Source organism: Saimiri boliviensis, chromosome 10 (genome assembly GCF_048565385.1).
Source record: "Saimiri boliviensis isolate mSaiBol1 chromosome 10, mSaiBol1.pri, whole genome shotgun sequence".
In the NCBI taxonomy this organism is placed as follows: Eukaryota; Metazoa; Chordata; class Mammalia; order Primates; family Cebidae; genus Saimiri; species Saimiri boliviensis.
The window spans coordinates 56,723,731-56,867,909 of NC_133458.1; the positions used below are offsets into that span (position 1 = coordinate 56,723,731).

At 36.9% G+C, this 144,179-nt stretch overlaps 1 protein-coding gene across 1 annotated transcript; it reads left to right on the forward strand.

The window, feature by feature from the left end:
• Positions 1-10,162: 10,162 nt before the first annotated feature.
• Positions 10,163-95,003, forward strand: GNAI1 (G protein subunit alpha i1). The gene is made up of 8 exons (XM_039472878.2): positions 10,163-10,627; positions 63,780-63,822; positions 63,914-64,055; positions 74,424-74,581; positions 78,144-78,272; positions 86,523-86,652; positions 87,976-88,129; positions 92,926-95,003. Exons 1-8 carry the CDS (start codon positions 10,510-10,512, stop codon positions 93,114-93,116), a joined length of 1,065 nt encoding a protein of 354 aa, XP_039328812.1. The 5' UTR covers positions 10,163-10,509; the 3' UTR covers positions 93,117-95,003.
• The last annotated feature ends 49,176 nt before the right edge of the window (positions 95,004-144,179 follow it).

The window sequence follows — 144,179 nt, forward strand, 5'->3', positions numbered from 1 at the left end:
TTTTTTGGTTCTTTCTGAAATTGCAGTGACACAAAGTCTGATCTAGTTTCAGCACTAGAAGTAACTAATTACGAATCCGCAACTAACCATATTAATCCTCATCCACTGATGGTGGGAACTGAATGGTATAGCACTGTAGAAAACAGCCTGGTAGGCCTGGCGCCACGGCTCACACCTGTAATCCCAGCACTTTGGGAGGCTGCCGCGGACAGATCACCTGAGGTCAGAAGTTCGAGGCCAAACAGGCCAACATGGCAAAACCCCGTCATTACTAAAAGTACAAAACTTAGCTGGGCATGGTGGTGGGTGCCTGTAATCCCAGCTACTCAGGAGGCTGAGGCAGGAGAATCACTTGAACCTGGGAGGCAGAGGTTGCGGTGAGCCAAGATCATGCCACTGCACTTCACTCCAGCCTGGGTGAGAAAGCAAGACTCCGTCTCAAAAAAAAAAAAAAATAAAGAAAAGAAAACAGCTTGGTAGTTCCTCAAAAAGTTAAATACAGAATTACCATATAACCCAGGAAAATCATTTTAAATTTTCCTTTCTAAGATCAAGAAATGCCTGGAAAGTGCTCTGCCAGCCCAAACACTCTCCCTCATCCAAAAGTCCCCAAGGAGAAGGCTATGTTCTGAACGTCTGTGTCCCTGCAAACTTCGTATGTTCAACCTAATCCCCAATTAGTATTATGAGAGTGGGCCTTTGGGAGGGGATTAAGTGATGAACGCAGAGCCTCATTCATGGAGTAGTTCCTCATAAAAGAGGTCTGGAAGCCTGCTCGTCCCTTCCACCATGAGAGGTCACACAGAAGCCATCATCTATGAGGAACAAGCCCTTGCCACATCTGCTGGCCTCTTGATCTTATACTTTCAAGCCTCCAGAACTGTAAGTAATAAATTTCTGTTGTATGTAAGTTTTTCAGTCTAAGGTATTTGTTATAGCAGCCAGTATGGACTAACACAGAACTGTTTAGAAAAGGGGCGGGAGCACTTTGTGAATTAAAGCACTACTCTATCAATAGCTGTCCAGCCCCAGATCTCCAAAGAAGCGCCTCGGTAAAAGAACGAGGTTGAATTTACAGCTGAAGTTTGAGAGCTAAGCAGCGCTTTTTAGTTAACACAGATTAAAAACTGGTGGGCCAGTATGCTCAGGCTTGCTTGTGAAAAAACAGTGTTGAGCTCAGGCAGGTCCCGAACCCATTGACCCATCCAGGTGCATTGAAGGGAAAAGACAAGCTCCTGCAGACGTTCTGTCTACACCACAGAGGCTGGAAACAGATATGCGAGCAAAGCATGGAGAGCAGAACATTGCTTTTAAGATAAACTCAATGTTCTGAGGCTCATTCGATGTCTGAAACTTCTGCCTATTGAATTTTTTTTTTTTTTTTTTTTTTTTTTTTTTTTTTTTTTTTTTGAGACGGAGTTTCGCTGTTGTTTCCCAGGCTGGAGTGCAATGGCGCGATCTCGGCTCACCGCAACCTCCGCCTCCTGGGTTCAGGCAATTCTCCTGCCTCAGCCTCCTGAGTAGCTGGGATTACAAGCACACGCCACCATGCCCAGCTAATTTTTTGTATTTTGAGTAGAGACGGGGTTTCACCATGTTGACCAGGATGGTCTCGATCTCTTGACCTCGTGATCCACCCGCCTCGGCCTCGCAAAGTGCTGGGATTACAGGCGTGAGCCACCTCGCCCAGCCTCTATTGAATTTTTAATGTATCTTCTTTGGTGTTAGAGTAACAGTGAGCTGGGAATAAAGCGGGTGAGAATAAGCCAGGCACAGGAGACGTGACCAAAGATTTTCTTTCAATACGTACACTTTCCCCAGTCACTTTTCTCAAAGATTTAGGATCTGATCTTGAGCACTTGGCTGACTGATCCTCCATTTTGCATGACCTTGTAGTTGAGTATATGGAAGATCTGGATAATTTCATGTCTTAAAGCTCCTCCTGTGTATTTTTTTCCCCATTTAATGGCCCTGAATTCTTTTTTTTTTTTTTTTTTTTTTTTTTTCTGAGATAGGGTCTCACTCTGTAGACGAAAGTGAAGTGCTGTGGTGCAATTACAGCTCACTGCAGCCTCGACCTCCCAGGCTCATGCAATCCTTCCACCTCAGCCTCCCAAGTAGCTGGGACCATAGGTGCATGCCACCATGCCAGATTGATTTTTAAACTTTTTTGTAGAGACAGGGTCTCACTATGTTGCCCAGGCTGGCCTTGAACTCCTGGCCTAAAGGGATCCTCCTGCCTTGGCCTCACAAAGTGCTGACACTACAGGTATGAGCCAATGCACCTGGCCCCTGAACTCTTATACAGAGATAATTTCTTAAAAACTGAAAACACACTTTATTCCTTTTGGCCCCTAATCCATATGTGGCCTAATAAACTACTGATACTCAACAAATGTTTGCTAAACGCTTTAATACCATTATTTGGAATGATATTGCCACTGATAGTAATTAGAACAAAAACACTGAGTGCTTCCCTGAATCCCTTTGGCCTGCCTCCTACTCCCAGTCCTCTGTCAACCCTTCTGCGCAGTTCCTGCTGAGCCGAACAAGAGACACACATGTCAGCCTCACAGCTTAAACAAAGAGCTACAGTGAAAGAAAAACAGCTGAGCCAGCAGGAAGCATAAACAGAGGGGGAGGTGTCAAGATAGCTATTTTTAAAGCCGATGTAGTAAATAAACCCATAGGCCTTAATAAAGCCAGGTAGCTCTTTTCTTGAGAAGCTGGCCTATGCTCTAAACTTGTCCCACAGTTTGCTTGATCCTCTGTTAGAACAGCATATTTGAAATTTTGGTAAGGACAAACAAACACTGGGGCAGGGGAAGACACGTCCTCATTCGTCCTCATTCTTAGGTTTTTTTTCTCACAAAGAAAAATAGGAAGCTTGAGAACCATGAAAACACAAGGCAGATAAGGAATCACAAAATATGTACAAAGTGTTATTGTTGTCTATTAAGATACAAATGGATATATCATGAATTTGATAATGATTCCTCCCCTTTGGATCTTATACGCATCCCTCCTGCTGGCCCTCAAAGTCCTCAATTGTCCCTGTCACCTTAATCTCTCTTTCCTATTTTGCTCTTACTCTTGGATCTGACAAAACAGAAAGAAAAATGCTCTGTAATTATGAGCACATGATGTGCCTGGAACTGTGTTATGAGTTATCTTAATCAACACAACACTTTAATCTCCATCGTTGAAGAGGAAACTGAGGCTTACAAATTGCAATGTAGGATAAATTCCCACCACCTGAATGGCCTGCATAGCTCTATAGGATCTGGCTCCTGCTTACCTTTTGCCCCGAACATCGTGGTCTTCTACTGTAACCCGGTTTTCTTGGGGTGCTGGTGAGGCACAGCTCCCCTGAGAGAATGCTGTGGGTTCTTGTTCTCCAACCTATTAAAGAATAAGCGGAGGGACCACTGCAGTTACGCTGTAGGCTCATAAAAGTAAATATTGGACCCAAGGAATGTTGCAGAAAGATGATTTTTATTTAGGTAGAGAAAAGAGAAGGAAAGGAGAAGAAGAAAAAGACTTCCACGAAGAGTGTACAAGGGGATTCCAGAGAAAATCCGGCCAGGTGTGTGGATACGGACTTTTATCCTGGGAGGAACCCCCACCTTCTCCAAGACCCTGGGCCAATGAAAGGAGTTCCTTAGAACTTCCGCTGGAGAGACTGACTGAGTTTCTTCACGCACCAGTGAAATTCAAATATAAACCATTAAATGTCCCGGATGGAGAGAGATGGGAGGGGGGCATGGTGCTGGGAAATTCTTGCCCTTAAAACTACGCCCCCTTGCGGACCTGGAAAGAGAACACATTCCCTCACTACCTCTCTTGTCCCCACTTCAGGCAAACTAACCTTTGAGTTTCTTGATCAAGTCAACTTCCATTCTACCCTAGGAGCCTTGGCCTTGTCCTCACCAATGAAAGACACTGGAATCCTCTTCCTCCACCCATGGTTCCTTCTAGTCATCTGGTTCTCCATAAACATTCAGTTCAAAGTACCTAATTTTTCCTTCAGAGTGACTCCTTGTTGTGGCCATGGAGGTGCACCATTCAGATGACGCTTCAAGGGAGCACAGCTGGCTGACAATCTCCAACTGCCCCATCTTTACATCCATTGCAGTGTTCACACGTAGGCCTGAGGCTGTCTCTTTCGAGGCTGTCCTGAGCCTATAGCAGAGTAGGGTAAGGGCATTAGAGCCAGCCAACTTCACAACTTCTGCCCAGCGCAGGACTCCTCTAATGAACAATATTTACTCAGGACTGGGTTGTGGGGCAGAGATCTCATCAGGTTGGCCAAGACTCTTCAAGCTGCATCATAACCTGTCCCAAATTCCCTCTTTCCTTATCTCCTTGTCCAGATGTCAGAGCTGCATCACGTTCAAAGTGCTCTCCAGCTACCCTGCTCCCACTCTCTCTTACCCTTCACAGGCACTTCTTCCAGTCTGTTGTTTGTCCAATTCTGTCTTGATGTCTGCTTCTCAAGAGACCTGAACTGGTGTACTCTCATAAAACACTGTTTCATTACTTGCATAGCATTTATAGCTGTTTTTATTTTATCCAATTAAATTGATCCACTTACATATGCATTTAATGTCTCCCTCCTACTACAGCCACCATCTCCCCCTCAATGTAATCTGTCTTATTCATCACCTTACTCCCAGTGCTAAGAACAGTACCTGGCTTGTAATTGTTCTTCAGTTAATATTGTTGAATGAATGAATGAATGAATACATTTAGAAGGCTAGATTTATATTCCAGATCCATCACTTCCTCTTTATTCAGTTACTATGGGTTTTACTATTCTAGGTTTTGGACATAAAACAGTAAGCAAGAAAGACAAAGTCTCTGCCATTTTGAATTTATATTCAAGGAAGGGGAGACAGGTAATAAACACATAATCACGAACATATATATGCTATGTGATAAGAGACATAAAGAATTATAGTGTGTAATAAGGGAATAAAAAGTGGTTACTGAGTAGTTAGGAAAGCTAGCTCCCTGATAAGATGACATTTGAACAGAGATTTGAATGAAATAAGGGAGTGAGTCAAGAGATACCTGGCTCAAGAGTGTTCCAGGCGAGGGGAAAATAAATGGAGGCATTTATGTTGGAGTGTGTTTGGAAAGTTCAAAGAACAGTTTGGAGGTCAGTGAGGCTGAACCACAGACAACAAGGTGAATGGCAGAAAATACTATGGGAAGGAACATGGTAAATCCTTGTATGCCATCATAAGGAATTTAGATGGGATTTTCCTCTATGTGAGATAAAAAGTGAGTGGATAGTTCTCCCTGACATTTTAAAGGATGTATCAGGCTACTAGGTGGGAAACAGTAAGAGATAAAGGTAGAAGTAGAGGGAGCAGAAAGCAGGTTATTTAATATTTCATAAATATCTCTAGTGCCTATCAGTAAATATGGTGATATTTGGTCAAATGCTGATTATACTTGAAGGCAAAGTTAGTAAGACTTCCTAACAGATTGAATAAATAAGGTTTGCGGGCAAGAAAAGAATCTAGAATGACTCTGAGTATTTGGCCTGAGCAAAGATAAAGGTGGAGTTGTTAATTACTGTGTTTTCCTTTGGTTGAGCTCAGCTGAACTGGTATAGTCATGGATAGGCAGAGTAGATGTAACCAGATTTTAGGTTTTTCCTGTTGAATACAATGGTGGGGGTGCTTTGAGGATATCACAAAAGAGTTATTATCCTTTTAGAAGATGGGATATAAGTTGCATAAGGAGAGATATTAGCACATGAAGGGCACATTAGCACAGTAGATGGAAGGTCTCTGTGGGGCTGAAGAATGAATGATAATGATGTAACAGAGGGTGAGATGAAAAGGTCTGAAGTGGTGGTCCGAAAGCGGGGTGGCCTGATTTTTTCCTTTGTACCACAACTGTATTAGTCTGTTCTTATGCTGCTAATAAAGACTGGGTAATTTTTTTTTCTTTTGAGATGGAGTTTCGCTCTTGTTACCCAGGCTGGAGTGCAATGGCACGATCTTGGCTCACCGTAACCTCCACCTCCTGGGTTCAGGCTATTCTTCTACCTCAGCCTCCTGAGTAGATGGGATTTCAGGCATGCGCTACCATGCCCAGCTAATTTTTTGTATTTTTAGTAGAGATGGGGTTTCACCATGTTGACCAGGATGGTCTCGATCTCTTGACCTCGTGATCCACCTGCCTCGGCCTCCCAAAGTGTTGGGATTACAGGCATGAGCCACCGTGCCTGGCCCCAAGACTGGGTAATTTTTAAAGGAAAAAGGCTTAATTGACTCACTGTTCAGGATGGCTCTGGAGGCTTGAGAATCAGAAGGAGCAAAGTCACATCTTACATGTAGCAGGCAAGAAAGCTTGTGCAGGAAAACTCCTACTTATAAAACCATTAGATCTCATCAGATGTATTCACAACCACGAGAACAGTATGAGGAAATTTGACCCTATGATTCAATTATCTCCACCTGGTCCCACCCTTGACATGTAGGCATTATTACAATTCAACATGAGATTTGGGTGAGTACACAGTGAAACCGTATTAATAGCAATCTCTTTTTCTCCCTTGAAAAATGAGTGGCGAGTGAAATGAAACAAATCCTATACCTACCTCTCCAACTACCATCCCATGTATCTACCCCTCTCCATGGTTAAGATTCTTGAAAAAGTCTTATTCAACTTTTGCATTCTCTGTGGTTCCTTCTTAATTTCCTACGGTAAGGCTCCCATTCACAACATAGCAAGGTAAATTTTTGTTTGCTGCAGATTTCTTTCAACACCACCTTGAAGCTAGCTAAAAAAGTCTATTCCTTTTGATAAATGACATCTCTTCAGTCATTTGTATCTTCTCATTCCTACATTAAATATCCCCAATTTCTTCAATTATTCCTTATGACATAGTTTGGAGTTACTTTGAAACCTCAGGCTCTCAGCTGAATGTGTTCCAATTTATCTCTTAACATTTGTCTCTTAACTCTTTTGATATATAATGTTCAGTATTATTCAGAAATAAGAAGAAATGAAGTACTAGTGGATGCTACATGGATGAACCCTGAAAACTTTATGCTAAGTAAAGAAGTCAGTCACAAAATACTATATACTATATGATTCCTTTTATATAAAATGTCAGAATAGGCAAATCTAAAGAGACAGAAATTAGATTAATGGTTGTTGTCTAGGACTGGGGAAAGATAAAGGATTGGGGATGATGGCTAAGGAAAACAGAGCTTCTTTTTGTGATGAAAACATTCTACAATTGATTGTAGTAATGGCTGCACAAATCTGTGAATATAGTAAAAGCCACAGAAGTATACACTTTAAATAGGCAAATTCTATGGCATGCAACTTACATCCCAAAAAAGCTGTTAAAAACAAACATGATACTGAAAAGAAAACGCAGTACTTTCGAGTGCTTTAACCTCTATCATTTCTATTTCACTCTGTATAAAAGAGAAGTAAATAATATCTGCTCCACCTCCTTGACAAGGTTGTTGAATCACATTTTTCGACATCATAATTATGTAAGTCATAGCTTGAGTGACTCTCGCCAGCTCGTATTTGGATTACTAACACAATTCACCGGCTGGTAACTCATTTGTTTTACATGTAGAGGTACGAAGGTTTTTAAATTTTTTTGTTTTTTAACATCTGTTACCCAACTTAGGAAAGAATGTAAGGAATACTTAGTACCCACTGTATCAAGTCCAACTCCTCACCTTAGCATTTAAAGCTGTCTTCCAACTTTGTCCCATACATCTTATCATTCTTTACCCCAACTTTGACCCACCCACATGATGTCCCATCATTCTTCACAGCCAAACTACTTTCAATTCTAAAACCATTGCTTTCTCTTTCATGTATCTTGCACATTAACTGTTCAGCTGGTTATTCCCCTCAAACAAAATATACGCTATTACGGCCTGAATGTTTCTGTCTCTCCAAAGCCCTAAGCTACAATACAGTGGTATTTGGCGTTGGAACCTTTGGGAGGTAATTAGATTTGGATGAGGTCTTGAAAGTGGGGCCTTTAAGATGGGGCCTTTATAAGAAGAGGAGGAGAGACCAGAATGCTTTCGAGCTCTCTCTCACTCTCGCTCTGCCATGTGAGGACACAGCAAGAAGGAGGCCATCTGCAAGGCAGCAGGAGAACCCTCACTGGGGAACTGAATCAGCTGGCACCTTCATCTTAGGTTTACCAGCCTCCAGAACTGTGAAAAATATATTCCTATTGTTTCCGCCACTCAGTCTATGATATTTTTAGGGCAGCCTGAACTGACTAATATATATACTTCTTGAAACTCCCCACCAATATCCTGTTATCACTTGCTTCAAATATTTCTTGAAAGTGTTCTTATCTTAGAAGCTCCCCCCATACTGATCAGTTTTATTACTCTTCATCCTCTTAGGAATTTGGCTACATATAAATCTAATTTGTTGGCCTTATTTGTTTATGTATCAGATTTAACTCACCTATTCGACTAACTTCAAAGGACAAAAGTAATGTCACCTATTTGACAAACTTCTGTTAGACCTTCATTTCCCCTAAACACAAGTTTTATAGACATTTCTACCAAAATTCAGCCTCCACTTCTTCTTTTGCTGAAACTGTTTTTTTTTTTTTTTTCATGCTCTGTCTGGTCCAAACTTAATAGGAAAGACTCATCATAAAAAATAATCCAGGACGGCTCGTGTTGAAATTTGATTTCCTTAAGTTTAATTCCAGAGTTCTGATACATATTCGCATTTAGAGTGCCAAGAATTAAAAGTGTAGAAGGTGACTAAGTACATTTAAAGATTGTTCCTTTTTGTTGTTATATTACAAAAGGTTATAGTTGAGGCAGATCTTGAAATTGCATCTCATCAGCCCAGCAGGTGTGACTCTCATAGGAGAACAGGAAAAGACTTGTCCCGTAAGGAGGCAACTCACAGTCTCTGCTAGCTCACCAGCCTGGTCTAAGTGTCCTACTTGAAAGCTATTCTGCCTGTATCATCAGTTCAGCCTCACCTTGGAAAACTCAAGCTCAGTTTTCCCAAATGATTTTTAGAGACTAAGATTTCCAGATGAAAACCAGGGAGGCTTTCCCAATTTTTAATTCATCAAGAAAGATGTTTTTCCTTACTACCAGCCCTATTTTCTAATCAGTTAACGCTTCCTGTGATGTCTGCAGAGGAAAGGTGTAGTGCAATTGACAGGAAGAGATGAGATCTTAAGCCTCTGCTCATTCATTCCGTGCTGAGTAGAATGCCTCCCGCCGGCCCCAGGAACTTATTTCCACAGACCAGTTAGAGCCAGAAGGATGGGGAGATAGCAGCATAGATCCAATCCTCGTTTCATGGGCAAAGAAGCTAAGGCCTGTAAAAATGACATGCCCAATGGTACAGGAGTTACAAACAGTCATAAATATTGGCTCAAAATTTGACATGGAAGCTTATGTGCTGCTCTAGAGATCTGTTACGATGTGGAGATTGGCTTGTGTTGGTGTGTTTTATTGCTCTTGTCATTTAAAAATACTTCTTGATTCTTTGTCTCCCATTTTTTCAGGTTCCGAGGAAATCCTTCAAAACGGGTTCTTTCGACAAACTGAGAATGGGAGGAAGGAGGGAGGGCTAGAAGGCAGGAAAAAGAAGCAAGAGCTACAAAGAAAGTTGACCTTGGTGCCCTTTCCCAGTCGCCTCCCCCGACTTTTCTGTTCTCCACTGTGCCCATCTCTGGTTTCACCAGGCTCCATTCCCTCCCCAGCTCTCTGTTTCCCACGGCCCTGAACCTCAGCTTAACAGGGTTTTGCATTTTGAAAACCCTCGCGTGGCTGCCGGCGCTGGGCGTGCTGAAACGCCCAGGACTGGCTTTTTTCGGCAACTTTGGCAGCTCTCCCACCCCCACCCAAAGGGGCAGGTACGCACAGCTCCCTTGGTGTGAGTAAACGGAAAGAAATTACCCCACTCCCGCCCAGGGCAGGAGGCCACAGCCCCGCCGGGCAGTGCCGTGTTCCGGGGAGGCTGCCAGGGGGCGCCGGGCCCTCGGGGGTGGCGCGGCGCCGGGGTCGGGGGCCAGGCGGGCGCGCGCACCCCTCCGAGGGGGCGCTGTCCTAGGGCACGTGCGCGGGCGCGCGCCCTGGGAGTGGTCGCGGGGTGGCGGGAGGGGCGGGAAGGGGCGGGGCCGCGGCGGCGCGCCGAGGCCGAGCTCCGCTGGGCTTGGCGAGGCTGCGGCGCGGCCACCGGCTGGAGGGCGGCAGCCGCTGTGCCCGGAGCTTCGAAACCCCAAATCCGGGACTTGGGGGCGCGGAACCGGGCCTGGAGCGGAGCCGGCAGTGAGGAACAGCCGCCCGTTGCTGCTGCCCCTCTGCGGACGGCGTCGCCCTCGACTCCGCTGAGGCAGTGGTGGGGGTGGCGTGGCCCCCGTCGGGAGGCGTTCGGACGCCCGCTCGGAGGAAGAAAGGGTTCCCCTGTGCTCGGAGCCCGCACCGGGCGCGGAGGGAGCGGCGGCAGGCTCTCGCTCTCGGCACCATGGGCTGCACGCTGAGCGCCGAGGACAAGGCGGCGGTGGAGCGGAGTAAGATGATCGACCGCAACCTCCGCGAGGACGGAGAGAAGGCTGCGCGCGAGGTCAAGCTGCTGCTGCTCGGTAAGGGCGGCTGGGCCGGGGGCCCGGGGGTCGGGGCGGACCGGGCGCGGCGCTCCGCGGTGACCGCCCCGCGGCCCTCGGCGTTGGGAAGCCCGGAGGGAAAGGGAGGAAGCGCCCGAGGAGGCTTCGGAGCGGGAGCTGTGTCGGGCGGTGCGGAGCCCAGGCGGTCCTCCTCTCCGGTGTCCGGCCTCCCTCCGCCCCAGCGGGCTCGGACTCCCCGCGGCAGGGCGGGCGCGTCGCTTCACTCGGCTGCCTTCGGGTGACCCCGCGAGGAGCCCAGGCGCGAGCCCGAGGCGGCGGGTCGCGTGGAAACCCTTTGCTTTGAAGTTTAGCTCAGCCTTCTAAAGATGAAGGGGCATTCGCGGCTGGAAAATAAAAGCACCCCCCGCCGCCAACCCCCTCCCGGAAAACCCTCCTTCTGTCGGCTGTGTTTCGACTCTGGTTTTCTCTTGCCCAGAGTGCCACGTTTGGTGAAATCGTTGCACCTTTTGTGGGGCCTCTGAGATGGGGCTGAAATGCCTTTCCTGTTAACTTCCTATGGCGACTCCCTAAGTGGTCACGGAGCACTGATTCCATGCACCCTGCGCTGAGCAAAGGGGCTGCGCTGGATGCTTGATTTTTCTTGCTGTGGGGACATGGAAGCCACCCAAGTGGGGTTGGGAAGCTTCGCTTTAGTAGTAGGCAAGGCAGGTACTCGAGTGATGAAAACCGCTGTGAAAAGAGCGAGAGGGTCACGCCAGACAACAGGGCTCTGTCTCCACGGTTTCAGATGAATGAGATTTGCGAGGTACACGCCAGGCTTTTTATTTGTTCTTAGCACTCTTCGGTTCGTGAAACGCTACGTGGAGGTCTTTTCCAAATGTTTGACGGGAAAGAAACTAAAAAAGAGTAAACCAGGATTTTCACTGAGGGAAGCATTAGGAAAATATTCGCAGGTTAAGATTTGTGAGTTAGGGTTTTCTTTTGTTTTCGTGTTTTTTTCTCACACTAGGTATTTAGGAAGATGAAAGGTTTCTCAGAATCTTCATTTGCATTTCCAAGGACTGCTTTTATTTTTATACCAGTTATAAAAAAAAAAATAGGAATGTTCCACAAACCTGTTTTTCAGTAAGCTTCTGTTTCATTGGTTTAATGACTGCAGAAAAAATGGTGGTTTTTTTTTTCTCCAATACTAGTAGGCTTGGGAGCAGCAAAGTTGGCATGACTAAAAGTAATAATGATCTGAGTCATTTTGCAAGTAAACTGTGAAATAACTTTGCATTTTAAAGACCTGGGTGGCTTTCACCCTCTCGCCCCCAACATAAATCTTCCTCAGTTAATACTGTCTGCCTAAGTTTTTGCATTAATAAGAAATACTGTGTTTTGAGGAGGTTAGGGTATCTGCTTCTCTTGTGAATTGAATGTGAGATAGATATTAAATAAAAGAAGAATTAAAAAGTTCTTGCAGTTTTTGCACTCCTGGTGTGGTACATTATTTCAGTGTATTTCTGTGTGACTCAGTTTGAGCCACCCATCCACCATGTTTAAAGCAATTGAAAAATGAAGCCTCTGGTGGTGGTGTTTTGTCCTTTAATTAGATGACTGTTAGGGGTGAACTAGTATAAAGGTCCCAGGAGTAGGCTTTTTCGTATGTTCAGGAGTGATCAGTGTGTCTTAACCTTAGCCCAGCTGGCATTTAGGATTGGGTAGTTCTTTGTTGTGCTGGCTGTTTTTGTTCATTGTAGGATGTTCAGCAGCATCTTTGGCCTCCACTCATTAGATGCTAGTAGCAGCCTTCCAATCTGTGAGCCCCAAAAGTGTTTCCACATAATGCCCGAAGTCCTCTGGGGGCAAAACAGAGCCTTAGTTAAGGACCACTGTTTTAGATTAACAGTTAAATATAATTGAAGGTATAATACAGAACCAAAAGTTGAATCTACAGTCATCATAGTGAGTTCAAGGAAAGATGTAGCAGAGGCCACATTTTCTGAAGAAATTATGGAGCTCTTATATCTCTATGCCAGAAGTAATGCCGTTAGAAATATTTAAGAATGATTTTTAGAAATCCTGAGGTGATGGAATTCTTTCAGCTCTTTTCTAGCTTTGGTCTTTTGTTTTTCCCAGCCTCTCTCTTCTCTGTGGAAATCCTGGCTGTCCTGCTGGCCCAGCACTCTCCGTCTTACCCCGTTCTGCTCTACCCTTTTGCCCGGAGTTCCAGCACCCTAGTCATGTAAACAGAATGCTTGGTTACTTATTCCAGAAATTCAATTCTTGGAATCTTTGAAAACATTGTTTTCCTAATTTGACTTTAGTAGTGAATTGTGACCTCTGGATTTTTTTCTTTTTTTTTCTTTTTTGAATGCTTAAAGCATATGTATAAGCAGCTCAATGAAATAATTCCATGTAAAACACGGCAACAGAATCAACTAGAAATGTAAAATCGTTTCTAGGTAACGTATAACCAGTGTCACAGCCATTTATATCAGATCTTCCTCTTCAGTTATTCTGTTTTTCTCATCAAATGATGTTTTTAAAATTTAAGGCATAAAATCTGTAAGGCACTTTTAAGACAATCTGTTAAATAGATTATATTACATTTTTTTCGTAAGGAATGTACTGTCATTTTAGACAGCTGGGCTGAGAAATTTGGATATGAGACTTGCACACTATTAGTGAAGAGTTTGGCACTGAATGTCTATATGATTTAAATCAGAGGTATTTTATTATAGTGAGCAGTGAATTAGACCTTAAAAAAAGAGGACCTAGTCTAATCATTGACCTTAAGGAAATTAGGCCAGAGTTTGGGTTGTCTTTTAGATTTAGTTTTTATGCTTATTAGGGATGATAATACTTAGTGGAGAAACTTAAAGAAATAAGTAATAATGAAAGTTTAAAAAAATATATGTCTAATTGTTGGGGAAATTATTTTTTATTGTTATATCTTTGAGAATGTTTTAATTTATCACCCTTTTAAGGGCAGTGAGATTAAGCTTATGCTATATTTCAGTAAGTAACTATAGTGTACTACTGGTACTTACTAAATATTTTATGTGTTTTGAGGATATATGAGATGATATACTAATAAGATGATCATGAATTAATTTTCTGTTCCAAAACTTTCAGCAGTATTCTCCTTTATTCCACCTCACTATCCTTCCTTCTGCTCCACTCACCCACATATACAAAAATCCACGCCTTATTGCTCCTCCTTTAGCTTGGTTTAAATATTACAGGTTTGGGGGAAAATGAGCTGAGGGATTGGATTTCTTCTGTTTGGTGGAGATTTTTCTATTGCTACCGCCAGCCAGCTCTTTGGGATGCTACATCATTAATCCTCACTCCTTTTGAACTTGCCCTGTGACTTCCCTAGTTGAGACTTTTGGCGTGCAGGACTTTTGATATTTCATTGGTTGGCTTTCTTAGAATGGGTTTAGGATGTTAGATGTCAAAAAGCCCATTTCCTTGACTAAATGGTCTCGATATTTCAGTATGGGTTTCTCCCTTGTATTAGCAGTTACTTTAATAAGCCACAGGTGGTATAAAAGTATGTTTTGGAAGTGCTGATTTTTTCTTTATCTTCTGTTTTTCATTTTCATGTTCATAGTTCAATTCCTTCTCTGCCTCTGGCAGCCTATTTCCAGTAGGCTTTCCTGCTTCTTGTCTTCTAGCCTGTTCTTTCTACTGTAGGTACCATGCTGCTTCCTTGCTCAAAAACGTTTGTTGATTTTGCCATTTGTGCAGGATAAAATCTTTCAGACTTGGCTTCCCTCTGCCCTTATATTTTTTCCTCAGGACACTCTTCTCTCCAAACAGAAACTGTTGGCATGTGTTAAAGCATATTTGCACAGAGCTTCTTGTGTTGTTTAGCCTTCTGCCCAACCTATTCTACAGCTGTGAGCACTTTAAAGGCAGAATCTTTGTAGGTTTTCTTTGAGTTCCTAACAACCCTTTCAATTGACCATGTGTAAAATGACTTCTTAATTATGTAAAATTGTTATCTTGCTGGAATGTAAACATTATACGCTTCCGTTTTTCACTATCAGTGAGAGCAAATAACTGTCCAGCCAAATTATGTAAATAAAAAATGAATAGCAAATTATGTGATGACCACAGTGAACACATGGCATCTAAAATCAAATTGTTTGGTTTAAGATTTTTTTCCTCATATTTATAAGAGCTTTTCAGTCATTGTATTTGATACATTAAAGTTGAGAAAATGATACTGGATATTCATTGGAGGAGGGTCTGCTGTGTTGCAATTATGGCACTTTGCCCTACAGATTCTTTTTTTGTAAAGGTAGATCTCATTTCCTGATTTTTATTTTTGGCCCCAATTTCTGTTGCGCAAAAAAGTATAACTCTTGTTAAATGTATCAGTGGTAGGAAATATGCCCATCTTGAAGAATTTAGTAGATATTACTGAAACCTGAAAAAGACTGCTGTAATTTTTTAAACAAAAATTGTATATCCAACCACAATCTTAATTTTTATTTTGTTATATGTTTCTAACTGCCTTGGAAAAATTCTGTGTACAACAGATTCACATGGAAGAACTGAATATATTTGGCTGTGTTTGTTGCAGATTTTTTGGTCACATGTTGTGGCATGCGGTTAACCAATGTATGACTCCTCAGAGTAAGACATTGGTGAGGTTCAGATCCCAGACCCCATTTGAGTCTTTCGAACTAAGGTCAGCTCTACCTAATCTTTTAGTGCCCAGACTGCCTTCTGTCATAACTCGTTAAGTGCCAATTAAAAACCTTAATGGAAATAGGGCAAAAATAACTTGTAAATGAATGTTCATTACCACAAACTTAGTGACCTAATGCAAAGTTTATTGTCATACAGAGCTGGAAGTCAGAAGTCAGAGAAGGGTTTCCACTGGGCTAAAGTCAGAATGTCGATACGGCTTCTTTCCTTCAGGAGATTCTAGAGGAGAATCCATTCCCTTGCCTTTTTCAACCTCTACAGAGACTGCCTGCTTTCATTGGCTTTTGGTGCCTTCTCCATCTCAAAGCCAGCAATAGCTTGGTGGACTCTTTCTCATGTGGCATCACTCTCCTGCCTCCTCTTTTCACTCATAAGGACCCTTGTAATTACGTTGGGCCTATCCACATAATCCAAGTTAGTAGCCCCATCTCAAGAACACGTCTGCAAAATTCCTTTTGCCCTGTGAGGTAACATATTCACAGGTTTCAGGGATTGGAACATACTTATCTTTGGAAACTATCATTTTGCCTACCACAGTCTGCCCTCTGGCTCCCAGAGGTTCATGTCCATGCTGCATGCAAAGATGCATTCACCCTCTCCCAACATCTCCAAAAGTCTCAACCCAATATTGCCACAATGGATTCCAAAAGTCTCAACCCAGGGTTCTTGATCTAAGTCAGAATGCGTGAGATTCTGGGTATAATCCATAGTGGAACAAAATTTCTCTCTGTGGACCTGAGAAACTAGCAAACAAGTTATCTGCTCCCAGAATATGGTGGGTCAGGTGTAGATTATCATTAAATGGAGAGAAAAAAGGAGTCATTGTTTTTGAGCACTTTCAAAACTTTAAATTTCAAGGACTGGGGATAGTTCTCTGTGACTCTTTGCTCCACCCTCTGGGTACTGAACTTCCCTGCTCTTGGAGTCATCCTTTTCTGATGATAGGTGGTAGCACCTGTATGCTTCTGATTACTTTTATCAGCTTGTTTCTTGCCTGCGGAATTAGGGTTGTCTGACAGTATTATTTCATTTAATATTCTTTCTCTTTAATTTTTTCCTCTCCCATTTTACTGTAACCAGCAAGAAAAAGCAAACCAAAACAAACAAAAAATGGCCACATCTTCAACACTTGGCTTGGAAATTTCTTAATCTTAATGTCCAGGTTCACAGCTTAAAAGGTCTGCTTTCCGCATCCTGGACTTAATTCAGCTAAGCTTTCTGCCTGTGTATAACAAGGATCCTCCTTCCTCTAGTTTCTAATAACATGTTTCACCTTTCTTCCCGTCGGGGTCCTCATCAGCAAATTTCAAGTCCATGCATCTAGTGGTAGTATGTTTATGATAATTTACATATTTTCTAAGATGATACATGTTTTTGTCTGCCATGCTCCTCACTTCCTTCTGAGCCCACACTGGGAAAGACATTAGCATCATATTTCTACTAACAGTATGTCAAGGCCACCTAGGCTTTTTCTATCATGCTTCTCAAAATTCTTTTAGCCTCTGCTCATTGCCCATTTCTGCATTTTTGGGTTCGTTATAGCAGCACCTCACTTCCTATTATCTTCATGGGTATCTCATGTATAACTTCAGAGAGTCCAAAATGATTGTAATTTTACATTCTCCAGTCCTTGATAATTTATGGGACTATCATGGTAACACTAAAAACACCAGTTTCTTACATGTCATACTGAACCCGTGGTGTTTCTCAAGTCATAATGTGAAAGAATAAAGCTTTTCTTTGCCTCCTCTTTATTGAAGTTTTTTCTGATCGTTTGGTCTAAATTAGTCTTCCTTCCTCTCCCTTCCTAGTAACACCATAATAAAATCATCCTGTACTTTTATTTTTTATTGTCTGTTGCCTTTCTCTGTGGCATTGGCCCCATCAGAGCATGAATCTCATCAGATTTATCACCTGATGGGATGACGCATAGTAGCTGTTTCATAATTGTTGGTTAAATGAATGGATAAATTATTGAACATTAATTTAGGCTAGTTTTCCCTTAATGGGAAAAATTGATACATATTCTTTGTGTCTTGGTTATTCTGAGTGAATTTTGGCTCAATATGTATCTTGTTGGTTTAGACTAAAACCTACTGCATTATTCCTAACACAGTTCCAAAATAAATTAATTTGGGGGACCATATTCTTGTTGAGTGATCAGAAAAATATGACTCTTGGTAAATTAAGTAGTAGAGTGAAATATGATTTTCCTATTTGCATATTCTTGGTGCTTTGTTTTTAACGGTATTGTTGCATTGCTATATGTTATTTTACTGCTTTGTTTAAAATACTGCTATGAGGCATTTAATATATACTCACAACTGTATATTTAACACAGGATGATGTGAATCTGGTAACCTCAGCTTTCAGGAGCCAGCAGGCTGCTCAGAAACTCACCACCAGTCTGTTCTTTATGTCTTGCTTGTTCTTATCATTGGTGAGAATGATCACTGGTAACATTTGTAAAGTGTGTTCTATGCTTTTGGTGTCAAGTTATGCTTTAGCCTTACCAGATCCTTAAGAGAATTTAAGGAAATAAAATACATACGTAAAAATAATTCCTCATAACATCAAGTAGAGAAGAAAAATAATAAAATAGACACTAGATAGGGGAGGTGAGTATCAATATTGGGACTTCATTGTTGATCTTGAGGGGTGGAGGTAGCCTGCCTCTCAGAAATTACTTTTGTTATAAATCTGTCAATTCCCTTCATGTATTTCTGAGCATACCATTTAACCCTGATTGACTGTAAACTCTGTGTTGTATGGAAACTTATAATTTAGAAAAGATTTTGCTACCTATGAATTCAGTTTTCTAACATTCTCCATGTCTAAGGAATTTTTTTCCCCCTGCAGGGTTTATTTAGTTCTGTAGAAAGACTCTACAGATAGGAAATGTAGTTGACTTAGAACGCTGGTGGTAAAAGGTTTCCCATGAGACCTTGGGCAAGTCATCCAAATTTTTTAAGCTTCAGTTTTTTCTTCTGTAAATGCTGGATAATAAATGGATCTACTTCATAGGGCTACGGACAAAGTAAGCTAATGCATCTGAAGTACTTAGAATACTGCATGGTACATACATTCTTAATAATTATAGGCTGTTATTATAAATACTTTAGAGACTCTCTGAAATCAGCCCTCCTTGCAGTTTCATCTATTTATGGTCACTGACATTAAATTCTTTTTATTGGCTTTTCTTAGCAACGGGGTGTGTGTGTGTGTGTGTGTGTGTGTATTCATATATATATATATATATATATATATATATATAAGACCTCAAGAAATAGAAATTCAGTTTTAAACATTGGTTTCTAATTCCACCGTAAGTTCCTTGAGGGACTTGGATTTCTGTTAACAGCCTCCTCACTGGGACTAGACCAGGTAAATATTTGTGCTGTGTTAAGAATTTTATAGAGAATGTATTTTAAGTAATCAGAAGACTTTACACGTTATAAAAGTAATGTTCTCTTCATTTTATTATCTATTTTTAGAATTAGTGCAGTGGTTTCTTGTAAACGTTTTAAAAAAACTAAAGCTGTTAGTGTAAATTATGAAACATTGAGTTTATTATTTAGTTTTATCTTTTAAAAGATGGTGCCACGGCCGGGCGCGGTGGCTCAAGCCTGTAATCCCAGCACTTTGGGAGGCCGAGGCGGGTGGATCACGAGGTCAAGAGATCGAGACCATCCTGGTCAACATGGTGAAACCCCGTCTCTACTAAAAATACAAAAAATTAGCTGGGCATGGTGGTGCGTGCCTGTAATCCCAGCTACTCAGGAGGCTGAGGCAGGAGAATTGCCTGAACCCAGGAGGCGGAGGTTGCGGTGAGCCGAGATCGCGCCATTGCACTCCAGCCTGGGTAACAAGAGCGAAACTCCGTCTCAAAAAGAAAAAAAAAAAAAGATGGTGCCATATCTCAGAAGAGTTTATGACAACTTCCCACAAAATATAAAATCTTTCTAAAACTTTCTGTACTGTTGGCTCAAAGAGATTCCTAATAGAACTCCAGGATTATAATGGATTTACTTTTAGGAGAAGCATCTCTTGAAAAGTGGTGGTAACCTTGATAGAGAAACAGTGAATCATTGAATCTGTGATAGTATTTGTGCCTTGTAATAAATTGTAAAAAGAGTTCCTTAAAACTTTTGTCTTGAATTGTATGGAACTCCTCCTGCTACCCTTGCCTTACTAGACTACAGTCCAGAATTTTTTAGTAATTAATCTATATTATATATCTTTCTTGTTTGGACATACCTTGACAGCCTTTTCTGAAGGCTTACTAATTTTGTTCTTCTTAGTATTTAATAGGGATGGAACTTGTAAATAGACTGATGGTTAAAATCAATATAATATAGTATGAGTTAAAAGAAAACTGCCTTCTTATATGGTTCTGAAGTTAATCTAATTTCAAGAATTACATTTATCAGTATAGCTTAAAATTGGTCCATGTATAGTAGCTCACTTAAGTTTTCACAAACTGAGCACATTTATGCAATCAGCAATCAGATCAAGAAATGTATGCAAGGTATATTTTGTTACTATAAAAAGTAATGCTGAGCAGTAAAGTTGCTGGAACTGTAAGATGGTGCTTCTCTAATTCAAGGCCAGCAGTGTGCACTTGCCTCCATCCATTCATCCTTTCTTGCCTTCAGCACCTTTTTCCATCCACTTGATTTTAGCATCTTCACACTGCTTTAAAAACTCCTGTGTCCTGGTCTGCAGTCATACCTAGCATTAAAAGTGATAAAATCCAAGTAATACACCCTTTAAGTAATTTTTAATGTATTTTTTTTTATTTTAAACTTTTCAGAACATTCAGAAAAATAAGCAACATTCTTATTTTTCCTTTTTCACTTTCTAGTGACTCTCTAAATTACTTTCCACTTTAAATTATTGGCTTTTTGAATGATACAGAAGTATTGAGTAATAGTCATGTAAAAATATCTATATATTTTTTTAAAGAGGTAATGTGTCTATTCCCTTCTCCTCTTCTGGAGTTCCTTTTATATGAAGGTTGAGCTGCTCATTTGAACTTCTTTGTAACTTCTTTCTGGTTTTTTATCTTTTTTGCTACTTATACTTTTTCTAGGTTCATTTTATCTATTCTACTTTATTTTCTGGCTTTCTCAAAGACATTTTCATTGTACTGTACTTATTTCACAGTCTGAAAAACTATGTTTTTCAGTTCTTTAGCTTCAGCTATTTGTGGTGTCTCATGGTAAATTGTGTCCTCTTGTAATTTTTTATTTGTGAGCATATATTAAGCAGTACATTAACTGTGTGAATCCTGTATACGCTGGGTTGGCTGCAGTTTTCCTTTCAACTTATAGATAGTGTGGCCCTCTTACTCTGTTTTTCCCAGGCAGCCCTTTCCTGTAGAGCCAGTACAAGGTAGCCAGCTTCTTAGCTATTTTGAGTGCTTTGCCTTCTCTGGTTATCTCAAGCATCAGGAAAATTATATCTTGCATCCGTTCCGCAGACATACCATGGTGGGGGAAAGGTCAACTCAGGCATTCCCTCTGCTTAGCCACACTTCATCATGCTGCTTGGATGTGTTGCTGCCTGGGAGACTTTCTTAACCCAAACAGGCCCGCCTGCCTGTAGCAATTTCTTCATCTTTTCCGACATACAATTCACCTCTGGTACTTTGGCCCAGAGAGGAGATTAAGATATGGGTCTGATTCTGCCTCACTTTTCCTGATCTGCCTTCTGCCATTGCTCCTCACTGAATTCCCTGTAGCTCTCAAGCTTGTACTCTTCCATTTTTGTCTGGGTGACACCAGTACCTGCCTCTTCTCCCATTATTCATAATGCAAAAGAGAAAAAAAGCAGTTTAATAATTTTCAAAAATGTTTCTTATTACATTATCTATTGTGTCTGGCTCAGAAGTTAGGTTTTTTGTTTTTTCTGTTCCCCCTCCCCCCGCCTCAGTTATTCCTGCTGTATGTCCTTGCTGCACTCCATGTGCTGACCTTATTTTTTCAGAGCTCCTTCTTTTTAAAGTTAAATTTTGCTATGCATAGAAACAATTTTGAATCTTTCAAAATGCAGATTCTCATTGAGTAGGTCTGGAATGGAGCCTGAGATTCTGCATTTCTCACAGGCTCCCAGGGTTGCTTGTATTGCTGAGCCACACTCCAGTCCATCTCAGAGTTCTAGAGAAGGTGATCTTCTCTGGTTCTTTTCCATTTATTCATTTCATAAGCATTTTTCAAGTCTTACCTGGCCTTGCCACATTCATGAAACCTATCACTTTATTAGTAAACTATTTAAAACAATACCTTGTACAGAGTAAACATTCATCATGTTTCGGATATTGACATGTACATGCACACACATATATCTATCACACTTAATATTACTGCTGTTCTGTAAACTTCTTTTTTTTTTTTTTTTTTGAGACGGAGTTTTGCTCTTGTTACCCAGGCTGGAGTGCAATGGCGCGATCTCGGCTCACCGCAACCTCCGCCTCCTGGGTTCAGGCAATTCTCCTGCCTCAGCCTCCTGAGTAGCTGGGATTACAGGCACGCACCACCATGCCCAGCTAGTTTTTTGTATTTTTAGTAGAGACGGGGTTTCACCATGTTGACCAGGATGGTCTCGATCTCTCGACCTCGTGATCCACCCGCCTCGGCCTCCCAAAGTGCTGGGATTACAAGCTTGAGCCACGGCGCCCGGCCTGTAAACTTCTAATGTTAATTTAGAACCTTGTTTTAGTAGTGCATTTTGAGAGAAACCGTTTGCTATCATCTTACATGGAAACATCCACTTCCTTAGGAATGACCAAAAACTGTAATTAGTGATAATGAATCTTTTATTTGGCAAGAATTTTTTAAGTGGAGTTCTTTTGATGATATTATTCAGATCTGGCTGAAAGAGCCCCAATAATAATGTTTTCCTCTGGTAATATTTGTGATGAAATTCCTTTGTCAAGTAAAGGATGGTTGCTGCTGCTGGCTGAATGTTTGTATTCCCCCAAAATTCACATATTGAAACCCTAACCCCCAATGTGATAGTATTTGGAGATGGGGCTTTTGGGAGGTAATTAAGGTTAGATTAGGTCATGAGGGCTGGTCCTTCATGATAAGATTAGTATCCTTATTTTAAAAAAAAGACCCAAGAGCTCTCTTGCATGTACCAAGAAATGGCCATATGTGACATAACTCAGTGAGCACTCTCACCAAGAACCAGACCATGCTGGTCCCCTGATGCAATTTCCAGCTTCTTGACCTGTGAGAAATAATGTTTGCTGTTTAAGCCACCCAGTATATAGTTTTCTATTATAGCAGGCTTCACTGACTGAGACAGTTACAAATTCTGATTAAGTTGATAGTCATTGGACTTGAAATAATCATGCTGCTTTCGTATCACTTCAGCTGTTATGATTTGTAGGTGGTGCATACAGTATGATTTCCATTCTTTTAAAAGGGAATTCTGATCTTAGAAAACTGCACTTCATGTTTAGTGATATGATAAATAATTGCAAAATAAGAACTATTTTGTGATTAAACAGCATGTGTTCTATAGTTTGTGCTTTCATCATAGTATCATTTACTGGTTGGGCTTAGTTGAAGTTATGACATCTGGTTCTTATGAAACATGTGTAAATTCATTCAACAAACATTTATAGAATGCCAGTTCTGTGGTCTACATTTTCTAAATATATGAGAATGGAAGTCTTTGGGAAGCTGATATATTAAAGTACATAACACATTCTTGGAACATTTCACCATTAGGTAAAACAATATGTTTTTCATCGTTGTTGTTTGGTTACAAGTTTAAATATAAAAACTGGGCTGTGGATTCTTTCTCTCTCTTGTTTGTCTTAGTACGCCTTTGTAGTAAATCCTCTTAACTGTCTTTTAGATGAATGCAGTTTATAGGTCAGGTTGAATTTTGTTGCTTTTTGCCAAAAACTATTTCAGGCTTTCAGAGCTAAGCAGTAAGTAAATGGACTCCACAGTAATTTATACTGTGCACATGGTGATGCTTAGAATTTTAGAACTAGTTTTCTGGAAGGTCATCAACGGACAAATGTCCATTGTAGACTTAGCAGTCCCATCTGAAACTATAATTTAAAAAGTAACTAGTATAGAAAACGTGATTCTGAAAAATATAAAACTCTTAAAGAGATCTTAATAGTGGCCCCATTTGGAGAATCGGTAGGACTTAGGCTTTATAATTCATAGACTTGTGTAGATTTTGAATTGTATTTGGGTATATGTGGATGTTTATGTCCTTATGTTATTTTAAAATTAAAAAAGCAAAACAAAAAAACTTAGAAAATTAGAGCATCTGAATGATTTTGTCAGAAAAGCAGCTTTTAAAAGATAAAAGCCAAAAACCATTTGGAGTAATTTCTAGAATGGGTTCATATTCATGGAGAAATAAGTTGAGAATCAACCCTTAATGTTTTAGAATTGAATAGTCTAGAAATGATACACTATAAAGGTTTGTATGTATTTCTGAAAGTTAGGATTAGCCATTTAGATTTATGATAGTTATAATAACTATGTGAATGTTTACCACTAATACCTCCAGTTTATTTGATAGAACTTTTGAAGTAAAATATAGTTATAACTTCCTTGTAATGAGTCTCCTACATATTTTGAGGTGTTCAGTCTTGAGACTGATATGTGATATTATTAATACTAACGTAGTCTGAATATTCTTTTTTTTTTTTTGAGACAGAGTCTTAGCTCTGTCGCCAGGCTGGGGTGCAGTGGTACAATCTTGGCTCACTGTGACCTCTGCCTCCTGGGTTCAAGTGATTTTCTGCCTCAGCCTCCTGAGTTGCTGGGACCACAAGCGTGTGCTACCATGCCAGGCTAATTTTTTGATATTTTTAGTAGAGATGGGGTTTCAACGTGTTGGCCAGGATGGTCTTGATCTCTTGACCTCATGATCCACCCGCCTCAGCCTCCTAAAGTGCTGGGATTACAGGTGTGAGCGACCGCGCCCAGCCTCATTTTTGTATTTTTAGTAGAGATGGGGTTCCACCATGGCCAGGATGGTCTTGATCTCCTGACATCATGATCCACCCACCTCAGCCTCCCAAAGTGCTGGGATTACAGGCATGAGCCCGGCCTGAATATTCTGAATATTATATGCAGTACCAGTGTAGGAAGAAAATATAGGCATTGCTCTCTTGTTCTAGTATTTAATTATTTTCTAATGCTGCAAAGTATTACAGCTGTACTGTGGACATTTAGGGAAGCAAACATTTGAGTAAATTTCTTTTCTCTATACATTTTATTTTTATTTATTTTTTATTTATTTTTATTTTTTTTGAGACAGAGTCTCGCTCTTGTTACCCAGGCTGGAGTGCAATGGCGCGATCTTGGCTCACCGCAGCCTCCTCCTCCTGGGTTCAGGCAATTCTCCTGCCTCAGCCTCCTGAGTAGCTGGGATTACAGGCATGTGCCACCATGCCCAGCTAATTTTTTTGTATTTTTAGTAGAGACGGGGTTTCACCATGTTGACCAGGATGGTCTCGATCTCCTGACCTCGTGATCCACCTGCCTCGGCCTCCCAAAGTGCTGGGATTACAGGTATGAGCCACCGCGCCCGGCTCTCTATACATTTTAAATGGTTGATGTTGTATTGCAAATGTAACTTTTACACTTCTTCTGGTTTAAATATTTATCATTAAACATTTTCTGTAAATCCCAACTTTAGTGGCTACATATGTTTTATAGATATTGTGTAATTTATTTAATCACACTAATGTTGATAATTGAAGTCTCAGTTTCACAGTCATGTACTGTGCTGGAACTATCATATTTTATGTATATGTCATTGCTTATATTCCTGATTATTTCCTTAAATTACTGGGTTAAAAGTTTTGAACCATTTTAAGGCTTATGGTATGCATATTTAGATTATTTTCCTTGTAAATGTTCCAGTTTCTATCCCTACAGGAGACTCGTTAGGCTGCTGTGCTGCTTTGTTTCACCTTACCCTCATCAGCGTTGAGTGTTCCTGTAATTATCTGTACTAACTTCATGGGTAAAAATGGCTTCCCATTGTTACTTTAATCTGAAATTTTGGATTTGCTGAGGGGCCCTGTTTTGTAATACTTTGCCTGTTTATATGTTCTCCACTCCCTGTGTACTTTTTGATTTTGTTACTTTTTGACCTAGATAGCTTGTTTTGCTTCTTGTTAATGAGAGGATTTAGAATACCTTAAATTGTTGGCCCCATATATCTATTCCTTGAGTAGTTTTAACCAGGCATTTTAAAATTCACTTAATTTTATGTGCCTTCAGGATATACACCCTAAAGTAGAGAAGAATTTGTTAAACAAGAAGAAAAAATGGAAAGTACAATAGACAAGATTGATTAATTCATGTTAGCATTGAAGACCTACATACCGTAAACAAAGGGGGACCAAACAGCATACCATCTATAATCCCCCATGTTTACATGGAACTGCAGATTACAATGAGATGCCATTGCACACCCATCAGAACCAGACAATACCAACTGCTGACTTGACAGCTTTAATGTACTATGGGTTGGTAGCATCAGTTGATAAAACAGTTTGGGTAAAGCTTTGTCAGTACTTAGTAAAGATATACATACCTTTAAATCAATAATCCCACTCCTAGGTATGGATTCCAGAGAGAGTGTTGTACATGTACCAGGAAAAACATTTGCTACAACATTGTTAGTAATAGCAAAATTTTGAAATAACTAAATTGTTAATCATAAGGAGTGAATAAATATGTGAGCAGTAATGAATAAATAAATGATGGTATGTATTGAAAGTGAAATACTAGGTTAGGACTATACAAATGAAATACTATACAGAGAAAGTGAATGATAAATCTCAGTGACAATGCTAAATATGCACTTGGTAAAGAGATATGCTTTATGACCCATTCGTATAAAGTTAAATCCTCAGAACTATACCATATGTTTATAGGTACAAACATATATGAAAAATGTAAAGAAATGCAGGGAGAGGATAAACATCAAATTCAGAGAGTTGGTTACCTCTGAGGAGGCAGAGAGGGAAGTGGATCAGGAGGATGCATCTAGGGTACTGCAGTGTTTTAATTCTCAAGCCGGATGCTAGACACACAGATGTTTATTTTCTTATTTTCTAGATATTTTTATATGACCAAAATATTTCATGAATAAACAGAACTTTTGTTATTATAGGCGAATCCATCTCAGTTTTGGCCTACTTTCCTGTGATTTCACATCCCGCTCTTTCCCAAGCCTTGTGTACTCCTCATTGCATTGCATTGTCCACCCATCACCCTTCTTCTTTCCAATTTTACACGAGTTCCTCTTTTGTAATGTCCTCCTACCTGGTCTTCCTCTCTACGTGCTTCCCGCCCTTTAGTCTCTATCAACCCTCCAGAATGACAGCTTTGATCGTATCAGTAATTGGCCAGCAGTCATTAGTAGTTCTGGCTATTTACAGAATACCATTCGCTTTATTAGCATGGACTTCAGAAGCTTCTGTGGTGTAGCTTCCACCCTTCATTTCCATATTTCCCATGATTCTCCCTTGCCACAGTCTGAGAACTTCTGCTTTCCCATCTTGATATCATTGCTGGGAGTGCCCTTCCACCCTTAACCATTTCTAGATCTGCCCAGGCATGTTCTTGAGCAGACTTTGGGAGAGCTTTTCTCAAAGTTGAGTAATACCTGGATCCTTAATAAAACAATTCTTACAGATTCCTAATATTTATTTAAATATATTGCAAAATCACTTCAATATATAAAACTATGAAAGCATGTAATTAGATATAAAAATGTTTCTCACTTCCAGATAACCACAAAGCCAGAAAAAATTACACACCAAACCGCAAACAAATAGAGTTCTCATTAACATGACTTATTCTGTACTGCTTGTGTTGTCAATCAGCCATAAACTGCTTTATGCATGTGACATGCCTACTATGAAATGCCGCAAGATGTCTCAATTCTTCCCTCCTCTTTCTCTAATTGCAAAGTCCTCATTCCTGGGTGCTCCTACCTCCAATGGAATAAATGCCTCAATGAAGCATCATCATGAATGAAAAGGCTTAGTAGTGTTCCCCACCAAGTGCCTGTATTTGTACACACACACAAAAAATCTGTTTCTATCTTTCAAACTGCCTCAGTGCAGATTCATTCGATAAATATTAAATTCGCTACTGTCTGCTATGAGCTGTGTCAAAGGTTGTGTGGATCTGAACATGTGTGAAACATGGATCCTGTGCTCAAGGAGTTTAGTGGCAAAAGAAACAAAGGAAACGTTATTTAGGAAGGGATAAATGCTTGGGGGTGTGATTTGAACTTGTCCAAGGAGGCATCTGAATTTCAGGTTCGGAGCTGTGAATGCATAGCCATTGAGCTATTAAAGGACACAAGCAAGAATATGAAGTTGACATGTTTATTTTTAATTTTTTTCACTTTGTTTTCCTTTCATGGCCTCTTTTCATTTTTTAAATGTACCCTATTTCTTTCAGTTTCCTACAACTCAGTTAGATAGTATTATCTCATGTTACAAAGCAGGAATTGTTGACAGATAAGGAATTTGCCCAAGACATACTGCTAGTAAGTGGCCAGGCTGGGTGTTGCCTCCTTGTGTACTGCCTCTCAGTCCTCTCTTACGCCTTCTGTTCTTATTTCGTGTGCACGTTTGCAATTATGCAATTAAATTGTGTTTTTCCTTCCATTAGGGAGACAGGGCCTGGTCAAAAGTAGACACTAAGTAAATGTCTGTTGAATAAATTAATGAACAATTATATCTTACGTTGAAATAATTAATAACTACAACACCATTATTAACTGATATACTCAACAGGTGTTTTAATTAGATAATTTAAAAGGGGAGACTAAGCCTTCCATATCCATTGAAATAGGTCAGTGTTTTGTTTTTACAGAAAGGGGTTAAAGAAATCAACTTAAGGATATAATCTAGGGTTATATTTAGTCTCAGTTCTTCCGTCTACATTATTTATGTCTAAATATTTCAAATGAAAAGTGAGATTTATTTTAAAAAATTCAAGGCAACTAAATATCCTTAATCTTTGATGAGAAAAGTTAATTATATCTAATACACTGTATTTACCAAAGAATGTAGACTTTTATGTTTTAGACAGGTTTTTTTTTTTTTCTTTTTTTTTAACATCAGTTACTTTCCCATTAACCAAAGTCACTAAAATATTACATTTGTGGTAATGTATCACAATGTAAAACTATTCCTCTCATTCATGTTGGAATAGAGATTCCAAAAGGGTAGTTAAGTTAATCAAGCTTGTCTTGTCAGAGATAGTCTTCAAGAACGATCAAAGTGTTCGTTTTAACTTTGTATTCTTTTTTTCCATTAATATTGCTGTAATGTAGTTTTACATCCTTGGTTTTGATTACACAATGTATGTCTTAAAAATCAGTAAGCTCTAGTTAATGCTTGTATTTTTATATTAACTTTTAAAGTGTGTTTAAGCACTGATTTGTCTAATTGTCAAATTGGAAGTAAAACTATTTCCAGCTCTAAAAGTTAACTTGGAATAATGTCCGGGGTATTTTTTCTCTGATAGAGTAGGACAAAAACAGTGAGGTGGTTAATAAACAAGACACAGGTGGCTAAGCTAGGATGTATATTCCATCTGACATGCTAAAATAGCGAAATTAGGCCGGGCACAGTGGCTCACGCCTGTAATCCCAGCACTTTGGGAGGCCGAGGCAGGTGGATCACGAGGTCAAGAGATCGAGACCCGCCGGGCGCGGTGGCTCACACCTGTAATCCCAGCACTTTGGGAGGCCGAGGTGGATGGATCACGAGGTCAACAGATCGAGACCATCCTGATCAAAAAGGTGAAACCCCGTCTCTATTAAAAATACAAAAAATTAGCTGGGCATGGTGGTGCGTGCCTGTAGTCCCAGCTACTCAGGAGGCTGAGGCAGGAGAATTGCCTGAATCCAGGAGGCTGAGGTTGCGGTGAGCCGAGATCGCGCCATTGTACTCCAGCCTGGGTAACAAGAGCGAAACTCCGTCTCAAAAAAAAATAGTGAAGCTATACAAGAGAGTGTTTGTGGTGAGTTTATTTTGAGGACTTGTATTAGTTAATGGCCTTAAGATTCTGAAACATGGCCCTAAAATACTTTTTTTCGTGAAGTCATCAAGAAGGTTTACATCTTTTGTGCCAAGTCAAGAAGGAAAAAATAAATTTAGGTAACACAAAGTGATATATATATATTTTTTTTGCACTTCAGTGATTACCTAGTTTTCTTAATCTTATTATCTTCTGTAACTTCTGTTTCCTTGAATATAACTCCTAGAAATATTTCAGGCAGACAATTTACATACATTTCTATTGAAATCAGCTAAACTGATTTCTTTTTTTTTTTTTTTTTTTTATTTTGAGACAGTGTCTCACTCTGTTGTTAGGCTAGAGTGCAGTGACGTGATACCGGCCCACTGCAACCTCTGCTTCCCAGGTTCGAGCAATTCTCCTGCCTCAGCCTCCCGAGTAGGTAGGACTATAGGCACCTGCCACTATGCCCAGCTAATTTTTGTATTTTTAGGAGAGACTGGGTTTCACTATGTTGGCTGGAATGGTTTTGATTTCTTGACCTCATGATCTGCCTGCCTCAGCGTTCGAAAATCTTGGGATTACAGGAGTGAGCCACTGAGCCCCGCCTGATTATTTTTTAAATTAATTAGTTAATTATTTTTGAGAGGGCCTTGTTCTGTCACCCAGGTTGGAGTGCAGAGACGTGATCTGGGCTCACTGCTTCCTCAACTTCTCAGGCTCAAGTGATCCTCTTGCCTCAGCCTCCTAAGTAGCTGGGACTACAGGCACTTACCACACCCAGCTAAATTTTGTATTTTTTATAAAGACAGGGTTTCACCGTGTTGCTCAGCCTGGCCTCAAACTCCTGTACTCAAGTAGTCTGCTCACCTTGGCCTTCCAAAGTGCTGGGATTACAGGCAAGAGCCACTGTGCATGGCCACTGAGCTGATTTTTTTTAAAGAAAAGAAATAGAAGATGTACTTTTATTTTAATTGTTATTTTATGGTTATAATATCTTGCGTTTAATAGAGTTCTCATTTGTAAACATTTTGTTAACGGTGTATTTTTAAGCTTCTGTGTGAATTTGGTGAATTTTGTAGTTGGTGTAGTTCTGAAAAACTAGGATTAAATTTGGCGCACGTGAATTTTAGAAATAAAGCCCTAATTTCCCCCAAGTTCTTGGTGGATTTGCTCTGGAAACAGTGGCAGGAATGAGGTGACAACATGGTTTTTGAACACTGTGTGTACATTAATTTCTAGGCTGAGGTTATCTAGGGCTTCCAGTTTTTATTTGGGTGTTTGTTACATAAACAAGCCTCTAGCATACTTTTTATTATTTACTACAGTAACTTTATTTAGGTTCATTGTTGGCAAGTAACAGTTTAACTTTTACATCATCTTTTAGAATTTGTTCTTTATATTAAAGGAAATGACGTGCACATTTTATATTTAAGAGAAAATATAATATTTTCCTGAAAATGGTATTTATATTTGCAAGAAGTTGGTTTTGATTATTGTCACTGGAGCTTTGGGCTCAGCAATAGCTTTCTGGGCTGTGTTCCAGAATTATATGAGAGCTATAATTGTGAAAGACTTGGATTTACAATTTACTAGGTTATAGATAAAATATTTTGTAAAATGAATTATTTTTCTATAAAATATGGTTTCAGTGAGATATATTACTACAGGAAAGTTACCTATTACATATTCAGAAAAAAAGATACATTATTTTTTTCCATTATAACCTGCTTTTAAGTTTAAATTTATTGTTTGTTATAAATGTATTTCTAACTGAAGTGATTTTTCAAGATTACTGACTCAATATGTGGGATTATGCAATTTTTGAAGTATTGCGCTCTTCTTGGTAAAAGAAAAAGTTTAATACTTTTTATATTCTCCTTATGTGAAGTTGATACTAATCAAACCCAGGAATTATTTTGTTTTTTGGATATTTTAATCAACACTGAATTTTTTTTTCTTATGTAAAAAGTAAACACAGTCATTGATCCATTATCAACTTCAGTAATATCTAATTCTGTATTTCTATCCAATAGTACATATATAATGCATAAAAATGATTTCTTTGGGCCTCTGTAAGATCTATAATATTAAATAAAATTTTAGTGATTTCAGTTAGGTAGTTAGAGGTTATGTTTTTATTTACTCTGAAATGAAGTGATTTCATCAGGATTAAACAAAACTTCTACGTGCTTACCTTCTTTAAATATATTTTATGTAGTCTAGTTTTCAAGACTTTGTACTCTTTGTCATTAAGGTGTCAAAGTCAATGAGTAGGCTGGTGCCTTTATTATTGAAGATCAGTGATTATAATTGAAGTTTTGAAATTTTAAGTAGCAATGGCATTCCAGGAGGAATGATAGCAGAGTTATGCAGTTAGATGTTTAAGAAAAAAAAAAAAATACAGTGTGTCACCGAGCAGGCTATTAGAAAGCTGCCAGGCACAATAGCTCACATCTGTAATCCCAGTACTTTGGGAGGCTGAGGCGGGGAGATCACAAAGTTAGGAGTTTGAGACCAGCATGGCCAATATGGTGAAACCCCATCTCTACTAAAGATACAAAAAAATTAGCCAGGCATGGTGGAAGCACCTATAGCTACTTGGGAGGCTGAGGGAGAAGGATCAGTTGAACCTGGGAGGAAGAGGTTGCAGTGAGTTGAGATGACGCCACTGCGGTCCAGCCTGGGTGACAGAGTGGGACTCTGTCACACATACACACACACACACACACACACACACACAGAGAGAGAGAGAGAGAGAGAGAGAGAGAGAGAGAGAAAGCTAATATACCTATCAACAAGCAAGTCTGTCTCTTCCCCGTGACATTAAAAACTAAGAGCTGTTAGAGCAAGCATTAGTTTTCTGAGGATACACTATTCATTTGCATAGTCTTCTCACTTTTCCAGTCCTAAAAAATATGTTATACTCACTAGACATTTATTGTGTGCTTATCATGTGCCATGTGTCCTGTTAAAAGAAATGAAAGAAAATATGGAAAGAAAAGGTTCTTATGCTCATGATGTAGCAATGAATAAGAAATTTAAGATTTCCTTTTGCAAGGTGAATCAAACCCCTCCAGTGTGTGATATGTAATGTCATATCCACCCTTATAAAGCTTTTTTTTTTTCTTTTTGAAATGGTGTCTTGCTGTGTTACCTAGGCTAGAGTGCAGTGGGTGCAGCCATGGCTTACTCTAACCTCAAATACCTGACTCAAGTAATCCTCCTGTCTCAGCCTCACAAGTAGCTGGGACTGCAGGTGCTTGCCACCACTCCCAGCCATGTTTTTTTGATTTTTTACTTTGTAGTGATGGTGTCTTGCTCTATTACCCAGGTTGGTCTTCTACTCCTGGCCTCAAGTGATCTTCTCATTGCAACCTTCCAAAGTCATGGAATTACAGGAGTGAGCTACTGTGCCCAGGTGAAGGAGGGCTTTTGAGTACTGAAATGAATCATTGCTTTCTAATTCTATAAAATTTTTAACAGACTTTATTTTTTAGAGCAGTTTTAGGTTCACAGTACTATTGAGCAGAGAGGGTACAGAGATTTGCTGTATATCCCAGTCCTCACATATGCATAGATGCCTCCATTATCAACATTTTCCACCAGAGTTGTTAACAGTGGATGAACCTACAGTGACACATCGTCTTTCAAAGTCCATAGTTTCACATTAGAGTTTACCCCTGGTATTATACATTCTATGGGTTTGGAAAAATGCGTAATTATATATCCAGCATTATAGAATCACACGTAGTAGATTGACTGCCCTGAAAATTCTCTGTGCTTCTCCTATTTATTCTCCCACCCACCTTATGCTAAGCAACCACTGATCTTTTTTTTTTTACTATCTCCATAGTTTTATCTTTTTCAGAATGTCGTACAGTTGAAATCATATAGTATGTCGCCTTTTCAGATTAGCCTTTTACACTTAGTAACATGCACTTAAGTTTACTCCATGTCATAGCTCAATTATTTCTTTTTAGAGCTGAATAATAGTCCATTGTTTGAATGCATCAGTTTATCTGTTCACCTACTGAATAATATCTTAGTTTGTCCAAATTGTGGTAATTATGAATAAAGCTACTGTAAACTTTGATGTGTAGATTTTTGTCTGGACATGTTTTAAATCCTTTTGTGCAAAAACGGACAAAATTTCTGGATAGTATGGTAAGAGTAAGTTTAATTTTTTAAGAAACTACCAAACTGTATTCCAAAGAGACTATACCGTTTTGCATTTGCAAAGTGAAAGTTCCTGTTGCTCCACATTCTCACCAGCATTTGGTGGTGTCAGTGTTCTGGATTTTGGTCGTTCTAATAAATGTGTAGTGGTATCTCATTGGTACTTGAATTTGCATTTTCTTTATGACATATGATGTGAAGCGTGTGTGTGTGTGTGTGTGTGTGTGTGTGTGTGTGTGTGTGTGTTACAGTCTCACTCTGTCACCCAGGCTGGAATACAGTGGCATGATCTCAGGTCTCTGCAACCTCTGTCTTCTGGGTTTAATCAGTTCTCCTGCCTCAGCCTCCAGGGTAGCTGGGATTACAGGTGTGCACCAGCATGTCGAGCTAATTTTTTTGTATTTTTAGTAGAGATGGGGTTTCACTGTACTGGCCATGTTGGTCTCGAACTCCTGACCTTAAGTGATTTGCGTGCCTTGATCTCCCAAAATGCTGGGATTACAGGCGTGAGCCACTGAAACATCTTTTTATATGCTAATTTTCTGTCTGCATATATTCTTTGGTGAGGTGTCAAGGTTTTTAGCCCATTTTAAAATTAAGTTTTTTTTTATCGTTGAGTTTTAAGAGTTCTTTGTGTATTTTGTGTTTTTAAAAATAGACATTAGTTTTTGAACTAAAAAATATAGACTTTGTATATTTTAGACAATAGTCCTTTATCACAGTGTATTTGGCATGTTTTATCCCAGTCTTGTCTGTTCATTCTCTTGACACTGTTTTTCACAGAATGTAGTTTTTTATTTTAATGAAGTCTAGCTTATTAGTTCATTCTTTCATGGATAGTGTGCCTTTGGTATTATATCTAAGTCATCACCAAACCCAAGGTGATGGAGATTTTCTCCTTTTATCTTCTTGGAGTTTTATAATTTTGCATTTTACATTTAGATCTATGATCCATTTGATTTAATTTTTGTAAAGGATGTAAGGTCTGTGGCTAGGTTTTTTTTTTTTTTTTGCATATGAATATCCGGTTCCACCACCATCTGTTGAAAAGACTACCTTGTCTCCATTGTATTACCTTTGCTCCTTTTTCAAAGATCAGTTGACTTCATTTATGTGGATCTGTCCTGGGTTTGTTGTTCTGGTCCATCGATCAGTCTGTCTATTCTTTCACCACTGCTGTACTGTGTTGATTATGATGGGCTTATAATAAGTCTTGAGAACGAGTAGTGTCAGTATTCCAACTTGGTTCTTCTCCTTCAGTATTGTGTTGGTTACTCTGGATCTTTGCTCATATACAGTTTAGAATCATTTTGTTGATACCCACAAAATAATTTGTTGTCTAATTCCATAACTCTTAATGAGGTTTGTGTTTGCTTAATGAGTATTCCAATATTTAGCGGTGTTTCCACATATTTATGAAATTCTTATTTTCTAAAAGGTAACTAGTATGGTTTGGCTGTGTCCCCACCCAAATGTTATCTTGAATTGTAGTTCCCATAGTCTTCACATGTGGGGAACCGGTGAAAGGTAATTTAATCATAGAGGCTGCTACCCTCATGCTGTTCTCATGATCATGATTTCTCATGAGATCTGATGGTTTTTATAAGGGGCCTTTCTCCCTTTAACTCACTTACTTCTCTTCCTGCTGCCATGAAGAAGGGTGTGTTTGCCTCCCCTTCTGCCATGATTGTAAGTTTCCTAAGGCCTCCCTAGCCATGCTGAACTGTGAGTCAATTAAACCTCTTTCCTTTATAAATTACCCAGTCTCAGGTATGTCTTTATTAACAGCATGAGAACAACTAATACAGTGACCTTTAAATAAATAGTCACAGTATAAATGGCAAAATACTGTTTTCTCAGTTTGCACCACGCTATTTATGCCAGACTCAGGAAATCCATACCTTTCAAATTCCTCCCAGTTCATCATGGGATATGTAGGAAGGACCTTTCAGCTATAATCTTTGACCTGTGGCCCTTGGATTCCACATGAACTCTTACCATTTTCTTCTTTTCTCACTGTGGCTCACAGTGGCAATGTCTTCTAAAGCTGTTGACGTTAGAGGTGGCGTAGTTTCTGCCACTGCCCACCGCCCACCACAGACATGCTGATACTGCTGATGCTCAGGTTGAGTTTGCTCTGTCTGTCTTGTGGCCTCGAAGTGTTCCTTATGATGTTCTCCATGTCAAGCTGAGAATACCATACTGGACTACATAATAAATGTATCTTATGCTGCTGGCTCAAGTTCTGGTGGCTTGTGCGCTCACAGTTCCACAGAGACTTTTGTGAAACAGTTCATTTTGGCATTTACTTGCTTGTTTATTTGCAGTGCCCTTATGCCCTATTTCAGTCCAAGTCCAGATGGACTGGCTAAGTGACACCATACTCAGAAACACAGATCTGAGACTTGTACTTTGTTTTTAAGCCAGGCTGTGTGGATTGATACCTTCTACCCCCACCTTGAGAGGTATCTAGAAAAGCCTAATTTCTAGGTAAGCATATCTAAAGTTTAGGCAGTACTCTTATTGGCCCATAGCAGACACTTTAGATATGTAAATTTACTGCCATCTTTTTTTAAAAAAAAAAAGATGTTTTTTTCTTAAAAATGCAGTAGTCAGAAGAGTGTAGATTAAAACAAACAAACAAACAAAAACATTGCATGGGGCCCAGCTTCTCTGTAAATTTTCTGGACCTCATTTTGGTTACTAGAAAAAATGGAAATAATGAGACAAGTGATCTTTTAAGAACTTTTTTGGGTTTAAAAAACCTATTATTCTGTAAGAGAAGATATGTTATGCTCAGTTTTGTATTTTGGGCAGGTGGCTTTCATATATCTAGGATGTATTCTGGTATTTCCAGTGTGGAATTACCAAGTAAGCATCCAGGAGAAATACAGTATAAGTCAAAGGTTGGAAATTGACCAGACAGCTTACAGCCCCTTTTGGTTTTAGTCTGCAAAGATTTTCATCACACTTTAAAAGTGAATATTTGCTATTCATTTGCGAATCAAATTCCTCATTTTAAGCTATTTGCCGATGTATCATCTGTGATGATTTTGTCAGTTGTAACTTTTAAGAAGAAGATTATTTTGAATTGTTATTGTGAATTATGTTCTTCAGACCATTATAAAAATCTGTTTTATTAAGGAGAATATTTTGGTAAAACAATTTGAGTATTTCCTAAGGAAGGCAAAAAGTATATTTTTGTATATTCTTTTCATTTAATTCCATTATTTAGTAATAGTTCTAATTTTTAGAAAAAAAAATTATACGATATCTTTCAATCTTCCCCAGAACACCAAATTTCCACAAATCAAGTGGCTCCCTAATTAATCACATCTAAATAGTGCTGAATGAAAGTAACTTAACAGACTTTTAAAATGTAGTACCCTTTTGAATCTTTAATATACTAATGTGAATTGTGAATCCTCAAAAAGAAAGTAGAATATACACCTATTAAACTATGTAGTTTGGTATCCAAAGAACACATATTGGGATTGTTCACAATATTAGTGTTCCAAGGATACAGTTTGTGAGAAACTCATTATATAGTACTTTGTAGTTTATAAAGTACTGTTGCATTATTACCTTATTTGTTTCTGACAACCCTTTTAGGTGTTTTGTGGGTCCAGGTACATGAGCATCTGAGAAATTGTTGCTACATGTTGAAGGCACATACTTATTTTACTTGGAAATTAATTTGTGTTAAGAAGGAAATTAGAATCTTAAATCAGCAACAGTATTTTGTTTTGATAAGCATTTGAGGAGTTAATTGAGTACACCTCTGGTGATTACCGAGAAATCTGTTAGAGGACGTTGACACAAAGAATGAGAGTTTAAAAATGTCAACTATTTTACCACCGGGCATGCTAGTGAAATTTTCCACCCAATTATGTTTGTGTCAACAACAAAGAATTTCTTTAAATGTCATATATTTTTAGTAGTGCATTATGGCTGTGCAGCATAAGCTCTCTTAGTTTTTATTGAATTTAAATGTGTTAACCTATAATGTTATTGTTAATGCTGTACTTGTTTCTAAAGTGGGTGCTCCGCCATTCAAAATACTCTGAATCATAGACTGATAGGAAGTTGAGTCCAAAGAGATTTTTTTCTTAGCACCTCTTGGTTTATCCTCCTCTTCATAAAGCTGAAATTACCCCTGAAACTACTGGCTCATGGAATTATACAGTATGATTGAAAGTCACTGGAAAGGTGCTCAATTTTTTATTTACTGGTAGATGCTTATACAGTGCTTACCATTTGCCACCCTATGTCCTAAAGGATCTATAAATATCAGGTTATTTAATTAATAGTTATTGACTGTCTATGCTGTGGTCTGAATGATACGGTCCCTCCAAAATTCTGTGTTGAAGCCCTAACCGACAGTGTGATGGCATTTGGAGGTGGGGCATTTGGGAGGTAATTGGGGTGGAGTGAGGTCACGGAAGGGAGTCCTGTTGTTGGGATTGGTGACCTTATAAGGGGATCAAGGGACCAGAGTTCTCTACCATGCAAGGATTCAGCAAGAAAGTGGCTGGCTGTAAACCAAGAAGAGGGCCCTCACCAAGAACCTGACCATGTTGGCAGTTTGATCTCAGACTTCTAGCCTCCAGAACTATGAGAAATAAGTGTTTGTTGTTTAGGCCTCCCAGTCTGTGATACTCTATTATAGCAACCCAGACTAAGATAGTCTGCTCCTGTGCCAGGTAGTTAGCCTGGTATTTAAAGCATTTTATGAAATTCTGTAACACTTCACTGAAGAAGTTTGTATTATTTTACTCAGTTTATAGATGAGGAAACAGATACTATTCTAGAAATTTCCTGCTTCTTAAACTGAAGGTACAAAGCTGTATGGCAAGGTAAATACAAGCAGTAGGAAAAGAACTATCCTACAGCTTTAGGATTTGACTTTGTTGTTGCACAAACAAAATCAGCTGAATTGTTTTCAGCTTTATGTTTTCAAAGATAAAGTTGTTCTTGCAGCCTATCAGTTCAGTGTCAATGGAAAATCTCTCTACCTACAAAGAAACCGTTTGTTCCTGGGTTGAATGAATACTTTGAACAACACCTTGAGGTTGAGCATAGATGATTAAGGTACATACCTGGGATAAGTAATAAAATGGTCCTTATTCAGCCACACACTAGGATTTGGTGTGTCTGAGCACGATGGGTGGGTTTTGAGACATCCTGTGGGAAGAGATTTAAGAAAATTGAGGTGGCCTTCAGTGAAGAGTAACAGTAAAGAAGAATGGAAGTATGTGGGTGAAATTGGTAGGTTTCTGCTCTTCATTGTTTGTTGTTAATCTTGTTCTTGTCTTCCCACAAAATCTGTAAAGTGTTTGCTTTAAAAAATAATTGTAAAACTGGATTTGTTTTAGGGAACGTGGCCAAGTACTGATGATAGCTTCAAGGAAGACTTAGAGGACTTGCTGAGACACCCAAGGGTGGTTGACACGTCTGGGTTTCATCTGTCTATCTGGGACTTGTGTTTATTTCCTATGGCAGTATATGTTTGGGTTCTCTTTTATATAGCATCTGAAGGTTTTACATGTTTGGGATACAGAATGGTCCCTATCCCCCAGAACCCCTCAATATTTTATTTAAGCTACATAATTTTAATTTTGTAATCATCTTTATCATACACCCCAGCATGCATACTACTAGCCCTTCTGTAGGTAGACTCGTACCTGTTTACAAAATGCGATGTATTCTGAACTTGCTTGATCTCTACATGTCCTCTTCATAAGATGTTCTGTTCATAGTAGATTCGCCATCACTCCAGTGTGTCTTTAGGGTACTCTTGACTGTTGGGATGTTAATTGTATTCAACTGAAATTCACTTACGTAACTACTTAGCTCAAACCAGTAACACATATTTGAGAAACTGAACATTTTGAGTCCAAGTTCGGTATTTTACATTAATTTAAGCATGTGAAGATAGTTTTAGCCCATTTTTGTTGAATTTTTAGATATTTGGAGACAATAGTTTTCCTTTTGTCTTTTTGCCTGCTTCATAGTCAATGTATGAATTATGTAGCATATAATCCACATGTTGATACTGATTTATTAATCAATCTTTAAATAGAGTTGTCCCACCAGATACAAACCTACCTAAATGAACTAGAAGCCAGCCTTGTATTCTTGTATTGAACATAAGAATACCATGGAGCATGTTGTAAAAGTATCACTGAAATTAGACTACTCTAGGCCTCATATATACTTCATGCCTTTTTTTCCTGTGTCTAATAGTCTTATCAAAATAGAACTGACCTTTTGTAGTGAACCTATGTTACTTTGTCATACTGTGCTTTCTTTTTCTTTTTGTGGGGTGGGGGTGGGGGGATGGAGTCTCTCTCTGTCACCAGGCTGGAGTGCAGTGGCACGATCTTGGCTCACTGTGACTTCTACCTCCTGGGTTCAAGCGATTCTCCTGCCTCAGCATCCCCAGTAGCTGGGACTACAGGCAGTTGCCACCATGCCCAGCTCATTTTTTTGCCTTTAGTAGAGACAGGGTTTCACCATGTTGGCCAGGATGGTCTCCATCTCTTGAACTTGTGCTCTGCCCGCCTCAGCCTCCCAAAGTGTTGTGATTACATGCCTCAGGCCACTGCACCTGGCTACTTTCTTTTTGAATACTCACATTTTATCTTTTAATGAGTTGCCTTCATAATTGGCAGAAGTTGACTCTAGACTTTACCGAATTTTCTCACTCTTTCAATTTAAGGCATTTATCCATCTCTGCTCTTCTCTAACATCCTCCATGATTTCTCAAATTTCCTTTGATGAGTTTACAAAGATACCAGTAATTGGAGAAGCAAAAACGATGATTTAATAATAGCTGGTTGACATCTCAGAGCATTAGTATACCACTTACTTCTTTACTTGATCTGTTTAATAGCGATGGAGAAGCATCAGGAAGAAGGATATATAAAAAGAAAATAAACCTATGAGAAAAAAGCTAAAATGGCATTATTTGTCTCCAAAAAGACAAAGCTCAGACTTCATGTATGTGGATGTATTGTAAAGGCCAGCTGTTTTGCGTGTTCCACCAAGACCAAACTGAAGGAAATTGATTTAAGTTGTATTATTCAAGGATTTGTATTGAGTATTAATAGGAGTTTTATGATTCTGAATATTGTTCATTTCTGGAGTGACTTTTTGGTAGAAGTTGTGATTTTTCCCCCCTCTTAAATCTCTAACAATAACATCAATTTTCATCTCTCAGTAATGTTGTACAATGTTCCCAAAGGCTAAAAGAGATACTAGGTGACCTTTCAAGTCCTTTCTTGCTCAGTGACTTTGTCTTCTCACAGATCTCACCCCTCATCTAGAGATCTGTTGCATTAGAGTCACTTTTGTTCTTTCTTTGTCTTTTAAAGAGCTGTTAACATTCCGTCACGAATCTGCTAGTGGAGAGGAAAGCCTGCGGTTTAATATACTATTCTCAGTGTAAAAATTAAGATCCACTTTGTATGTTTATGTAAAATATAAATACTTATGTGATATTTCAGTTATTTAAAAAACTCGAGCTATTTGATAAATATCATTTTTAAAGACAGTCTTTATTTTCAGTTTACCTTCAGAGTTTTGGCAGTTACTAGTTGAACATGCTATGCATTTATTTTTATTTTTTCATTCAAATACTTTAATTTTTTAGTTAACATACTCTGTAACTAGAAGTAGTTTTTAGTATAATACTTTTTAAAAATTAGATTACCAAAAGAACAAATGCTATTTGAGAATGCATCTCTCAAAATTTCTGATTTGGAAATAAATCATAGATAAAAAATCAAGGTAAGGCTGGACCTAGTGGCTCATGCCTATAATCACAGCACTTTGGGACGCTGAGGTGGATGGATCACAGGGTCAGGAATTCAAGAACAGCCTGGCCAATGTGGTGAAACCCCTTCTGAACTAAAAATACAAAAATTAGCTGGGCATAGTGGTGCACACCTCTAGTCCCAGCTTCATAGGAAGCAGAGGCAGGAGAATTGCTTGAACCCAGGAAAGGGAGGTTGCGGTGAGCCAAGATCACACCACTACACTCCATCCTGGCGACAGAGTGAGACTTCCTCTAAAAAAAAAAAAAAGGCAAATATGAATATGTACAATATTTTAATAGCAGTTACTGCACCATTTAGACAGTATCATCCCATTTGACCTTTGTTAACTTTCACTTCTTTGAGAATTAAAGATAGGGAGAGTAAATTAATATAAAACCTTGGACTCCTGGATTTCAGCTTACAAATAGAGATTTTGGGCAATTAATCTTTGTTAAACCTCAGTTTTACCATTTATAATCTAGCATGGTAATGGCATAGTACTTGTTTAGATTGCTGGAAAAATAAATGCAGAATCCTTATAGTGCTTGTTACATAGTAAGAGCTATAAAGATTATTATTTTTATGCATTAACAACAACAGATTACAGCTTGCTTACTGCCTTTCACTAGGCATTATGCTGAGCAATGATCATGTAAGGACAAAAATATTCCATTCTTGCATGGGGGAATCTTTCATCCTTGTATTGAAAATATAGATAGAGGTCGGGCGCGGTGGCTCAAGCCTGTAATCCCAGCACTTTGGGAGGCCGAGGCGGGTGGATCACAAGGTCAAGAGATTGAGACCATCCTGGTCAACATGGTGAAACCCCGCCTCTACTAAAAATACAAAAAATTAGCTTGGCGTGATGGTGCATGCCTGTAATCCCAGCTACTCAGGAGGCTGAGGCAGGAGAATTGCTTGAACCCAGGAGGCGGAGGTTGCGGTGAGCCGAGATCACGCCATTGCACTCCAGCCTGGGTAACAAGAGCGAAACTCCGTCTCAAAAAAAAAAAAAAAAAAAAAGAAAGAAAAGAAAAAGAAAATATAGATAGAAACAAGTAATTGCAATATGAGTGATCATAGACATGCAGTCTTCCAGAAAGTGGAGTTGGATTTGATCATGGGAGAAAACAGAATCTCAAAATCACTTAAAAAAAGAGGGGGTTGGCCGGGCGCGGTGGCTCAAGCCTGTAATCCCAGCACTTTGGGAGGCCAAGGTGGTTGGATCATGAGGTCAAGAGATCGAGACCATCCTGGTCAACATGGTGAAACCCCGTCTCTACTAAAAATACTAAAAAAAATTAGCTGGGCATGGTGGCGTGTGCCTGTAATCCCAGCTACTCAGGAGGCTGAGGCAGGAGAATTGCCTGAACCCAGGAGGCAGAGGTTGCGGTGAGCCGAGATCGCGCCATTGCACTCCAGCCTGGGTAACAAGAGCGAAACTCCGTCTCAAAAAAAAAAAAAAAAAAAAAAAAAGGCGGGGTTACTGTTTCTTTAGATTGTTCTCCTGTTAGCAAAATAGATTGATACATTATTCTTACAAGTAATCATAAAATAGAAATAAACAATTTTCCTTTGCTTGAATATAAATGATTGTGTTTAGAAGACAGTTGAAGTGGAGAGCCTCTCTGTTCAATTTACATACAGATATTTATTCTAAGTTGATTTTAGGATTACTTATATTGAATTTATGGTCAAATGTTGTTTATTTAACTCTACTTGTGATAATTAATTTTAGTCCCTTAAAATGACATGGTGCTTTGACAATATCTGTATTTATAAAGTTATTTTCCATTTCATTCCCCCACCCCTCACTAATACTACTGTCATAGATTGGGGATGACATGTTGCAAATGAATCTTCTACATATAATGCTTTATAAAATACATGTGTGTATCTGTGGTTCTTAAAAGTGATTTACTCCAGTTTCCCAAACAGGTTCCAGGTGCTCTTCCCTTTTCAGTCTTTAGGTTTAAAGGTGTCAAGATGTATAAAGCACTTTTGTCATTTAAGGCTTATTTGGCATGATTAGGGTTATTACTTAAGATGTCAGACAGCCTGTGAGAGCTGATGAGGTGACCGTCATCATTATAAATAATAGCCAGTGAGAGTGAGTGGATTAATGGATTGCCATTTCCTGGTAGTGAAAAGCAGGTAGTTAGAAACTGAGGTCATCTGAGAACCATTCGTGGTTTCATAGACTTCTTAGAATTGGTAAGAAACTTGGAGTTGCCCCTTCAGCCTCATAGCTAAGGTAAGAATGACCTTTTTCTGCATTTCTGACTAATGGACATCCAGACTCGGACACAGCGCATGCATGCATGGCAGAAAGACAAGAAAGTTTTTCCCTGGAATGCTCAGCATTCTGTAGAATGTAGATAAATATTTGTAGCGTCTGTAGTTTATAGCAGGAGGCATATGCGGTTAGATTCACTTTTTTTGTGCTTAAGATGGCGTGGTCAGTGTACACAAAAGTGCAGATGGAGTCAGCTGTCTGACAGAAGAAAAGATTTCCATATTTTACTTGCCTGGAGTAGTAGCTCCCATCCTGTCAGACCCGATGTCCACTTTTGTAATATAATTTTGATGTCCCCTGTAATACTCCTAAACATTTGTAGATAATAGTAACCTATTTTAATATATTTACTAAAAAGTAGTATAATATGCCCAACTGCGATATATTAGAGAAATAAAAGTGATTTATACCATGTTTTTCAGTGTGTAAGTGCTGAACCACAGCTGTAAGTCTTTATAAAAGTTGGATACTTGTTTCCATATACAGAATCGTTTATGGTTTACTGTACATGCAAATGGAAATAGATGTGCCCTTGAGAATGTCACTTGTAGAAATGGTGTTCAACTTTACTGAAATTTCCAAATGACAAGGATTATAGTCGTCTCTCTTTTATGCAGTGGTTGCATTGCTGGAAAAAGTCAAAACATGTTAAAATCATGCAAAAAAGTCTTTGTGCTTATGTGGGAAATTAAGTTGTAGAATCAAATATTATAAAGTTTTGTTTTTTTCACCAACAGAATATAGGTTATTGGAAAATTGTGCAGGACATGGAAACTACTCTATTGATGGGATTTTTCTGTATATCGCAGTAGTATACCCAGCCACACCAATGACCAAAAATGCTCCCACAAATTCCCGTTGAACTCTTCCTGTAGTAGCACCATCCTTTTTGAGTGTCATTGCCCTTAGCTGACTCCATGAGAACTTCAGCCTGCAAGTTGAAGCCCTAGGAACTGCCTCAGACTAGAGAACATATGGGAAACTGCATTTGACAGGTGCTCAAGAAATCTCTAGTCATGTACTTACCCCCCCCCCTTTTTTTTTAACCAATTTGCTAGGTTTTTAAAAGATTACTGTGAAATTTATTAGAAACAAGTCCCCCATGCAAAGGGCCATAACTAGAACATCAGATTCACCTAAAAATTCTGACAAAATATACATAATATGCACCATTTTAATTATTTTTAAGTGTACGATTCAGTGGCATTAAGTACTAGTCACATTGATGTTCAGCCATCACCAGTGTTCATCTCTGGAACTTCTACATCATCCCAAATCAAAACTCTGTACCAATTAAATAATCCTCGTCGTTTCATTCCCAGTTCCTGATAACCACTACTCTACCTTTCTAAAAATTTACCCTACTGGTTTGACTAAAAATATTTTATTGCAGGTGTTTTTTTTATTTTTGATGATGTGAGATTGACTTTTTATCTTATAGGACCTATATATCATTTTCTGTTTCTTAAATGTTGCTTGTTCTGTTCCTTAAATGTAAATAATGATATTCTTACTACTCTCTTTCTGTACTTCTGTCCCTGATTCTTTTGATTTTGTCATAATCTATGATTTTCCTTTTTAAAATGTTCTTAGACTTAAAATAAGGAGGAGAATTGTGTCTTGAGAGATGACAGTTGTACTTAGATTCCATATTCTACACATGACTTTTGTGGTAGTTTTCCATCTACTTTCCCCTGTTCTCTTTAATAAACTTCTGTCACGACTGTTAAAAGGCCTAAAACCTTTTAACGTTTGCAAGTTGGAGTCTTACAGGCTTAAATTTCTTCCTGAAGGAATCTTTTTCTATTTTTATATCATTTTAAGTAATAGACATGTATCATTCTCTCATATCAAACACCACCCCATCTGTTAGGTAAAATCTTCAGACATCTGTTTTATATAAAATCACTAGTCTTTCAGCAAATTGTGTATTCAGAAATGCTATACAGTAGAAGAGGAGGTAGAGTGTAGGTTCCATTTAGGAACAGTTTGCTCTTAGCAAGTAACTAGGTGTTAGTCATTATTTCAGAATGACTTCATGGGAGGGAAGTCAGTGACATGTCTATAATCAGGTTTTTAAGTATTATTCCCAAATTATCTTTTGATTGTTGATTACCAAATTTTAATATTAAAGACAGTATTATTGAGATATAATTCACAAAAAATTATTTAAAGTATAATACATATTTTCATAATTTTTAAGTATATGTATAATGTTGTACAGCCATTACCATAATCAATTTTGGAATATTTGTATTACTACCAAAAAGTTTCATGACCTTTAGTAGTCACTTTTCATTTCCCCCAACAACCACACCCTTATTTAACTACTGGTCTACTTTCTCTCTCTCTAGATTTGACATTTATGGACATTTCACATAAATGGAATCATATAATACGATCTTTGGCTTCTTTCACTGAACATAATAATGTTCATAAGGTTCCTCTGTTTTGTCATATATATCAATACTTTGTTCTTTTTATAGCTGAATAATTCCTTTGTACAGATAGGCTACATTTTGTTTACCTCTTCATCAGTTGATGGACAGTTGTCTTGTTTCAACCATTTTGCTATTATGAATAATGCTGCAATAAACATTCATGTACAACTTTTTGCATGTGAGTATATTTCATTTTTCTGGTGTATGTATGTAGGATTGAGTATTTAACTTTTTAAATAAATGTCAGAGTGTTTTCCAAAGTGGCTGTACCATTTACATTCTTATCAGCAGTGTATGAAGAGTCCCTAATTCTTCCACATTTCACCAATACCTGTATTGTTTAACTTTTCTATTATGGCCATCTTAGTGAGTGTGAGGTAGTACCTTTATTGTGGTTTTGATTTGCATTTCCTTACGAATAATGTTTTTGAACATCATTTCATGTTTATTAACCTCTATTCACTCTGAAAACTTAAGTGTATGACATCCCTAATGAAAGCCGTATTAGTCTGTTCTTGCACTGCTATCAAGAAATCTCTGAGACTGGGTAGTTTATAAGAAAAGAGTTTTAACTGGCTCACAAGTCTGCAGGCTATACAAGAAGCATGGCTGGGGAGGCTTCAGGAAACTTTCAATTGTGGTAGAATGTGAAGGGGAAGCAGGCACATCTTACATGACTGGAGCGGGAGGAAGAGAGAGTAGAGGAGGTGCTATACGCTTGTAAGCACCCACATCTCAGATAACTCACTCACTATCACCAGAACAGCACTAAAGGGGAAATCTACCCACATGATACAGTCACCTTCCATCAGCTCCCCTTCTGACATAAGGGATTACAATTTGTCATGAGATTGGGGTGGGGACACAGACCCAAACCATAGCAGAAGCTGTAACCTGGCAGTTAGATCCATTAGTGAGGATGGATCAAAGGGACGTATCGTATTTTATTAATTCTAAGATAAGCATTTTTCACATTTGACGTCACTAAAATCAGTGCATTTTACACTAAACATATTGTGCCTTTAATAAAGACAGTTTGGAAAAAGAAAATTCAGTTGACAGTTAAGAGATTTATTACTTCTCATTCTGTAGTCCTAGAGCAACTGATTCAACTAGAAACTAAAGTATATTATTAAATTAGGACCAAATAGTTTCTTCTCTTACAGTTCATCAGATTAAAGTTATAGTGTGAAATCTTTTTACCTGCGTAAGCCTTTTCTGATTAGTATTTACTTGCCAACTTATAGACATTGATAAATGTGATATATTATTTATCCTCATTAAAAAATAATTTGCTATTCCTTTGTAAAAAATTTATTGATTTATTAATCCCAGCTCTACTTCATGCACATTGACACACAGAGACCTGAAGTTTAGTTCTTCTTTATAAACTTTAGGTTTCTGTGTGTCAATGTGCATGAAGTAGAGCAGGGATTTAGTGAAAGCTACACCATTTATCATTGTTAGACTCTTGCTTGTCTGGCAAAGACAGCTGATGAAGAAAAATACTGAAGGTTTGTCTTGTATTGATCTCCACTGGACTTTGACCCTTCCAGAAACTGGCTATGGCCAGAATGTATGAACTCAATGTCATCTTTTATTATTGATGCTTATTTTAATTTACATCTTGATGCGAAATGGCATCTGGTGAAACTGTATGCTTCCTATAGTATTATTGAAAACTAGGGTGCAGGGGGCAACAATTCTATTGACAGATGATGTAGTTTTATAGATTCTGGCATCAGATTATTAGGTTATATCTTTTCTGGAACCAAATTTACTTCTGTATAACTTCCATTTTTGATCTTAAATTTCAGTCTCTTAATTACATAGTGTAACTTCTCAAATATGAGGGCTCTTCAGTTTTTTATCAGACATCTTATTTCCACTAGTCTTTTTTCCTTCTAAGCATTCCTTCCTGCGCTTTTCTTCAAATTAAATAGATTGTTTTGTACACCACATTTCTGTGTATAATCCTATATGTATGTCCCTCTGGAAAAATGTCTTTAAAAATGGTATTTGAAAAGCTAGTGGTCCGATGAAAAGTATACTTGGGCTGTAGTTCTTGTACTTTTAGGATTATATGAACTGGTACACATTTTATTTGTATCAGCTTTTCTGTAATCTTTTACTGTCATATTTTTGTAATCTGATTGAGCTTTATAGAATCAGGACTCACCTCGTATTTAACTTTGACTAGATTGCCTAAAATTGTCCTGGCTATGTGGATTAAATAGATAATTTTGAAAGATTTCTATAGCTAGAAAATAGTTGGAGGTTTGTAAAAAGAAGTGAAGCTGAAAGGCCTTTGGGTTCAGTCCTAGAAATGCCTGGAATGCCATGCTAAGAATTTTGCATTTAAGAGTTGTTACAGATTTAAATATTTTAGAAAAATAGTTCTGTAAGGAGTATGGAATTTTGGAGATAAAGGTAGTTAAGTTTTGAATATGTAAACATGCAGAGGGAAGTTTCCTCTGTCTGATGGGATCAGATTTTGTCTGTCACACCAACCTGTCTTAAGGGGAACTTCTAAAAAAAAAATTGCAACTGTACCTTGAGTATTTATTTTAGTCAAAAACATACATACACTTTTATTCAGGAATCTTTTGATGTAGAGTCATGACCTTTTTTTCCCTTGAAGTATTGTTCAGTTATCTTTTTCACATAACCAGAATGGACCCCTTATTTCCAGTTTCTATTTTTCAAGTGAGAATTTAAAGATACTTGCAAAGCAACTTCCTAGTGAAGAATCCTTCCAGATTGTAAAATTCCTTTAACAATTGTCTCACCTTTACCTGTTCAGCAGCAGTTTTTAGCAGCTTGCCTTACTTATTTTCTTTCCATGACATCTAGTTTTCAGGAGGAAAACCAAAACAAAATTTTTAAACGTTTTATCTTGTGTGTTTATTTGCATAATGTTAAAAGTTTTTTACAACTTAAAGATGAAACAGAGGTTAGAAGAAAGGAAGGAATAGGTTTATGGAGTGTGACAGAGACTGCCAGTTATTCCCCAGTATCCAGTGTCTTTCAGGATCTGTTTTCTGGGCACATGGCCACAGTTAGTGACTATATTTCCCAGCCTTACTTCAAGGAAAATGAAGCCAGAAGACAAGCTTCTGGCTATGGGGATGTGAGGGGAAGTGACAGCATGATGGGTACCATTTTTGGGTTGTGCCCTTAAGGTGAGAGTGCACATCCTCCGCTTCCCTTAATTTTTTTTCTCCCTCCCACTGACTGCAGGTTTCACGTACAGGTGGGATCATGGACACGTATCTTATATCTGAGATGGAAGCCATGTCATGAAGATGGCAGTGCTAAAGTATAATATGTCTTTTATATATTGTCTAAATATACTTTTAAACTATGCTTAAAAACCTGTTGCTTATGTTTTAGTAAGATTACAGTAATTGTTTTGGACTATAGCTTAGCCGTCAAGTAAAAAAAATATTATTTTACCTTATCCTGTACATAGCCTACCTCCTGCTGAGCCCCTACATTCTCATAAGTACGGAAAAACTACAGAATGTCCCAAAATTGCAAAATGCTTGAGCCTTAGTCCTGTCTGATAATTTGAAGAGTCCATTTATGTAGTGTTCAGATAAAAATGTTTCCTCACTTGCCATGCTCCACTCCTGCTCTGCTCCCTAATTGGTGTGGGGGATAGCAGGTGGGTGGGAAGGGAGGGAAGAGTGGCTTAAACTCACTGTAGCAGGAACTGTCTGATCCCATAGATACGATGTTCTCTGCCTCCCTGGTCTCATAGGTGATGGCTTCCACCTAGGTATTCCTGGCATCACAATTGAAATCTCTGGTGCAGTAACTCATGGCTTCCTTAAAGCCTGCTTGCTTAAAGCTTCCCTGCTTGAGCTCCCTGTAAGGGCAGTCCTCAGTGTCACTGAATCTTAGTTGTCTCTCTTACTGCTGTATTGGTCCATGTAGCATCCCAGTGTCTGTCAACTCAGTTGCCACACTCTCTGAAAATTGGAGATGCCTTGGTTGTGAAAAGTCAGCACCGGAGGCTCTCCTGCCCAAATGTGGTATGGTCATTTTTAGGGCCCATGTTTATAAGGGGCTCAACTTGGGAGAAAGTTTGGGGAAGGAATTGAGGTAGGGGTTATCCGGAAACTTTTGAGTGTTAGAAGTAATTCGCTTTGACTAGGGTGTGAGATTTATGTATTTGAGTGATGAGATGACAAGATGGGTAGATGTAAAGAAAATTAAAGAAGATGATTTTATTCATCTTTAACCATAGAGATACCATTTCTTTCCTAAATAAATTGCATAATTTTGATTTAGTGTAAAAATTTGGAAATTACAGAAATATTCAAGAAGTAAAATCACATTACTTCGATATAAACACTTTTTTTCTCATAGAGATCATTGTTCTGAGTTTTAATTTTTATTTTTAAAAAAATACTTCAGTATATTCTCATGTACTTGTCTTGTATGAATAAACATGTATTTATATATAGCTCTAAAATACATTATATATACTTAATTCGCTCTATGAAATTGTTTTTGTATCTTTTGCTGTTACTGTTTTTCAGATTATTGGTATTCTTCTTGTCAATTAGTGTTCATTATGTATTAAAGAAAACTATAGTTTGATACTCATTAATTATAAATATTTTTTTCCTGTTCTGTAGTTTCCCTTTCCATTTTATTTATGATGTTACTTTTTTTTTTCAAGTAGGCTTTGGGGCTTTTTATTTTATGTATTAGGTTTACATGTTTATATATTTGTTGGTACATTCAAATCTAGCTTGCTTTTAAAAAATTTTGTCAGTGTAAATTTTTCAGGCTCTTGCATCAACTAAACTAAAGCTGACCGTGGCTTTAAAAAGGCAGATGTTTATTTCTCCCGTATCACAAGTCTAAAGTTAAATAGTCCTGAGGCACTGTACCCCATGTGGTCATTCAGAGATCCAAGTACTAGTAGTCAGTCATTGATTCTTCACTACTATACACCTGTAATAAAAGAAAAAGCTAAAGAAGCAAGAAGTATTATTTTCATTAAACCTTGAGCCATAAAAATACACCTCCTTAATATTCCGTGTGACCAAATGTGAAATGCATTTACAGTACTTCTGTATACCAAAGGATGATGGTTGGTTATTGTGAGGGAAAGCGGTTGTATGATTGTTTTGAGTTGTGAACTGAACTAGTTCTTTTCTTGGAAAACCATTTTTAATTGATAGACAAACTGCAGTTAGTCCAACTTGGGATTTGGCAGAGTTAGCCATTCACTTTAAGGAAAATGCTGACAGTGTTTGTTGTCAGCAATAAAATTTGAACTTTCAAGCCAAATAAAATTTTAAAATAAAAATATTAAAAAACTTACTCCTGCTACTGGTATCTTGATGTCTTCGCAAGACTGAAATCCTTTTCTGATGATGAGATTATGGGTAATTCTGAAAAGGAAATTTAAAAATATATACATGTATGTTTGTGTGTGTGTATATATATGTACAAAAATAATGAAATGTGTCCTGCAAAACTTAGTGAACCGATTTCTAAGTCAAATATGGGCAAAAGATTCATCCAAGCACAAGATAGACTGATGGAGCTAATGTACAGGCATACCTTATTTTGTTGCTCTTCACTTCATATTACTTTGCAGATACTGCCTTTTTAAATTAACTAATTTATTTTTTTAACAAATTGAAGATTTGTGGCAACCCTGTATCCAGCAACTCTGTCAATACCATTTTTCTGATACATGTGGTCATTTGTATCTCTGTGTCACATTTTGGTAGTTCTCACAATATTCAAATGTCACGTCTCTCAGTTTAAGTCAAAAGCTAGAAATGATTAAGCTTAGTGAGGAAGACGTGTCCAACAATGAGACAGGCTGAATGCTAGTCCTCTTAAACCAAACATTTAGCCACGTTGTAAAGGAAAGTTCTTGGAGGAAATTAAAAGTGCTACTGCAGTGAACACATGAATGATAAAGTGAAACAGCCTTATTGCTGTTACAGAGAAAGTTTTAGTGGTCTGGGTAGAAGATCAAACTAGGCACAATATTCCCTTAAGCCAAAGCCTAAGCCAGAGCAAGGCCCTGATTCTTCAGTTCTGTGAAAGTTGAGAAAAGTGAAGAAGCTGCAGAAGAAAAGTTGGAAGCTATTAAAGCAGAGGTTTCTTCACGAGGTTGAAGGAAAGAAGCCATCTCCGTAAGATAAAAGTGCAAGGTAAAGCAGCAAGTGCTGACGTAGAAGCTGTAGCAGGTTATATGGAAGATACAGCTAAGATCGTTGATGAAGATGACTACACTGAACAACAGATTTTCAATGTAGGCAAAATAGCCTACTATTTGAAGAAAATCCCGTCTAAGTAAGACATTCACAGCTAGAGAAAAGTCTCTAGCCTTTCAGAAAAGACACTGAAAAGTCAGTGTCTGGCTTCAGAGCTACAAAGGACAGGCTTATTCTCTTCTTAGGGGCTAATGCAGCTGGTGATTGTTGAAGTCAGTGTTCATTTAGCATTCTAAATATCATAAGGCCCTTAAGAATTATAATAAATCTTGGCACAGTGACTCATGCTTGTGTTGCCAGAAATTTGGGAGGCTGAGGCAGACAGATCACCTGAAGTCAGGAGTTTGAGACCAGCCTGGCCAACGTGGTGCAACACCATCCCTACTAAAAATACAAAAATTAGCCTGGCTTGGTGGCACACACCTGTAATCCCAGCTATTCAGGAGGCTGAGGCAGGAGAATCGCTTGAACCCAGGAGGCCGAGGCTGCAGTGAGCTGAGCTTATACCACTGCATTCCAGCCTGAGTGACAAAGGGAGACTGTCTCAAAAAAAAAAAAAGCTAAATGTACTGTGTCTGTGCTGTTAATAGAAGAGCAAAATCATGGATGACAGCACATCTTTTTAGAGCACGGTTTTCCTAGTATCTTAAGCCCAGTGTTGAGACCTTACAGCTCATATATAAAGATTCTTTTCAATATATTACTGCTCATTTACAATGCACCACATTATCTAAGAGCACCGATGGAGATGTACAGGAAATTATCGTTGTTACTGTTTTTAGGGACAAGGTCTTGCTCTGTTACCAGGACAGAGTGCTGTGGCATGGTCATAGTTTACCTCAGCCTTGAACTCCTGAGCTCAGGTGATTCTTCCTCCTCAGCCGCCCAAGTGGCTAGGACTACAAATGCCTGGCCGGTGTTTTTTATTGTTATTTTTTTGTAGAGTTGGGTGTCTTGTTACGTTAACCCAGGCTGGTCTTGAACTCATGGCCTCAAGCTATTCTCCTGCCTTGGCTTCCCAAGGGGATTATAGGTGTGAGCCACTGTGCCCAGCCTAATGTTTTTATCTCTTCTAACACAGAATTTGTTCTGCAGCTTATGATCAAGAAGTAATTTCAACTTTCATGTATTATTATATAATAAACACATTTTGGGAGGCTATAGCTGCCATTAGGTAGTGGTGATTCCTTTAATAGAGTCTGGGTAAAGTAAATTGAAAACCTTATGAACAGGATTAATCATTCAAATGTTTTCATTCCATGAAAAACATTTGTGATTCATGGCAAGAGACCAGAATATTAACATTAACAGGCATTTGAAAGAATGCCTGGGTTCATTCTAACTCTCATGGATGACTGAGGGGGTCATCCTTTGGTAGAGGAAGGAGCTACAGTTGTGGTGGAAATAACAAAAGAACTAGAATTCTAAGTAGAGCCTGAAGATGTGAAGGATTTGCTGCAATCTTAAGATAAAACTTTAAGGGAGGAGAATTGCTTCTCATGGATGAACAAAGAAAATGGTTTATTGAGACGGAGTCTTTTCCTGGTGAAGATGGTATGAACATTGTTGAAATGACATGAAAGGATTTAGAATCTTATGTAAACTTAGTTGATAAAGGAGTGGCAGGGTTTTAGAGGTTTGGATCCAGTTTTGAAAGAAGTTCAGCTGTTGTGGGTAAAATGTTACTCAAAGAGCATCACATGATGCAGAAAAATCTTTCTTGAAATGCAGCAGACTTCATTACATTATTTTAAGAAATTGCCATAGCCACCTCAACTTTCACCAACACTATCCTGATCAGTTGCAGCCATTATCATGGAAACAGGACCCTTCTACAGCAGAGGGTCATGACTCACTGAAGGCTCAGATGATTGTTAACATGTTTTAGTAATAAAGTATTTTTTATTAAGGTATGTACACTTTTTAGACATCATGCTATTGCAGAGTTAATATAGACTATGGTACAGTGTGAACCTAATTTTTATATGCACTGGGAAACCAAAAAATTAATGTGAATTGCTTTATTGTAATATTCTCTTTACTGCAGTGGTTTTGAATAGAACCTGTAATATCTCTGAGGTATGCCTGTACAAAAATAGGAAAACTTCATAGAAATGGTTTCAGATTCTACACTGTAATCAAATTTAAGAAGTTACTCCTTCTCAAATTATGGCATAGAATAAGACTATCCATAATTACATTTAAATGCTGTTGAATGCTCTTCCCTATTCTAACTAAATTATGTGAAAACAGATTTTCTTTATAGATTTCAAGCAAAGTGTAATATATTACAATATATTAAATACACAAGTTGATATGAGAATCCAGCTGCCTTTTATTGTGCTATTTGCAGAAATGCAAAACAGTGCTACTTGTCTATTTATTTTTTTTTTTTTTTGAGACGGAGTTTTGCTCTTGTTACCCCAGGCTGGAGTGCAATGGCGCGATCTCGGCTCACCGCAACCTCTGCCTCCTGGGTTCAGGCAATTCTCCTGCCTCAGCCTCCTGAGTAGCTGGGATTACAGGCACGTGCCACCATGCCCAGCTAATTTTTTGTATTTGTAGTAGAGACGGGGTTTCACCATATTGACCAGGATGGTCTCGATCTGTTGACCTCGTGATCCACCCGCCTCAGCCTCCCAAAGTGCTGGGATTACAGGCTTGAGCCACTGTGCCCGGCCTACTTGTCTTACTATTTTGGGGAGGGATGGGAAAATAGAATTATTTCATTTAAATTGTGTATCTGTTTTTAATATCTAACAACTTAATGACTATGTATGATCATTAATCAAGAAAAAAGGAGGTGACCTTTATCTTCTTTTTCTTCCTTATTGGCTCTCAATCTTTAGCATGCATCAGAATTACCTGGAGGGATTGTTAAAACACAGATTACTGGACCACTGACCTCCAGAGTTTCTGATTCAGTAAATGCTGGATGGGGCCTGAGATGTCTTATTTCTAACAAAATTCCCAGGTGATGCAAATACTGCTATCATAGCTTCAGAACCACTGTTCTACTTACTACTTTGGTTCATTAGGCAAACTTGTTTTACCTGCCATTTGGGAAGGAAAAAAACAATACTAGAATTTTAAGTAGACATGTAGTTCAGGTATAAAGATGCTGGAAGTGTAGTGTCCTTAGTTGCCAGAAATTTGAGAATTAATTAAAAATTAAGCAGAACACTTTGTCAGGAATTATTCCGTGTCTAAGACTTTTCTCTACATACAAGCTAACAATTTACCATACCAGCATTTCATAGATGCTGTGAAAAGACATGAAATTCCTGGTTTAGAGACAAAAAAATAACTTTAATACAGCATTATGCCAGAGAATCAGCTTTGGTGGTGATTTACCAAGCCCCAGTCCATAAGGGCAACATGAACATTGCCAGGTGATAGGAGCACAAGCGGTAGGTTGTAATACAGTAGAGGAACCCTGGCCTTAGGGATTGCAATTTTTAAAAATTAAGTCAGTCTGTCTGACCTTTGTCCCAAAGGATGAAATACCTTTATTTTACTGGACAGTAAACCTATGTTCTGCTGCAGAGGGATACATTATCTGTATCTTGTTGTCTCTACAAATATTTTTGAAAAGATAGGAATAGGTCCTCCATAACTCTGCTCACAAATGTTCACAAATGTGAGAGAGGCCCATGGAGAATTGTAGCTTGGCATAGGAAATGTTGAAAAAGTTTGTGTATGTTAATTATTTACCAGTCCTTAATAGAAAACAGCTTAGCAAAAACATGAGAGCAGTTAGACTTGAGCTTTAGACAAAGTAGTGTATGATTTCCTGATGAAGAAAAATAGCCTCCTCTTGTGTGGTTCTAAATTATTTTCATAAATGTATGTGTATAATTGTCATAGGAATTAAAATTTCTTACCCTTATAGGTCTTACATGAACTATAAAACATTCTTATGAAGTGTGTGCATGTGCGTGTAAAGTTTAAATGTGAAATTAGTATGAGAAATAATGGGATGTTAGCCACAATAAATTGCACTTGTAATATGATCCTTTTGATTTAGCATACCTCTTCTGCAGTGGGCTGTATAATGACAAATTTTTCCATATCTTTTTCTACCTAAAATTCTGTGACTTTCTTTTGTGCAACATGCAGTGTTTGTTTATTTGCACCTGGTGCAAATGCATCATTAATCTCCTTTGTTTATCACTCATTAGCTTAAGATAATTAACGTATTACCACTTGGCACAGGGCTAGTCCAAACTCTTTGGGTTGATGTGACAGGAAGCAACCTCATACCTGGCTCTCATAGCTAGGAAATCAAGGTTTATTTGTCTGCAGTTATGACTAGAGTGATATACTTCCTACTTTGCCCAGGTCAGCCCATTTGAGCTTGTGTCTACTTTAACTCTTAAAAGTTCCTATTTGGAAGATAAATTACATGTTTTCCCTGACTGCAGCTTCATTTAGTGGTAGAAACAGTACTATAAGTCTTCTCATGTCCTGATCTTCATTCAGTGCTGCTCCCCTATGTTTTACCCCATCCTTTAATGGCATCCTCCATTATGTGATCATCAAAAATGGCTTTTGTGGGCCAGATTTCACATCATCTTTTCAGTGCTGTGATCTTTCTTGATAGCTTTACATCAAAGGAAAGGGAAAGAATCTGGCTTACTCCTTTGTGGGAGGGAAAAAAAAAATCACTGTATCTTAAGTGATTCTTTTATAATTTTTTGGTATATTTTACATGTATATATCTTATATTAATTTGTAAAATATTTTGATTGTTGGTTGGTATAAGATCTATAAGCATAAGGAATTTTATTCCTAATGACACCACTCTCATGGTCCAGAAACACATGACCCTACTTCTTTGATCAATTGGGTGATTGGCAGTCAAACCAGATAGAGTGGTGGATGGAAAGGTCCCGCCAGCACAGTATTTGACATTTGCTTAAGTGTCTTAGGGACTTAAAAACGCAAACTCAAATACAGACCTTGAAACTCTGTGACCCCCTTCAAACATCTGGTGTGATCAGAGTGACTTTAGAGTTTATCACTATACAAATAAAAACACTGTATTAACACTTTTTTGCAGAAAACTTATAGACACCTGAAAATACTCCTGTAGCCTCCGGTCCTCCACACTTGCTCATTAAGTGGGTGTGTAGATTCAAATTTTAGAAACATTTTGTCTGTCAGTTCAGTTAGCCGAGTGGTCTGTTTGACGGGTATCTCAGAAGAGAGCCTCAGTGTTGCACACAATTTTTTCTTTTGTCCTGCCTTTCTAGAGTAGCTTTGTGTGTGCATTCATTCATTTTTTTTTAACCACATAAATGTATTCTTTCATGATTCTGCAACTAAATTTCAAAATCAAGGTGTCAGCAGGGTTGGCTCCTTCTTTGATGTATAAAAATCACAGATATTTACAGTATACAAGGTGATGTTTTAGTATATGGGTACATAAATAATTAGGCTAATTACCATATCCATCACCTTACATGCATACCATTTTCTGTGGTAAAAACATTTAAGATCTACTCTGTTAGCAATTTTCAAGAATACAGTATGTTGTTATTAACTGTTGTCACCGTGATGTGCAGAGGATCTCTGCAATTTATTCATCCTAACTAAAACTGTATCCTTTGACCCCAGCTCCCTTCCTCCCCTTCAATTCCCCTAACTAATCCCCTTGGTAATCACAGTTCTATGCTGTTTCTATGAGTTTGACTTTTTTTAGATTCAACATGTACTGTATAAGTGAGATTATGTGGTGTTTGTCCAGGTTTACCCATGCTATCACAAATGACAGGATTTCTTTTTTAAGGTTGAATAGTATTTCATTGTGTATATATACACATTTTCTTTATTCATCCCTTGACAATTTAGATTGATAAGTTGGCTGTTGTGAATAATGCTGCTGTGAACATACCTCGTCAATATACGGATTTCATTTCCTTTATGTTACATACATTCGTACTCATTATAATAGTATGATGCCTGTCTCAGAAGTGTATGGCTCAGCGTATAGTTTTATATGGAGTTATGATTGGGAAAAGTGGGTCATTTTGAAGCTCTAGATGTTGGATTTTAATGTTTACAGTCATAATTAAATTATTCCTTTATCTGAGAATGTCAGATATTTTCCATTATTTATGTAAATATTTATTTAAATGTAAGTTCAGAGCTTCTTAGAATGAAATATGAAAGATTTTTAGATAATTGCTCCTGTTGGGGAATGATAATTAAAAACAAAATCTTTTCCCAACCCAGAAATCCTCTTTACAAAATAGCAGAGAAACAAAATACTTTCATTATTAAATAAGCATTAAAACACAGTGTGATGTACATTTGCTAAGAGATTGTAAAGACAAAACAAGACCCTTACCCCTTTATACACTGAAGCCTATTCAACCCATTACACGATAAACAGTGAGTCCTCAAGTGAGAGGACTTCAAAGCACCTTTGTCACGCACAGCTTACTATACCTTTACTATGGTAATTGGAATGACCATCATGTTAGCTAATTGGCCTTATTCATAGGAGAAAATGAAACTTCTATCTTTAGAACAGTAGGGAGTTTTGCATCTTGGAGCAAGGTACCCATGGAAGTCTAGTTCCTACCCTGCCATGGAAACTGTGAGATAGGCATGCTGTCTCCCTTCATATTTACATTTCAAAGAGATGGCTCCGAGGTCCTTGAGAAAGACATTCCTGAGTCATAAAGCTGGCAAAAGGCCTATTTAGTTTTCAAAAGAATATATTATATACATTTCAAAGAGAGGGAGAAGTATTTCTAGTTACAATTTTCTAAAGTAAATGCTCTAAGAAAAAGGGAAGGAAATGTTTTCCTTTCAACAGGGAGAATTGAACATTTTATTTTTAATTTATATTTGCCCTTGCACTTTATCTGCTTCTGTCTTACATATAAGGACCTTGATCTTGTTAATCTTACAGTAGCGTTATAATAAACAGAACGGATTTTAAATGCATTTGTGATTTAGTTTTATTTCATTTGCAACTAAATTATAGTTTAGTTTTATTCATTGTTAACATTTTAAATTGTTAACTTCAACACAAATATTAGGATTTCATAAAAGGAGAGTAGTGGTATGAGGACTGCAGCATAAGATACCTTGGCTAAATCCCCACGTCGTAGTTGAACAACCTGTGATGTTGGGCACCCTCCATCCTTGAATCCAGGAAATAAATAATATAAATGTGACCCTAAGCAGAAAGTTGATCAAATGAGTTTTTTCTTTGAAAGAAAAAAAAAAAAAGATGCTTGTTTCTGAGATCAGGAGTGTGTTTTGTTTGTTTTGTTTTAAATATTGCCAGCAGATAAAACTAAAATTTCCTGTGCTACCCCCTGCCAAATCAGAGGTGGACATTGTGTTTATCATATTGATAGCGGTAATTACATAACTTTGACTCTTAATGTGCATGCTTGAGCTCACTCTCCCATATCCTGAGATCTTACTGAGAAGCTGCTGATGACCAGTTGCAGGTTTTTTCTGTCTGTAGGGAGACTGCCTCTCCCTTTCACTGGCTGTGACCAATTACTATTTTAGAGAGACAGTTAACCTCTTGACCATCACCTGATGGTCACCTGACATGCCTGGTCAGGAGGAGCCCCCTCCTGCCCTGCTCATGCCTGACTAGCTACCTACTGTAACATCACAACTTTGGCTTTATAGTCACCGGCCAACCATAACCATGGCACATACACATTCTCAGCCTTCTGAATCACATTCTCTCCTCTAAACTGTCATTCACTCCACAGTGATTAGCTTATTGACAGTTCCTTTGTGGAACACTTAGTCACCTTGACCAGTGAGGACTTGTGACTACAAGTGGTCACGCCCTTTGATCTTTCTTGACTGACACGTTACAGATTTCTGTTTCTTCTTGAAGTTGCTCTTGGTAGACGGAGCACTTTTCATCCCACCCTGGATTTAAGTGGAAAGTAACAGCAACTTAACTGAGTACTACTGGAAAAAATTTACCCCCTAACCTCATTTTTTCCTTTACAATATTGCTTCCTGCTGAAGACATCTTCACAAGGTTAACAAGAATTATGGGCAGAAATATAGTTATAATTAAGCATTAATCAGGCTGTACTTTGACCCACTTCCATGTAACTGAACATCACATAACACTGGATATTATTTGCATACCCATTGTTCCTATAGATAGTATTTCTGGCCTTAGATTGGATCTCTGATGTGTTAAAATCGTGAGGCTTTTTTGTAAGAGTTATTTAAGTAGATCCTGAATTTCAGGTTAACAGCTGAGGCCACCCAGTTTAAAGAACCTCACAGAGTTCAGAACCAAGTCAGCCTGAGAATTTCTTGATGTCCTTGTCCTATGACTTTACCCTGAATTTGTTGACCAGTCAACATTCTGTACACTTCAGCCCGCTCCAAAACCCTTAAAAACTGTAGTCCCAAACCCCTCAGGCGGATGGATTTGAGATTTCCTGCATCTCTGTTCGGTGGCCCTGCTATGATTAAACCTCTTTCTCTGCTGCAGCCCAGGGTCTCAGCATATTGACTTGGCATGCACATCAGGCAGTGATGTGCAGCATTACACTACCAGCCTCCCAGAATTAACTGTGCTGCCTGAGATTTGTAGAGAACAGCTATTTACTCTTTCCTGTATACTGTATGGAGAAAATACCACTGTTCATAATGTTGAAACCTTAACCACGTGGCATTTGTAATTTTCCTGTTAGGAGACTCTGTATGAAAGTGAGAGTTGAAAACTAATTATGTAAATTGCTAAGCTTTGAAAGATTTTTGCAATATTTCTGCCTGCAGATACCTATTCCACAAAGAGTATTTTGTGACTAGTAAAGAAAGTACAAACCCAGTTAATAAGACTGCCATCCCCACTCTTTAATGTTAAAGAGATTTCAAGATTTTTTTGAACCACAAACCATTGACTGGATGTGCAATGCAAAGTAAGCTAAGTGTCCCATGTCACCATTTATTTGAAGGGATAAAAAGTGAATTAGAATGTAGAGATAATGTCTAACATCAGGAAAATTTGTTTTTTTCTTGTTAAGGTCTAAACAGTCTCATTTGTACATATTAACTGGAAACAATCTTATTCTTACTATTTCTGATTTTCTTTCTTTTGTGGATCTCAAAACTCAAGAACTTACATCACTTGAACCTTACTCTGGGCTTTTGAGTTGTTTCACTAATGGAATGGACCATAGGTGGCTATTCATCAAAGCTCACTATATCTGTGGAATCACCACCTCCATGTATGAATCCTGAGACCTAGAGTGTCCCATCATCATAGCATGGCAGCTGCTGACTCAACTTCCAGTACTCTAGAAACCCAGAGTGGTTTCTTAAAGACAGACCTGCGGGAAACTGCCTAGGTTGTATTACTTGGGTGGACCGCCCCTGGGTTAGAGAAATGTGTGAGCCAGAATGCCTGCAATTTTGCTTTTCATGGAACCAAGCACGCTGTTGTTGATTAATAAATAATGGGTTGTTTATCTTGGAATTGTTTTTATTGGCAGATACCCTGAAAGATTCAAAGGCTGTCTGTAAATGAAGAATGCCTTTATTGTTTATTCAGTGCCTGCTTTTCTATTCAGTGTGAGGGTATTTTGGGAAAATTTCTTGAATATCAAACCACAATTAAACTTTAGGAAGTTTTACCCTAAGATTTTCAAATAGGCCATTTAATTATGACCTCTTTTCAGATGCCTCTGATGACTTGTGTGTGTGTGTGTTTGTGTGTGTGTGTGTGTGTGTGTGTCTGTCTGTCTGTCTGTCTGAAGAGGGAAAGAGGTAAAGGGAAAGATGTAGCCCAGAATTTGACCATCAGTTGTATCAGTCAGAAATAGCTTAAATAAATTCAAGTACATTTCTGGTTGGTTGATTTTGTTTATAGCACAAACTAGCTTCTTGAGAATTTCAAATACAAACATGTGCAAAGTGAGAGGCAACAGGAGTCCCATGCAGAGTAGCTAAGGAGAGGTTGACAAAGGAGATAAGTTTGATGGTTAATAGAGAATCACCAGGGTGGGAAGACCAGAGCAAATTCCATTTTGACAGGGGAAACAGTGTTTGAAGATGTGTGGCATGAGTAGCAATGGGTGTTTCTGGAACTGTAAGTTGTTCTGTAATTCTGAGCATAAAACTCTGTAGGAATGGCCCAGGGAAAATGGGAATATGGAGCCTAAAATGAAATGAAAATCCTGGCCCCCGTCTCTCAAACAGTCATAAATTCCTCCAGGATATTGTAGTATTGGCCAAAGAGTATGTGAAACCGAATGATAGACTTGTCATATCTTCCATGTCTTGTGTCTTGTGCTCCATGTTCTCAATATCAAGCAATCAAGGGAGGGAAGCCTGACAAATATCTGAACCACTTTGGTATAAAGATAGCAGCTGTTGTTAAGTAGAAAGGGTATTTAAGAAGGCCCTGATTTTATAAGTGGTCATTTCCTTAGTAGTATTTTCATGTTAGAATAGCATAGCAGTAGGAACTCAAATCATGAGGAGACCCTGCATATACAGAGAGTGAAGAAGAGTTTTGAGAATGGCTCCTGGCCTTATGACGTACACCACAATGAAGATGAAAAAACACTTTTTTTATTTTTTTGTCCAGCACAACATTGAATCCTCAGTGCTAGCCAATCATGTTTGTTCTGTATTAGGCTTTTTAATAATAGTGATCAAACACATATTGCATGAGACATAGCTATTTGAACATCTGATATTTTTAAATAGTTTATCATGTGGCTTCCTGGTGTCACTGCCGCCTATTTCACAAGAGCCAAAGGTTAAAATTAAGATAATTGGTCAGGCAGTTAAAACATCTTCCAGTGGGGCGCAGATTCTTAAATAAAGCAAATTGTACAGGTTTAACTCAGAGAAGACTGAATTTTTTTAATGCTTTAGAGAACACATAACAAACAACAGTGGAAGCATGTTTTCTTCCTTTGAGTTTATTGACTTGAATAAGTATGTGAAATAATAGGTAGAGCAGACTTATTTCCCAGAACTTTTCTATGTGTTTGGAAACTAGTGAAGCTCATTTTATTTGTTTTAAAATAAATTTTATTTTGTATATTTAAAGTATACAACGTGATGTTACAAAATACATATCAATGTGGTTACTATAGTGAGACAAATGAACATAAACATCATTTTATAGGGTTACCTGTTTGTTGCCTGTGGCTAGAACAGCTGTCATCTACTCTTTTAGCAAAAATCCTGAGTATATACAGTGTTACTAACTACAACATGAGATAATAATATCTTATGTTGTATGTTAGATCTTGATACTTATCCTACATATTCACTGCCTTATATCTCATTTTTAGTATAAAAATTCAGCTCTAAAAAATAGACACACACAGAGAGACTGGGTGTGTGTATGTTGAAAGTTGAATATACTTAAGCGATTATGATGAAGTTAGAAATCTTTTATGTTTTATTTTTTTAGGTGCTGGTGAATCTGGTAAAAGTACAATTGTGAAGCAGATGAAGTAAGTAGATTTAATCATTAAATTTGCTTTTTAAGTGTACCCTTCTACCAAGGAAGTAAATGTTCTTTTTTTTTTCCTTTTGTCTCATTAGAATTATCCATGAAGCTGGTTATTCAGAAGAGGAGTGTAAACAATACAAAGCAGTGGTCTACAGTAACACCATCCAGTCAATTATTGCTATCATTAGGGCCATGGGGAGGTTGAAGATAGACTTTGGTGACTCAGCCCGGGCGGTAAGTTATTAAATTTGTTGGAGCACACCTGATGAGTAAACAGAATAACTTGTATGCTAATACCATACTACGTAACATAGTCTTGTCAACTGTCAGGACCATTTTATAAAAGGAATCAAAAGGATAGAACTGAGTGAAATCAGGAGCATTAGAAGTGAGTGAAATAAAACTATACAGGATTGTGTAATCTCTCCTTTATGCTTTCCTTATCCATTAGTTAATTTGGACAACCGAATATAATCACCACAGTGTTTTCTATGTAGCATGCTGTGTTGGGTACTCCTGTATTCCCATAACAATTTTTGGTACTGAGTGAACTGCTTACACTGGCCCTCTTCAAAATCTGTTTCTGTAGTTTGGAATATTCAAGTGATCTAGTTATTTGTATTCATGCCTAGACTGAAAAGCAATTTAATCTCGAATAATGAAAACAAAAGTTTGCTTATCTTTGGAATAGGAAAATATTGGCTATTAAAAGCCATGTATCAAAATTTGAGACCTAAAAGAGATTTTTGGAGACAATCTAGTTCTAACTCTATTTTGCCAAGAAAGAAACTAGCACCCAGGAAATTACATGATACAGCTCGTGGTGACCCAGGCACTATGCCTGTGCCTTCTCATTTGGCCTGATAACTTGTTTCAGTTGGATTGGAAGCAGCCCAGATCCAATCCATAAGGTACTTTCTTTGGCTTTTTTTCTCTTCTCTTCTGTTTGGTTGCTTAATCTATTTATTTCTAGTAGATATATTATTTTTACTAGTATCTATTTTTATAGTTTCTTTGTATTTCTGTGTGTTCAGTATACATGCTGTCTCTCTACTAATACTATGAAGATTTTGTGTATAGAGACTATAGATTTTTCTTTTTTTCTTAATATCTGCTAGATTTTATTTTTTAAACGTACAGGTTCAATTCATGTTTAATAGGGAAGAAGAATGAAAGCAACATTAGGGAATGCTCATTGGAAAAATCTGTAAAAATAAGTCTAGTTTTTAAAATGTTACTTTAAAAATTCTCACAGCCATTTTAATTTCTGTTTTTTAAACTTTTTTAAAACGCTTAGTGTTAATTCAATTTCTCAAGTAGATTTCAATATTTTAAATAATTCATACATTGATCATTTATTCATTCAGCAGACTTTGAACTCAAAAAGCATTTGTTGAATGAATAAATGATAAATGCATAAATTGCAGAGTGATTTTTAAGCAACATATATTCTTGAGATGATCAAATCTTATTTCAGAAAAGGTATTTTAAAAGAACATAATAAATTATTATTGAAAATAATGTTGAAATCTACTTAGAAATGCTAATCATACTAAGCCTTTTTAATCTTTGTTTAAAAGACTGTACGGTAGGGAACCTCTTTTAAATTAAGCAAAAGAATTCTTGAAAATTGTACCCTACACCAATTCCGATTATAGCAATTTAAATCTTTTACCAAATTCACATATACCGCATTCCGCATTTGGATCTTTTATGTGCTTATAAAAGGAAAAAGTGTTGTAGCCTCCGTTTTAGGAGATCATGAAGGGTCAATACAAACAACTTCTCATGAGTTCTTTTTATTTTCAAGTTTTTCTTTCAAGGAATGTTTTCATTTTCTCTTTCTTTTTTTAAACATAACTTGGGCATAGTTTCAAGACTGGAAATAACTACTCTCAAGCTCTTTTTTTCTTTTTGTTTTTTTTTAAACCACCGTTTTTGATGCTTTGGAATCTTTGGACCTGCTTTACTCGTGTTTGTTTCACTATTGCTGGTTTGACCCACCCTTTTTAGACATTCTCTTGTGATACTTCAGTAACTGTCTTCTTCCTACCTTCAGATTATTATTTCTGTTTGCTTTAGCCATCATCATTAATTCATTCACACAAATGCCTCATGTCCTCCCATTGCTTCTCATTGATCTACTCCGTGTTTTGTGTTGCCTGTCTTTATATAAGCTTTCAAAACTACTGGGCTTTTGCAGTTGTACTGAAGAATACAAAGATGAATCAAACATAGCCTGGACATGAGGAAGGGACATTGGAACTGAGTGTTGAAACATGAAAAAGGGTTTTCTAGGCAAAAACAGAAAAAGCATTCTAGGAATAAGAAAACAGTATATTATTATTATTTTATTTATTTATTTTTTGAGACAGAGTGTCAGTCTCTAGCCCAGGCTGGAGTACAGTGGTACAGTCTCAGCTCACTGCAACCTCTGCTTTCCAGGTTGAAGCAATTTTCATCCCTCAGCCTCCCAAGTAGCTGGGACCATGGACGTGTGCTGCCACACTTGGCTAATTTTTGTATTTGTAGTAGAGATGAGGTTTTACTGTGTTGGCCGAGACCAGCCTGCCTTGGCCTCCCAAAGTACTGGGATTACAGGTGTGAGCCACTGTACCCAGCCACAAATAGTATATTCAAAAGAAGTCTGAATGTATTTCTGTTTCTGGAAATCTAACCCTGAGTTGAAGGATAACCGGATACTGAATTTTAATAAGTACCACAGGTTTGCTTTCCAAAGAAAAGCAACATGAATTACCTGTCTCCTAACCATTCGGCAGTGTCTGTTGTACCATAGTCTCACCAACTTAGATGTTATCAACATTTCAATTTTTAACATCTGATAAATGAGAAGTATTGTCTTTTTCTAGTTTTTCTTTCTGATTTTTCATGAATTTGAGAATTATTTTAAAACATTTTGTTCATTTGTATTTCTTCTGTGAACTTAGTTTTTACTCATTTCTGTTCAATTACTTTTCACACTGATTCTCTTTAAGTATTAAGAATATTAACCCTTCTTTGCCTCTTGCAAACACTTTGCCTAGCATATTTCTTTTAATTTTTGAAATAGTACTCATTATAGAACTGTTAAGATTTTTTACAGTCTATTCTGACTTCTGTATTTTGTGCCTTATTAGAATGGCATTCTTCACCTTATAATTTTTTTAATTTCTCTTACTTTTTTAGAATGTTTGTAGTTTTATTCTGTATACTTCTCTCTCTTCACACACCTTTAAATGTTATTTGTGTTTGTTGCTAGGTAGGATCTAAGTATATTTTACAGTACGATCGTCTTTTGCCTAACAGTCATTTATTCAATGTTAAATAATCAGTCTATTTCTCAGTGACTTGAAATTGCTACCCTTATTATTAAATTGGGTATGTTTCTGGACTCCAGTTTTTATTTCTATTTATGTATTCTTTTTCCCCACATCTGTCACTTACTAAGCTATTTAACCTCCCTAAGCTTGTTTCCTTATAATACAAGGGAAATAATGGTAACATCTATGTTGTAGGGCTTTGAAGAATAATGACATTATGAGTATTAAGCACTTACCACATGCCTTGGTCATAATACATGCTCAGTAAATGTCTGTTGCTGCTATTGTTGTCTTTTGCTTTTTTTGTTTGTTTTTTGAGGTAGAGTTTTTGTCTTGTTACCCAGGCTGGAGTGCAGTGGCATGATCTTGGCTTACTGCAACCTCTGCCTCCTGGTTCAAGCGATTCTCCTGCCTCAGGCTCCCTAGTAGCTGGGATTACAGGTACGCGCCACCATGCCTGGCTGATTTTTCATATTTTTAATAGAAATGGGGTTTCACCATGTTGGCCAGGCTGGTCTCGAATTCTGGAATCTGAGGTGATCCACCTGCCTTGACCTACCAAAGTGCTGTGATTATAGGCGTGAGCCACTGCAGCCAGCCTTGTTGTTTTTATAATTATTATTACACTACTGTTATTCTTGTGAGAATCACATTATTTTAATTTCTGTGGTTTCATAGATTAATTGGCATCTGATAGAGTAAACGCACCCCATTTCGTTCTGTTGTTCTTTTACCAGATATCAAGGCCGTCATGATTTCTCTCCCAGATGAACTTGAGAGCCAATTTAATTGTCTCATAACCCTGTTGAAACACAACAAACCAAAACAGCTTGTTGATTTGGTTGGGATTACATCTTAGTATTTAGGTTGATTTGGGAAGAACTGAGTAAGAAGATGTAAAATCTTAAGAAGTGGCGACTAATTTCCTGTGGTTTGCTTTATATTTGGCAGTTAGCAGATTTGCAAACCAGATTACACACTAGTTATTTAAAATGAGAAGAAACAAAATTGTTTTCAAGGCTGGCATAAGGCAATCACATTTTATGCCTAATATCATTTCAGAACGTTCACAGAATGAGGATAGTCTATCTGTGAATGATAATATATTGATAATTTAGGTGATTTTGTTTCTAATGAGGTAAAATTTTAGATGTTTTACATAGGGGCCTGTTAGCCTGTTCAGGCACTGGTCACATAGAAGAGGGCAGCTCAAAATGTGATCCATGGACTAGTGCCTGTCCACAAGCGTGTGCACAAAATGGATATACAGTGTAAGCACTGAGTTTATAGCAATTGACAGACTAATTTTTATGTTAACTTGGGTAGTTTTAAAAATACAAATTTATGGCCGGGCGCGGTGGCTCAAGCCTGTAATCCCAGCACTTTGGGAGGCCGAGGCGGGTGGATCACGAGGTCGAGAGATCGAGACCATCCTGGTCAACAAGGTGAAACCCCGTCTCTACTAAAAATACAAAAAGTTAGCTGGGCATGGTGGTGCGTGCCTGTAATCCCAGCTACTCAGGAGGCTGAGGCAGGAGAATTGCCTGAGCCCAGGAGGCGGAGGTTGCGGTGAGCCGAGATCGCGCCATTGCACTCCAGCCTGGGTAACGAGAGCGAAACTCCGTCTCAAAAAAAAAAAAAAAAAAAAAAAAAATACAAATTTATATTTCGTATGTCATTTAATTTTATTTTTCTACTAGTATTATGAAATAGATTGGAAACAAATGAAAATGAAATAAAGCATAACACTGGTTGTTCATCACAGTTTGAGAAGCACTTATTTAAAATACTTAAGGCTATGAGGGTTAGGAAACCTTATCTTAAATTGACTTAAATAACTTTCTCCCCCCAAGCCTCATATATGCTCCTGCATAATGGCCACTTTTCTGTTCCAACAACTTTGTTATTTCCTTTCATTCATTAGTTTGTCCATGTCTGTCTGCCAGATTTGCTGGATTGTTTTTTAGAAAGGTTGTATCAGTTTACCTTCCTTGCAGCAATTTTTGGAATGCCTTTTCTTAGCACTCTGGGCAGCCAAAATTTAGGAGTCTTGTATTTTAAAAATCTTTGCTAATTTGTTGTTAGTAAATCGTGTATTGGTATAATTTGAATTTTTCATTTTTAATTTAGTTGAACAGTTTTCCATGTCTATTGATTATATTTTTATTTCTCTACGTGGCTTTTGCACTTTATTCATTCGCTTGGAATCTTGTGTTTTGTTGATCTGTTTGCTTTTTATATGAACATACGTACTGACCCTTTGTCCACTAATAAAAATGTTTAGTAAGTCCCATTTTACTTAACTGCCATTAATGTTAATACTATATTTAAAAATAATTTAAATCTTCCTGTTACTTTTTCCATTGTGTTTAAATGTAGAGCATCCTCTCTCAACAAAAGATTTACCAAATATTGATCCTCTTTTTTAAAGCAAGAGGAATTTCAAGGGAGTGAATTTTAATACTTGTTTATGTGTTTGTTTTTGAATCTGTCTGAAGCGTGTTTTGTTACATTTATGGAGTAAGGATGTACATTATTTCTCTTCAGTTGGCTATCTAATTATCACCAGTGTTACTGGATTAATTGTATCTTTTCTGACTGATTTATTTTACCACATTTATCATGTAACGAGTTCAGATTTGGGATCTTTTTTCCCTATGGATCTGCCTTCATAGTAAACTGTCCTACATATTGTAGGCTTTTAATACCTGATAATATCATCCCTGTGCTCCCAGTCTTTTTCAAAATGATCCTAGTTACTTTTACTTGCTTTTTCCACATGAATGTTTGAATCATTTATAGTAGTAGTCTGGTTTATGTTTGAAAACTAAGATGAAGAAACGGTTTGTTTTGATTCTGAGAAATACTGATAAATATGTGGCAAATCGTATTAGCTACGTTAAAAATCACCGTGTGCTTCTAGCACAGTTTATTTCTACTCTCATTTCACTTACCTCACATTCCTTATCGCTTTTGACAAGTTCTCTTGTCAATACAAAGAACGCTTAAATGCAGTATTTCTCCATTTTACCAATTTGAAAAAATATATCTATACATGTATAAGATAAATGTATGTGTTTATCAATAATTTCCCTTCTTAATGAAACTCATACTTGATGCTAAATTCACTGCAATTAATTAAAAATTTAAATCTCTGCATTTTAGTTAAAATTAACTTTTGATTTTGGGCTTTTCCTCCCTTTTAATAATTCTTATGGGAAAAAAAGAAAAATGACTTCCTATTTCATTGCCTTAAGTCATTCTTACTTTGATTACATTTGTGCTTTTAGGAAAAAAATGTATTTTACATTTATTTGCTTTATTCCTTAAAGCAAGTCTTTAACAACTAAGATTGGTGCCGTGTGCCATGGAGTGATGAATCCACTAAAGTTCTTATGATTTCCTTAAGGGTATGCTAACTTTGGTAAGAGCGATGTAGCTAACTTAAATGTATAGGAGTTACATAATGCATGTTATAGAAATATAGTAGATAAAACATGTAAGTTCACATTGTATGCAGTAGTATCATTGGCTAATGTTATTAATGAAATAAACTAAACCACTGAAACAGAATATCAATACATATATTAATTATGACATAAATATATATTATCACTATGACCAAAATTTCAAAGGTATCACTATTTTTAACACTCCTTACTATATTATTTAGCTCCTATTTTAGAAAGGCTTGCTGATGTTTTTAAATTTAAACTCTTTACCTCATACATAAATTCTGTCTGCTCTATACATTAGTTATCTGACCTTTGCTTTAAAACCTCAGTCTCTCATTCCCCTTCCCTCTTTTGTTTTTTAGGTGGCTTTGATTGTTAAAAAAAAAAAAATACTCCTCTTATTGAGATGAAATCTGATGTCTTTTGCTCTAAGAATGCTCCTTTTTCTGCCCTGTGCCTAAAAGTGAACTCTGTTCTTTCTTACCATCTGATTATGTCAGATGCCAGCCATCATGCTCCCTCAAAGTCTTCTCCTCCCATCCTAGGCGGACTCTTCTGAATTTTCATAAAGTGGGTGACAGCTTCAAATAAAATATGTAGTCACTAAATAAGTACAGCATGCCAGATATTCCTTGACCACTGCTTGGAATGAGGACTTATTATTTGCCTCTTGACAAAATAGTGTTTCATAGCTCCTTTCTGAGTCCTCAGAGCACACAGTTATATGAACTGGAATTTACATTCTCTAGATCATCTTATTTTTATTTAGCTGTTAGTAATTTGAAAATATTTTAGCTTTGCTACATCCAAAGAGTTTTTCTGTCAAATAATTGCCTGGCAAATAATGTTTCTTTCTTTTCAACACCACAAAGACTTCCTGTAAACTGCTTTATTAACCTGTAATTCTCCTGACCAAACTCCAGTCTTAAGTAATCCCTATTCTTTTTCTACCCCGTATCACACGATTTTGGTACACTTACATTTATGTTTATAAATGTTAAGTAATTTTCTTTCTCATAAATTTTGCAAAGACCTCATTCCATTGCAAGATAAAATCTTTGTCATCATTCTGTGTTTTTAAAATTTATTCTGTTTTAGATAATGACCACTTAGGAACCCGTGACTCACCTGTATGATTGAGTGACTAGCCATGGAACTTTAAATAAGTTACTTAACCTCTGTGTGCCTTGGGTTCTTTTTATGCAGAAGATTAGGTAGAATAATTTCAGCCATGTTTTCTTACTCAGATTTATTGCCTAAAAGTTCATCTACAGACATACCTAAGTGTCCTGGTAATGCTGTGGAAGTGAATCATCTCAGTAAGTTTTGTTTTGTTTTGTTTTGTTTTGTTTTGTTTTGTTTTGTTTTGTTTTGTTTTGTTTTGTTTTAAGAAAAGAGGCTTAAAAAAATTATTTGAGCTTTACAACGTGATGTTATAAGATACACATAGATAGTAAAATGGTTACTACAGTGGAGCAAATTAACATATCCATCATAATTACTTTTTTTTTGACAACAAGAGCAGTTAAAACCTATTTAATGAAAATCTCTAATACAGTACATTTTAATTAGCTATAGTCCTCATTATTGTACTTCAGTCTCTACTCTCTGGACTTTGTCATGCTGCATATCTCCTACTTTGTATCCTTTAAATATATCTCCCTATTTTCTCTTTCTCCTCCCTCCTCTCTTTCCCCACCCCATAACCATAACTACTGGTTTGTTCTCTTTGTATATTTGACCTTGACCTATTTTTGTTACTGTGGGTTTTGTTTTTTGTTTTTTTTGGGGGGGCGGCGAGGGTTGTGGGGGAGACCTGGAGGCCATTATGCTTAGTGAAATGAGCCAGACACAGAAAAATATTGCATCATCTCACTTAAATGTGGAATTGTGAAAAAGAAACATTTTTTTTAATGCTACAGAGAGAATCCAGTTTATAATTATAGCTTCCAAAATTTATGTCTTTTCTTCAGACCTATTCCTGGAAAGTTTGAAAAGATTATGATCTTATGCCCCATACTGGAGGGCATTAGGCTTTTTTTTTTTTGGTCAAAAAACTTTATTGAAATTGAATAAAGATATCATAATGAAAGCTCATTTAAAAACTTAAGTGAAAAGTACTTTTCTAAAATAGGTTATGTTTGATGTAATTTAATAAATAAAAATGGTCAGATTCAGAAATTTCTCATATATAGGTAATAATTTGGGTAATTGAATAATTGTTTACTGGAATTACGCTAATGGTGCTAAGAATGACTTGAAACCGTATTATGTGAGGTTTATTAAGGATATCATGCACGTGTTGCTTGCTTGCATGCATTACTCTTGTGATTTGCTAAAAAGGGAAGCATATGCTTGAATAATATGTTCTCATGCTGAGAGACTTAATTATTTTTCATGATGGGTTCCAGCTGAAAAGAAAATGTTTCACAAATTGGCAACAGCATGAATTTATATTGTCAGCTAGTACACTCTGCTAGCCTGTGTCACCAGATGCTGCTTCTCTTCTATACCCCTTATAATAATGTGTGCCATCACTTTATAAGCATCTGCTACAGTACTTTGGAAGAATTTCCCTTGAGACAAATTAAGAATTGTCCACCCAGTTAAGTTTAAGCTACACATCTCAAGTTATGGAGAATCTCTGTGAAGAAAGAAACTTCACATCTGGGTTTTTTTGTTTGTTTATTGTTTTGTGCTTTTAATTAACTGTGTTATTACTTGGAAACTGGAGTTATATTATCCAGTGTGGTAGCTACTATCCACATGTGGCTCTTGAGTCCTTAACATGTGTCTACTGTGGTTTTGTAATAAGTATGAAAAATGTGAAATATAGTAATTGTATATTTATTACATATAAATGAATTGATATTTTTATACATAGGTTATATATACTGTTAAAAATCATTTCACCTAGCTTTAAAAAAAAAAGCTTTTTTAAAGAATGTAGCTATTAGAAAAGGTAGATTGTATTAGTGGTGCACATTATATTTCTCTTGGACCACATGCTGATTTACAGTGGTTGATTACTTGTGGATCAGAATAACCAAATATGAGTAGCCTCAAATTTTAAGCAGTTCAGTTAACTTTATATAAAGCATCTTTTCATTTAGAAATTTTTACATATTGTCCTCTATGTATATCATGAGTATTTCTACTCCAAAGCTGTGCTTACTTTTGTTTTCTATGCCTGGACTAACAAAACACCTGCCCCCAACTTCTGCCCCATTGATTTTAATATGTCTATTCATGAAGATCTCCTGAAAATCTCAGACCATTGTATGAAACAAGTCTTCTGGCCTTTCCCACTCCACGTTCATATCCCCCTTCTCTGAATTTATTTTTGCAACTACAAAGTATGTAGGAAAGCTAACACTTAATTCATGTATCTCCAATCTTTAAAAGCTGTGTTTCTTCGTTTAGAAACATTTTGAAGAGGGAGGATAGGTTCTTCTTCTGTTTTCCCTAAAATGATCATCTTCAATACACAACAAACTACTAGTGAATAATTGGTTAATGTCCCCTTTATGAGCTGGAACCTTAGTCATTCTTCCAGCTTCCCGGTACCCTGACAGATACTGCTAACACTACAAAACATAGGTGTATGATATATGATTATCTTTTCATCAAGCCAATTTTTAAGTGGTGCCTTAGAGGACAAAAAGTAATGACACTTTAATAAAAACCAAGGAAATTCACTTTTGCCTTTTGTTTTTGTTTTGTTTTTTTTTTTTGGTTTGTTTGTTTTAACTGTGTAATGGTCTCCTTTGTACTTTTTATCTCTAACGTATCCCTTTTTACTTAAAAAAATGGCCTTTGATGTTCAGGATGATGCGCGCCAACTCTTTGTGCTAGCTGGAGCTGCTGAAGAAGGCTTTATGACTGCAGAACTTGCTGGAGTTATAAAGAGATTGTGGAAAGATAGTGGTGTACAAGCCTGTTTCAACAGATCCCGAGAGTACCAGCTTAATGATTCTGCAGCATAGTAAGTAATCATAACTTCAGAACTAAACTATCATGAATAATCACTTGCAAATCAAAAATACCTCCAAGTCAATTTTATTGCAGAATTGGCTGACACATTCTTATACAACTTAGGTTATTCAAGATGACAGTATTTTAAAACTTTCTCTGTGTGTGTGTTTGTGTGTGTGTGTGTGTGTGTGTGTGTGTGTAGATAGATAGATAGATAGATAGATAGATGGCAATGATATTTCCTATGTGTTCAATAGTGTCTCGAGACTCATGCTATGTAACTCTAATTGAAACATGCAGAATGGTCAAGAAAGTAATTGTAACTCTGAATTGGGTTGTATTTCTAATTTACTTTGAGCTATCTTAATGAGAGTGTAACTGATTTGAGTTCTTTTCATTGTGCTAGTAGTGCCTGAGAAGCGTTACTTGTTCAATGACAGGTACTGTGAGTAGTGATTTTTTGAAGGCGTGCAAGGTGACTCCAAGCTATTTTTCACTGAGTAAAATAGCTCTGTATATGAAAATTGTCAATTGTGTCTCTGCCCTGTTGTATTTGATACTGTTTCCAGATATTTAAGTACAGTTTTTTGGAAGAAAAATCTGAGCTGATTTCTCAGGTGGTAGCCCCAGAAAGTTTGCAAAGCAAGTTGTGTTAAAACCTAATCAGGGGGACTGGGTGAGGTGGTTCATTGCTTGTAATCCCAGCACTTTGGGAGGACAAGGTGGGCAGAACACTTGAGAAGTTCAAGACCAGCCTGGGCAACTCAGCGAGACCCTCAGCTCTACAAAAAATACAAAAATTAGCCAGACATGGTGGTGCACAACCGTGGTCGCATATGTTGTGTGATTTAGTGTGTTTATGAAAGAAATACTGAATATTTTATCACTGACAACAAACTTTATAACCTGTATAAAAATATCTACATTTTAACATTTTACACTAAAATACATTAACCATATATATTATGCTGTTTATACATGTATATACAGCATATACACGTAGAATATGTATCATATTCCAAATAGTATCATACCCTATACAAAGAAATATTCCTTGACACACTTAGTTGGTCCTTGCTTTCCAGTTTTAGATACTCCTAATACAATGTACTTTTTCTTCAGCTTTACATTTATTTTGAGATTATTTTATTTCTGTTTATGTTGTGAATATTTGTTTTCTGTCTCTGCCATTTTATTGTAAATTCAGTAATGTGTTTTTACCTAATACTGTATTCCCATAGCCTGACACAGTCATCACTCAATATGATCTTGTTTAATAATGAATGAATTAACAAACCAGACATCACAGAAGCTCTAGAAGACAAATTAGAAAAAATACTTAGAGGAAGAACACAACTCTTAAACCATATTTGCTTTGACACCACCAGCATCTGCAAAGATTTAAGCGGGAATCACTATTATGAGACGATGCTTTGAGTTGAGCTCACCAAAAGGAGCTCTTTCAATAATTAAACAGCGCAACTTGGGAATGACAGACTGAAGTTCTCTTTCTCACCATCTGGGGAATCTTCCAGACTCTCTCAGTCTCTTGTCCAAGACCTTCTCTCCGGTGCACACTACTTGGACATGAGTTAATAAAAACGTAGGCCAGACATGGTGGCTCATGCCCTTTAATCCCAGCATTTTGGGAGACTGAGGTGAGAGGACCACTTGAGATCAGGAATTCCAGACCAGCCTGGGCAACATACTGAGACCTTGTCTCTACAAAAAGTGAAAAAAAAATAAATAAATAAATAAATAGCCAGGCATGTTGGTCCATGCCTGTAGTTCTAGCTAGGCTGAGGCAGGAGTATCGCCCAACCCGAGAAGGTTGAGGCTATAGTGAGCCATGTCTCTGCCACTGCATTCCAACCTGGACAACAGAGCAAGACCATGTCTCAAAGAAAAAAAATTAAAATTACAAAATGAAAAATATGTTGCTTTTGTTTTTCATTATTTTATTTCTAGTGATTGTGACCTTAAGATGGCACTAATGTGGCTGGTTTTTAGGAATGAAGAAAGTCATAGAAACATTTTTCTCTGTAGTGATTAGAGGGCATCTTGATTTATGAGTTCTTGACTAGGGATGGTAAGATGTAGTCAAATTGTCCCTTAGGACTGAGTAGCCACCAGTTCACACTTTATATTCGTAATCATTTAAAACAGTCAGAGCTTCTTACAGTGCCTGCTTTTCTTCTTTGTCTTACTAAAATATTATTTTTAGAGATTTTTTTTGAACTATAGCAGTTTTGAGCAAAGAAATCTGTGAGTAGTTAGAGTACATTTTAAGTAAGAGTAGTTCATCATTTTAAAGAGGCAGTAAAATCTTGCCATGGCTTGTTTGATTTGTTAAATTGGATTTTCTTACAGTAAACATTTGGAATTAAAAGCACAGAGAAAGTACTGGAAGATTATCAACAATGTGATAATAAGATTCTCTTAAATTCAGTAAATACAATACAGGTAACTCAAGCTGTCATCTCTCTATGTATTCTAGTATAATGAGCACATACATACACTAAACTGTCTAAAACATTTTTTTTATTTCTATGTTATCAGTCACCTTACAGCTCTTGTAATAAAAACGCTGTGGTGATACTGTCTACATCAGCTGACCTTAGGACTCATTCCAAACTCCTTATTTAAGGCTCTATATAGCTTACAAGTGCCCTTATTCTCCAAGAAAGAACATACACCTGTTCCCATCTCCATACTGATTTACAGCTTCTCCTGGGGCAATGTCATTCCATTTTGCCCATCCCATTATTTATGTTTCTGTTTATACCCCTTACCATCCTTACTATCATCATCACTGATTATTAAAGAAATGCAAATGAATCCTTCTTTAATCACCTAGGTCCAGATTAATCTCTCCATACTGCACTTTCTGTGAATTACTGACTGTACCATACAATTTGACAAAAAATTAATTTATTCTCTTACATTGAATGGTATGATACTACTGCATTCTTATATCACAACATATATAGCACCAGTGGCAGAGACTATTACATGAGTGACTAAAATGTGTATTGATTTTCAGAGCAGTAAAGGAGTATGTGCTGTTTTCCTGTATGTAACTTAAGACTGGTTGAAAAGAAACTCTTATTCAGCCTTTGGGTAGAGTTTTCATCACAACCTGCCCCAAAATTAAGATTTTAAAAATCTTTAATAAAAAAGAGTGATGTCTGGATCATAAACACAATGCTATATCCAAAAAGTGTGATAAAGACTCTAAGAAACAAACTTACAGTGTGTATTCGTTTTTTTTTTTTTTTTTTTTTTTAAGCTAGTGTCTTTTCTTTGAATTACCAGTAACTGTCTCTAAGAAATAAAGTACACATTTAGAAATACTAAAAGAGCTTCATGGTTGCAGAGGTGTAAACAGTTTTGTTTCCATTGGAGTTATATAAGATGCAAGCTTAAACTGGTTTATATCTTTACCCAGAAATTTTAAACCTTTTATTGATTTCAGATTATTGCATATATTGAAATGCGATTCAGTTTTTGTTTTGGATTATCTTTATTGGCTGTATTTACTATTAACATGTTGTTTTGTTTAATGTTTTCAGCTATTTGAATGACTTGGACAGAATAGCTCAACCAAATTATATCCCGACTCAACAAGATGTTCTTAGAACTAGAGTGAAAACTACAGGAATTGTTGAAACCCATTTTACTTTCAAAGATCTTCATTTTAAGTGAGTAGCTTTGAAACATGATTTCTAAATTTAGATATAAAACATATTGCTTTAGAAATAAAAGCTATTTTAAAAACACCATAAAAACCCTAGAAGAAAAACTAGCCAAAACCATTCAGGACATAGGCATAGGCAAGGACTTCATGACTAAAACACCAAAAACATTGGCAACAAAAGCCAAAATAGACAAATAAGACCTAATTAAACTCCAGAGCTACTATACAGCAAAAGAAACAATCATTAGAGTGAATGGGCAACCAACAGAATGGGAAAAAATTTTTGTAATCTACCCATCTGACAAAGGGCTAATATCCAGAATCTGCAAAGAACTAAAACAGATTTACAAAAAAAACCCATCCAAAAATGGGAGAAGGATATGAACAGACACGTTTCAAAAGAAAACATTTATGAGGCCAACAAACATATGAAAAAATGCTCATCATCACTGATTATTAAAGAAATGCAAATCAAAACCGCATTGAGATACCACCTCATGCCAGTTAGAATGATGATTATTAAAAAACTCTGGAGACAACAGATGCTGGAGAGGATGTGGAGAAATAGGAACACTTTACACTGTTGGTAGGAGTGTAAAGAAGTTCAACCATTGTGGAAGACAGTGTGGCACTTCCTCAAGGACCTAGAAATAGAAATTCCATTTGACCCAGCAATCCCATATGCCCAAAGGATTATAAATCATTCTGTTATAAAGGCACATGCACACATATGCTCATTGCAGCACTGTTTACAATAGCAAAGACTTGGAACCAACCCAAATGCCCATTGACGATAGACTGGACAAGGAAAATATGGCACATATACATCGTAGAATACTATGCAGCCATAAAAAACAATGAGGTTGTGCCCTTTATAGGGACATGGATGAATCTGGAAACCATCATTCTCAGCAAACTGACACAGAAACAGAAAGTCAACCACCACATGTTCTCACTCATAGGCAATTGTTGAACAATGAGAACACAGGGACACAGGGAGGGGCGCATCACACACTGGGGTCTATTGGCGGGGCCAAGGGAGAGATAGCACAGTGGGAGGTGGGTGCAGAGGTCGGGGAGGGATAACATGGAAAAATGCCAGATGTAGGTGATGGGAGGATGGAAGCAGCAAACCACATTGCCATGTGTATGCCTGTGCAACAATTCTACATGATCTGCACATATATCCTGGAACCTAAAGTACAATAAAAACAAATAAAAGGTATAATAAAAGTTTACAGCATTTTTACAGTTGGTAATTATAGTTAGAAGAAAAAAACTTTGTTCAGATGACTGGACCAAAGAATTTTTGGGTAAAGGAAGTCAAAAAAAGCATTCCTGAGAGGAATATTTTTATTTAAGAAAAACTAGCCAGGCAAATCACTTTTTGCCTGTAGTTTTTACAGTGACTCAAACAAAGTAGTTTTTGGCTTTTGTTTCTAGACAGAAAATTCTACTCTAATATACTGTGTTTTTGTTGTGTTGCCATCTATTTTTAGGTAAAAAGAGAGCAAGTTTTATGGATAGCATAGGTGTTTATAAAAATGTTAAGAAAGGAGCACCTTTAAAATTTTTTTCATGGAAAGTTTTCTTTCCTGGAACATATCTTCCCTATGAAGGAACTAGTTTATGCATGATTTCATGATGAGAAATATGCATTTAATTTAAGGTGTACTGAATATCAGCTTAGTGAGGTCTGTGCAGAAAAGCACTGAATTGTAGCCTTTATAAATGCAAGGGGTCTTGAAGTGCATGTTCTAGTTCCCTCATTTTATGATGAACCAGGCTCAGGAAGGTTTAATAAAACATCACATTCAAATTTACAAAACTGCTTTTCTTTTTTTCCATTTAATAACAGTTTCCAAGGTATGAGGAAAGTTGTTGGACTTAAACACGATGGAATATAATCTTTTCATTTGCTGATTCTTGTTTTATCTCTACAGCCTTCATGGCCAGTTACTTTAATCTGTTTCCCTTCCATGTCTTCTGCTAGTGATTACTATAACTTTCTTCTTCTAAAATGCTCCACTTACACATTTCATTGTTCACTCAAAACAAAATTGCCTAAATTAAGTCTATACTGTTATTTGTCATTTCTTAAAGTAGTAATTCAATCATGGAAAAAGAAATTATGTAGCCTGTGTAAAGATACGTACATTAATAAATCACAGGATGGTCTACTGAAACAAAACTTCTGTGTTTTCATAGAAATCTAAGACTACTGTAGTGTTACTTGATGCAAAAAATTCCAATTAAAAAATGCAGATGTTTCTTTTTTGCTTCTCAGTATTATTTGTTTCAGTACATTGAATCTAAATAAAGAGGTTGGTAGAATTTCTTTTTTTAAAATCTGCTAGTTTTTTATAATTCACATTCATTTAAAATGTCACATGTCCTAAGTGCCAGTTGAGTGTTCAGTTGAAGGAACACCAAACACACCAAACCCAAAGCCCTTGATCAGTGTTGGGAGGCCCATCTGAACTCAATGTCTAATTTTTATGAATTCACTAGTAAATAGTCCTGGAAATGAAAATAGTAAAAATGATAACGTTAAATGAGTGTTAGACTTACAGGAGTTTGTTGTTGTTGTTCTTTTAAGTTTAACGGGTAGGGATTTTTCTGTTTGTTTGTAACCCAACAAAGTTAAGATTGATTTTTAAGGAAGATTGCCACTTCAGTCATGGTTATCAGTTAGATCCCATCTCACAGCTGCAGAGCTTTAGAGATACATTGACCCAAATTGAGCACGCTCCAGTTGTCACCACAGAAAATTGGATAAGAAAAGGTGTTCATGATCTGTTTTTCAAGGAAAATTTTAATATTTTATGTTTTTCCAAATTTCAGCTTTTAATTACAATGAAGGATTAGATAAATCATTTATCAGTTTGTGATTTTTTTTAAGATTATGTTTAGTGGAGGTTTCTGGTTTTTTTGTAGAAATTCACTCTTTACAAGATTGTGTATGTATCTTCTTAACCCAGCGCCATCCCCACAGTACCAGGAATTTTTTTAAAAAAAACGATTACAAAAGCAAAAATAGCAATAAACTGTTAGGTCATTCTGTTTGCTGAAAATAATTTATCTGCATTTGGTTTGCAAACGGAATGTCCCATATCTTTATTGAAATTGTCTTTTTTTTTCATTAAAAATTATATGGTTCAACATAATCATTCTAAATAAATCTTTACTATGAATTATGGATTAGGCTTTGCTTCAGTCAACTCTATTGCTCTGAAATGGTCATAATAATAAAGCAGAATTTCTAAAATCATCTTGGAAAAAAGGTTTCTTGTGGAAAAAAATTATCAGTTCACCTCATAAAGAAAGCTCACTGTTAAAATTAGTGAGCACTGTTAAATTATATGCAATGATACTTCTGATTGCTTCCGTAAGTGTTTTAAATTTAATGCATTTGTTACTATCACTTGTCACTGATATATCAGTGGTTCATGTAATTGAATTTACCAGAGAACTAAAGCTTTATTTCAATTTTTCATGGCTACTTCTCCTGAAAAAACAAACATTGACCTGCTCTCTTAAACAAAGATCTAGGTCATAATTAATTTATCTGGCAACATTAGCTTTGTGCTTTAATGCATGCTGTGGTTTTGCGTATGCTGCCCCCTCCCCCCGCTTTTCATTTTTTTCTAAGAAAAGCCCTCAGTGGACATTTTATGCTGCTGTCATTAACTGTTAGTGAAAGCATTTACTTTCTTTTAGTCTGTTCATTACTATTTCTATAATATCAAATAAACAAACTCAGTACTCTGATTTCAAGTAATCAGATGTCTGATCTAGCGAATATTGTCATTTTATCTTAAAACTGTAAGAGGTCATTTTATTGACAAGGAAGTTCACTATTAGATTGGGCCTTACAACTTTTTTTTTAACTTAGTATACCTTAGATTCTAATTTTGGTTTTGCTCACTTTGTTTTAAATATTATGTTCTAAGGCAAACTTAAATTATGGTCAGGTAATGGCTTAAGTAGTCTCCCGTTATTTGAGGATACGTTCCAAGAACCCCCTTGAATGCTTGCAACTGCTGAGTTACTGAACCTTATATGCTCCATGTTTCTTCATACGCATGCATACCTATGATAAAGTTTATAAATTCCACACAGTAAGAGACTGACAACTAATACTAAAATAGAACAATCATAGCAACATACTATAATTAAAAGTTATGTGAATATGGTCTCGCTGTCTCAAAATACTGTAATATTTTTGGACCTTGGTTGACCACAGGTAACTGAAACTGCAGAGAGTGAAATCAGGAATTAAGTGGGAACTACTGTGTTTCTAACCAGTATTACTTCAGGAGAAAAAGTTTGGAGTTGGAGTTAGCAAGTAAAGATTCTAGATGTAAGTTCCCCTAATAAGTATTTGGGTAAACCTGGTTAAGCTTCTTAACAGGCTATTACAGTTGTGCTCTGTGTTAGAGGCTTAAAAATAAAATGAGTTATTGCCTATGAAAAATGTTATGTAAGTGAGAACTCTATAAATGGTACTAAGTGGCAGTGGCAAATGTTAAAATCAGTTATTCGGTACTTAAGGCAGTCTGACTATGTAAAATTCACTTTTCATCTTGGTCAGGTCCACTCTTAAACATTTATTTCAGAACCATACTTTCCACTTCCAGTCTAGGTTTTTCAAACTTGTCATTTCAACATTCAGCAAATACTGGGATTCGGTAAAGTTGACACTCAGCATTATCCTTCCAGGAGGTTCATTTATCGTACTCCATTTAAGCTTCTTGGTTGAGGTTGATCTGTAATTTAGTTGCTGTTTTTATTTGCTGACTTAAAGATAAACACAGGTTTGTCAGGAACCTCAGATAAACTTTGTCTTATTTTGGATTTTGAATTCTGTTAAATTACTATCATTGCTACCATATGGTTTCAACTTTGCTTTTTATAGGTTAAATGAGCCTCAGATGAGTGAGAGCAGAAATGCATTTAGAATAATTCTACTGGGAACGCTTGAGTATGGTTATCTTGTGGTTTTTTGGTGCTCTTCATATTGTAATCATTTGTTTAATTTTAACTGCTGAGTAAAATTTCAGTTTCACGTTAAAAAATTACTGGTATTAACAAATTCAAAATGAAGCAATACAGCATCATAATCTAAGAATCCTTATTATCCCTATGTCTAGGTATTTATGGCCAGTGTCTGTGTGGACTATTTTGCTTTAATTAAAGAATCAGCAATTTCATTTTATTTATTTTTTTTGCCAGATACAGAGTTAAGCATTCTTTCTACCCTAAAATTATAATATAAGATAAATTTCTATTTTGTCTCTGTAGTACTAGAAATGTGTTACGGATTTTGGAATACAACATCCAGTTTATGAGTTTGATATCCATATATGGTTAGCTAGCTTTGTACCAGTTGGTTTGGGTGACAAGGGTGTTAGATGCTAGTCTGAGGCATAAATCCGCACATCTCAGCATGTCCAACATCTCCTTCCACTCCACCCTTCAGAATCCCTAAGAAAACTCAAATTCATTTTCCTGTGCGATGTTGGTTTAAACTCTCATCGTTTCATATGAAAGAGAACATACTATATTTTTGCTCTTTTTTAATAGAAGTTCAGGACTTAACAGTATATAAAATAAGGTATTTCTAATATAGGTGTAGTGGAATGAATAATGCTTGTACATTTTTATCTACCATTATATGGAAAACAAAAGTAGTGATAAAACTTAGTGTTTCCTCTGGTTGTTACCTTCATTTAGCTCTCTCTGAATTCCAACAAACTTAATTAGTTTGATCATTTGTAATATCAGTTTCTCAGTCCTTGTTGCTTCTGGATTAATTAGTTGGCTTGGGAATAATTGATTCTCAAAATGATGGTGCCCAGACTGATTAAGATCTGACTACTCATATTCTGAATCACACCAAAGTTTGCGAACTGCTAGCTTAGACTTCAAGTTCTTTCCATGACCGTTGTCTACCTATCATCCCATGGCCTCCTTCTCTGTGTGTGTCTGGTTCCATTTAGCTTATAGTTCATTTTTTAGTTTATCTCTTCCACTCTCGTGTTACTGTAAGCAGCAAAGAGGAAACTGCAACACTTTGCTTGCAACTTTCCTCAGCTAAATGTTGAAGTTCATTGCCTAGAAGTTGCACCTTCCACTCAGCACTGGAATACAGTTCAGCCAGGGCTGTTTTTCCTGTAGTATATAATAACATGTTTTCATTTCCTTCTGAGGCTTCATTAAAAGCTACTTTAACATTCATATATCTACCAACATTCTGTCCACAATGATACATGTATTCTCGAAGACAACAGAAGCTTCTTTCCAGTTGTATTTCCATCTGAGCTCTTACGTTTTTCTCCCAATTTCTACCAGCAGTCTTTTCAAGACAATCTAGTTTTCCTATCTGTCAAATGCTTAAATTTTCTTCCACCTCCTACATATTACCCAATTATAAAGTCACTTCCACATTTTTAGGTATTTGTTAGAATAGCACCTCACTCTCAGCGCTAAAAGTTTTATCGGTCAGTATTCGCCAGAAAAGCAGATCCATTAGGTTATGTTTATTTAAAGAAATTGGTTTATGGGATTATGAAGGCTAGCAAGTCTGAAGTTTGTAGGGTAGGTCAGCAAACGTGGACCTGAATTGTCATGACGTTGTTGAGGAAGAATTACATTTTCTTCTGGGAAACCTCAGTTTTTGCCGGTTTTGGCCTGTAGAGTGATTGAGGCCTGTTAAATTCTTGAACACAGTCTCCATTACTTAAAGTTAACTGATTGTAGAGGTTAACCGTTTCTATAAAATAGCTTCACAGCAACGTCTGAAGTGTTTGATTAAATAAAACCTAGATAAATGTATGATGGCGTAGCCAAGGTAACACACAACTATACCGTCACAGAGAGAAAATGTAAGCTAGAGTTATTTGGGTTGTTATTTATATCTGCTATTGGATAGACAGGGTATATGTAACATCTGACCAGAGAAATTATCTAAGATATGCTATCTTTTCAGTCAAGTTAATTTCAAATTGTGTTCCTGGGCATTTTAGCAAATGGTAACCCAATTTGAATCATTTTAATTTACTATCATTTATTTTGTTCTTGTTAGATCTTTGTTACCACCTATGCTTTTTACATCTTAACTCTTTGATTTATTTTGTGGTAGAAACATTTTGTTATATTGCTTACCTGAATTTAATGAACAGTGTACTAGCTAAACCAAAAAACGAAGCCCGCTTAAATGATGATAAAAATAACAATACTAGTTGATGTACTCAGATTTGGTTTATAGGCCAGTACTGCTCTGTAGGGAAAATTCTTTTTGCCTGGGAATTAAATAGGAACTATTTTAATTAGTGCACCATCTAGATAAATGGAGCCTTTAAAAATGTACCAGTTCGCATAGTGTTTTCATTATATAAGTGGTTATTTCTAGGTTGCATAATGTAGTCTATGCAAATTTTAACTTTTGCTTAGCTTTATAAAGTCTTACAAGAGAAAAAGAATAGACTATTATCTTTATATTGTTTGATTTTGCTGCTACTTTGTTCACTAACCTACAGTGGTTCACTATTGCATATTGTATAAAAATTGAGGTTTTTTTCATTCTAAATGTTAAGGCCATTCAATAGGATCACTTATTTTATATTTTAGTTCTCTCATTTTGTAATGTATCATGATTTTACTTTTTATGCAAACCTGTTTTACCCTATCTGAATTTTATTTGCTTGCCCTACATTTTGTTACTGGGAATGATTTCTTCTTTACATCAAAGCACTGCTTATTACTTCTGAGCCAAAAGGACATATTGTAGTAGGAGGAGAGAAGGTCTCTGTTCTCTGCCTTCAACATTCCGTGACTGTGGCAAATGGAATATTTACTCTTTGATCTCTGCATTCCCCAGTTGCTTCATGTGACTTCTCAGTGTTTACACAGAATGCAGTCCATTCATTTGTGTTTGCTTTAATGTTCTAAGTGTTCTTCATGTGTGTTAATGTTTAGTTTAGTTTTTTTTTTTTTTTTTTTTTTTTTTTAGGGTATTTTTGTTTTGCTTTTGTTTTAGAGATACCCTCCCTTCAAAAACTTTAAAAACCAGCAGTTCTTTTTCCACTTTTGAGAAGTCCGGTTTGTGACACTGTTTTCCTCCCATAAAGTCCTTCTGTCCTTCCTTTCATCACACATTTCCACAACTATTTGGAGCTTTTTTGTTAGCATTTAAGAACTCCTCGGAGCTTTTTGAACATTTAATGTGATGTCAACTTGTTTCTTTTCACAGAATGTTTGATGTGGGAGGTCAGCGATCTGAGCGGAAGAAGTGGATTCATTGCTTCGAAGGAGTGACAGCAATCATCTTCTGCGTAGCACTGAGTGACTACGACCTGGTTCTAGCTGAAGATGAAGAAATGGCAAGTAGAACTACTTTAAGAGTTGAGCGTGAAACATGAAGAGTTGAAGATGCTGCCAAGAATTTTTCTGAGAAAAATTTTTAAGAAATTCTTTCTAATGTCGATAATAATCTTAAAGCACAGGGTCTTTCCTCTAACTTTGCTGTTTGTGTAATAAAAGAGAAATATACTAGAGAAGCACAGGTGGATCTTGAGGAAAAGGAAAACATGGAGAGTCAATGTCACCTCAACCCTGTAAGCTTAAGGATGCATTTCTGTATCTAATATCTACATAGCAAATGGAAGTATAGTTACATAGTAGTCCACGGTTTCCTTTTCTTAATTACTTCTGTTACTTTAGTAAATCCTTAATATATGTTATGCTTTGTTGCTGCCCTGTAATTTTTAGATATGTTTCAATGTACCATCAACATGGGGGAAATGTTTTAAAATAGAAATGTGTAAAACTTCGTCATTTTAAGTTAACTGTACTACATACTTGGGAAAAAGGAGTAGAAATGTCAGTTTTGTACAGCTAACCCTTGAACAACAGGGGTTTAAGCTGCATGGGTCCCCTTATATGAGATTTTTTTTCAACCAAGCGAAACCTGAGTGTACAAAGAGCCAGCTTTTCCTATATAGCAGGTTTTCCAGCTCCTGAACTTGAGTATATGCAGATTTTGGTACCCTTGGAAGGTCTTTGTACCAATCCCCCTGAGTATACTGAGGGACGATTGTATTTTTAAAAGCAAGTATATGAATTATAGTGCAGTAGGTGCAGTGCAACACCACATGTTCATTCTCTCATTTCAGCACTGTAAAATGTATCGGTGCCCTCTTTGAGCATAGATCCTGGAAGATCAAGAAACAGAAATTGGAAGTGTCCTTCCAATATTTATATTTAATATAATATTTAGAGTATTGGGCTAATTGGGTCTTAGCTTGTTCAACTTTATTAATCTTTAAAAACCTTGATTTATCTTTTAATGGAAACTAAGACAAAATGAACTCGATGACAAAGCCATTTCTTTTCACATGTTCACACTTCACATCCCTAGATTATAACGACCTGTAGCAGGATGTTCCCTGGCACAGTGCATGACATGTAGTGGGCACTCAGCAAGTGAAAGCTGAATGCAAAAAGTGATGAAAGTTGATTAGACACTTATCTCACCTAAAGTGAAAGTCTGTTTGTTCTGAAATGGCAGAAATGTATTTTTGTGATATGTTATATATTTTTCAACAGACCAAACTCTGTTTTATTACAGCTGTTATTTTTTAAAATAGTCCTCAAAAATCCTTGCTGTTAGTGACAAATTGTTTTTTTTTTTTTTTCTGTTACAGAATCGAATGCATGAAAGCATGAAGCTGTTTGACAGCATATGTAACAACAAGTGGTTTACAGATACATCTATTATACTTTTTCTCAACAAGAAGGATCTCTTTGAAGAAAAAATCAAAAAGAGCCCTCTCACTATATGCTATCCAGAATATGCAGGTATCTTACTTTTCTGGAAATAACTCGTCAAGTTACATATTTCTAAGTGAAACTTCCCCTGAGGCAAGAATTCAGTAGTTAATTTGAATCTATTGGCCTAGTGATTCTTACAACTTTAAGGGATATTATTTATCAAACTTCATTTGAGCACAAATATTTCCTTAAAATGTGGATGAAATTACTGAACATAATGTATTAATTTTATGGAAAAGCTGTTAGATAATTTTTAGTGATGACTCCAAGTTAAAATATGATTTTTTTAAATCCAGTTATCAGATTTTATGTCAGGTACTCTGTGATTTACAATGAAGAAGACATGTCTCTGTTCACCGTCTAATCTCAAAGACAGACACACTTAAACAACAAGCAATAGCAGTGCAATCTACTGCTAAAATAGAACATGAACATTATTGTAAGGAGGATAATAAAGACGGAATCTGTGAGGCAGCTAACTCTTCCAGAAAGGTAGGCAAGGTTTCACAAGAAGCCTGATTTGGTATGAGACTGTTAATGGTAACTTTAATTTTCTACAATGGAGAATTCCCTTGAATGAGAAAGGTGGACCTGAAATACAGTCCTCACTTTTCCATAATTAGCTTTTTGATCTTGAACAAGGCAGTTAGTTCACCTAGGTCTTAGTGTTTCATCTGTGCAGTCAGGAGTTGGGCTGAAACATTGATTTTAGTTCAGTTCCTTGGAGCACCTCCTGGGTTGCTGTTGAAGGTGGAGATGAGGGAGGGAACAAAACTAATTACTGCCCCCCCACCTAGAACCTTATCACTTTTTCATTAAAGCAGAGTAACTCAGTTTTCATCTGGTTTACGTATCAAGTGGAGTAAGATTTTATTTTAGTGAAGAGCACTCGATATGCCTTAGAAAACAGGGAGTTTGTCTATCACTGGTTTATGTAATCTCCAAATCTAGATAGTTTGAAGTGTTTACTTACTCTCACCCCACTCCTCCTTTTTTTTTTTTTAAGTCTCAAAAATTGGTTTCTTCATAAACAAAATTTTCCTCAGTCTTGTGTTGAGTAAATTGTAAGATGAGTATTTACTGCCATTTACAGGAAATGTTAAGACAATACTGTGATGTCAGTGCTCTGGTATCCCCACCCATACAGATGAGAATACCAGGGGTTAATGAAGCCAGAATTCCATTCCAGACCCAAGTCCATTGTCCTCTTGCTCCTAGACCATTAACAACTGGGCTACATTTAACGAAATATTCACTGGAACCAAAAGGGGAGGGTTATTTGGTAAATATAATCATGTTACTTATTGTTACAGCTCTTTTTGTGTACTGGGAAGTTATGCTTCCAGTTCAAAATAATTTCACACAGTTGCTTACTTTAAAACTTTGCTTTCTTTTTGAAAGTCATAGTCCTAAATCACCATATTCAGTAACATTTTCTGTGCTTGTTAGGAATAGATTGACGTTATCCAGAATCAAGATGGCTGAATTTTTTCCTTATTTGAATATATTTTTCAGTGTACTTTTATCATTTTCTGTGATGTAGCCATTTTTGTGTTAATTCATATTACCAGATTCCCCGAATGAATCCATAAATATTATATACTTACAAGGATTTCAGAGCAACTAGGGATACGCTTGTTAGCTCTTCCCTTGCCAAGTAGACAGTGTGTTTAGGAATTTTTGCGTGTGCTTTGCTTAAGTTAATATGAATACCTGATTTCAGAATCTTTGCACAAAAAGAATATTACATAATTCTTTCACATCCCCAGAGTTAAAATTATTATTTAGTATCTCCATTGCATGCCTTAAGTATTGATTCAGTGCCTTCTTGCTTCAGCCTGAACTCTCAGTTTCCTGTGGCTATGGAAGAACCCTGTGTAGCCCTTAAACAACTCACTTGAATTATCTCCTGTTCATCTGCTCCTGTGTTGTCCTTCTCCTCCTCTTCTTTTTACTCTATGTTGCCACTTCACCAATTTCATCTGCAGTCATGTCATCTTAGCTCTCTGTCCTTTCATAGTCATATCTATTCTCAATAGGTTAAATGGTGTAGTCAACCCTAATTTCTCTCTGGAGCCTTAGGTTTGCGTTACCAACTGCTTGAACATACATGCTTCGTTGTTTGTTTGTTTGTTTGTTAGCACCCAAAGCTCAAACAGAACTTTTTTTTTCCCCCTCTCAGCTTTCCTGTCTTTCCCTTTTGATTGTGTCATCAGCCTCCCAGTTCCTCACTTTTGAACCTGGTTATCACCTACTTAACCTTTGTTCAGAACAATTCTATCACCTATTTAAAAAAAAAAAATCTATCATGTTTACCCTCTTGTCCCTGCTTTGCCATTCTTTTCTTAAGACTTAAAATCAGATTGAAGAATGTTTATTCATATATGTTGTAGCTTTTAGTGTAATCTGGCTAGCTGCCTAGGATATATAGAGCAAATTGACGTATACACTGAATGTAAGCTGTTTGGCTGAAATGTATTTTAATTTAGCAGTTGCATTAGCTTCTGTGGGCCAACAAGATGCTGTTGACTGCTTTAAAATTTTGGAGAACAAAACTTACTATAAAACTTCTATTTAATATAATTTGATTTTTAAAAGTATATGATTGCTAGTGATATAAAGGGTTAAAATGTAAACTTATTCAAAGTATATGATTGCTAGTGATATAAAGGGTTAAAATGTAAACTTACTCAAAGACTATAGCTTTATTACCTTTTTATCCCTAATAAAAATCTCATAATCTATGCTGTCATAGCACATTAAACAACATTCCTGTGGGTATTTGTCACATTGTATTATATTGGATCCTATAAGCTATAAAAGGAGTGTAGGGGCTGGTGGGGTATGATGTTTACTCTTAAGAGTTCACATTCGGTCGGGCACGGTGGCTCACGCCTGTAATCCCAGCACTTTGGGAGGCTGAGGCGGGTGGATCACAAGGTCAAGAGATCAAGACCATCCTGGTCAACATGGTGAAACCCCGTCTCTACTAAAAATACAAAAAATTAGCTGGGCATGGTGGTGCGTGCCTGTAATCCCAGCTACTCAGGAGGCTGAGGCAGGAGAATTGCCTGAACCCAGGAGGCGGAGGTTGCGGTGAGCAGAGATCACGCCATTGCACTCCAGCCTGGGTAACAAGAGCGAAACTCTGTCTCAAAAACAAACAAACAAACAAACAAACAAAAACAAAAAACAGTTCACATTCTAGTTTAGGAGACTCAACACTGAAAAAGAATTTAAGTCTCTATAAAGCAGTATAAGAAAAACTGAAATAGTTATTTCTAGGAGGAGGAAAAAGTTTTTAATGATAGTGAACCCAGCTAGATTTGATTAATTAGGAGAAGTTACATGGAGTGCCAATTTTGAGCAAATAGGAAGGCAAGCAGAGATCTCAGCCGGCGAAGTAGAGTGAAGAGGAAGTACCGCAGTACCACAGCTGGCAGTTTGCATATTGGGTCCTCACGACGTGGGGTGAGCGTCGGTGTGGAGGAGAGGATCTTAGAACGGCACGGCAGGGTAGGCTGGGTAGTGGAGGACCTTGAAAGCCTGGCAGGTAATTTTGGATTATTAGTACAAAAGAGGGGTTTAGACAATTATTTTCCAAAGAAATTCAGTTTTCTTCATTGAAGCATTACATATGCCATTTTATTATATACATTAATGTATATTACAGTATTATGTACATACATACATACGTACACACACACCCTCAGCATAAGTGCATTTTTAAAGGTGAGCATGCCAATGTCTAGAAACTCAGGTCAAGAAACCAAACAGCTTCAGGACCCCAGAAGCCCCATCATGCCTCCTCTCAGTCTTAAGCAGTCATACCCTCACCCCAGCACACACATATACACTCAAACCCCATATACACACACAGAGTAATCACTGATTCCTCACGGATAATCACTGAAGGCCTTAAAGAAAGCACACAAAGGAAATATACACCCACTTCACATGTGCCACAGATAATTGGTGACACTTTTGTCCTTACCAATTCATTTTCAAATATTGTTGGATCATACAGTATATGATCTTTTTGCATTTAGCTTTTGTTCAATAGTATGCTTATGAAATTAATTTATATTATTGAGTATAGCAGTAGTACTTTCATTCTTATTTATTATATGTCTTCAGTGATATACAGTTCTGTCAAGTGTACATCCAGAAACTGAATTGTGGGGTCAGAGTGTGTGTGTGATTATCTCCAGATATTGCCAATTTCTGGAGGGTTTGTACTCAGAGGAAGTCTTTAGTCAGTAACCTGAGAGCCAGAGTGTGTCATTCACTTTTTGGTAACCTCATACTCCTAAACGTGATTGTAGACCTTGGCACAATTTTTGAATAAAGAAAAAGGAGTGAAGAATGCTAATTAACATATATATAGAAAAGGGAGGTAAAAATACTGATCAGCATTCAGCCAACATTTCTTGATCTACCATTGGGCCAAAACTGAAATAGCATGCTGTCATCAAGCAGCTGAATTGGGGTGTAGAGAACAAAGGGTAAGAGGGAAAAAGATCTGGCATTTGGAGATCGAGGCAGGAACAAAGATTATGATGAACATGGAATGCCATGTAGAGGAAATTTTTTGTTTAAATTTAGGGATAACTTACAGTCATTAAACGTAATTAACATGGAATGTTTTTCATTTAGAATAAATAGTCTCTCCCATTCTAGAAGGGAAAGCACAGCTAAGGAGTCCATGAATGAAACTGTATGAAACTGACTTCAGTTTGAAATGTATGAAACTGAATTCAGTATTTTAAGCAGTATACTTGTTATTTTAGCTTTTTGCATTATGTTTCCTTTTTCCATCTCAGGATCAAACACATATGAAGAGGCAGCTGCATATATTCAATGTCAGTTTGAAGACCTCAATAAAAGAAAAGACACAAAGGAAATTTACACCCACTTCACATGTGCCACAGATACTAAGAATGTGCAGTTTGTTTTTGATGCTGTAACAGATGTCATCATAAAAAATAATCTAAAAGATTGCGGTCTCTTCTAAGTTTTGCAGTTAATGGTAAAATGCATTTTCAAACCAAATGAGTACATATATATGGATCTCTGTAGACTAGAGTCTTGCAGCAACACAGAATGTAATATAAGGCAAATGCATCTGGGACCTGACCAAAGTTCTGTTTTTGTTTTTTTAACTGAAAGTAACAGAAGGACCTTTCTTAAATGTGACAGATGGTCCTGCAGTGTGAAATTGAAGGACAGTGTTAAAGCTGGGCTCTAGTATATTGATGATTTCTGCATAAGTGTAAATATGCAAATGTATGTATACATGTATTTATGACTTTAGTTTTTGATATTATTTTTAGGTTTTAAGAGTGGCAACTTAGGATTCTAGGGTGATGGCTTTGGAAATAACATAAATATTCCTTGTACTGAATGACAGACTATTTACTATGTTTGCCAGTTTTAAGCAGCTTTATTTATGTTCATGTCCTGTAAATTTTTAAGTACAGTAATTAATATTAGGAAACATTACAGCCCTTATCTTGATTATATGTATACTTGTATTAATAAAAATGTTATTTGTACAAACATTGCACAGACTATTTTAATAACATGGTTTGTTCTTTAAATTCTATGTGTTTTATTGAAATGTTCTTAAGATGAATATACATGCCTTTGGATCAATTATTTAAACATTGTATGCATTTTGATTTTTCCTACTTTAAGAAAATAAAATAATTTAAGTTTACATCAGATTCCACATTAGATTTGGTTTGAAAAACTAAAATTTCAGATTTTTGAGGATAGACTATCTTAGACTTATTGTAAACACTTAGTTTTTATTCACTTTTTTCACTCTGAATTTTAATATTTGGCTGATATTAATGCGTCACCTCAAAGGTGATGTCATATTAATTTTTATACACCTTAAATAACTACATTTTTTTGTTTTTAACTAAGTTTGGAGGGATCCTAAGAGCATTTTTGTGGGTAAAAAACCTGTGGGCATAATGAATTTTGAGACATTCATTTGTGTATTTCCCTTGAGGAGTCTCTTGTACCTAGCATACATAATAGCTCCTGTTTAGAAGATAAGGATCTTTGAATACTCTTGCCGATATAATGCAATATTTAAATTCATACATATAACTAGTTTGAATTGTAATTATCACACTATGTTAAAATTACTTTTTTCCCTTAGATTTTCAAATTTCTCCACTTCCTTGAGTTTTTATTTCTTTTTCAATTATACTATCATTTCTGAGAATGAAATGGACAATTACACTTAGAAAATGAGTAATAGTATTTAATATGTCAGTGACTATATGTATGCTCAAGTAAGTATTACATATCAGCTAGATATTGAGCTTTAATAGAATAATTTTCTTTTGATTATTCATGATGTGTCATCTCTGTGACCTTGTTTCAGCAAAATGAACAGCACTCCCCACCCAACCTCCCTTTTTTCACTCATCTTGGAAAGTTAGTCTTTCAGTACACGTTGTTGGTAAGTAGTTTCTAAGTTACGTGTTGTCACTGGGTTGAAGTATATTTGTTAAAGTATGTGTGTGTGTATGTATGTAACCATAAAATATAGTCATACCTGTTTCATTTGGAGGATTTTCTCCTTTGTAATGTAAAGAAATTCAAAGTTGTCAAAGTTCCTTAAATGTGTTAGCTTAGATTCTTTATGTGCCTTTCATGAAAGATATGTTTTCATTAATTTTACTGATGGACCTGTAATATCCACATTGTGAAGCTATGTATGAAATTCAACTATAATATGAATAAATTTGAATCATGAGAAATATGGTTTAAAAAGCCACGAAGAAGCACATATTGGTGACCATCGTTAATGAAATCCTGAACTTTATTCTGTGTAATTGTGTTAACTAATCCTAATAAATTTAAATTTTTAAAATTTTACAAACCTATTGGCTAAGTACATTTTTGATTGGAATTTAAGTATCAGTCTGTTTAATCTTCATTTCTTCTTTTTCTATGCTCTGTTTACAATTTCAGCTACTCCAAAAGCTCCAGTTTTCCCTGCTACATGTTATGAGATGTGATGCCACATTTGGAATTGCCTGCTTGATATCCCTTTCTGAGAATTCATTCCCTGCTTTAACTCATTATATTCAAAACTAAGTTCATCATCATTCTCCCCTTAAAGTAGTTCTCACCCCTGACTTTGCCATTTTACCTACTAAGTACCATGATTATTTATTCCTTTAGTGGGGAACTTTTTAGCCATTTGGAACTTTTATTTTTTTTTCTTTAATTCAAGTTCTGGGACACATGTGCAGAACGTGCAGGTCTGTTACATAGGTACACATGTGCCTTAGTGGTTTGCTGCACCTATGAACCTGCCATGTAGGTTGTAAGCCCCACAGGACTTAGGAATGGAGATGAGGAATAGGTAGAACTCTTCCTATTCCTCATCTCCATTTCAATTTACTGACAGATCTACAATGCCTTACATCTGTTTTTTGTTTGTTTACCTTTCTATTCCTGTTACTACCTACTGAATTCCCGTCTTTGCTAAACTTCTTGAAATGGCTTATTAATTAAATTCCTCATCTCCCATTTCTCTCTTCTCAGAAAACCCAGGTTAGGTATCCCAACATAGAACTGTGGCCCTATCGCCTTTTGTGCCTTGATCTGCATTGGCTCTGATTTGTCAATAAAATTAAACATAAGTTCGGCTCCCATTTAATGCTCTTCATCACCTGTGATCTCTTCACTACTTCCCCATTCCTTTCTACACTTTATCCAAATAGTGTCCTGTGCATAGCCTGTGCTTTCTTCCAAGTAGCATATTACATACTACTGTGATATGCTTGTAGCAGTGCCTAGACTGTGGGAAGTGTTCATTTGTGTCTGTCAGTCTTATTTTTATTAGCCCATTTTTAAAATTTTGTGTAAAATTTATTTGCACTTTTAAATTTGTTTGTGAAATCTCTTTTAGACTCCTCTGGCATCTGTTCTTCAGGGTACTCTTTTGGGATCTACATGGTTCTGGTAGAGCTGCCAATCACATTTCTGACTCTGTAGGCTCGGACCTGACCAATCTTGAGTACTGCAGCACTGGACGAGTGAATCAATCATTGTCCCGGTTGCCATTCTTTTTTTTTTTTTTTTTTTTTTTTGAGACGGAGTTTCGCTCTTGTTGCCCAGGCTGGAGTGCAATGGCGCGATCTCGGCTCACCGCAACCTCCGCCTCCTGGGTTCAGGCAATTCTCCTGCCTCAGCCTCCTGAGTAGCTGGGATTACAGGCACACGCCACCATGCCCAGCTAATTTTTTTTGTATTTTTAGTAGAGACGGGGTTTCACCATGTTGACTAGGATGGTCTCGATCTCTTGACCTCGTGATCCACCCGTCTCGGCCTCCCAAAGTGCTGGGATTACAGGCTTGAGCCACCGCGCCCGGCCCCGGTTGCCATTCTTAAAGTCACTAAAGCATTTGTGGTTTCTAAAATTCCCTTCATTGATTTCAGAACCCTTCTAAAAGTCTGCTTTTGTGCTTGATCTAGTTCAATCAAGTTCAGTTTGTTACTGAAAAACTACTGATTAAAATGCATACGTTCTTATTGAATACTGACAGTAACTAGGTAGATAAAGAAAGGCTCAAAAAGATTAATTAACTTGAGCAAGACCAGATCAAGGTTTTAAACCTAGGGCTTCTGACTCCATTTCTGTCCGAGGACCTCAAAGATGCTACCTTATTTCCAGAAAATGTATATAGTCTTTTACCTATTCCCACTCTGCCCTTCTGAGTTCCTCTGAAGATACTACTGTCTTGCATCAAAGCTATTTTTTACTTCTTAGATTTGAAGCTACTTAAGAGCACGAACAGTTACGACTATTTTTTATATCATTGGTTGTCTGCAGAACTTCCTTGTGTAACTGACTTCAGTTGATAATGTAATCATTACAGATGGTAGCAACATCATTACTTAAGTGTGTTATGTTAGAAGTAGAAGGTGATGGTGAAAATCCTAGGCTTTGGCACCCAGTCTGGCTTCAAATCCTGGCTCAATTTCTTACTAACTGGGAAAACCTGGGCCAATAATTTAATTTTGCTCTGCCTCCATTTATAGCATCTGAAAAAAATGAGGATTAAATAATCCAACCACTAATCTTAATCGTTGTTGTCACTATTAAATAAGTTTGCAGTATATATTAAGTACCTAGAAGGGAGTGTGGAATGTATAAGCCGTCAATAAATTTGATTGTAAAGAATAGTTTTAGGGTGCCTTTTAAATCACAACCAGTGCTTAACAAATAGTTATTGATACAGGCTTTGAATGAAATGCCTCAAAAACAAAACTCATGATTTATTTTCGTAATGAAAACTAAGTGTCTCACATTGATATTGATACTAGAAAATGAAAGAAAACAATACAATTAATCAACTTGGAGGACACTTTTCTGTCATTTTAATGTAATCAATAATATGGGAGAGTTGATACTTTAATGTTAAAGTTTGGAATATTGTCTTTTTTTAGTTCTTTGCAAAACCCTATCTTAACAGTTGAAATGCATTTATATAAAGAGGTTTACGTTTCACAGTCCCACTGGCCTGTTTCCCAGGCATTTTTTTTCTTAACCAGTAACTGTTAGCTTTGGTGTCTGTTATGATTTCTCTTAATTACTTGGATTTTTTAGTTACATTAAAAGTTACGAAATTTCACATTTCATCAAGTCCAGAGGCTGGAGACACCCAAATATGCACAGAAGAGAACCGGCTGCAATTGTCCAAGCCAGAGCTGATGAGGCCTCAACTGGAACAGTCCCATCATGTAATAAATCTTCCTGAGTACTGTGTATAAGGTCAAATATTTCCAGCATATTTGATTTTACTGCTCATCTTCCTAGGTCTCTGTCCATAAAGTGGATGGAAACACTGTCATTGAAGGAGCTAGTTCTTCACATTTAAAATATTTTTAATTGATTAAAAAAAAAATTTGAGGAAAACATGCATAGAAGACTAGACAGAGACCATTTTAACAGATGATAAGAGTGCCACTTTTAATAAAAGAAGGTGTTACCTAGAAGAAAGTACAGGTGCTCCTTGACTTAACCATGGGTTACATCCTGAAAAACCTACTGTAAGTTTAAAGTACCTTACATTGAAAATGCATTTAATACACCTAACCTACCAAACGTTGTAGTTTAGCCTAGCCTATCTTAAAGATACTCAGAACATTAGCACACAGCTGGACAAAACAGCAAGCACAAAGCCTATTTTACAGTAAAGGATATCTCATGTAATGTTCTTGGATACTGTACTGAACGTGAAAAACAGACAGATTGCATGGGTACTTGAAATACAGTTTCTAACAGTGCATATCAGTTTCACACAAACGTCAAGTTGAAAAATGGTTAAGTTCAACCATCATACGTTGGGGATGTATATATGTACATACGTTGGGGACTATGTATCTGTACATAGAGTAGGACTTTTGAGAGCCTAAGGCCCACAGAAAGTCCTTTCCAACTGCAGTGTCTATGGAGGGATTCTTACGATTTTATTTCTGTGCAAACACACTGTATTCTTTCTTTTACCAGGATTTTCTGTTTTTGCTACATTAGATGTGCAATTTTGCAGTTATTTTTTACTAAATTGATAAATGTACAGTTTCAGTGTAAAGCTAGTCTTCAAAATAAACCACTATGAAGATTGGATATTACCTTGGATTTTCTGTCTTGCACTCTTGAATTTTAATTATGTTCTGTAGAAACTTCACAGAGTTTTAGCTTTGATCCTTCCTTCACTTCTGAAAATCAAGAGTGAAGTAAGACAAAGCTACTTCTAAAAAACTCTATCTTTAATTTCTATTAAATAGTACTGAGGTATCACTTTTGTAGCTTGTGGAATGCGGACTATCCCAGCAGCATATTCATTAATATGATTTGCATAGGACTCACTTTGCAGCATTGCATTTTAGTATAATGTATGTTTTCCTGTTTACAAATATAAGTAATTACCTTTCCATTTTAAGTGACCGATTGTCCTTGCAATCTGCTTCACAAGGCAATTTATGTGTAATAAGTAGAACTTTTTTGCAGACTTCAGAATACATTTTACACCATTCTTAAATTCCTTAATATACTAAGTTACAGATTTTAACTATGAATCTTTATTTTTTTTTTTTTAAGAATCTTGTCTAAATCTAAGAAAGCATTTTTGTGGCTGAAGCTGCAATGGAAAGCTTCAATATGAAGCTGGCATAAGGAAAGCCAGTATAAAGTGTGCTTTCTTCTTTCTGAGAGCCCCACCTCTGATCCTCCTACACTTAAGTCTTCTAGATGCAGATTTAAACAATAGTTCTAAAGCAAGATCTTGAAAAACTTACTAACATAGTAGGATTTACTGAAAACCATGAACTCCTACATTATTTAAAATAAGAGATACATTGTTCCTTCTAATAGCATAAGTATATAGAGAAATTTATTGTGTGCCAAATACTTTTCTGGGTGCTTTACTAATGTTCTCATTTAGTCATCAGAGCAGTCCTGCAATATTGGTAAAATTTTTGTTTTCAATATAAGAAAACAAATTTAAGAGTTGGCTACCGAGGAAGTGGCAGAGCTGGGACTAAAATCTAGAGTTAAGTCGTTTGTTAGACATATCTTCATAATCCAGTGTCATTTGTTAGCCATATCTTCAAAATCCAATGGCATAAAGAAGTTTTCCCCAAGGGTGCCACGTGGTGTAGTGCAGCATGTCCAGCAGTATTGCCTGAACAGATGTTGGTAAGTATGCATGATGCACATTAGCATGTCAATGGCTATGAAGAGCCAGTGCAGCAAAGAAGTAAAGAGCTCTGTATGTGTTAACCCTCTGTTTTACAAACATAGGAACTGTACGGACACTACCCAGGTGTGAATGTAGAGCACTTGAAATGTAGCTAGTCCAAAGTGAGTTGCCCTATTAGTGTCAAATACAAGAGTTCATATGTAAAAAACAAAAAATTGTACATGTTGAACTGATTTTTGGTATATTGGATTAACTTGTATAAAATTTTAAAATTCTATTTTCCCATTTTTAATGTGGTTACTGGAAAATGTCTTTGCATTATATTTGTATTTGGGAAGTGAAATGCTTTTTTTTTTTTCTTCCACAACAACTCTATTTGCATTCTGTGGAAAAGTTCCCAAGTTTTAGAGAAGCACATAAAAAAAAAAAAAAAAAAAAAAGGATAGAATGCTAAAATTTGAATGTGGAAGATCTGGGTCTTGGTGTCTTGAATAAATCACACCTTCAGTGACTTTCTTGGAAAATGGTGGGCCTCAGTGAAGACTTGGACTATTTCAGTTTTAAATGCTATGGTTTGGTGTAATATAGCCTTTCCTGTGGGGGGAAAACCCATCTCATTTTCACTTTAAATATGTCAGCTATAATAAAAGAGAGACATACACATTTTAAGATCTATACTCTAAAACAAGGCTTTGAAATCAGCAGTTCTCTTTATTTTTGGTTACAAATATATAGTGTGGGAGTTGACCCATCAAGATACTGGAAAATTATTAAATTCCAGTTTACAGACCCATCTCTTTAGTGTTCTGCAGCCAAATCAAAAGATTAGTGTTTTTTTAAATGTTATTGTGTTGTGCTGTGTTTTTTAATGTGTTTCAATGCCCCCAGCCAAATTCCTTTCTTTCTCCACACCTCCCACAGAACTGGGCTGAGCACAGTCATGCATTAAAAAAGCTTCCGAACTTATTTTGGAAAGAGTAGCTCCCTGAAGTGTGGAGAAGGACAGGAATTTGCTATCTGCAGGACTTAAATCGGGACAGAGATCAAATATTCCAAGGCCTTACATAGGTATTTTGTTTTCTGATAAGGACAGAAGACTGCAAATGGGTTGCTCTTTAAGGGTCCATAAAATCATATCTACTAATCTGTGTAATTGAAGTGTACTAGATTCTCAAACTTACCGCAAGATTTGAATTCATTCGTTTAATGGGATCAGTCAGAGAAAAACTATATTTATGTGCAGGTTTTAGCTATCCTTGTATTTAGAATGTGTACACACATACACAATCTGTGAGAATGATTATTTTCTATTTGGTACAGTGCATCAAAAGTTTACTATATTGGAATATGGGAATACATTGATAATTAGTTGAAATTGTTCAGACACATATTTTTAGAAAAATATCTCATTTTTGTTTTAAGAAGTACCTGAATGATTAAACCTGATTTAAGTCCCTCTAACAATTATGAAGAAGAAAAAGATTAGATTTTATATCAACTTAATTGTCATTTGGTTAAACAATTATATATCCAATAAAGACATTTAAAAAATAAATTTATGTCCGTATTATTTTAAATAAAGAACCCAATGTTTGAAAAAAAAATCAGTTTTTTATCACCTCATCATGTTCATTTTTATATACATCATTCAGGTAATTCTACCTATTTTTTCCTCTTGTATTAAGTTAGTCAAATGAACTTATCTTTATTTAAATACATTATGATTCACATGGAAAGCAGAGCTTTCCATGGAAGAAAAGCAACATCATTCCTGCTACCTAATTTCTTAGAATCCAAGTTTATTTTTTAGAACTGTGATTTTTCTTGGCATAAGTATGGGGATAATCAAAATCAATGGTTATTCTGTTTACTCAGTAGCAGAACACCACATACTTGGCTGGCAATCTCAGGCCAGGGCTGTTTTAAACATTACTTACCTCAAATTTAGCAAAGGAGTTCACTTAAGTCATATAAATGTTTCATCTTTTTTAATTAAGTGTTATCTCTGTTTTCCATGAACCTTTGGCAAAAATGCCCTTTGTGTTTAGCTACTGTCAAGGACAGTTTGGAAGCATTTGATTTGTTAAGGAAAATACAGCTGCTAGCGCCACTTAACAGACATTGTGGTGAAGTTCTAATGAAAAGGCAACTTTAAAAATGTATATATTTCTTCTAATAACTCATTTTACCAAATCAATGTAATGCTTTTAGGGCTGAAAAGACTAAGGAAAACATTTGGTGTGGATAGGTTTTTAAAAATTTTACCACAAAGGTTTGGACAGAAGAAAAACTATTATACTGACATTATTATTTGTATTCCAAACTCTGTTTTTCCACTAGAATTTAGGGATAGGAGTGTAAGTGTGTTGATCCTGGTGTCATTTACTTTTCAAATGACAACTTGGCACCTTTGCTGTGAAAAGTCCTATTTAGGGACACAAACCAGGAAGAGTAATGATGAGGCCACACTGTCTGAAACAATCCTGGCCCTGCTGCCTGCGATTGTGTGACCTTGAACAAGTTACCTGGCCTTTCTATGCCTCAATAGTTTCTCTATAAAATGAGGATAACATTAGTGCTGTCCTCCTGTAGTCGCTGCAAGGACTCATGAGTTATTAATGTAAGGTGCATGATGTGTGCTGGACACACAGTAAATGTGATGGAACTTTTAAATATTATAATTTTCATGATAGTGATGGTGATGATGATGAATATATTACTAAGAAGAGAGAGAGAAAAGGGAGATAGACATTTCCATAACTAATTGTAATTTAAGGCAAAACAAAATGGGTATGGTGACCATCTGTTCCAGCAGAGTTCCAGTTTATCCCTGTTGTCACAGCATGATTGTTAACTTCATCCCATAGCAGTGTCTGAATGGATCTATGGTCCTGTAAATAAGAGCAACCTGATATGAGAGGTCAGAGGACAGACTTCAGCCGTCATGAAGGACAGGACTATTGAAATGACCCATAAAAGAAACGGGTAGAGAGGGAAAGTCATTTCTCTGTCTGTTGCCGAGCTCTTTGTGAAGGTGGGAGGCTAGAATGGTGAAAACTATATTTTCCCTTAGTTTTCAGCAGAGGGGAAAAAATTCCAAACAAGACTATATTAGCCTTCTATTGCCGTTGTAACAATTTACCACAAAATTAGTGGTTTAAAGCAATATAAACTTATTCACTTAAATTCTGGAGGCCAAAAGTCTAAAATGGGTCCATAGGACTGCACATCATCTGTAAGCTCTAAGGGAGAAACTGTTTCCTTGCCTTTTCCTCTTTCTAGAGGCTGTTCACATTCCCTGGCTGATGACCCCTTCCACTGTCTTCAAAACCCAAAGCCTAGCCTCTTGCCTCCGATCTCTGCATCTGTCCTTACATTTTCTCTATACATGTTCTGACTCCTGCCTCTCTCCTATAAGGACCTTTTTGATTGCACTGGGCTCATCTAGGTAATCTGGGATAATCTGCAATTTAAGAGCCTTAGTTTAATCACATCTGTAAAATCCCTTTCACCTTATGAAGTAACATGTCCACAGGTTTCAGGAATTCGAACATGGACATTTTTCGGTAGGGGCAGTGTGTTATTCAGCCTACCACAGAGACTCACATTTCTAGTATCAGCAGGATAGTATTTAAAGTCAAATGTCATCCTATTAAAGATGAAAGGTTCAATGTTTTAACAGTCTCAGGCACAGGGCTGTCAGCTAACTGCAGTTTTCAAAACCAGAATCAGAAACTCACTGAGAAAACAGGGCTCCAAACTTTAATGTGACTTTTTAGATATATGTTTAGGGGAATATCAGTACAGAAAGTCCTCATTATCTGAGAGCAATTGGTAATGAAAAGGAGTTTAAAGTAAGGCCCCATAAAATAGGAAGAGAAATTCACAATAAGTAATAGTAAATAAGGTTGACTGGTTCATTTTTTGACAAATGAAGTGTAACATTCTAAAAATATGCTCTTTGTGCCTAAAAAAATTTAAATTACAATTTCATTTGTGCTTTGATTTGTTGAACAAATGGTAAAGTAAATTGATTCTTTTAGTATGGTATTTTTCAAAAATGATAGTGCATGGCTGCCTTTGAATTTGGCTTTCAAGAGTTATTTCTGAAAATACTTTTGAGGGCTTTCCAGGTTTTTCAAGGACCTCTCTTAATAATTCACTTCTGAATAATTTTGTTATCATTCTTCTAACTATTCTTTATTTTTTTAACAATTCTCATTCTACATCTTCATTTTTTTTTATGGGCTTTGATCACAGACTTTCTCCAATGTTACTTTCATCAATTACGTTAACAATTATTAATAATATTTCTAATTTCACTAATAGTTCATTTGAATTACATTTGCATTGAACATCAGACCACGCAATGCAAATGGAATAATAAAAATTGGATAGGCAAAGATGTTGTCATCATTGTTAGGGCTGTGTACTCCTATTTATAGTAGAGAACTGATTGAGCAGAGACTAAATCAAAAGTTCCGAATGAATTTTTCATTATGTGATGCCTTTTTCTTACCTATGCGATCTTTTTTTTTTTTATAACGGGTAAATCAAATAATAAATACCCAGGTAACCAATCTAGCCTTTAACTTGAATAGAGATGTAATAATTTGGGTAAATAAAGTTGGGACTAAAAACTCCATGTAATTTGTAAGAATTATGTTTTTGATGTTACTATTATAATAATTACATTCGATAGAGTGGTGATTAATTTCTGACAATTTTTTTTGTTACCTATAAGCTCCATGAGGGCAGTAATTATGTCTTTAATGTTCACAGTGTTGTCCCAAACACTAAAATAGTATATGTTATAGAATAGGTAATCATTCAATTTTCAAGCAGGAAGCAAGATGTAAAATGTTTTAAAAGATGGTTATTTTGAGTGAGTACTCACTTATAGCTGTAGTATTCACTATGAAGAATTTGATATCCATGTGAACTTAGAATTCATTGTAGAAAGTGGGAGAATTCAATAAAAATGTTTTGTAACTAAGTAGAAAGAAGTATAATTGTAGAAAGAAGGATAATTTCTTCTCCTTATACTTTGAAGAACATTCTTGGTGGTAATTCAAACTCAGCATTTCCCATATTTTTCCCACTGAAAAATTATCCAAGATGGGTATTTGGAGAACAGGGAAATTGTTTCATCAAACAAATTTGTAAATAAACAACATACTATATCCTCCTCTTAAAGTTCGCTACATCTTGCTGTGAAAAAAGAAAAATGTTTCATTGGTTATATTTATTTGACAAGGAAACCTCAACTCCCCCTGCCCTCCAAATACCAACAAGGACACAATGAGTATGCTTAGAATAGTTTGGAAGTGCTTCCTGCATTTTTCTCCTCTTCCCACGCCATTCTATTATTTGGAGCTTTAAGAACTTGGCAAGTAGAGAATGAACAGAAAAAATAGAAAAGTAGGTGAAGAAAAGAAGAGAGAAAAAAAGATGAAAGAGTAAAAATGTTCAATAAATACAGATGGGTGAACAAGAGGCTGTACTCTGGAGCCAGGGTTGCAGGGAGAGGAGAGACTTAGTCAAACTGCTGGAAGAAGAGGTGGGTGGTTGTCACCCACAGGAAGGCTTTTTCAGGAGGAAGCTATCCAGTGTTTAAGGATATGGTCATAGATGTCTGTGGTTGTTTGCAGAGAACAGCTAAGAAAGAGTTGGTATTTTGGTCCTTCCTCTCAGAAAGCTTCTTGGATTCTTATCCAAACGAGTCTTAACCCCTCTAGAGTTTTATGAGCCAGGGAGTTAAGGGAGAGCCATGGAGAATTAGGGACTTGCACTTATATAACTAACCCCACTTCAGTGAGTCTTTATAAAAATTGTTTTTGGAATTGTATATGTGTTTGTGAATGGGTATGCAGAACACATAATGTATAAGATATGCATGCATATATATATATATATATATATATATATATATATATATATATATATATATATAAAATCAAATAGAGGTACTATATGCATGTATACCTTAAGGAAAAAGCAAACACTTGTGTTCTCTCTGATATATAAGGTTACAATATCTGGAGCCCACCATGTGTCTGTCCCTGATCACAGCTCTCTCTATCCCCTACAGCAGTAAGCAAGATCCTGAAGTTTGTGTTCCTCATTCCCTTGTGGGTTTTAAAAATTTATCTCATATGTACTCTTTATATATTTTTCTTTTATCTTCTTTCTTTCTCTGTCTCTCTCTTCTTTCTTTTTTTTTTTTTTTTTGTCAGTGTCTTGCAGTGACAACATCCAGGCTGGAGTGCACTGGCGCTATCTTAGCTCATGGCAACCTCTGCCTCCCAAGTTCAAGTAATTCTCCTGCCTCAGCCTCCTGAGTAGCTGGGACTACCAGCATGTGCCACCATGCCCAGCTAATTTTTGTATTTTTGTAGACTCACGGTTTCACCACGTTGGCCAGGCTGGTCTTGAACTCCTGACCTCAGGGAATCCACTCACCTTGGCCTCCCAAAGTGCTGGGATTATAGGTGTGGGCCCCTGTTCCCAGCCCTATTTTTCATGTTTGAACTTTAGATATATGACCTCCAATGATAGGTGTCCTCTACAACTTGCTTTTCTTATTGTTCAACATTGTTTGTGAGATTTATCCATGTTGGCATGCCTTGCTGTTCATATACTTGCATTGGTAAATTTTAGTCCATTGTACGGGCATGTCATAATTTATTTGATAATACTCTACTTTGGACATTTTGATTATTTCCCTTTATTTGGTCAATACTGCTGTGAATCCACCCATCTGGAGCACATACTTGGGGAATGGAATTATTGGATACAAAAATACCTATTATCTTGAACTTGGCTAGATGTGAAATTACTTTTCAGGGTAGGCATAGCAATTTATATTCTTACTCACATTTTATAAAACTTGCTGTTTACTACTTTACTCAAGAACACTTGGTATTTTTAAAGTCATATCCAATTTGCATCAGGGCAGCAAAGTTTGCACCAGCTGCTGGGAGACAGCTTGTGAAATTTTGAGCATATCCTCTAAAAACACATCTGTATTCTGTCTCTGTGAGTCAGCATGAGTTCAGCCCCAGCCAATCCGTATGGTGTCCTGTCTTAGGAACCAATATTTGAGAACAGAAATATTTGCCTAAAATCTATCTTTGAAGCTGAAAGATGGATGGCCACCACTCCATCTTGTGCAGATACCTGGACTAGCAAGGGCATCCCTGCAAGAGGGGGAAGAACCTCTGACTATGTGAGATGCACATGACCAAATCCATGGTGGATGGGGACTCACCTAACTTTACAGTTCCCTTTTCCTGTTTGGTATTTGGAAACAAAACTAATCTCTCTTTATGTATATTGAGTTAGCCCCTTGGTTTTTGGACATTTCAGTGTGGGGTGGGAGTAAAGGGGCAATCTCAAAAAGGGAAATAGAGAATCTTATGCAGTATAAGGAATGAAACTTGAAAGCTAAGTGACTATCTGAAAAATAATAAATGTGATTTTATTTATGCTGCAAACAAATTAAAGAGGTGCTGCTAAGTCCACATTATGTGATGTAGAAACCCTCTGCTTCCTATTTCATTCCTACTAAATCCAATTTAAACTTCTCAGATAAACTGTACCCTAACCCAACCCTCTCATAACTAGCCAGTTGTATTTCTCACAACTCCCTCCAAAATTTCATCTTGTCTCATCAGTATGGTATCAAAGCCTTGTGAATATGCAAAGATTTATTGTCAGTATTTTATTTTCTTTGGCCTGACCCTCTCACTTCTTCTATGATATAAGCAGTCTGAAGTTATACTTAACAACTGTTCCTTAAATCACAATAGCTGCAAGCCTCCACAACCTTTCTTATAGAAATTGTAATAGATGAAAGGACCTCCCTTTTATGAATATTCCCAACATCTTCTTGTGAATTATGAAATGTTTCTCATTGGTCTTACCCTTCATGATTCCAGGGAAGCAGTACCTCAAAGCTCCTAGAGGTCAAACTTCATTTCCAAACCCCGTTTGTCCAACAGTTGACCATGATCCATGTGGCATTCCTGGGGATTTATTGCCGCTTTTCCCAGTTTATGTCCAGTTTATGTAACATAAACTGGACATAAACTGTCACTGATAACTTTGCTGGAAGTCCTAATAATTCTGCAAGTCTGTGACTCACCTGAATACCAATCACCTCTTTCTGAATTTCTAGTACCACTGCTGTCTCACCTGGTCTCCAGGTTCCAGAAGGAAACTTCTGTCAATGGCTTCATCCATCTCCTGGCTCCTTTCTGTGAAAAATGGGGTGGCTATCCATTAGTAACACCGTCTTTATAAAAGAAACCAAACGCAAATTCAAGACAGCTTAAATAAGTAAGTATTGACTCCTATAACTGGCGAGTCTCAGCATGGGGTAGACTTTGAGCACATTGTGATCTAGAGTTTCTAACATAGCTGTCACTCATATTGTTTTTCTATGACTCTGGGCTCTGCTTTTCTCTGTGATGGCTTCATTCTTATGCAAGCTTTTTTTTTCCACGTGGTAGGAAAAATGGTTCCTGTCAGCCTCAAGTTATTATTCTCTGCAACTTACTAACCAAAAGAAAAAGAATCTCTCTCTTTCCCAGTGTCTAGCTAATCTCATGAAAGACTCAGACAAGTATTTCTGGGTCATATACCTAGCCTTTGGACTATTGTCCTTGCTGATAAGGAAGACAAGTTACTGTGATAAGCTAGGCCGGGTCTCCAGCAGAACCCTGTAACTAGAGATGGTAGAATGATGTAATTGACAGGCTTCCTCAGAATCACATCAGATGGAAGACGAACATTTCCCCATGGAAATGGTGATGAATGAATCATGCATGCATGCATGCATGTGAGTGCACACAGACACATGTACACACCACATTCACTGGAGTCTTCATATTATTTTCCCAGGTCCCATTTAGATCCCTCCTGTATCTTTAACTTTTCCATTGTTTATTTCAGCTGACATTGCTAAACAGTTTCCCTGAACACTTAGGCATTTATAGTCTTTACAATTCAGAATACCCAATCCAGCACAGTGAGTGTATGTTCAACAAGAATATGTAGTTATCAAAAGAGCCATACCTTATACATGCAATATTGCATACTGTATGTGTTCAATACATACATTTTAATACTTTTAAATAGTCTTAAAGGTATATAAATTGGTCACTCATTTTATATATAATTTTTTTAAGCTCACAAAGTTCACATAGTTCAGAAGAGAATTCTGACCAGTTAATTTCCTGTGAGACAGAGAAAAGCTTCCTGCAACACTCCCCATGATTTTCCTCAACTTTCTTGGAGTGATATATTTACTGATTCATTTAAACTAATGCTTTTCAAACTGTTTCACTGACAATTAATTCTGCAAGATGTCTCTCAAAATATTTCCAAAGAAATGTTTACTATTTCTCCCTTTGGGAGATTTACAAAGCACATTACCATAATAAAGATTCTGAATAGGAAAGACTGCAATAAAGAAAGCTACTTAATTTAACACAGCACCTCACACTCTTATTCCACCAGAGAAACAAATTTATATGAAATATGTATTAACATCTTGTACGTTTAGTGCTTGAGGAACACAGTATGAGAAGTACTAATAAATTAGGAGATGTAGACACTTTTTTTTAATGAGTCAATTGCATCTCAAATGTTTTGCCAGAAAACAGTTACTAATGTAAGATGGAAAGAAAGGCATTAAAGTGTTAGGATGGTGTAAGAAAAAGGACATTTACCTGGGAGATCAGTTTATCTAGGCCCCGTGTCTATCATAGCACATTTAGTGTGCAATTTCACTCCTGACCCTTTAATACCTTATTGATTTTATTCCTTGGTTCATTTCTTGATTGTTTTTAATTTGTTATTTGGTTGTATTACCTGTTTTTAGGTTGTTTTAAATTCATCCTCTCATTTACTCGATAAAGTATATTGAAAACATGTAACCTCTCTGCTAGCTGTAGTAATGAAAAATTAACAATAGGTATATGAAAATACCTTCTCTAATTTTCCGGTCCATTGGGGATTTCAGTAAGTAATTACTGCAAGCTATAAAAATTCTAGGGTTTTCTAGAGAATGTTTTCTCAAGCTCAAATAATCAGGTAAGTTTTCTTGGAAGAAATCGTATCAAAGACTTGAAGGATGAATGAGTGATGGTGAGGTGACCATCTGTCAGAGGCGGCCTTCCAGGTAAAGAGAACAACATGTGTTCTGCTGATAAGAAGAGAAAAAAAAAAAAACATGCTGGGTTCAAGAAACCCAACATTTAATATGGCTACATCATTTAAGGGATTCAGGGAGGAGAACAGTAGATAGATGAAGCAGGACTATTACACAGAGCTTATGTAGTGCTTGAAAGTCATCTAAAAAAGTTTGGACACTATCGGATTTGCATTTTAGAAAGATAACATTGACTACAGTGTGAAGAATGGGTTGAAAAGGGAAAAAACAGAGCAAGAAGATCAGTAGTAGAAGTGTGTTTAATAATCCAAGGAACAGTGAGCTGATTTTTAAATTGAATATACACATTTGCAATATGGAACAGCTCATATAAATGCCACTCTAGTAGCTGTGTGTGGGAATGAAAAAGTAACAACAGATTTACGAAAATATCTCCTTAATGTTCATCCTCTTTCTGGCTCTCTGTACCTTCAGCTAATGAATTAATAAGGAACAGCAAGAAAGCAGGGTCAACAAAAAGGGGCAAAAGTTATCACCACACGTTAGCATATGCTGAAGACATGGTAAGTAGTTGATCCTTGGAATAAATATGTGCACCTTCTACCAGAGTCTCTCTAGCCTACCTGCTCAGCAGCCAGATAACTTTTGAAAATGCTGATACCAGGGCAAGATTTCGATTCAGTTCAACTCTGATGATCTGGTGTAGGGTCTTATAAATATCCCCAGGTAGGATCAGTGGGCAGGAGTGAGATCCAATGAGAACCAATAGTCTACAGATAAATTCAGGCCTATTTTAGCTTTGTTAATTTACATTCCATAGTCAAAGGCAGTTTTCCTCCAACTTTAGTAGGTCTTAGAATTACATGGGAGGCTTGTGAAACTCAGATCGATGGGCCCTCCTCTGAGAGTTTATGATTCAGTAAGACTGGGTGGCACCTGAGCACATGCATTTATAACAAGCACTCAGGTGGTGCTGCTGCTGTTCCAGAAACCAAGATTTCAGAACCACAAGTCCAAGAACCACTAGTCATTTTGGAAATAAGAACTTCATAATTTCTTTTTTGCTAGTGGAACAATATTTTCTTATTTTATTCTTTTATTTATATAGATATTTGGAATCTCTTCAGTTTCACACCTGTGCACTGAATACCAAAATGGAAACAATATTGAGAAACTATGATATGCTTTTATTTTATTATAGACATGAGAAGTAAATGCAGGGCTTAGAGGAATTTCCTCAAAATATTTTCTACACTGAAATTTCTTTTAAAAAATTTATTCTGATTCAAATAAGGAAGGAAACCCACATTTAAAAAATGATGCATATGCAGTGAGAGAAAATACAAAATAATCTGATGATTCACCACTGTTCATGACTTAGCAAAAGCTTGCCCACCATAAATAATAGAGTGGCATGTCTGCCTTATGTTTCTCTCTGAAATGAGTCTACAGCTTATGGCAATACCCAGTACCTGGGGCTGGCTGGCTGGCTCATAACTCACAGTCAGAATCAACTACATCGTAGTGTGTGCTAATGAGTTGAACTACTTACCATTTTTTATGTGACACTGTTGTTCTGATTTGTTACTAACCTTGGTTGGCTTATAAAATACTGCTTTTTAACAGCAAAATATTACCAAGAAAAATTTGATTTTATAGTCAAGTCTGACATGTTTCTCAAATGCACGCAAATCATTTAAAAGCTTTCATTAAAAGTAAAATCTATGATAAAAAAACTGCATGAATTAATCACATCAATTATAATTTAGAAATTATATACAGATATGTGTTGCTAAATTGGGAAAAGTTCTGAGGAATGTACTGTTAAGGAATTTTGTTGTACAAACATTATAGACTATACTTCCACAAACCTAGATAACCTACTACACACTTAGATTATATGGTATAGCTTATTTTTCCTAGACTACAAACCTGTACAGCATGTTACTGTAGTGAATACTGTGGGGAATATTATAGTGAATACTGCAATTCTAATACAATGGCAAGTATTTGTGTGTCTAAACATAGAAAAGGCATAGTGTAAATATGTTATAAAGATAAAAAATGGTACCCCTGTGTATTGATCTTTTCTCACACTGCTATAAAGAACTCCCTGGGACTGGGTAATTTATGGAAAAAAAAAAAAAGGTTTAATTGGTTCACAGTTCCACAGGCTGTACAGGAAGCATGGCTGAGCAGCCTCAGGAAACTTACAATTTCCTGAAGGAAGGAGAGAAGGAAAGGAGAAGGAAAGGAGAAGAAAGCATGTCTTACCATGCTGAAGCAAGAGAAGAGCATGAAGGGGAAAGTGCTACATGCTTTTAAACAACCAGATCTCATAAGAATTCATTCACTTTCATGAGAACAGCAAGGGGGAAATCTATCACCCCATGATCCAGTCACCTCTCACTAGATTCCTTTCCTAACATTGGGAATTACAATTCAACATGAGATTTGGGGGGGTCACAGATCCAAACCACGACAACCTATATAAGGAGCCTATAAACGAAGCCTATAGGACTGGAAGTTGCTCTGGTAAGTTAAGGAGTGAGGTGGGGCACAATGGCTCACACCTGTAATCCCAGGACTTTGGGAGGCTGAGGCAGGAGGATCACCTTAGGTCAGGAGTTTAAGACCAGCCAGGCCAACATGGTGAAACTCTGTCTCTTATACTAAAAATACAAAAATTAGCCAGGCATGGTGGCATGTGCCTGTAATCCCAGCTACTCTGGAGGCTGAGGCAAGAGAGTCACTTGAACTCAAGTGGCAGAAGTTGCAGGGAATAGAGATCATGCCATTGCACTCCAGCCTGGGTGACAAGAGTGAAACTCCATCTAGAAAAAAAAAAAGTTAATGAGTAGTGACTAAATGTGAAGGCTTAGGACATTACCATACATTACTATATATTTTATAAATTGTACACTTAGACAAAACTAAATTTATAGAAATATTTTTATTTCTATAATAATGTAACCTTAGCTTAGCTTATAAAGTAACATTTAGCTTTGTAAACATTATAATTTTAAAGTTTTTACTCTTTTGTAGTAACACATCTTAAAACACAAACATTGTACAGTTGTAGGAACAGTCTTCTTTCTTTATAATTTGTAAGCCCTTTTCTATTTTTAAATTTTAATTTTTGCTTTTTAAACGTTTTTATTAAAAACTAAGACATAAACACACAAATTATCCTAGGCCCACATACAAGGTTAGGATCATTAAGGGGTCACTAGACAGAATTTTTCAACTTCATTATACTGTTATGGGATCACTGATGTGGATGTCCCTCACTGACCAAATGTCATTATGTGGCACATCACCATATTAAATTATAATATAAATTATTATAAATTCAAATTTTTGAAATAAAATTACTCTTACGGAATGTAAGTGCCACAGTATCTAGCATTACTCTTTCTGCTTAGCATATAATATTTCTTGTGCCTATTGGTGAATGAAATCTTATGGATAGGGAGAAATTTTCATACTGAATAAATTACCATAAATACTTTTTTTCAGAATAAGTTTGGCATGTTTTTTACATACCATACATTTTTCTACCAGTATCATTTTTAGCAGTAACAAAATGAAATCCACTCAATACACCAAAACATAATAATCACTATAGATTTTACTCCTAAAAATATACCAATATGAAATATCACAGGAACCATGAATATAAAAGCAAAACTCCCAAAATAAAATGAAATGTTGCAGTTTTGAAGTTAAAGAGCCAACTGACTTCAATTAGAAGGAAATATCTGGCTAAGCAGATGGATCCTGTACTGAGAGCCCCAAGGCCAATAGACTTGGCTTTATTGGACCGTGACCATTAGCCATGGCTTTGCCCTTTTCTTGTCATTAACTCATAGTACTTTACCAAACTCGAATATTGTAAAAGTAAAGTAACCAATATATTAGTTTTAGGAAGCATCATAAAAACTGACAGGAAAAGCCAACGGACCAATACTTTTTATTTCCTCATCATTTCAGATTGTCATTAAACAACATCAGAAGTTTTCATCAATTTTGGATGCTTGCTGAATTTCATCTTTACCTTAATCTTTCTTGATACACCCTTCTTTAGTAAGATGGTCCCCATATCCTCCAAAATTCCATTATGAAAGAAACAATATTGTTTCCACAATCTCACTATTGTGAAAACATGTACTTAAGAACTTATAATTTATCCAGAGCAGTTTCAAAATGTCAGGATAATAGGAAATTATTTTAAAATACATTAAAATTATAGACAAAAACCCTGTAACTTCTGTAAGCCCCTGGAAAACTATACTGGTGATTATTTGAATTGTTATTTGTGTCAGAATTCGTGGAGTGCCAGCCAACAAACATTTATTACCAGTACCAGTGTAAGACATTGCACTAGATACTTTTCAACATAGATTTAATTTCATTCTAAGTGTATACATTATTACTTATTCATAGCTTAAGAAATATTTTAACTCAGAACAATAAAAGAAAGACTCAATTTTTAAACAAGTACTCCAAATTAGCCATTAATAGAACATAAAGATTGCATTTTTACAATAAAAAAATAGAGAAAATCTATGACTAGAATTAGACATTGAAACAAAACAGGATGTCATTGGATATTACTGACTTTTTGATGTTTTAAGTATTTATGCCAAAAATGTCCAGCCAACACAACAAATGCATAATGAAGCTAAAGTCCCAAGTAAAGCTGTATAATATTATTTATGGTTTTTGGAAGTGGCTATAGGTTGATAAGTAAGTAATTCAATTATAGCACTTTAGAACAGGAAGAGAAATTAGAGATGGTCTACAATCTACTTCCACACTCTTATTTTACCCACGAAGCCCAGAGCTGACACCAGTAATGCTTGTAGGTATACTTTTATCCCATTTATGCTCGAAGTACAGAGAGTAGATCTGATGACGCATTCTCATATAGTATAGCATAAACTAGGAAAAAGTTTATTCTTGGCTTTCAAGTTGTTGTGTGCTGGTGTGTTTGTTAATGCACAAACATCCCATACAATAAGTCTGAATGGAACCCAGGTATTTGCAATTTGAATAGACACTCATAGTGATTGTGAGGCAACTTATCGTTGGTTAGTACTTAGGAAACACAGAACTACAGAATTTTAAAGTTCTGAAAAGGGATTTTATGTTGAGTAAGCACACTTTTCCAAACAACTCATAGTTATTTTCTTATTCAGATATGATGCTTTTTCTCTTCCTTTGTCAACTATAAGGAAAAGGGAATGTTGTATAAACCTGAAACCTGAGAGACCACAGAGCAGTCCATGTGACTCACTCCCCAGTCCTTTTCTTAGAGAGTCCTATTTATGGGAGGATATATGGTGGGATATACAAATCTTTAATTTTCAGAATCACTTCCGGTGATTTCGTTAACTCACCCAATTTGAAAGCTCAGCCGCGATATGTCATATTAGAATATGTTTCAGAGATCTTCAACTTTGGCATATGGGATTAACTTAGGGACTCTCTGAAACCCAGAGTGCTAGACCCCAACTGCAGAGTCTTTGAAAGTGTAGGTCTGGGGTCAAGAATTTGCATCTCTCCCAAGTTCCCAGGCAATGCTGCTGATGTTTCAGGGATGACACTTTGAGAACAATTAGGCTAGATGATGCTGTGCTGAAGCAGATAAAACAGGAAAGAGCCTAGAAGTTGCTTCAATACTTCTGCCAAAACCCACAATCTGCCTACTGTTGCCTAAGAACAATAATATGCCCTCTACTTTTCTTTCTTCCAAATCTCAAGCAGGTGTTTCTGATTAGTGGAACCAAAACGGAAACTCCTGGTAGAGATTCTGGTGCATGCAGTTCCCAGGATTCTAGCTGTTACAACGTTTGGGAGCAGCTGGGGCTGGAGTGGAGGTTAGAAGAGGGAAATTGGCATTCAGTTGCCAATATATAACATAGCACAAACGTGCAGGTAGGTTTTTGTGATAGTTGATCCCAATCTAAGGAAGTTAGTTAATTCCTGACCATATTCCAAATGTGAAAGGGCTAGTAGGATCTGAGCATCTGGAAAATGAAAAAAAAAAAACAACAAACAAACAAAAACAACAACAACAACAACAACAACAACAAAAACAGGTAAGACACTTAAGAGAGAGAAAACAATTTTAGAGTTAGGTGATCAGGATGGGACCAGAATGCCCACTATGGCTAGTAATATAGACCCAATGAAGAGATTTAGTGAGGCCAAAAGGAAATCTGATCAATGAAGAATGGCACTACACTTTTGACAATGCACCCAAATGTAGAATCCTGCAAAAGACCTGGACATCTGAAAACTATTATTATATGTATATATACGTGATCAGAATCATTAATATGATTTTCAAGCACAAGGTTTTTTTCAATTTTCTTTTGAATCCTTATCTTAGTTTTATTTTAGGGAGAATAGGAATTGGAAGCAAAAACAGATCACAAGCAGGACCGAAAAAGTGTGTTAGGGAAAAGGTACGCGCAGAATACGGCATACTTCAAGGGAGAATACAAGATAGAAAAGAAACCTGAAATCTGATCTGAATATACAGAGGTCTCACATTCGCCAGGCAAATGAATGCATTAATATGCAATGACAAAAATGAAAACAGGAAAAAATACTTCAGGACATAGAAAGAAATGAATCTTAAAAGTATAACTATGGGGGAAAACAGCAGGTAAGGCAGGAAGCATAGTGTTTGCAATTCGTGTCCAGTGAGTGGAAAGAAATAAATTATTAAGATTCTAGTTAGCTTGACTGACTTCTGCCGGGCCTTCGTTTGTACACACACCATTTTAAAATCAGGTATTAAAACAGAGAATAGTCCTGAGATAAAAGATTCCGTTTTACAAATGAAACTAAACAGGGACGTTGAAGCTGTCGCTGATTTGCGTAGCCCAAGGTAACCAGATGACCACATTAGCACCGAACAAGACTTTCAAGCCCTAGGCTCTTTTCCGTTTTCTCTTGAATCCTTATCTTAGTTATATTTTAGAGAGAGAAAAAAGCAATATTCTTTGCTCCCTGCAAACGAAATAAACACCCTACAATGCTGTAATATCTGAACACATTTTAGCTTTCATTTAAGCATTTAGAAGTGCATAGGTAGAAGAAATCACAAAATAATAAACATAGACGTGACCACATTAAAATTTAAAATTTTTTAAATGCTAAAATGAAAACAAAAAATGATATGTTTTGGAAGGGAAGGGTGCATAGGATAGCTACATTGTGTGAGAAAAGCAAATTGCAGCATAATGTGTATGTTTTCCTCGCCTCTTGTGAGATTAAAAAATGAATATGGAGAGACAGACCTTACACTATGAAGTGGGTACATCTGGGAGTGAGGCACGGAACGGAGGAAGGGGGCTTATACTTTTTACTTAATAGTTTTAGTTCTACTCAAATATTTTACAATGAGCCTTTTGTAAGTGATTAATCACTTAAGTATTAAATATTAAAATATTGGATTGTGGAATGTTGGTTATTTGTGTATTTTCATGACTCCCCTGGCTTTAGAATCTTCTCAGTAGCATTTTGTAACAAAAAGCAATTGAGTGATACTGCTGAATTATGAGGAAAAATATTCCTTCTCAGAAATGTCATAATAATTCAAGGCATTGGACAGACATTTTCTGATGAGAAAGAACTCAAGAAATACATTAAGCGTATACTACTAAATAAGACATCCATCCATGCATACACACACATATATAATTCATTAATTAGAAATCGCTGGGCAGAAGACCCGTGATGAATGTCATCCATTAGAACATGGAAATAAAGCTAAAATAATATGGACTGTCATTACAGAAAATAACATAGAAATTACAATTCTTGAAATAAATCTACATAACAAAAATAATAATTTCTCTATAAAAGACCAAAACGAAAATTATGCAGTGTCTCCCTAAAGTAGTAAAATTGATACAGGAAGAGGCATAATCATGAAAGTGTCCTCATCTTTAATGCATGAAGTGCGGTGAGTGCTGTGATGTGCTACCAGATCCCTCTTCAGGAGTGACACACATTTTCTCAGCTGCCTGCAAAGTCGCTGCTTGCGCTGCCTGGTCAACGACTCTCAGTCTTCAGCTGTCGTCAGGCATTGCCTCATTTGAAGTGTCACCTGGCCCAAGGTCGTGGCCCCTTCTAGGGGTAAGGCAGTATGTAGTGAGTGGTCATCTGGGTCTCCTTGCCAAACTCTGAAGGATTGACTGTCTAAGCTTCAGAGCTCCTTGTGGGTTGCTAAGGACTTTATTGCAATTGCGTAACAACCCAGCGTTTCTGATACCCAGTCCTGTTTTCGTCTCTTCCTTCTCACAGGTATTGATTTTAAGAGCAATTCCCCCAAATCTTCCTGCACTCAAATCTCCATCTCAAAGGCTACTATGGTAGGTTCTGACTATTATCATAAGGTTAATGAGAAATAAATTCAATATAAATTAATAAAAGATCACTATTTTTTAAAAAATAAGAAAAATGAACAAATGTAAAAACTCATTGAATTCCATAAAAGGATCAATAAAAGAGCAATATAATAAAACCTTTAATTCTCCCATTTTAACAACCAAAACTTTGAAAATGTAACAGAAGAATTCTGAATAGCAACTAAAAGTAAAACATCATGGTAATAAACTTAAAAAGAAAAGTATGTGATGTTGAGAAACGTTAAGTTTACCCTCCCCTCCCCCTGGCTCGCTTGTGGAGAATACCTTTTAGTTTGCAATTAGTGGTAAGCGGGTAACAGCTGCCTACTGGGAATATTTTTGAGTTCCGAGTAAATACAGAACACTTGTTTGTTAATAATAATCACCTGTTAAGAGAGAACAACCACGTGGATCAGAATCTGCTCAGGGCCTTCAGCCTGGATTGCTATCAGTTCCTGAGGCTTTCAGCTCAGTGGGTTGCTGGCCCCTCATACAGACCCACTCTGTTGTGGGTGTCTGCCTCTCAGTCCTCTGGCGCTGCCTGGGTCGGGGTCTGTCTCCTGGCTGAGCTGGTACGTAATAATGTGATATATAGAAAATAAATTTAAAATTGTAAAAGAGGAGGACAGTGAGAAAGAAGCTGTTACCCTACCATTGATCTAAATGTTATATAAACCTATGGTAATTTTATCAACTTATTATTGGATGAGGGATAGATAAGGAGGTTATGAAATAGAAGAGCCTAAAAATAAGCACAGGCATATATAGTTTGTGATATAAGTAGCAATTTATATAAATGGGGAAAGAAGAAACTAGTCAAGAATAGTGTCGAAATGAGTGACTAATCATTTGCAAAACATTGTCATATTTTTAAGTCATCCCCTCTAAATAAGGTTAAACCTTAACTTTCCACTTGAGCCTTTGATTCCGACCCTTCCTGTTGCCTCTGTGACCTCATACCATTCATTTTTCTCATGTTTTTTTTTCTGTATCTTCTGTTGCTCCCCCTCCATTCCATCCAATGTAAGCAATGTTTAAGCTTTTTCTGTCTTCAACAAACAATCAGCCAACAACAAGGAAATAAAACCTCTCTCAACCCCTCTAGCGCTTGGAGATTCCACCACGTTTCTTTCCTCTCCTTGCCTGGAACAGCTTCCTGTTGTTGCTGTCTCAGGGCTTCTCCTATAGTCATTTTGCTTACAGTAGCTTGTTGTTTGCCCCCCTGTCTAAGACTCAGTCCCTGGAGACAGATTCTGAGACAGAGAATTTGGGTCAAAGGGTTTCTTGGACATGCTTTCAGGAGATGCTAGTAAGGACATGAGGCCGGCAGGATTAAACAGCGGGAAGGGGATCTCTGGCCTGTCTCCTCCTGAGGCCTCAGTTGATCCTGCAGAGGAGGTCTGGAATTCTTCCGGTTACGACAAATCTCCTCAGCATACAGCCATTGACCTGGGCTGCCTCTTCCATAACAGTTCTGCAAATGAAGCCACCTGCCTCTGGTGGATGGCAATTCCCAGAGAAGGACTGAGGTAATTGGCTCTAAAGAGAGTGTCTGGGTGAGCACCACAGTATGCATGACATTTAAACTTGGAGAGGTTCACAACCACTTGCTTCCTAAATACTGTCTTCCTACCAGGGCAAAGCCTTCTGGGATCCTGATTAGTCTTGTTTTTTGGGAAATTATGAAAAGAAGTGGCAGGTGGATGAACTACAGCCCCTGTTGCTGCAGCTGATTTCAAAACTGTAACAGACACCATCTTCCTATACGATCCATTCCAGGATCCCCTCTCCCTCAGCTCACACTTCTGCTGATGCAGGAAGTTTGCCTCATTAGGTGACGCACACCATCATTCTTGAGCAGTTTGAGTTCCGGGTTACTGTGCTATCCTCAGGCATTGTATTTTCCTATAGACCGTTAAAACTGGGCATGGCAGCACGAACAGAGGGCCAAACATATCCTAGCCTGCTCTCATTGGGTAGCAGCTGCTCTTCCTCCTCCTGAAGACCGTATCAATTACCTCTTCTAGGGTGGTGCCTCCTTTCCTTTCCTGCTGGTTTCTTGGCATGAGGATCCTGGAAGATGGAGTAGCAGTAAGTCTGAAATTCAATGATACTGTTATAGGAACCAGAATCTGTAGACATGTAGAATCTAAAACATACAGGGGGAAACATCAGCTCCCTCCAAGTGGATCACTGGGAGTAATGGTTACCAGAGCCACTCCAACTTAAACCTTTTGGTTCCCAAGCCCCTGAAGTCTACCTTTGGGGAGCAAAGCTCCATATGATGATGGTTGATTTAGGCTGTATGTGATACCCTGGAAAGTGACACCCATTCTCATAGGGTATCATTTATAAGCTGGGACCTCAACTATGCTTGTAAGAAGTCCACACTGCAGTCCCAGCTGCATGGGAGGCTGAGGCAAGGAGCATGGTTTGGGCTCCTGAGTTCTGGGCTTTAGTGTGGTATGCCAGTTGGGTGTCCACATTAAGTTCAGTATCATTATGGTGACCTCCCACGAACAGGTGAGGTTGCCTAAGGAGGGGTGAACCAGCTTATATTAGAAATGGAGCAGGTCAAAACTCCTGTGTTGAGCAGTGGTGGGATCACATGTGTGAATAGTCAGTGCACGCCAGCCTGGGCAACACAGAAAGATCCCTGTTTCTTGCCTTATTTTTTATTTTTTATTTTTCAAAGAGGCCAATTTATCTCTATCTAACTGATTGCTTCTGAGAAGGATGAGGAGGACATCATAGGAGCAGTGGATCCGTTGATCTCAGACAGGACCAAGGGTAGTATGAGGCAAGAGAGGCACCTAGAATGCAACACTTAAGGAGCCACTCAATCTTAGGATTGTGCCACTCACCTCAGCCTGTTTCTCTTTCCATATAAAATAGCTGACCAGATCCATCACTGGGAGCTCTGCCCATCCGGAAGATTTCCTCTCACTGTTAATGAAAAAGTCAAACTCTGTAAAATAGTTGAAGAGATGTATTCTGAGCCAAATATGACGGCCCTCTGGTTTGTGACACAGCCCTCAGGAGATCCTGAGAACATGTGCCGACAGTGACTTGGCCATAGCTTGGTTTTATACATCTTAGGGAGGCATAAGGCGTCAATCAGTACATGTAAGATGTTCATTGGTTTTTGTCCCAAAAGGCAGGACAACTGGAAGCGAAGGCTTCTAGGTCATAGGTGGATTCAAAGATTTTCTGACTGGCAATTGGTTGAAAGAGTTATCATCAACAGAAAGGAATGTCCGGATTATGATAAGGGGTTGTGAAGACCAAGGCTTTATCACGCAGACAAAGCCTCGGGGCAGCAGGCTTCAGAGACAATAGATTGCAAACGTTTCTTATCAGACTTAAAGATTCTCTTCTATCAGTAATTTCAAAAGGGAGAAGGGAATAATAAGGCATGTCTGGCTCCTGCTTCTTATGGCCTGAACTAGATTTGCTTTTTTTTGGGGGGGTTAATTTTGGAATGCCCTTGCTGAAAGGAGGGGTTCATTCACATGGTTTTGGGGTTTCGTATTTTTGGTTTACATCACCAGTGACATGCAGGGCCAGGCTTGAGTTAGTTGATGGTGCAGCAGCATCCACTTCTAGCTGGAACCCACCATAGTAATTTACGCATCTGTTAGTCCTGTTTGTCCTTTTCCCCTCTCAGAAGTTGCCATGGGGGCTTCCTGTGAGGCAACAGGCATGAGCAGAGGGACACAAGCTGTGCAGCCCTGGCAGCTGACTGGGGAGCTGGGCCCCATGTCATGTGGTTTGCTTATGCATTCCAGCATTCTGGATCTGTCATGTTCAACTCCAGCTGTACCAGCTCCATCTGGCAATGGATTGCTGCTGGGCTTTTTTGAGCCCTTTATGACTTGGTGGTTTTGACAGAATAATGCTCACGAGGAAAACTCTGGCCATGTGGTTACTTGATGGTCCAACATCCGGTGCTCTCATCTATTGGGCTTGCTGTAAAATCCATACAGTGTTTGATCCCACTGCAGGTAACTCTAGCACTAGAGTCCCAGGCTGTATGGCCTGAGTGACAGGGTTGTTTGCACTGTAGCCTCAACTTGTTCTTTCCTGAAAAGCTCTTTCCTATTCTTGTCTCCACCCAAAGATAGCAATTTTTCATGTCACTATCTGGGGTAAATAGGTTAATCAGTATTTACAGTAGTAGAGCTCTAAAATACCTACTCAGTGTGGTGATTTGTTTTGTTTTTAGTTGTGAGAGATGCAAGATGCAATCAGTTGCCCTTTATTTGCCCTCACACACCCAAGATTACTGGATCCCTGAAAACTTTACTGATCTGACAGTTTGCTAACACATTGTAGGGTGCATCCACCACTCTGTGGAGTGCATGAGTTTCCCAAGTTTCTGACATAGTACTCACAGCTCGCTCATCCCATGAGATTAAAAGAATGTCTCTGTGAACTGTCCAAATAGTTAAAGTTCCTTCAGATTATAATCAACAGCAGGAGAGCAAAGAGTGTGGTGACGAAAGACCATTGAGCATTGTTCATTGCACATGAATTCAAACTGCTCCTGATCTTACTTATCTTCTAAATGGGAAAGAAGACATTTTCCAGATTAATGGCTACATAGTATGTGCCAGAGGCTATGTTAATCTGCCATAGCAAATACCTTGCTGACAGTTGCAATTGAGAGTATCATTTGATTAAGTTTATGGCAACTCACTAGCAACCACCATGACTTATCTGATTTTTGCAAATTAAATGGATAGTCACCTCTGCCTTATTTAAATCTCTGGGGGTGGTATTCCTCCTGAGATAATTTTTTAAAATTAAAGTTATTATCAGGGCTGAAGGTAGGGGCTGAAGGCAATTCACAATAATCCTTCAAGATAATTTTCACCTCACAGGTCAAGCAAACAAAATAAGGGGTTGGGCCCATCGTCAAATATGTCCATTTCAAATACAAATTCAGGGAGCACAGAAATAACCATCAGGTGGGTCTGTGGACCCCACTGGACCAACTGTGAGCCAGACCTGGCCAGCACTTTATTACCTTTCCTCCTATAGGCACCCATACTAACTGGGAGCGGAGGAGAATCCTGGTGCTTTGTGTCCCGAGTTTCATAATCAGTTATTACCCTGTGTCCAACAACCCTTGAGAAAATCTAGAAAATCTTTCCACAATACACAGTTACCTGAGCAAATGGCTGTGCTCCCCTTAGGGAGGTGATCAGTGACCCTGAGTAGAACTGTGGTGTTCTAGGTTCTTTTTCCATCAGGACCTGGCTTCTCCTTTGTTCATTGCTTGGATTTAACCCTTACTATGATCGCCTGCCAGGGAAGTAGGAGCAGAGTTTAAAGAGGGCAAACATTGCTTTGTGAGGTGCTGATGCATTTGAGGCCTCTAGAAGATCCTCAAGCAAAGGGAGAGCCGCTATCTTTTAATAAGAGGGAATGGGCCACATCTTCAGGCACGATGGTTTCATGGAACTCCGGGTGCTGAGAAATGCTGAGTGCATGATAAAATTGTATTGTTTGCTAAGAATGATGGCAAGGCAAGGAAAACCTAGCTGCCCTCCGAAGTGGAAAACTACTTGGGGCATTTTAAAGTAGCAAAACAGTATATGTATATCACACACCAATTAAAACAATTCTTTAAGCAAGGGATATGTGAGCCTGCCCCCGTGGCTCCCTCGTGGAGAATACTTTCTGGTTTGTCCTGGATCAGTGGTAAGCAGGCACGAGGTCTTACCTAGTTTATCTTGGTTCTATGAGAAAACACAGAACACCTGTTTGTTAATAATAATCACCTGTTCAGAGAATAAATGCGTGGGTCAGAATCTGCTCAGGGGTCTCAGCCTGGAATGCTGGCAGTCTCTGAGGCTCTCAGCTCAGAAGGCTGTTGGCCCACAGATAGTCCTACTTTGCTGTTCTGTTTCTTAATGCTTTCAGCACTGCCTGGGTGGGGGTATCTATGGCCGAGCTGGTCTTGGTATCTGGGAATTCAAGGTATTCAATAGCGTCTATCCGTTCCAGGTTCCCTGCTTGTCCTATTAGGGCTCTATCAGTATACAGAAAAAATTTCAGAGCTGAAAATTTAATCTCTTTGAAGTTCTTCTACTCTTATAAATAAATCATGAGCCTGATCCTCTCCTCTCTCTGGCTTTAGGAGATTAGGATTTTCATAAAATTTGCCAAGGAGTCCCTCTGACTCTCATATTTTGTCTTTAATTGGTGATTTCTCACCTCAAGCCCATCTTTATTTTTCTTCAATGATAAACAGCCCTAGTCAGCCAATTTCAGAATGCATTTTAGCTCATTCCTGTTAAGTGTCAGAGATATTCCATTAGTCAGTATATCCTTTTCCACTGGTATTCTATCCCAGCTCACCATCAGTGAAAGTTTTAACGATTGTGCTATCACAGCATGGCACGAGTTATCCATACTACAACTGCTACCGTAATTGCCAGCTTGCCAGGGAGAGATCCACCTCCAAAACCCAATTTAGAGTCTACTTTGTAGGACTGCTTCTTATACCAGCTAGCTTAGATTAAGTTTCCTGAAACTGACTGATAGAACAAGTTGTGAGCAGAAAGTTTATTGGAAATTATCCTTGGGAGATTCACTTGTAAGAAGGTGATGAAGGTAGAACTGGGCAGAGGGTGAAACCTACTCATACTGCAAGTACAATTGCAATCTCAGCTAAAGCTATGAAAGCTATGAAACTGAGGTGGCTTTCAGAGTTATCTCAAATTGAGAGAAGAGGTCTTTGTATTCTCACACCAGCAAGTATTTGGTCACAGGCCACCCCTGGGGGAGGGTATAACTCTGGGCAGGGAAGTTCTCTGTTGGCTGAACGCAATTTTCACTGTGGGACACAGCTGAGGACTAATAACCACAGATATTCCGAGCAGCTGGGGGTGGATGTTTGCGTTCTATAGAGATCTGGGTGGAGCATGTCACTCTTCTCCACTACTTCACTGATCTACTGAATCTAGGGTTATAAGTTGTTGCCAAATACAATGAACACTTTTTAGATTTTTATCTTACTTGTCTTTATGCCAACATCAGGTTTTGTGGTCATCACTCTCGTCCTGAAATGCTCTTTTTCTGGCTTCCTTGAGACCACTCCCATGCCACAGTAATCTCTTGTTTTTTTTTTGTTTGTTTGTTTGTTTTTTTTCCTGTCTAGTCACTGCTTAGTCTCTGCTGTTAGTTCTCTTTCTTTGCATATTTCTTAGATACTGGTTTTCCTCAGGATTCTGTCCAAAGTGCTGCTCATTCCTAGCTAGTATCGCACAGTTGTGTAGAATCATTTTCAGTTTACGTAATGATGACTCGTGAATACAGATTATGCTTTTGTACTGATTGTATCTTAAATAGGCATCTTCCTTTCTGGTTATTTGGAAAAGCCATATTTAGGCTTAACATGTCAACAATGGAAACTATCTTCTTTTTTTAAAATACAGGCTCATCTTCTTAGGTTTTCTATCTTGGTGAAAGGCATCACCTTCCAACAATTACTTTAACTAGAAACCTGGGAGATTGCTTTGCTCATTCTTGTTCTTACACTCAATATTCTGTTTCACTATGTGCCGCTGATTATACCTCAAGTCAGCTGTTTATAAACAGTTTACTTCATTTGCCTCATCTTTAATCAGACTATGTCAAAAGCCTCCTAGTTGACACCCACTGCTATTCTGAAATTCAAACTTCTTATGGAAGTTTTAGTCTCTTTATCTTGCCACTCCTTATTAACCACAGCCAGACTATTTCTCACCACTCCTCAATTTCTCCTCTTTCTATTTACCTCTGACCTTTGACGTGACGACCTTTTGTTAGCTGTGAGACCTTACTTGCTGCTCACCTTCGAAGAATTCTATTAAGCATAGCTAAAATAGTATAGTATATTGGTTAATAGAATGTGTTCTGAAGTTAGACTCCTTTAGGTCAAAGGCTCCACTGTGTATTAGCTGTAAGCCCTTGGAGGAATTACTAAATCTCTTTGTGCCTGAGTTTTTCTCACAGATTTGTGGTGAGAATGATACAAGATAACACATGTAACATATTTAGAATATCCTATGTGACAAAGCAGTAAACAGTGTCAACACAAATACATGGAAATGAAACAACTTACCACTGAATAACTCCTAGGTGAATATTAATATTAAGGCAGAAATTAAAAAAAAAACTTTGAAATTGATGAAAACCTGGACAGAAAACAAAATCTCTGAGATGACCCGAAAGCAGTGTTAAGTTTACAACCCTAAATGCCTTCATCAGGAAGTTAGAAATACCTCAAATGAACAATGTAACTTTGTACCTAAAGGAACTAGGGTAAAAACAGCCCCAAAACTAGCAGAAGAAAACAAGTAACAAAAATCAGAGAAGAAATCAAGGAAATTGAGATGCAAAAGCTGAGATAGGAAAGATCAATGAAACCAAGTGTTCTTTGAAAACAAGATTGATAGACTGCTAGCTAGATGAGCAAAGAAAGAGAGCTGAGCACAGTCAGAAATGACAAAGGCAGTATTGCAACCGCTGCGGGAGGAAACGGACACATTCCTGGAGGCCTGCGATCTCCCAGGATTGAATCAGGGAGATGCCGAAACTCTGAATAGGCCAACATCAATCTCTGAAAATGAATCAGTAATAAAGAACTTACAAACCAAATAAAGCCCTGGACCAGTCGCATTTGCAGTTGAATTCCACCAGATAAACAAAGAAAAACTGGCACCAGTCCTACTTAGACTATGTTTTAAAAATCAGGGAAAAATGGGCTTTTCTCTAACTCATTCTCTGAAGCCAGCATCAACCTGATGCCAAAATCTGGCAGAGACACAGTGAAAAAAGAAAACTTGAGGTTAACATCCCTGATGAACACAGATGCTAAAAACTTCAACAAAATATGGATGAACTGAATCCATCAGCACATCAAAAGTAAGTACATTACAATTAAGTAGGCTTTATTCTTGGGATGGAAGGCTGTTTCAACATACACGTATCAATAATTGTGATTCTCCACATAAACAGAATTAAAAGCAAAAATCATATGACCATCTCAATAGACACAGAAAAGCTTTTGATAAAATCCAACATCCCTTCATGATAAAAAACCTCAATAGACTAGGCATCAAAGGAACATACCTCAAAATAATAACAGCCATCTATTGCAAACCCACAACAACAATATAATGAATGGAGAAAAATTGAAAGCATTCCCCCTGAGAAATAGAACAAGATAAAGCTGCCCACTTTCACCACTCCTATCCAACATAGTACTGAAAAGCCTAGCATAGCAATCAGGCAAGAGAAAGAAAGAAAAGACGTACAAATAGAAAAAGAAGAATTTGAACTCTCTCTCTTTGCTGATGATATGATTCTATACCTAGAAAATCCTAAAGAATCTGCTAAAGGCTCCTAGAATAAATTACTTTAGATTACTTTCAGGATACAAAATCAGTTTACAAAAATCAGTAGCATTTCTATGCACTAACATTGTTCAGGGTGAGAGTGAAATCAAGAACAGACTCCTACTTTACAGAAGCCACAAAAAAAAACAAAAAACAAAAAACAAAAAAAAAAAAAAACCAGCCTAGGAATATAGCTAAGGAGGTAAAAGATATCTACAAGTAGAACTTTGATATTATTACTTCCACTGAACTTCATATACATCATTGCAATTACCTATTTCCTCCTTAAATTCTTCCTTCGAGTATAAGTTCCTTAGGAACATAATATATTCCCTGTTCCAATCAAAGAATCTAGTAATAATGATAGAAAGTTTGTATAGTCTGCAATGGCAATGATTTAAGGATGTGTAATCATGATAAACGATTACAGAGCTTGGGAAAGGAAGGGTAATCCCTGTAGAGAAGACGGAATCTGTGAAGGCTTAGACACAATTAACAGCAGTTGGTAAGATGGCTGCAAAGGATGGACAGGGAAGCAGTAGGAGAGGAGGTCAGAGACCGGTAGCAAACAGATGATTACCTAAGTCAAGGCTTTGTTTTCCAGGTGCCACGTAAACCTTTCTGATTCACTGTGAACCTAGAAAGTAGAGGGTCCTTAGGAAAGCAAATCTTGGCTTTCTCAATATCCCAGATGAATAAAGACTTACAGTTGTATTTAATTTGATTAAAAGTAATTAAGAAATGTTCCTTCTTTTTATGTATGTCTGTCTCTAGGTGTAGAGTTTCAATGAAATATGATTAGCAACATGGCCTTAGGTTTTAGATCAAATTTTAGCTGAAGTTATAATAACATACTATTTCATAAAAAAGGTGTATTATAAAATCTAGGGGAGATGGGATCAAAGGCAAGCTGTATGTTTAACATAGGTGGGTCTTGAAAGTGTTTGAATGCTGTACAAAGGAGAAGCCATAGGTTGATGAAGAATCACACTTTTTGAGGAAGGAAAATAAATAAAATCCAAAGAACAGGTGGAAGAATTATCCTTAACCTAGAGAGGCAAAACATATTTTCTGCTAAGACTAGGTAGGGAAGTGTACAAATTAAAATTATTTTTATGTTGCGAAGAGGAGGATTAAGTACTTGGGAGAATGAAGGAAACAGTGGTGGGATGAGGGTACTCATGAAGAAGATAAAAACTTGATGATATGGGCCAAATGATTGTGCTCTCTCCCAAATTTACATGTTAAAATCCTAACCCCCACAAGGCAATGGTATTAAGAAGTGGGAACTTTGAGGAGGTGATGAGGTCTTGAGGATGACACCCTCAATGATTGGGGAAAGTGGGGATAGTGCTGTAATAAAAGAGGTCCTCTCTGCCTTGAGCCTTACACCATATGAAGATACAGCAAGAAGGCACCATGATGGGCCCAAAAAAGGGTCCTCCCTGACTCTGAATTTGCTGGTACTTGGATCTTGGATTTCTCAACTTCCAGACATATGAGGAATACACTTCTGTTGCATATAAGCCACCCGTTAATTTATGGTATTTTGTAGCAGCGTGAATGGACTAAGATACTGGGAGAATTTCCTGAGAAGAAAAAACAAATGAGTATTTGTGGAGTTATTTAGAATTGTATCTAGACAGAACTGAGGGTAGACCTAATAGGTTGGTATAGTATGCACCTTGAAGAAAGAAGTTTTGTGGAGGCTGGAGGAGTAATGATCTGAAAAGGCAATGGGAGCCAAAAAAGTCCTGGTATCACAAAAAATACAAAAATTAGCTGGGCATGGTGGCAAATGCTACAAAGAGAATAAAACATCTAGGAATTCAACTTACAAGGGACATGAAGGATCTCTTCAAGAAGAACTACAAACCACTGCTCAAAAACTAAGAGAGGACACAAACAAATGGAAAAACATTCCATGCTCATTGATAGGAAAAAACAATATCATGAAAATGGCCATACTGCCCAAAGTAATTTACATATTCAATGCCATTGCCTTTCTTCACAGAATTAGAAAAAATTACTTTAAATTTCATATGGAACCAAAAAGGAGCCTGTATAGCCAAGACAATCATAAGCAAAAAGAACAAAGCTGAAGGCATCATGCTGCCTGACTTCAAACAAAAACCTAGGCAATACCATTCAGGACACAGGCATGGGCAAAGATTTCATGACTAAAACACCAAAAGCAATGGCAGCACAAGCCAAAATTGACAAATGGGATCTAATTAAACTAAATAGCTTCTGCACAGCAAAAGAAACTACCATCAGAGTGAACAGGCAACCTACAGAATGGGAGAAAATTTTTCTAATCTATCTGTCTGACAAATGGCTATTCTTCAGAATGTATAAAGAACTTAAACAAACTTACAAGAAAAAAAACAACCCCATCAAAAAGTGGGCAAAGGATATGAACAGATACTTCTCAAAAGAAGACATTTATGTAGCTGGCAAACATGAAAAAAAGCTCATTATCACTAATCATCAGAGAAATGCAAATCAAAACCACAATGAGATACCATCTCATACCAGTTACAATGGCAATCATTAAAAAGTCAGGAAACAGCAGATGCTGGAGAGGATGTGGTGAAATAAATACAATTTTACACTGTTGGTGGGAATGTAAATTAGTTTGACCATTGTGGAAGACAGTGTGGTGATTCCTCAATGATCTAGAACCAGAAATACCATTTGACCCAGCAATCTCATTACTCGGTATAAATGCAAAGGATTATAAATCATCCTACTACAAAGACACATGCACACACATGTTTATTGAAGCACCATTCACAATAGCAAAGACTTGGAAACAACCCAAATACCCATCAATGATAGACTGGATAAAGAAAATGTGGCACATATACACCATGGAATACTATGTAGCCATAAAAAGGGATGAGTTCATGTCCTTTGCAGGGACATGGATGAAGCTGGAAACCATCATTCTCAGCGAACTGACATAAGAACAGAAAACCAAACACTGCATGTTCTCACTCATAATTTGGAATTGAACAATGAGAACATGTAGACATAGGGAGGGGAACATCACACACTGGAGATTGTTGGAGGGTTGAGGGGATAGGGTAGAGATAGCATTAGGAGAAATACCTAATGTAGATGACAGATGATGGGTGCAGCAAACCACCATGGCATGCATATATCTATGTAACAAACCTGCACGTTCTGCACATGTACCCCAGAACTTAAAGTTTAATAATAAAAGAGACAAAAAATGCTTAAAAGATCTAGATAACTAAAGCAAAATGTCCTCAGTTAGGTGGGTATTTTTATGTGTTTGCTTTTCAGTATTTCCACTGTTAATTTTACAAGAAACAAAGTGTGTCTTATATATTGTCTAAGATGACACATATTTTGAGGAAAATTTTAACATAGATAGGAAGAATTGACACAGAGGCATAAAATTAACTCTGGGGTTGGTGTTAGGAAGGAATTTCAGGGTGGAGGTAACAGTATTTCTCATATGCATAAATTATGTTGTATTTCTTTTAAAAATGAAACAAATAGTGGTTATATTTGGGTGATGGCAATGTTGGTCTACAACTATTCCTTAGTAACATAAATGAAATCTATGTGCATTTATTAAACCTATTTGTCTTTCAGAGGACAAAAAAGAAACATATTAATAGATCACATTTAAAACATTATTGTTAAAACTTTGCTAAATGTGTATCATTACCTAGTGACAAATAGTGTCTAATTTGCCTCAAAATTATTGGTGGTATAATTTCATGGTTAATGTTCATTGATAATTTATAGTACTATACAACAAACTTGAAGACTTTCATATCTTTTCCCAGAACAAATTTAACTTAAAAAATGATATAATACAGATACGATATTAACAGTGGGAATTTTCGACTACATATGAAAAGATGTAGGACCGTAGTTCTCTAGTGAAGAATTCTGAAGAAGGAACACACATTGCAGAGGAGTTTCATAAATCACAAACTTAAATAGTCACTACTTTGAAATCTAGGCTGGCTTTGACTATAATACTATTTTATACTCCTTTTTCCCAGCCAATTAAAATTCCAGCAATTACATGGCATTCCAGTTGGCTATTTTTGCTATTTGTGTAAAGGCAGGCAATCATCTTAGAATCATAGGATGTGGAAGGAAAGTGAGAGAATAGTGCAAACTCCTCTTAATTAAAAAAATACATATATTTTCTTGAGCTTCTTAAAGAGAAAAAACCCATCTCATAGCACTACCCAGATGCCACAGTCAATTCCCAAGTATTTGTGAACATTAGTATGTTCACTTTAAAAAATCTTCTGTTCTTGCTGTATTTATGCAAAGTGCCTGTGAAGAATCTATGAGACCTTTGATAAGTTATTTATCTTCTCTGTGCTTCAGTTTTCTCATCTGAAAAATGGGGACAATAATACAAGTTTTATTTCATTTCATCCAACAATATGGAGGTTTTCGAGTATTAGTTTCTCTTTCTTTCTCGACACACACACATTCACAGTGCTTAGAATAGTGATAAACACATAAAATTATATAAGCTATTATTATTGTTATTCCTTAACACTATTTATATTGAATGACGTATTCTTTCTATGACAATATTTATATAGTAGTTACAGTTATTTGCTGTTTGTGGAGTGTTTTAAAAGCTTACTAAGCTTAAATTAACACTTTCATGTAGTTGTACAAACAGTCCAAGTAGAATTATATTTGCCTAATAGATGGAAAAAGTATAAATTAAAAAATTTTAAAAAGGCCTTAGGATTAAGCCTTGCATTTCCAAATTCCAACCAGGATTATTTTTATTCTATAACTAATAATACAACTATACGAATCTTCATAAAAATGTTTTGAATTTTTTATCTTCTACACAGAAATTCTACTCAGAATGGCAAAAATAAGATTATTTCAGAGAAAAGTTTCAATTTAATTCAAGTTGCCCTGAAAGTGTTTCATCCTCAGTGGCCATTATTTTTGATAGAGCAAAAGTAAATGCACATTTTCGTTCTGCGATTCTGAAGCAGTAAACATGTTTTTCAGCTTAAAACAAGACTCTTTGGCAAGTGGTTGCTAATGACAAATGTTTACCATTGTCCCAGCTTAGAGAAAGGATTCCTTTGAGCAGTAGAATTTATGTTGTCACAGTAGAGCAGTGACTAGACTGATCTTTGCAAAATGCTCTAAAATTGATTGGAAGAGGATAGAGACTTCAATGAAATAAATAAGATTTAAAAGGTAACAAGAAGTACAGAAGAAGGCACACACAAATCATAGCAAACTGTACATTGAAGGCCAAAGAAATCCATGTTGCTCAGTTACTCCACCTGTGAGGTAAATAGGAATGAAATATAAAATAGACAGAAAGCCATCCAAATGCTGGTTGTCAGATATTTTCCTTCAAAGTCAAATGGAGACAGGTACATTCACTAAATGGAACAGTAATTTCACGACTCTGTTTAGAAGGTCTTTGATTAGCTTGCAAAAAAAAAAAAAGGAAATTCTTGGGTTTTCCTCTCATGCTTTACTTATTGTCTCCAAAACTACACTTTTAACATACATGGTTAACGTACAGACCTCAGGGATACTTAGTTTAAGAACAGCTGCTCTAATTTAGGCTTCAATCTTCTCCTTATCGTTTTGTAGTCTAAGACTAGGTTCTGAGTTGAAAGAAAAAGATTGAGGCATCTGAGTGCTTGGGTCTAGGAGTTGGGAAACAGCAAACATCGGAAACTGGAAAACACTGAAGGGGCAACTGGGATCAGGTTGGAGGGAGATCGGATATTGAGAAGACAAGATTAAATATTTCTTGTGATATTAGTCATATTTCTTACTTTCAAGTGTTAGAACCAAACTCTGACTCTCCTAAGCAAAAAAATTAGTCATTATAATTTCATCAGAAAGACATTTGAGGCTCACGGAATTTAGGACAGGTTAGGAGATTTGGTTTGGTAAGTAAGGAAAGATCAAGGAGGCTGTTGAAGGTAGCTTTTAAGAGCACAACAAGGTTCACGCAGCAGTAAGAGGCCAGTTTAGACTGCCACTTCAGGGAATATCAGCTGTAACTTGTGCATAAGATCATTGGGATTCATGGTCTGAGAAGCCCCAAAGTCAATCTGGCTAATCCCGAAGTATGTGCTTTCTCCTGGCTCTGCTGGGATGGGGTGAGAAATATCACCCCCTGTGGCATTTCAGGGGCTGGGCACTATCTCTTATCAAGGCTCTGCAAACTGGGGTTTAACAATAGGCAAAGAAGCTGTGAATAAGTAGGCATGTGGATGCTACAGAACCAAAAAAACTGTCAAAAATCCACTACGCGCTCCATCAGGAATGTTCATTTAGGCCTACTTACATCACAGTCAGGTGAGTTCAATAACTACTGATGGTAGAACCGACTTTTCTCAGCTCTTGCTTAGTCCATCTCTGCTCCTATTTGCATGAAAACTTACGTATCTGATGTATTTTCTATTTAGAACATTCTCATTCCTTGTTCTCAATATCTTGCCAAATAGTCATTCAGTATTGCCTGCTTATTACTTTCTAGGATTAAGTAATTTTCTGAACATATTTGAACAGACTGAATGCAATCTTACTCTTGTTAAATGCTATCTGTGTTTAGAAGCAGTTCACTGTAAAGGCAGACACAGACTAAAGCCAAAAATTGTCAAAATTCTCCATTTTAATTCTGAGGTTATTGTAATGGCCATAGTTCCCAGTAGTAGTGCTACAAAACCAAAATAAATGCCATAAAACTGGAGTATTTTCATATTTAAAAGATGTGAGTCAAATTAATTTAAAAATATATGTCCAACCAGCTCATGTCAAACAGCTCTATCAAATATTCACCAAATTCCTTCTTGGTTGCCCATCATTCTTGTAATTCTAAATGAAATTCCATTTTAGTGGGGAGATAAAAATAAAATTAAATACATTATAGAAATAATAAAAGATTACACTTTATGATAGTGTTTGCTCAACATAAGATAAACCTTTATAAAAGAAGTCGAGTTCAACTTGGACCTTGAAAAGCAAAGGCCATCTAGATGAAAGGGAGTACATCAGAATTGGGGAAGCTATGTTGTGTTTTTCACTTATAGGCAATGTTGCCCAGCTTAGTACCTTTGTAATGAAGCATTGTTTCACTCCTACTACTTTCTTATTCAATTAGCTGATCCCCTTGGTAGGAACTTGAGTGTTCTCTGGTCGTAGAAGAGTTTTCTCTCAGTTCTTCCCTGCTTGTATATAGAATTTTAAAAATGTTTGGGAGTCATTTGATCTACTGATATTAAGATGAGGGATACTCTGCAGGTAATATCCTTAATGCTAAGATGTCTAGAGAACATGGATCCATCTAGAAATGCTTTGCTCATCATTAGTAGATATGAAAAGCCACTTTATTTATTCCAAAACTCATGTTTCTCCAGAGCCTCTCTCTGAAGTAGGAGAAAATAGACTAGGTATGCTGTTTTCTCTCTTCTCCAGCGAAGAAACAGATCATCTTGACCTGACAATTAGAGCCAACCTCCTGGTAAAAATTTCCAGTGGCCTCTTATTTTACTTAGGATAAAATCTAAATTCCATATCATGGTCCACAATGCTATGCATAATTCATCCCTGACTCCTTTCCAACCTCAATTCATACCATTTTCTTCCTTCCTCACTATGCTGCCACCACACTGGAACCTCTCATTACCCAGATACATCAATGTTTTGAACTCAAGGTTTTTGTTCTTCTTGATACCACTACTTGGAATCCTTTTTCTCAGGTTCTAGAAATGCTGTGTCTTTTTTTTTTTTTTGGCCAGGCTTTAACTCATATTGCACAACCCAGAAAATCTGCCCTGATGACTCAATCTGTAGTTGTCTCTCTTTTATCCAACTTACTTTCTGCCCTATCATCCTGTTTATTGGATAGAACTCATCACCTGAAAATTATCTTGGTTATGTATTAATTCTGTCTTTCCGCTAAATATGTTAACTCCAGAAGGGCAGGGATGGTGTATGTCTTGATAATCAATGAATCTCCAGTGCCTTGAAAATCATTTGGCATACAGAAACTCAAAGGGTAAATGTTCTGAATGACCAGTGCTGACTCTGTTATAGATGAAGCATTATAGAGGCAATTACAGAAGCCTCAACTTTGATGACAGTGGGAAAAACTAATCTTATATTTTTTATAAGAGTGAACTTGAGGAGCAGTTGGGTCATTTCATTATTTGCTGTATTGACGGTAACATCAATAATCATCAGATCAATTAAATTACTGAAATTCTAGCAGCCAGGTCTATCATTGCCTTTCTTTTTCTTCATTTACTCCATGACACCAAGAGTCTACAATCACTAAGAAGAAAGAGTTTTTGCAATGGTTCAGACCTTAGTGGTAGGAAGGAAAAAATCATTCTGAAGAGATAATGCAACATTATCGTATCATATACACATAAACACAGAATGAAGTTAAGATTCTAACTAAAGTGAATATTGTTTAGGGGAGCTATAAGAAATAACATTACTTGGAAGTAAGGTTAGATTATTGTTAAGGTATGATAAGACTAAGAATAATCTAGGAATAAAAGCATAAAGTCCATACTGGAAATACTAGGGAACAAATTTAATTTCTTATACAGGGAAGTGGCCCCAAATTAGCTGTATTTGTTGAGAGTAATCTGTCAGTTATATATTGAGTGGAGTGAATTCCAAATGGGAGCAAAGAGAGGTAAAAAGGTTTCTTAAGAGGCACGATTACTGTTTCCTTGCCTGCCAAGAAGAGAATTAATTGCCTTTGCTTTAATGAAAAAATGTGAATATTTGTTTGAACTCCTTTGCAAGAACATATATTTTCTCTGTACTGCATCAACTATTAGAATTTTATTACTTAGAGAAAGAATAAAAGGGATAGATCTTCACAACTGTATAGTAAGTAGGATAACTAATACGTTGGCTCGAATTGATTTTTTAATTTGTTTCTCTTCTTTCTCTTTCACAGATACTATCTTCCATTTTCACTGTCCCTCTTTCATTTTAATAGACATCTATTTTACAGAGTTCTTAATGTGAGTTCAACAAGATGACACTGTTTGGGGGATAAATCACAGGAAGAAATTTAGAACAGGTTCAGGAATTTGGCGGAGAGAGTGGTGAGTGTGGGCTGTAGATGTTGGAGAAGGATCCAGAAATGTGTGACTGACTGCAGGTCTGCAGACGCCTTTCAATTTGTGAAGGGCAGGAATCTCTGTTGGTCTCCTCCCACACTGAATTTAGCAACCCTGAAGCCGTCATTTTTAGACTGCCAAAAAGAGAAAAACTCATGAAGTCACTTCAGTCTTTGTCCCGTGTCACTTGAATCTATTTTGCATACAGAAGCTGGAGTCATCTTTTCATTTCCCAGATAAATTTTGATTCACAATCACATTATGTGGTTCAAAGTGTGTGAGTCATTTACACTTTATTGTGTTACCCTTTTTCTCTTATGACTTCAGAAATTTTTCTGCATCCTTAACGTGTGGAAGCCACTCTACAGTGTGTTCAGGTGTGAGGTTTTATGTGTTGCTTGTTTGTTCAATTGTTTTGACCTTGCTTGGCATTATATGAGTTTTTTCAATATGTGGAATCATATTTCTAAAGTTCTGAGAAATTATTACCCATTATAGTAGTATTTTTTCTATTATTTCTAAGTATATTTTTCTATGACCTCATCTGGCATTCCATTTATGTTTTTAAATTTCTAGATTTATGCTTCATGCTTCTTTTTTTTTTTTTTTGAGAAAGAAAGAGAAAGAAAGGAAGAAAGGAAGGAAAGAGGAAAGAAAGAAAAAGAAAGAAAGAGGGAAAGAAAGAGGGAGAGAAAGAGGGAGAGAGAACTGGAGTCTTGCTCTATTGCCCAGGCTGGAATGCAGTGACGTAATCATAGCCCATTGCAGCCTTAAACGCCTCACCTCAAGCCACCCTTCCACCTCAGGCAACCCTACCAAGTATCTGAGACTGCAGGCATGCAACTCTGTGCCAGCCTAATCTAAAATAAAAATTTCATTTTCTTTTTTTTTTTTAAACTGTTTTCTAAAGTGACTGTCTTGTTTTGTATTTCCACCAGAAACATGAGTTTTGCTCCAGTTGTCCCATATATTCACCAGCATGTTGTATTATCAGTTGTTTTATTTTAGCAATTCTAAAAGGTGTATAGTAGTATCTTAATTTGATTTTTTAATTTTACACTTCCCTAATGAGCTGTGATGCTGAGTATCTTTTTAGTGATTATTTTAATTTAATATAAATTAAATTAAACATTTAAGTTCTCAGTTGCACTAATCACATTTCAGAGGCTCAAAGGCCACATGTAGTAAATGGCTAACGTCTACATGCTTCTTAACTTCTCTTTGATAATTTCCAGAGTTGGTTCATGTTATCCCCAGTAGTTGTGTTCTAGAAAGTCTTTAGTGACTGAATTGGGACCAGTGAGCCATTGCTTCCAGGTACAATCTCATTTAGATTATAACCTTAAACCCTAAAAAACAACTTTTTCCTGGAAGATTCCATTTTCTTTATTTTACAAAGGAGAAAATGAGATTCAGAAGTGTTAAGTGACTTGTCTAAGTGCCATCAACAAGTGCCGGAGTTGGGACCCAAACTCCTTCCAACCTAACCCTAGATCCAGAGCTTCCTGCACTGCAGTGTGCTACCTCCTTCTCCTCCATTCTCTCCTTGTCTTTGTATGAGAGCTGAAATAAGAAGGGTTTTATTGATTTTAGACTACAAATAAATTTTAGTGAGTAGATGAATCCCCAAATATGGAATCTGTGAATAATGAGGATCAACTGTGTCTCCCCACTGCCACCAGAGGCAATTCCTTAATGTTGCAGTTCACTATTTTGTTCTTCAATTTGGTTCAGTTTGTTATTTGATATAACTATGGTGAGTTTTCATTCTTCTTAATTTCAAACAATTGATAGTTTTATGATCTCCAAGTTCTATATCCATGATGGTCAATTTTTGTTCCTTAATTATATACTTTTGCATCATGAGTTCTCTTATCTCTTTGAAGATAGTACCTATTTTTATTGCAAGTTGTTTTAGGACACATATATTATCTGTATGTTACTGAGTATAAATTTGTGGTTTCTTGAATTTGTTGCCTTCCTTTCTGGCCTTACTCAGATGGTGGCTGATTCTTAGTCACGTGTTCACCATGTGTCTTTGATGTTGGCCACCTGTTGGCACCATCGCCATTTAGTGTAGATACTTGTTAGTGATACCATTAGTTTAGGTCTAGCACTTGTGAGAGCCTTTGTTCACTGCTTTGCCTTGGGTGTAAGGACCTTTTATCCTCTTTACCCTCTTGATACAGCTATGCATTAATTAACATCTATTTTGTGAACTTTTTACAATGTCAGTTTTAAACTGATAAACGATAATGTCAGTTTTGAATGGGAGCCAGAAATTTTGGTATGAACGTTCAGTCCACTACCTTCAAGCTAAAAGTCCCCTGATATTGTCAGTCCTGGTAGAACATGTAGCTATGGAAATAAAAGTTCCTGAGATAAATTAGACCATAGCACCAACAGAGCCAAGCAGTATGCCTGAATGGAAGAGATTAAGGAAATAAATTCTCTGATGTCTATTTCTTCGTTTCCTCTCATCTCTTGCTGGTGCTTTTTCTTTTCTTTTTTCTTTTTCTGTTTTGATTAGAACCAAAAATAAGCCAGAGAGTTGGTAAACCCAGGAGATATAATCCACTGGGAATTTGAAAGCAGAGTCTAGAAGAACAGAGAGGGAAAAATCAGCACATCAAACTACCTTTTCTTTTTTGACTTTGCCAATACCCGCCTTTAAGCATTCAATGCAGTGTTTAATTGATTGTGAACTTTTAATTGATTGTGAGGGATAACTTCTTGTATTTGCCAAAATTAATGCTCCTACTAGCATAATCTAGCCCTGATTATGTTTTTATTTCTAGATAAAAAATTTACTAATTTATAGGCAACATCTATAATCTATAATCTGTATTTATATACAAATAGATACAATATGCACATAAATATATTTTATTAATATACTTTAAGAAAATATGTCCAAAAACAATTATTTTTTCTGTATCTTAGTGTCTTAACTAAGAGGTTTGATATATATTAAAGTCCACCAGGGATCTAAATATCAAGAGATTGGGGCTTGGAATGCTCCAGAATAACTCAATTGGGTAATAACTCAACTGAAGGCCCTCTCCTTACTAGGCATTCTTAGCACATCATTTCTTTTCTTTTTAAAGAGCAGAAATCAAGCAGTTAAGGCAAATATTTGCCATGCTTGATAAACAATGTTCTGATGCGCTAACTGATTCTAATTAAGACAGTCAATGTCAGCTAAGTTAACACACCATTAGACAGAAAATAAAAGTATCATCAGAAATTCAATCTACTTATTTGCTGATCGTGGTCAAACAGTAGCCAGTAGATAGTAATGGCACAACAAACAGTTAATGACTGAACTATATTTAGAAGATTCTATGTAATTCTTTTTCTCTTCAACTCTATGCTAGATGGTAAAATAGTATCTTTGGGTATCCTTGTTATTGCTAAGTATACCAAAATATTATTGTGAGAAAAATTACATAAAACTTACATGCATATATATTTTCCCCAAATCAAATTTGCTTCCCACGACATTTTGTTTTTGCAAATAGGAAGCCTATAATTAATTTCTTCAAATTAATTGTAATTAATTACAATTTAGAGGACATTAATAGACACATGACACATACATCATGTGTCAGGCACTGTGATAGGGAGTGATATATGAAGATGAAAAAGTCACAAATATTCTCTGAGGTTGATATTGATATTCTTATTTTATAAACGGAAACAAAATAGGCACATAAAAGTAATAAATATATAAAAAGTAAATGAAAGGAAATATTATGGTCAAGGGTAGTTAGAGAAAAGAAAAATAGGCTGTAAAAGATGGACTGGGCTTAAAGCCATTGAGAAGAAGTTGGGGAGGCATGTCACATGGGTTAATGTAAAAGAGAAGATGAGGGATATTAATATGCACATTATAACAGTGGACAGATGAGGTTGGCTACCACAGGCCTGGGAAAAAAATAACTACACATAAGCATGCAAAATCTATAATAAAAATTAGGAAAAAACGACATTCAACAACAGAAAGATTACCAAATAAAGTACTGTGTATTTATAGGATACAGTCTTAAGAAGCGTTGAACTATGATTTAAATTAGTATCTAAAATCATAGTAATGCTGAAAATAATTAGCTTTTACATAACCAGTCTTTTGATAATTAATAAATATAGATGGTACAAAATTCAGAAAATATAAAAGGGTTTATAGTGGAAAGTGGTCATCTCTCCCTGGTTCTCATTTCATTCCCCACCCAGAAGCAAACATGATGATAGGTCACATGTATTTCTCTGTAGATAACTGGTACATATACAAGCATGTACATACATATATTACAATACATATATATCCATTTTTATTCCAAGATTACAAATACCTGATTCTTAAACTTGTTTTCTTTTTAAATTTAATAATATATCTTGGAAATAGTTTAATATCAGTTTATATAGAGCTGCCATTGTATAAGTGCACTATAATTTGTTGATGGGTATTTAGGTTCTTTAAATATTACATTTTTTATAAACAATACTATAAAGGGGCAGAGTAGATACAATTTAGATTTTAGTAGACATTGCCAAATTGCCTTTGTAAAGATTATGTCAGTTTATACCTCACCAAGAGAGCAGGAGAACAGCTTTTTCCCCACACCTTTGCCAGCATAGTGCACTTTCGAATGCTTTGATCTCTGCCAAAATAAATTAAAATTTATTTATTACTGTTTTTTTTAAAGTAAGGCCGAACATCTTTAAAAACATTCATATTTCATTAGTAAATAATTGGTTAATATCTTTTGCTTATTTTAATTGAATCATTGACTTCTTTCCTATTAATTTTAATAATTAATTATCCTTATAATCATGTGTTACAATTTTTATTTTACAATTTTGTCTTTAAGCCTGACTGCATTTATGAAACTTGTACCCTGTAGTTATGTTTTATTCATATGTAGTTGAGTTGATATATTATTTAGTATTTTCTTTGAATATTTTTATCATTTACCTTATATTTACATCTTCAATTCCTTTAGCACTTAAAAAATGACAGATGCAGGAAGGAAGGATCCTATGTGGTTACCTTAACATCACTCACTGCAAAATTTATCTTTTTCCCAATTACATAAACTGCCTCCATCATATAGTAACCTGACATAACTGTAAATTTATTTCTGGAATCTCTTGTTCATTAATCTGTAGAAATATGCCTTGTGTGTCATTACCTAACTTATTTTAAATATGCGTAACAACTTAATGACTCTCACCCTCACTATTACTACATACATGAATAATCATGTTGGCTGACCACCCTTTATTATGTTTATTTCTAAAATTTTTCAGGGACAATGACATTAATAAAATGCAAAACTTAATGTAATAATGTACTTTCTCCACTACCACAACTAGTCCTAAAGTAAATGATTACTAGTCCCATAAAATAAATGATTTATTCCTTCTTCCTCTATCAATCAATGATCCTTTACTTTTTTCACCATTGGCCAGAACTTTGGTCTAGTGGCTTGCTTCCTGAGGGTTTGGAGCCCTCAGCTGCTTTAATGTTGCTAGTTTCGATTTTCTGCAATTTCCTATAAAATTCATCAACAGGCATAAAAACACCAGGATGCTCCAGTGAACTTCTGGATTCTGGACATATTCCTGCCTGCCCACATTGTGTTATAACAACCCATCTTTTGGTATTCCAGATCATGTCCAACAATATTGTAACTCCTTTCTTAAACTGCTATTGCATTGGTATAAGAGAATCCTGACCAGCCTCTACTTTAATGAAACCCTTGCTGTGTACACAGGTAGATGTTTCCCCTTCTTGCTGCCCTTCCCCAATCCCACTCAGGATCTAGGTCTTCTAATCCAACAGAAACTCAATTTGCAGGGTGAGGAAATAGAAATTCTTCGAAAGGGTCACTGGGAGCAAAGGCACAGGGGCCAATCCTGCTTCCATCATTTGTTTCTTGCACTCAAGTAGCCTAGTTACTGGGGACACAATGCTGAATATTAGGCATTAGTTCACTGCATACATCTCATCCTAGAAGATGCTCCAAGATGCTGCTTTTGATGCTTTAATAGGTGTTCAAATATTCAATTAGGCCAGCTGCTTCCAAGATGCCACACTGCATGAGAGGACCAGTGAATCCCTGGTCAGGCATTTATTGTCCTACCTTCTTTCTTAGAATGGATCATTCACTCTGAGGTTATATTACGGAGGGTCCCATGTACTGTGTAAGTATTTGAGTTGTGTCAAGAGGCACTGTGAACAGGAAAGGCAAGTTGATATCCAGAGGTGATTTCAATTCTGGCAAGAGAAAATTGCTGTCACCTGTAGCATGAATGTAGTCCGAACTGATCAACCTGACATAAAATTAATGGTTGGGCTCCATGAGCCATTTTTTATAGGTAAGACTTGGCATTCATTTCTGTTGCTGGCAGATTGGGAATTCCACAGTTGCAGTGGTAGATCAGGAGCTTTAGTACAATATTTTTGCTTCTTTTTCCCATTGACCTAGGGCTGCCCTTCACATATTCTGGTTTGCACAGCATAAAAAAAACAAAACAAAACTGAATAGATTCATATAGGTGTCCCACATAGTGATGGCACAGAAGCTCCAGGTCAGAAAAGAAGGCACAGATTGGAGAGGAAACAAGATGTTGTGAAGTGGCATCTGTATGCAGCTGGTTAGTCCAAGCAGTGGCCAAAGCAAAAATGGATCTAGAGCATGTGATGCAGAACATATGAATCATCTGATATTACAACTCCTTAAGAAATAAGTCTTTGAGAATGTGATTTTGCTTTTAGTAAAATCAAATTGATCATGGATGTGAAAGAATACATCGATACCAAGGTTAGGAAATTTAGAACTAGGCAGTCACTTTACAACTGGGCAGGACTAAGGACGGAAAGCCTCTACTTTTAAATAGCAAGTCTTTTATGTTCTTGAATAGACACATGGTATAAGAATACTTTAAGATTCTTGATATAGATTATGAAATTGTTTTTTTAAATGACCTAAGTAAAGTACATTGTTTAAGAGTATCAATTTCATGGTATCTTTGACAGCATTGAGAATGAAAATTTTAGTCTCAGAATTTGGCAGTTTGAAGAATAGCTTTATATTTTAAATGTGTAATCATTTAATTAGTAGTCTAGTTATATTTTAAAAACTTATGTGTGCTTATTCACCTCTGGGTGACCTGTTCAACAGTTCAAATCATTTTCCCATTT

Coding starts and splice junctions, on each gene's coding strand:
- GNAI1 (XM_039472878.2), top strand. CDS start 10,510: ATGGGCTGCACGCTGAGCGCCGAGGACAAGGCGGCGGTGGAGCGGAGT. Junction 10,628..63,779: donor GGTCAAGCTGCTGCTGCTCG/GTAAGGGCGGCT, acceptor TTATTTTTTTAG/GTGCTGGTGAATCTGGTAAA. Junction 64,056..74,423: donor TTGGTGACTCAGCCCGGGCG/GTAAGTTATTAA, acceptor TTTGATGTTCAG/GATGATGCGCGCCAACTCTT.